The 144,179-nt window shown below is 43.7% G+C and overlaps 2 protein-coding genes across 3 annotated transcripts in view; both read left to right on the top strand.

The window, feature by feature from the left end:
* The first annotated feature begins 45,661 nt into the window (after positions 1 to 45,661).
* CRY1 (cryptochrome circadian regulator 1) lies at positions 45,662 to 126,150 on the top strand. Its single transcript, XM_030214154.1, has 14 exons — positions 45,662 to 46,706; positions 77,446 to 77,554; positions 82,293 to 82,435; positions 85,111 to 85,295; positions 92,443 to 92,531; positions 93,591 to 93,731; positions 93,836 to 94,147; positions 103,871 to 104,022; positions 104,121 to 104,323; positions 109,477 to 109,563; positions 117,839 to 117,934; positions 121,691 to 121,756; positions 122,508 to 122,615; positions 125,495 to 126,150. The coding sequence occupies exons 1-13, from the start codon at positions 46,549 to 46,551 to the stop codon at positions 122,609 to 122,611; spliced, it is 1,845 nt and encodes a 614-aa protein (XP_030070014.1). The 5' UTR covers positions 45,662 to 46,548; the 3' UTR covers positions 122,612 to 122,615; positions 125,495 to 126,150.
* A 7,877-nt stretch (positions 126,151 to 134,027) lies between these two features.
* The window catches only part of LOC115477775 (dihydrofolate reductase-like), a 38,248-nt gene continuing 28,096 nt past the window's right edge, over positions 134,028 to 144,179 (top strand). The window contains exons 1-3 of one of the 2 annotated variants that reach the window (XM_030214850.1): positions 134,028 to 134,064; positions 134,442 to 134,508; positions 143,411 to 143,542. In XM_030214850.1, the coding sequence (XP_030070710.1) occupies positions 134,480 to 134,508; positions 143,411 to 143,542 (161 nt within the window). In that variant the 5' untranslated portion in view covers positions 134,028 to 134,064; positions 134,442 to 134,479. Of the gene's footprint in view, positions 134,065 to 134,441; positions 134,509 to 138,209; positions 138,246 to 143,410; positions 143,543 to 144,179 lie in introns of those variants that run through there. The other variant, XM_030214851.1, reaches the window with a different exon arrangement.

The following is a 144,179-nucleotide window of genomic DNA, read 5'->3' as shown; positions in this document are numbered from 1 at the left end:
AGCAATGCTTCCCAAACCAAGAGGGAACTACAAGGGAAAAGCAGGAAAGCTAAACACACAGACACAAGTGCACACTGCACTAACACTAACCTGGACCTAAAACAAGTAGCAAAAGCAAACGTTGCAAAGGCCCTGAAGGAAAGAACACCACTTCCTTATCAAGGCCCTCCCAGATGATGTCACACTCCCTAGCCCCAGACAGCACACTGAAACCCAGAGAGGCCCAACCCACACCAATGCAGCACCGTGAAGCACTTGAAGCCAGTACACCCAGAGAGAGATAGCGTGAACTCAGTCCACACACACAGCTGTAGTAAAGTGAAACAATTAGAGTCATGCTGCTGGAAGCTGCCAGCATAGAGAGAGAGAGCTAGCTCAGAAAGGACAGACAAAAGAAACAGAAGCCAGCTAAGAAGCTGACCCCCAGGAAAAAGGTAAGTTTGAGAGGGGTTCTGACCACGATCATAACATAGACCTGAATTTGTGTACCCTAGAAGAAAGGAGGGGCAGGGGAGATATTATACAGACATTTAAATACTTGAAATCATGGGCGTAGTTTGACTGTTTCATTTGGGGGGGCAAAAATGGGGCGGAGCATATTAGCATATTCATGTGCTATATATATATATATTCAAATGAATATGCTAATATGGAGGAAGGAAGGAAGGGAAAAGGAGCTGGCTTTTTTGGGGAATAACCATAATTCTCCCCTTCCTCTGCCCTCCGCTCCATGTCCAGCAACTTTCTATTCTCCCCCTGCCTTCTCCTCCATCCATCTCCAGCAAATTTCCTCTCTCCCCTGTCCCCTCCATCAATCCCTGTTGTCCAACAATTCTTCTCTCTCCCCTGCCCATCCTGTTTCTTTCCATCCCCTTCTCTTCCCCTCCCCATTCTATCCAGAGTCTCCCTCCCCCTTCAAAGCATCTCCCAAACGACAATGTGGATGCAGCAGCAGCAGCAGCTCACACAGGTTTGCTTGCTGTGTTTGTGAATGGCGACGGCTGCACGGGGGAGTGGAAATGGCTTCCTTACTTACAGACTAGATAGGCCTGGCTCACTCCACTCCCGAAGCTGCAGTGGCGAACGGGCGGGCAGGAAAGCAGCAAACAAGCAGCCACGCTGAACTCCATCCTTCGCTTCCTGAATCCAGCCCTCTCTCTGCGTCCCGCCTTCCTCTGATGTCATTTCCTTTGGGGCGGGCGGGACGCTGAGAGAGGGCTGGATTCAGGAAGCGAAGGACAGAGTTCATGTGGCTGCTTGCTTGCTGCTTTCCCACCCGCCCGTTCGCCGCTGCGGGAAAGAACTCATCTTCGTCATCTGGGGGGGCACTGCCCCCCCTCGCCCCCCCCCAGTCTACGCCCATGGGTTCTGACCACGATCATAACATAGACCTGAATTTGTGTACCCTAGAAGAAAGGAGGGGCAGGGGAGATATTATACAGACATTTAAATACTTGAAATGTATTAATATTGAAACAAATTTTTTCCAGAGAAGGGAAAACAGTAAAATATGAATCGAGGTTGCGAGGTGGTAGACTTAAGAATAATGTCAGGAAATTCTTTTTCACGGAGAGGGTGGCTGATACTTGAAATGCCCTCCTGAGTGGAGTAGAGTAGAGGAGTGGCCTAGTGGTTAGGGTGGTGGACTTTGGTTCTGAGGAACTGAGTTCAATTCTCACTTCAGACACAGGCAGCTCCTTGTGACTCTGGGCAAGTCACTTAACCCTCCATTGCCCCATGTAAGCCGCATTGAGCCTGCCATGAGTGGGAAAGCACGGGGTACAAATGTAATAAAAAAAAAAAAGAGGGAGGTTTAAAAAAAAGGTTTAGACAAATTCCTGGAGGAAAAGTCCATAGTCTGCTATTGAAGCAACTGCTTGCCCTGGGATTTGTAGTATGGAGTGTTGCCGTGATTTGGGTTTTTGCCAGGTACGTGTGACCTGGCTTGGCCACTGCAGGATACTGGGCTAGATGTTCTTATGACATGGGGGGACATTGCCTTACAAAATGCTGAGTGCCTCTAGCAGAATATCGACCCCGTCAGGCGTTATTGCATAAAATGGGACCTGTGTCTTAATGGTAGCCCACCAGTTTTGGGGGCCAATATACTAAAACAGGAGACAGTGAGCAAAAGAACCATGAAAAATGGTCTGAAAAGCATTAAAAAGCCACATTGTAGCATTTTGCATCTAAAATGCAGTCTGTCTCTGTAATAAACTTTGACACCCAAAAGCTCATTTTACATAGAAGGGTAAATTCTATAAGTAGGGCCTAGAAATCAGCACCAAAAATGTAATGCTGTTAGCACGATTCTATAAGGTGTATACGTAATTTATAGAATCGTGCTTAGGGTATAAACCACGCTGCATTTATGTCTGCTATAAGCATAAATGCTGGTGCCTACACTAGGAGCGGTTTGACCATATTCTATATCTATGCATGTAAAATTTGGGAATGCCCCCCAGAAATGCCCCTAACCACACCTCCAAATATTTACATGTGTTAGGATTTGTGCACATATCGCTATAGAATATGGTATGCATATAAATTCTAATTTATTTGGTCCATAAAATTATGGTGATGCTCCAGGATATGTCTAACCTTATAGACCTGCCAAGTAGGAACTCAATCAGATCATCACGTTCTTATTTAAATCTCTGCCACCCTAGTTGCAAAGGTCTTAAGTATAAATCAATTCATGGATCCAGCTTCTCGTTTATAGGCACAAGACTCTGGAATGTACTCCCAAAAACCCTGAGGACTACGTACGACCACCTCAACTTCCGGATATTACTAAAGACTTACCTGTTCGGAAGAGAGTATCCTACTGACCCAACTTAATTACCTAAATCCAACAACACAAAGAAATCCAAACTTGTATTGAACTTTATATTCGTTATATAACTTCCCTCTTTTTGATCCCTTGATGTGTCTGTTTATATCTATTTCATTGTAAATAACTTCAATCTATATTTGTTTCTTCACCGTAGGTGGCTATCGCCTCACGGCAATATGTAAGCCACATTGAGCCTGCAAATAGGTGGGAAAATGTGTAATACAAATTTAACAAATAAATAAATTATTGCCATTAGTGCTGATGGTTGTTCTCACCCAATTGTCAGTGCTGATAGGCTCATTATGCAATTAGTTATGTGTGTAAATTGGGTGTGCACCCAATTTAACATGCGTAACTCACCATGCTATATATAGAATCCGGGCTAGAATGAAGAGATCGGAAATGAGATGCCCAAATTGGGATGTGCTCAATTACAGTGGTATCTTAGAATAGGCTCTGCCAAGACAGATCCTGTTCTAAAATACTTGCCATGGGGCATCTGTATTTGGCTGCACCTGCAGTGAGAGAAGCCATTTTTCAAATATACATGTTGAAAAATTGAATGGCAGGACCTCAGCAGCTTCCACATGTATTTGTCCCATTTTACAAACCTATATGGAGTGGAGGAGAGGCCTAGTGGTTAGAGCACCAATCCTGCAATCCCGAGGTGGCCAGTTCAAATCCCACTGCTACTTCTTGTGATCTTGGGCAAGTTACTTCATTGCCTCAGGTACAAACTTAGATTGTGAGCCCTCCTGGGACACAGAAATATCCAGTGTACCTGAATGTAACTCACCTTAAGCTATTACTGAAAAAGGTGTGAGCAAAAGCTAAATAAATAAATATATGTGTAAGTACCAAGGCCACAATTTTTATTTTCTAAGGGGAATATACAAAAAAAGGAGACCCATTATGAAAAGTGAACCCACCAAAAATGCAAATAGTGGATCAATAACACTTCAAATCTACTCCAGGATGTGAAATATATGGTATATAGTGATCATACAACCACACAGTTCTTATAACATGTCTTAAATGTCCTTCTACTTAATTTCTTTTTGGATTTTTGTTTTTTTCTTTACATTTCTTAGAAGAGGAGGAAAAAGACCTCAGCTGGCTGTGACTGTCTTACCTAACCAAGGGGTCCTTTTACAAAGGCGCACTGAAAAATGGCTTGCGGTAGTGTAGGCGTGGGTTTTGGGCATGCGCCAATCCATTTTTCAGCCTGTATAAAAGGCGCTTTTTTTGCCAAAAATGGATGTGCGGCAAACTCAAAGTTGCCACGCGTCCATTTTGGGTCTGAGACCTTACTGCCAGCCATTGACCTAGTGGTAAAGAATCCAGGTGGTAATGACCTACGCACGTCAAATGTCACTTGGCACGTGTCTGTTACGCGCGTCCGAAAATAAAAAATATTTTTCAGACACACGTATTGGATGTGCGCCAAAAATGAAATTACTGCAAGAGCAATGTAGTAGTCGGGCGGTAACTGCATGCGTTGGGCGAGCGTAGATGCTTACACGGCTTAGTAAAAGGACCCTCAAAAAAGCAGGTAAACCTGCACTCAGGTAGACATTTATGATTCATGAACAGCTCACACTTCTCTATCACTGGTCTTTAAAAAGAACCTCCATAAAAATCACTTAACTTCAAGGCAGGAGCAGTCCCTTTACCACATAGGCTTCCTCAGGGGAATGAACTCACTGCCAGTAATTTAAGCTTTTAGCAGACTGCAACGCAATGCTTATGCCAGGGGCGTATCTGCGTGGGGCCTCAGGGGCCTGGGCCCCCGCAGATTTTGCCCTGGACCCCCCTACCGCCATCAACCCTCCCCCGCTGCTTACTTTTGCTGGCAGGGGACCCCAACTCCACTTCGGAGTCTGACATCGCAGCACGTACAACATACAACGACGTCAGACTCCGAAGTGGATTCAACAGTGCCTATCAACAGCAGCACGGCCACGGAGGCCGAAGATGTATTTTAAACACCTCGGGGCGGCTGGCGGGGGTTTGGGGTCCCCCGCCGGCTGAAGAAGTAGTTTTTAAGGCAGCGGCAGGTGGAAGCGGACCTCGGCTGGCGGGGGTTGGGGCCCCCCGCCAGCAAAGGTAAGCAACGGCAGCGGGGGAGGGTTGGCGGCGGGAGGGGGGTGGAGAGAGTCATTGGTGGCGGTGAGGGCTCTGACAATGGCGGGGGGGGGGGGGTTGGTGGCGGCGGGGGGGGGGGGGGGGCTAAAATGTGCCCCCTCCCTCTGGCTCTGGCCCCCCCTACTGCCGGAGTCCAGATACGCCCCTGGCTTATGCCGCTGGCAGTGAGCTCATTAAGAGATGTTTTAAGAACTGTGTGGTTGTATGATCACTATATACCATATATTTCACATCCTGGAGTAGATTTGAAGTGTTATTGATACACTATTTGCATTTTTGGTATTTTCTAAGGGAAAAATAAACGGTGTGGGTGTAAAAAGGGTAAAGGTACATCTTTTTCTGGTTGGAAGGGCTAAAACAAACTAATCTCCAGTCCCTCCCCAAATCTCTCTAGTTGTGGCTTCTGTGTTGGGCAATGGGGTTTAAGGCCATATCCTCACTTAGTGTGCGCTAAATGCTAGAGACACCCGTAGGAATATAGGAGTGTCTATAGCATTTAGCACGCAGCAAAATACGCTAGCGCACCTTTGTAAAAGACCCCCCTTAATTTCTTGTTAAAGCCGTGTCTGAAACATGCACTTTTAAAAAAAATCTGTGTGTGTTTTTGAGCTGGTGTAAAAACCCTTTGTAAAATGGGGAATTCACATATAAACAACAAACAGGGTGGAGAAATGTCCCAAAGGTTTATTCTCCTTAAACGGTCACATGAATCCAGCAGGCAAGAACAGAAAATAACTTTCTTTTAGGAAAGTTTAAGCCTTGCTGCTATCCTTTTTATACTCTTGGCTGTTAAGCTTCTACCTCTAAGGGCGCCCAACTCTAAGGACAGTGCCACGAAGGGGCGGGGCAATGCGTATTATCAAAACAAGATGGACGTCCATCTTTTGTTTCGATAATACAGTAGGGAACGCCCAAATCTTGACATTTAGGTCGACCTTAGAGATGGTCGTCCTCGGTTATCGGCGATAATGGAACCAAAGACGTCTATCTCAAAAACGTCAAATCCAAGCCCTTTGGTCATGGGAGCAGCCAGCATTTGTAGTGCACTGGTCCCCCTCACATGCCAGGACACCAACCAGACACCCTAGGGGGCACTGCAGTGGACTTCAGAAATTGCTCCCAGGTGCATAGCTCCCTTACCTTGGGTGCTGAGCCCCCCAACCTCCCCCCCCCCCAGGTCCACCTGCCTGAAGTACACTGCACCCACTACAACTGCTCCAGGGACCTGTATACTGCTGCGATGGACCTGAGTATGGCATTTGAGGTTGGCATAGAGGCTGGCAAAAAAGTATTTTTAAACTTGTTTTTTATGGTGGGAGGGGGTTAGTGACCACTGGGGGAGTAAGGGGAGGTCATCCCCAATTCCCTCCGGTGGTCATCTGGTCAGTTGGGGCACCTTTTTGAGGCTTAGTCGTGAACAAAAATGGACCAAGTAAAGTCAGCCAAGTGCTCATCAGGGACGCCCTTCTTTTTCTATTATCGGCCGAGGACGACCATCTCCTAATCACACCCCAATCCTGCCTTCGCTACCCTGCCCACACACCCCCGTGAACATTGGTCATCCCCGCGACAGAAAGTAGTCGAGGGTGTCAAAAAATCGGCTTTCGATTATACTGATTTAGACGACCTTGCGAGAAGGACGCCCATCTCCCAATTTGTATCGAAAGATGGGCGTCCTTCTCTTTCGAAAATAAGCGTGTTAGACGTTTTTCTTAGAAAAAGTCCATCTACTCCTCTGTGCCACTTTTGAGACATTTTTCTCTTTTGAAAATGAGTGCCATAGATTAGCGTATTTTATAATCTACATGTGTACTTGTGATTTCACCCAGATCTGTTCCTCTCCCTGTCCTTCTTTGATACCCTGATTTCGTTATTAGGCAGCCTTATTTTTGCAGTCTTTTAATACAAAGTATAACCCGGCCTATATTTTTAACGTCTATTGTGTTCCGTCATTCGATTCTGCTTGCAGTTCAGATGTGTATTTATGTCTCAGACCCACTTTTCAATAAAAAAAAAAAAACCCAGAGTTAAAAAAAAGGGACTATGATTTCTCTCTTTTGTGTAGCAGAGGTGTCCTCATAAACATTGCAGCACAGATTCTTTTGCCTTATATGTACTTTTCTGATGTTCTATGCCCACAAAAGGCATCTAAGCATTAACTAGAATATCCTCTCCCAAACCATAGAAACAGCTTTGAAACCTGGCTATGCACACTCTTCTATTTACCACCATTTTATAATTAACGTCTGTGTGTGCGTGTGTGGGTGTATTTGGAACCTCCATCACACCTATACTCTTTGGATCTAATTGGAATGCCTCACCAGCCCTCTGTAATACCTTGTTTGATATATATGGTATTATTAATTAATTGGGATTTATTGACTGCCTTTATGAAGAGATTCACCCAAGGCGGTGTACAGCAGTTAAAACTTACAAATATATTAACAGCATAACAATAGTAAAACGACCAAACAAAAACATAAATACAATAAGGGGTCCTTTTACTAAGGTGCGCTGAGAAAGTCTTTTGAATGCGCACAGATCCATTTTTCAGCACACCTGTAAAAAAGGCCTCTATTTTTTTTTTTTTTTTTGCTCAAAATGGACGTGCGGCAAAATAAAAATTTGCACGCGCCCATTATGGGTATGAGACCTTACCGCACCCATTCACTTAGTAGTAAGGTCTCACGTGTTAACCGGGCGGTAATGGTCAATGTGCATACAATGCCTTTTACCGCTCGGTTAGCGCCACACACCGGAAAATAAAAATTATTTTCTGGTGCGCGTCATGGATGTGCGTAAAAAATGAAATTACCGCCCGGGCCACGTGGTAATTTCAAATTGACACACATTAGGCGCCTACGCAACTTAGTAAATGGACTCCAAAATGAGGTAAACTTGAAAACAGCAAATTGAAACCTAATAATAGGACTACCATGAAAATATACATATTTAACAGTACTGAAATTCAAATAACAGCGTTATAATGCAATGTCAGCATAAGTCATGACGATTAATTGTAAGCCACATTGAGCCTGCATATAGGTGGGAAAATGCGGGATACAAATGAAACAAACAAACAAATAAATAAATAAATAAATAATACCAATGAAACATCTAATAATGATGATGCTAATGATTTACCATGTAGCTGAGGGGCCAAGTGCAGATATATAGATGGGGACAAGATGCATGGACAAGCCCTAAATAATTTGGTAAATCTAGTGCTCTTTTTTGAATATTGTTCATGGCTATATTGCCCACTTTTTTATATATGATACAAATCAACAAACCCTTGCTACATATGATAATTAATTTGAAGCTGTATGTATGTCTTCCTCTTGTTCAACATTCTTATCATTGTGGTTTATTATTCAGTTGTGTCGCTCTGTGCTCCCATATTAAGATCGTTTTATTGGACACTGTTTATATTTGTATATGTATACATTTATATATTTTTAGCCCTTACTAATCTTGGTCATTTATGTGTTCTTTTATGAATACTGCCCATGGTTATGTTACTTACTTTTACATATGATATACTTTTAATATAATTTTTATATTTTTCAAATCAATTATTTTTTGATGTCTGTGTTAATTGATATGTATGTGTTTTATCGATAGACCCCTGAGGCAGGCGTTGTATACGCCGAAACACGGCCCGTGTCGGGTCATTTACTAAGAAAGGACTCCTGTTATCCCAGTCTTGAAGGCCCAGTTGTGCTTTTTTTCTGTTTGACAAGATGCATGGAACAGAGTCAATTGGAATAAATCATTGGGTGGCTAGTTCTTTGTACAGTTAAACAAGATATAAGGAAACTGGACTAAGTTACAGTGTGTGTAGCAAGCAGGTGCAGAATGGGTGTATAGTCAGTCATCCTATGTACCCTGTTTCACCGAAAATAAAACATCCCCTGAAAATAAGACCTAGTAGAGGTTTTGCTGAATTGCTAAATATAAGGCCTCCCCCGAAAGTAAGACCTAGCAAAGTTTTTTGTTTGGCCCCGATGGGACATGGACACAGAAACCTTAATTTTTTTCGCTGCAACCCAAAGACGAAATAACATAAAAGAAATGCAAGAAACAAGACTGAGGTGGAAAATCTATCGTCCAGCGGACTCCTACCATCCTCCTTCACGCTTTTGTGAAGATCAACTACCTGTAAGTGAGCCCGGAAAGAGAAGAAACATCCCCCTTGCAGAAATAATAAAAGAAAAGAAAATGAGTAACCGAGCCCTTTCGGCACTGCTCCATCGCCCAAGGGCTAAGTCAGACTAGAAGGATGGAAAGTGTTGCGAATGTACAGGAGGAGCGCATAAAGCGCCACCAATGGGGAATGGAGCTACCGTAACGTTTGTAATACGGTAGGGATGATCCTGCGCCCTAAGCCCTCTCACAACCTCCCGAGACCCCCAGCCAGAGCAGCCCAGCCCCACATTCCATTACCTTCCCTAGTTCATACCCCTCCTCCATTCCCAGCCCGGCTCTGCTCCGCTCGAGTCCTGCGGTCACTGTGGGCAGACAGGCGAGCCACGGCCTACTCCTGCAGGATACCACCCCCCACTTCAATACTGTTCCCGACCGCCACAGTCCCCCTACTACTCCCGAATAAGACATCCCCTGAAAATAAGACCTAGCGCATCTTTGGGAGCAAAAATTAATATAAGACACTGTCTTATTTTCGGGGAAACACGGTATTAATGGCTTGGGAGAAGAGCCAAGCTTTCACTTGCTTCCTGAAGTAGAGGTAGTCTTGAGTTACGTGAAGCCCCTCTGAGAGTAAATTTCAGAGCATGGGGGCTCCTCCTGTGAAGGCTCGCTGCTGGGTATCATATCATGCCTCTGTATCGCTCTATGGTGCGCCTGCACTTTGAGTATTCTGTGCAGTTCTGATCACTATTCCCCTAATTCTATAAAATTCACCACAATTTGTGCACAATTTAATTGAATAATGAGCCAATTAGTGCCAATAATTGGATTTTTAACAAGCAATTATTGGCACTAATTGAAATCAACTAACAATGTATGCATGTAAATTTATGGCATGGGCAGCGGAACACCTCTTTGATTGAAGAAACAAAGCAATCTCTAACCCCACCCCTAAGCTCTCTAACTGCTGACGTCATGTTAGGAAATATACTGGTAGGGCCATGACCCCAGTGGTCTACCCTATTCTCCTACCTATGTTGTATAGGGTAGGAACACTGTAGATATTTAGGAGTAAATTTTATATATGGCACCTAAACAATCTACACCAAAAAAATGCTCGTAGTGCCCATCGCCGCGACTAAAATTTAGACGCAATTATTTACACTTACTAAAACCTAGTTTAAATGTCTGTGCCCCAACTGACCAGATGACCACTGGAGGGAATCGGGGATGACCTCCCCGGACTCCCCCAGTGGTCACTAACCCCCTCCCACCAAAAAAAACCCACTTTACAAACTTTTTTTCCAGCCTCTTTGCCAGCCTCAAATGCCGTACCCACCTCAATGACAGCAGAATGTGTTCTATCCTCTGACAGCCTCTCCCTGGTTCTGATGTGGCTCTCGGGTGAGTGTGACACCTTTTCTGTTAAGGGCACTGCAGAGTCACATCAGCAATGCATTGTGGTGGGTGTAGGGTATTGGGCTCCGTGATTCCACTAGCTTGTGGCAAATGCTCACGATGTTGGTAGTTGGTAGGCTCTACTCCCATGGTGCTTTCCCCCCTGCTTACTGGGTCAGAGTGTGCCCTGTTTTGTTTTCGGTAGTCCATGAGATAGTGGCCATTTTTGTAAGCCAGGTTTAGATCCCTTTCTTTCACGTGTTAGCCACGTTACAGAATTTAGTTCTTCCCTTGAACGTGGCTGAAAGAGGGCATTGTACAGCATTCTGCCAGCTCTGACCTACTGCTCATCTCAGTACCAGGGAGACTCGTTGCCAGTGGGGCACAACCTCTGATCTGAGAAAGCGTGCTTATTCCAATAAAGGACGTTTTCGGAGAGATTAGTCTTCAGGTGTCAACTGCTGTGCCAATGTTATATAGCAGCAACAAGTCCTAGAGGCTTGCGTGTATGCAGGTCCCTGGAGCACTTTTAGTGGGTACCGCAGTGCACTTCAGCCAGGTGGACTCAGCCCCATCCCCCCCTACCTGTAACACTTGTACTGGTAAATGGGAGGCCTGCAAAACCTACTGTACCCACATGTAGGTGCCCCCTACACCCCTAAGAGCTATGGTAGTGTTGTACATTTGTGGGTAGTGGGTTTTGGGGGAGGGGGGTTGGGTGCTCAGCACCTGTGGTAAGGGAGCTATGCATGTGGGAGCGTTGTCTGAAGTCCACCGCACTGACCTCTAGGGTGCCCAGTTGGTGTCCTGGCATGTCAGGGGGGGCGAGTGTACTATGAATCGTGGCCCCTCCCATGACCAAATGGCTCGGATTAGGACGTTTTTGAGCTGGGCGTTTTTAGTTTCCATTATCGCTAAAAAAAACAAACGCCCAGCTGAAAAACGTCCATTTTTTCGAAAATACAGTCTGTCCCGTCTCTTCACGCACCCGTTTTCGGACATAGACGCCCATGGAGATAGGCGTTCGAGTTCGATTATGCCCCTCCACGTTACTATGTATTCTCTCCTGTCTTCATCTTTCTGAGTCGTCTTATAACGTGCAAAAGCTAGCCTCCTTTCCCTTATCTTTTCAGCTACTACATTCGAGTGCCAGAGAGGCCTTCTTTTCCTCTTACTTTTATGTAACTTTCTAACATAGAGGTTAGTTGCCTTTAATATAGCTGCTTTCAGTCTTGTCCATTGCTGTTCTACATCCTTCAGCTGTTCCCATCCCGCTAACTGTTCTTTGAGAAATTCCCCCATCTCGGCAAAGTTAGTTCCTTTGAAATCCAGGACCTTCAATCTCGAATGAGCCCTCTCTTCTGTTTTACCATTCGATGATCACTAGATGCCAGATATGTGCCCAAATTAGCATTCCTATATAGATTCTGGAGTTAATGTGGACAAGTGCAAAGTAATGCACATGGGGGAGGAAAATGCTAACTATAGATACACAATGTTGTGCTCCATACTAGGATTCACTGGGTATGTGTACAGAATTTTTTTTTAATGTCTTGCTTTTAGTTTTGTTGGAGGAAGAGGAGAATTTTTTTTTAATCTTTTAGTTCATTAATTTGAAACAAACAAAAAAAAACCAACAAATGACATTTTAGGAAAGAAATGAAACAGCAAGACAAAAATACTGTCAATTCCTTGCTGCCTCTGCCATTTCCGCAACCATCAAGTTACAGGCCCCACAGATCCTTCTCTTCACAAGTCAGGAGTGATCCACAAGGACTCCTGTTCTGCCAGTGTGGCTATCTCAAATGGGAATGGCAAATGGAGGCAGCACCCTTTTTATTCCTGCCGCACAAGAAAACGGCGCCAGCCTGCAGTAAACATATTCACAGAATGAAGGTGAATAGAAGTTGCATAACTAGAAGAACTACTACTACTACTATAGATCATTTCTATAGCGCTACCAGTCGTACGCAGCGCTTCACAATTTAACATGTACAAAAGACAGTCCCTGCTCAAGAGAGCTTACAATCTAATAGGACAGACAGACAGGACAAATAAGGGATAAGGGTGGGATAGACAGAAGGTAGGGAAGTGCATGGCAAATATTTTTGGTTCATATTTGGATGAACTCTGGAAACATTTTGCCAATTTTCAGACGTTTGTTTCTTTTAGAAATGAATGCATGTAAATTAAAGTATGTATATAAATCATATTCACATACACACTTATCTGCAGATTTCACATGCACAAAGTCCATTTAATATGTGAGTTTTCTGCACATAAATTAACAAATCAAATCAAATCAAGATGATGGGTCCTAGGGGACGGAGGGGGGCGGGGGGAGGGGGGAATTTTCTTCAAGGCTCACTCTCCTCATATGGAAGGATGTCTGAAACTGCTGGTAAGATTTATTGACATCATGTTGGATTCCAGCAGGAGCCACCCTGTCAACCCTGTCACAGGAGGTCTTGGAGAAATGAGGGGGGGAGGAGGAGGGGCTTCTTTTGGGAGGCACAGATTGTCACTTAAGAAGGGAGTATGTATCAGGAAGTGTGGGCGATCTAACTTGAGGATTAGAAGGTTGGTTTGCTGTGTGACAGGATGGCTGGGGGGGGGGGGGGTGCCGAGGGATTGGAAGTGTTAGAGGTGTTGGGGGTGTTTGGAGTGCAATCGAAGGTGCAATGGGCGCCGGGGGGGGGGAGGGGATTGGATAGCCCAGGGATGTCTTGGGTGGGGGATCACCAACTCAGCTGTGATGTATTGTTTTCATTTGTTTTGGGAGGGACCAGCACCACACTCCATGTAGTCAAATACAACACAGGTGCTCCTATCTACACTATCCTCACTGACGTCGCTGCCACGGAAAGTAAAACACACACGCACGGGGGGGGGGGGGGGGGTGAGAGGAACGGAGAGGAGGAGGGCTGCCGGTTGGGGAGCTGAGAGCTGGAGGGAAGGAGCCCTGCGCTTGTGGGGGCAGCAGGGGAAGGTCATGGTTGGGCTCCTCCCCAAGTCTCTTATACGGGGCGCCTATGCAGGGATGGGTTTAGTTGTTTGAATTTATGATATTTTGTTTGGATATTGTTGGTTATATCTCTTGTATGACTGGAATGTTTGAATGGAAAAGTTAGTTTTCTCTGTCATATCTACAAATAGCGTTCCTTTCAGCTTTTACTATTTTTAATTTTTACAAAAATGTAAACCGCTTTAATTTGCATGCAACTAATCGGTACAGCAAGTTTAATCTATATAAATAAATCCCACCTTGAACGTTCTGAAGCTCCCTCCAACTGTGGCAGTGAGTCCTGAACTGCTGTAGTCCTCCTGGCTATTCGGACTACTCACCACCGCCCTAAGCCACGCCCCATCTGCGACCTACGCCACGCCCCAACTGGACATAAAAAGCACCATGAACGTTCTGAACCACACTTTGAAGCTTCAAAAGTTTGAATGTTCGAAGCTGTGTAACCACTTTTAACCACAGTACATCTGGGCGCCGCCATGATCTGAAACGAGCGTCACAGCTGCAACACACCAATAGGAATACAACAAGGGAGGAGCGTCTGAGGCGAAGGCGTCAGTTGCCGTTGCCACGCAACGGAATGCAATCACGGGTCATGCACCTATCAAACAAAAGAAGGGGCGGACCTACGGCTCATCTAATCTTCTACTATAATAAAAGGCAACCTCAACGTTCTGAGGACACTGACGTCACTGAAGTCAGTCAGAGTCCCAGAACGGTTCGTAAGTTCGTGGTGGTGAAGCCACTGAACAACTTGCTGCCCCGCCCTCGCGTCAAACGTCATGACGTCGAGGGCGGAAAACCAACATAAAATGAAAGAAGGGACCGCATCAAGGAAGGGGGAGGAGTAGGGAAACACGCGGAGCGTGTTTCCCTACTCCTCCCCCTGCCAAGGAAACGCTGGCTAGAAAACCACCCAAAAGCTACATACATAAAATGGAGCCCCGCCAGAGAATGACCGAGGTCCAACACCCCCCGCCCCCCCCCCGCAACGCCCCCCCCCCCCCCAAAACAACCAACAAACCTCAACAGAAGAAAAGAAATCCCACAAAAGACAGGAGGTGCAACACCCCCCCCCCCCCCCAAGCCACCCACCGTCGCGTACCTTTGCTGGCGGGGGGCACGAAACCCCGCCAGCATAAGTCCTGTCTTCAGACTCCGGCTTGATCTTCAGCATTACTAGCCTCTGCAGGCAGGGCTTCTGTGCGTCTGACGTCTTGCACGTACAGGACGTCAGACGCACATAACCCCGCCCAGCAGAGGCTAGCAATGCTGAAGATCAAGCCGGAGTCTGAAGACAGGACTTATGCTGGCGGGGTTTCGTGTCCCCCGCCAGCAACACTACGCAACGGTGGGTGGGATGGCGGCGACAGCGGGACTATCGTGCTGGGTGGGATGGCGGCGGCGGCGGCGGCGGCGGGGGGGGGGAGGGGGAACATCGCGCCGAGGAGGCAGTGAAGGCAACAAAAACAAACCCCTGCAATCTAGCAGCGCTTCCTTCACTCATCTTCAAAGCACCGCTTCCAGAAACCCCTGCCCCCACACACTCACTCACTCACTCATCTGGCAGCGCTACCAGACCCCCCCCCCCACACCCCTCTTCATCCAAGTTGAACACCACAACACACCCCCCACAACCCTCCAACACTCACACTCTCTCTCTAAAAATCTCATCTGCCAGCGCATCCTGAACCCCCCCCCCCCACACACACATACACTCTGTCTCATATGGCAGCGCTTCCAGAAACCACGTACACACACACACATACATATACATATACACACACACACACACTCACTCATCTGGCAGCGCTTCCTAAAACCCCTGCCACACCCACACACAGTCACTCACTAATCTGGCAGCTGTTGCTGAACCCCCCCCTCCCCCCCCCCCACACACACACACACACACACTCACTCTCATTTAGCCACACTTCCTGAACCACCCCACCACCACCACACACACACACTCACTCTCATCTGGCAGTGCTTCCTAAAACCCCTGCCACAACCACACACAGTCACTCACTAATCTGGCACCTGTTCCTGAACCCCCCCCCCCCCCTTCACACACACACACTCACTCACTCTCATTTAGCCACACTTCCTGAACCACCCCACCACCACCACCACACACACACACACACACACTCTCTCATCTTGCAGCGCTACCTGAACCCCCCCCCCCCCCCACACACAAACTCACTGTCATCTGCAAAAGCTTGATAAACCACCCCCACACTCATCTGGCACCGCTTCCAGACCCCCCACACACCCCTCTTCTTCCAAACTGAACCACCCAACACACCCCCCACACCCCTCCAACATACACACTCTCACAAAATCTCATCTGCCAACGCTTCCTGAACCCCCCCCTCCACGCACCCCACCCCCACACAATCACTCTGTCTCATCTGCCAGTGCTTCCTGAAACCCCTGCCACCCCCCCCCCCACACAGTCACTAATCTGCCAGCCGTACCTGAACCCCCCCAACACACACACACACTTACTCACTCACTCTCATTTAGCCCTGCTTCCTGAACCCCCCCCCCCCTACACACACACTCACTCACTCTCTCATCTGCCAGTGCTTCCACAAACACTCACTATCATCTGGCAAAACTTGAAAAACCGCCCCCCCCCACACACACTCACTCATCTGGCAGCGCTTCCTGAACCACCCACACCCCTCTTTTTCCAAGCTGAACCCCCCCCAACACACCCCCCACACCCCCAAAACACACACACCCACACTCTCATCTGGCAGCGCTTCCAGAAACCCCATACACACACGCACTCACTCTATCTCTCATCTGGCAGCGCTACCTGAACCCCCCCTACCCCCCCCCCCCACACACACACACTCACTCTCTCTCAACTGGCAGCGCTTCATGAAACCCCATACACACACACTCACTCTCTCTCTCATCTGGCAGCGCTTCCTGTACCCCCTGCCCCCCCCCCCACACACACACACACTCCCTCACTCTGTCATCTGCCATTGCTTCCTGAACCCCCCCCACACACACACACACACACTCACTCTCTAACTTTCATCTGGCAGCGCATCCTGAATCCCCCACACCCCTCTTCTTCCAAGCTGAACCCCTCCAACACATCCCCCCCCCACACACACTCTCTCTCTCTCTTCCTCTCCTCCAGCACACCAATTGCTTAGGTGCAGTGGCAGCAAACTCAGACACCACAGAAAGAGGGGGGCCTGACACCATAGAGAGAGAGGGAGGGAGGTATCTCTGTCACACACACACACACTCTCTCTCTCTCTCTCTCTCTCTCACACACTCTCTCTCTCCCACAGACAATGTGTTTCTGTCTCTCACTCTCATACACTCTATGTCTCACAGTGTATCACATTCACTCTCTATGTGTCACACAGTCAGTTACATACTCGCTTGGTCTCATACACTCAGTCTCACAGACAATCTGTGCCTCACACACACTCTCATTCTCGCACACACTGTATCTGTGTGAAACACACTCTCTCTCTCTCTATCACACTGTGTCTCCCATACGCAATTGCACACACTCTCATTCTCACACACACACACTCTCACACAGACACACTCACACCCAGACTCACTCTCTCTCACACACACACACACTTGCACTTTCACTCTCTCTATCACACACAGTCACTCTCGCATACACTCTCCAAAACATACACATTATGAGGAAAACCTTGCTAGCGCCCGTTTCATATGTGTCAGAAACGGGCCTTTTTTACTAGTAAGCAATAAATGATAAATCACTTTGAATAAGTACCCCCTCTGTTTACTCTACACTTGCTCTTTGTCTGGATGGTAGAGAAGATCAAAATAGCACTTGTACTTTTGAAAATCAAATGCACATGCACTCTTTCCTCCTCAGACCTAAACTCATCCACCCAAAGGCTTCTTTTTAATGAAGCTAATAATTTGCCCATTTAGCCCATTTGAGGGGAGCAGATTAGCTGGGTAAACGCTATAGAATATTGTCCTTTTGAAGGATTCATGGAGTGTTAAAAAGTAGTCAATAAAGCTTGAACAGTCAAATGAGACAGAAAACAGTGGAGTGCATATTTCTTTAAGTGCGGGATGATACATGCTTCAGAGATGGTGAACATGTCCTAGTAGTTGCTATGATAGCTGAACATGCGTAATAGGTGTGAGGGAGTAAGTGGTATAGTGGCAGGCGCTCATAGAAACTCCCTCACTGGTGTTGAAGTTAAAAACCACCTTATGCAAGGTGGCACTATCGTGCTAAGTCAGAGGGGTGGGGCTCGGGCAAGGAGGTACTTAAAATGCCCTGGGGCAGAATAGTTCAGAGAGGCCCCTAGGGAGGCGATCTCCAGGAGAGAAGTCCAGAGTGAAAGGGTCTCCAGGAGAGAAGCTCCAAGAGAAGAAGTTCTCCCAAAATGGTGGATGGGCTGAAGGACCTGTGGGGGAGTCCCAGGGAAGTAAGAAGTGGCTCTAGCCCAGAGGTTTGCACCCTGTAGATGCCCAGGGATTGCATGAAAAGGAATAAAAGACTACAAAGGTAAAAAAAAAAGTGGCTTTATTTTCTGTGAAGACCCAGGTCCCAAGTGTCCTCATTGGAGCCAGGCCTGGACTCATTTTTGAGTAACTGGAATTGTACTGAAGAAGGTAGAACTGCTAAGAGGGAAGGAAGTAAATACTATAGGGGTTGTTGCCCAGGGTTGAACAGAGTCAGTGACAGGGGAACAGACTGTATTGTTTGATTGCTTGTGTAACCCAGTCCTGCTATCCCAGGTTAGAATGGTTCCTTGGTCGGCTGCCACCCGGGGCGGATCATCGCTGCGCATCCCCCCCTCCCCCAGGTACAGCGTCATCCGTCCCCCCTGGGTGCAACATCGTTTCCCCCTCCCCCCCGGCATATCACTGTCCCACCCCTGAATGCATTCTTCTTACCTTCTGGGGTGCAGGGAGCAGCCGCACAGCTGTCGGCTCCACTGGTTCCCTGCTCCCTCTGACCCGGATCAGGAAGTAACAGCAGAGGGAGCAGTGGAGCTGACAGCTGCGTGGCTGCTCCCTGTACCTTTCCTGCAGCGTGCACCCGGGGTGGACCGCCCCCACCGCCCCACCCTTGGTACGCCTCTGTAGAAGAGGCTCAAGAGGCAAGGCAGTCACTTACTCACTCTGGTCCTGTCAGCTCATCCACTCAGGAACCACACGACACTCAGATGATTGAAAGTAACTGGAACATTTATTTAACTATTTAACTGATGGTTTCACCGCATTGATCTTTATAAAATTCAGATGTAAATCTTAATTGCTTTCAAGATGATCACAGCAATAGTACACATTTCTGGGGTAACACATGTGCACAACCCTCATGCCTGTCCTGCAGTCTAACTGGAACTCAGAACAGGTTTCACTCTCCCGATATACTTCAACACTATCCGGGCTAGACTCGATGAAACTGTCTTCTCCCTTCGGGATGCCACCCCCAAGGTCTGGCCTCAGCCAGGGATAGACCACGCTCCTCCTGAGCCCCGGTTACGGCTGGACTGCCCAATCCACCGAGTTTCTGTCTCCTCAAATGGCTGATACAATGTAACAGTTCACTGTCTATGACTTCAATCTGTCGGTTACAGCATTTGCAGGAAACCCCCCCCCCCTTTAATTGCACTGGATCACCTGGTAGGGGGCTATAAGTAACACAGAACTCAGGCAACCAAGGACCTAACTACTCTGTCAAGAGGCAGAACCAGGGACAAATCCTTTCCTCTGGGTTTTTCTTTTATAACCTCTGAGCTTCTCCAGGGTCTTCCAGTCACTCCTCTAATGACATGCTTCCTGGGGCTCACTCTATCATGTTTTTTAAACAACCATGGATTACACTTGCTCATCAATAAAGCTTTTCCTTTGACTTTACACTGCAATCTGCCTGTGTCTGTGAGGTTCTGTAGCCAACCATAAGTCACACTATCACAAAAGGTTACGCTCCAAATTTGTGATTAGATTCTTCGGTCAGCACATTGGTGCTTTCTACTTTGAACTGGATACATAAGTACATAAGTATTGCCATACTGGGACAGACCAAAGGTCCATCAAGCCCAGCATCCTGTTTCCAACAGTGGCCAATCCAGGTCATAAATGCCTGGCAAGATCCCCAAAAAAGTACAAAACATTTTACGCTGCTTATCCCAGAAATAGTGGATTTTCCCCAAGTCCAATTTAATAACGATCTATGGACTTTTCCGTTAAGAAACTGTCCAAACCTTTTTTACACTCCGCAAAGCTAACCGCCTTTACCACATTCTCTGGCAACAAATTCCAGAGTTTAATTACACACTGAGTGAAGAAAAATTTTCTCTGATTCGTTTTAAATTTTCACTACTTTGTAGCTTAGTCCTAGTATTTTTGGAAAGCGTAAACAGATGTTTCTCGTCTACCCATTCCACTCCACTTATTATTTTATAAACCTCTATCATATCTCCCCTCAGCTGTCTTTTCTCCAAGCTAAATGATATTCTACTTCTGCAAATGTATGACTACATTTATTTTAGCCTGTCCACATTTTTCTTTTGCTTAGTAAACAGCTGCTGCTGATAAACTGGTGAATATTGCACTTGTTCTTACAGGTGCTCAGAAGCCATCAAAACCAGTGTGAAATGACGTAGCAATTGCCAGGGCAACCATGTGGGCTGGAAGAGCCCTAGAAACCTCAGAGAAGAGCAGAAAGTGTCTTTAAATCTATGCTGTGCAACCTTTCCATCTGAACTATCAGATGTAGGATAGATGCTGTCCTTCTCAAACCATGTGCCCTAGTTGCCAAAGTAATCTCGAAATCTGAAGATTAGATAGGCAATTAATAAGAACAGCTCAATAAACATAGCACATTCCCTCAGGAGTTTTGATTATACCAGTGGCGTTCCTAGGTCGGCTGCCACCTGGGCTGGATCGCTGCTGCGCGCACCCCCCCCCCCGACGCATCAACACCCCCTCCCCCGACGCATCAGCATACCTGGCATCAACACACGCTGCTGGAGGGGTGTTGGGAGCAGCCGCGCAGCTGTCGGCTCCGCTGGCTCCCTCTGCCCCGGAACAGGAAGTAACCTGTTCCGGGCAGAGGGAGCAGGGAACCAGCGGAGCCGACAGGCGCGCGGCTGCTGTCTGCACCCCTCCAGCAGCGTGCACCCGGGGCGGACCGCCCCCACCGCCCAGCCCTTCCTAAGCCACTGGATTCTACATTCACCAGTATATGTGGAGAGCAATACTATATAAAGAAGAACCCTTGTTTAGGTGCCTAAAGGGTGCCTCTCTGGAGCCTATTCTGCAAAGGAAAGTAAGCACTTATTTTCCTTTATAGAATACTACTGTACTGGATCAAACAAAAGGCACTAATGGGCTCATTTTCGCAAGAGAAGGACATCCATCTTTCAACATAAATCAGAAGATGGATGCCCTTCTCCCAGAGATGTCCAAATCGGTATAATCGAAACCCGATTTTGGATGTCTCCAACTGCTGTCCGTCGCAAGGACGTCCAAATTTCAAGGGGGCGTGTCGGAGGAGCAGCGAACGTGGGACTTGGGCATGCCTAACACTTGGATGTCTTTGACCCATAATCAAAAAAAGCAAGGACGTCCCTGACGAACACTTGGACGTTTTCACCCGGACGTGTTTTTATTACGAATAAGGCACAAAAAGGTGCTCAAAATGACCAGATGACCACCGGAGAGAATCGGGGATGACCTCCCGTTACTCCCCCAGTGGTCACTAACCCCCTCCCACCTTCAAAAAACACCTTTAAAAAATATGTCGTGCCAGCCTCAGATGTCATACTCAGGTCCATGACAGCGCATGAAGGTCCCAGGAACAGTTTTAGTGGGTACTGCAGTGCACTTCAGACAGGCGGACCCAGGCCCATACCCCCCCCTACCTGTTACATTTGTGGAGGAAACAGCGAGTTCTCCAGAACCCACCACAAACCCACTGTACCCACATATAGGTGCCCCCCTTCACCCATAAGGGCTATGGTAGTGGTGTACAGTTGTGGGTAGTGGGTTTTGGGGCGGGGATTGGGGGCTCAGCACACAAGATAAGGGAGCTATATTCCTGGGAGCATTTTATGAAGTCCACTGCCGTGCCCCCTAGGGTGCCCGGTTGGTGTCCTGGCATGTCTATTTTCAAAATGAAAGATGGACATCCATCTTTTTTTGAAACTACGGGTTTCCCCGCCCCTGGATTTGTACGTTTTGCAAGGATGTCCAAATTGCAACTTGGACGTTTCTTTCGAAAATGCCCCTCCACGTGTCTTGCAGCAATAGAGAAAGGCAACACCAAAGCAGACACTGAAGTTCAAAGATTCTTTATTCAAAAAATTCCGATGTGGCCACGTTTCGCCAAATAGGCTGCATCAAGGGTAAAACATATACATCTGTGATTAAGAGACTGCTGAAGTTATCTTGGATGCTCAGTTTTACTACCAGGTCTAAGTCTTGTGTGTCCTTGGTTAGTTGTTAGTCTACGCTCTAGGATTATCAGTTTGCTGAAGGGTGGGTGTGGGGACATGCCTGGTCCTTTTTATTTTTTCCAGCCCAATGGAAGGTGGAAAGGTATCAAGAATGTCCATCTGTTTGTTTGTTTGTCCGTATGCCTGTCTGAGAGCAAAATAATTCACTGAAAGTTTAACAGAATGGGATGAAACTTGGCATGTGGGATAAACCAACCATTTGTACTAAATCTTTTCTTATGTTCCGTTCCCTCATACACTGGGCTCGTTTATACCCTGAAGAAGCAGGCAACATCCGTGAAACAAGGGGCTTGTCGGGATTGAAGCTCTTATCAATGGATGGGACTGTAATTCTACAGATAAGTTATTTTGTTTTTGAGCTTTGACCAAAGTGCACCAGGGTATGGTAACTGTGTTTTGAATTGTGTTTACATTTTTACATTTATGATTAAAAAATTACTAACTGTTTACCAGAGGTGGAGGTTTCTTATGTCGTTGATGCAATGTATGAAGCACGAAATAGCGCTCAAATGAACCTCTCTTTCCTCCACATTGATTAATATGTGGTAATCAGTGTTCCCCAGACTGAATATAAATGAGGTTGATAAGGTTTATATGAATGTTTACATTCCTTGTTATTTAAAGTTGTAGACTTAGACATTTATGTAAGATAAACATTTAAGTGACGGTTTATGCACATATCAAACGTGAATAGGGCTTGTAAAATGAGGGCCATAGATGCCTATGTATCTTCAATAGCGTACCAAGGGTGGAACAGTGGGGGCAGTCTGCCATAGGTGCAGGCAACAAGGGGATGCACGGAGCAGTCGTGTGGCTGTTGGCTCTGCTGGTCCCCTACCCCTCTGATGTTACTTCCTGTTCTGGGGCAGGGCACCGACAGAGCCAACAGATGCATAACTGCTCCATGCACCCTCTTGCTGCCTGCACCTGGGCGGACCGCCCCCACTGTCCCGCCCTTGGTATGCTATTGATACACTTCGGTGATCATGCACTTCGGGGGGTGCAGCGGTGACCCACCCCAGGTGACAACCAAGCTAGGTATGCCATTGTGTATCTTTATAAAATTTCCCCAAAAACCCTGCAGAAATCGCAGCTATAATGAAACCATGTACATTTATAGCAGCTCAAGAGCTTGTATAATGTACATGCGTGCAATACATACAGATGTGTATTTAGAAAGATCATGAATAAGTCACAACTCCACCCCTACTGCACCCAAAATCTGCCCCTGAACATGCCTACTCCAGAGTCACTTACAAGTATGTGCATTCTTGTCATCATATGCAGTTGTGGATGCAGGGTGATTTTATAAATGCTATTTTACCTGCATATACTGTCAAATATGCGCTAAAAGCCTTTATAAAATTAACCCTAAAATAATAGAGTATAACATAACTCTTGACATGACGTGGTATGCAACTGAACAGTTTTCAGTCTTGGCCTTCCTTATATGGTGTGAAACCTCACCCAATGCATACTAGGATGCACTGGGCAAGGCTGGGCGCCGCCATTTTTGAAGTAGTGCCGATGGAAGAGGAGGGAGGCCACCTCCCTCCTCCAACAAAGGTAAGGGATGGGGAAGAGGGCTGCTAGACCACTAGGTCAGGGGGGGGAGGGTTGAGTCCTGGCCCACTGGGCCACCAGGACTCTATTTGAGGGGATACTAGGGAACTCCAGCCCTCCTGAACTTGTGTCCGGGGGAGTCGGGGGGACTGGAGGTCTGCCGGACCTCCAGCCTCCATGTTACTTGGCTCGGGGTGAGGGTACTAGGCCACCAGATCCCTATGTTTGGGATCTGGTGGTCCCATGGACTCCAGTCCCTGTGTTTGACAGGTCTGGGCTTTTGAAAGCCCAGTCCTGTCAAACAAGTGCGGAAGGATTGTGCCTGAGCATCCTCCCGCACTTTACCCTATGATCAGAGATAATAGCACGCATAAATTTGTATGCTATTATCTCTGATCATAGGGGCAGTTAAGCTCCGTGTTGTTCCAGCACTAATTTTAGAGCGCTGTTTGGAACAGCGCTGGGCTTTCGATCATCTGCCCACTAGGCAGAACATCTGTTATGTCAGGAGATGAGCATTGTCTCTGTGCCTTTAAACTGCAGGCTACAGTTTTCAAAGTCTCTGATCATGGGTGTGTCTGTAGCTGGGAATAAGTTGTTCCCCATTAGTCAGGCACACTTCTATCCAGGAGTTCTCCTGTGCCAACAGGAAATATGCAAATCCTTGGCCTAGATTAAAGATATGCAGTTTTCCTGTATCATTAGAAAGCTCAAATCTCTACTTTTTTTAACAGATGAGTAGACTAGTTCGATATCATCCAAACAAGCTTTGAAAAGCAAGTGGTTCGGTGGAGTTGGAATTATTTGAGCTGTAGCTGCCTCTGAATCAAGAGAAGCTGGCACAGTTTAACTTTTCTGAAGCTGAGGAGACATCAAGTCAGCTCTGGATTTCCTGACCCAGTTTGCAAGTCTGGGCAAGAGTGACGTGAGTCACAAGTTCTCTTTGTATCTCACTGCTACAAGACTGCTGCCAAAGGGAACAGGTTGGATGAGAAGAGACAGCTGCACAGAGAGATCACAATAAGCTTTAGGTTCACTCCTGTTGAGGAAGACAGTAAAATCTGAGTATGTTCTACTTTATAGTTCTAGTGGATATGTAACGCAAACTAAGACCCTTTACTGGCTAAAGGGAAGGAAAAGCCTTACATAAAACTGAACCTGCAGCATCCTCCAATACCCTCTTTCATATTTTGACTATTCATGAGCCTAGGATGGTTGCTTCTTGGCCTTTTATACTAAATGGCAACAGCTAAAGACTGTATGGCCCATCCATACCCACTACTAGGCTCTACAGTCCCTTCGTTTCTCTTAGAGATCCTCTGTGTTTGCCTCATGCTTCATTAATTCAGGTACAGTCATTGTTTCAGGAAAGAGGGTATAATAAATGTAATGAACCATAAACCATCTCCACTGGAGAGCATTCCAAGCATCTACCACCCTTTCCATAAAGAAATATTGCCTAATTCACTCCTGAGTCTGTCCCCTTTCACATTCATCCTTTAGCACCTATGCAGCGGCGATCCTAGCCGGCATGACACCCGGGGCGGATCGCCGATGCGCCCCCCCCCCCCCCCGGGTGCACGCCGCTGGGGGGGGGGGTGCCGCGGCGTGCGCCTGTCAGCTGAGTTCGCTAACTTCGCTGCAGCTCCCTCTGCCCCGGCCGGAACAGGAAGTAACCTGTACCAGGGCAGAGGGAGCTGCAGCAAAGTTAGCGAAGTCAGCGAACTCAGCTGACAGGCGCACGCCGCAGCACCCCCCCAGCAGCGTGCACCTGGGGCGGACCGCCCCCACCGTCCCCCCCCTTGGTATGCCACTGCCCTATGCCCCGTCATTCCAGAAGTTTTTTTCAATTATTTCTTTGATATGACCATCCCCATAACATGAGTATTAAGGGAGGCAGTTACAGTATTAAGGTGTGGTAAAATCTGGCATTTTACCACACCTTAGTTTACCATGTGGTATTTCAGTACCGCAAGTTAGTGACCCCCATAAGTTGCACTTTTCTGCTCCCTGAGAACGTCAGGCCACCAAACGCAAGCGTGTTACTCAATTTACATAATAATGAGGTGTTTTGCATGCTTTGCATCTCCTTATGAGACAGCCCTCAGTAACCTAAACTTACGTGCCTTCCATATTTACCTTATTCTATAAATTGTGCATGCAACTTTGCGCACTAAGCGTAAGGTTGGGAGTTCAACTTTATAGAATTTGGGGGATACTGTATTATGCTCCCATGAGCACGGGCTGTAGGTCTAGAATTTGTGGGATACTGTATTATACTTTGTAGTCCTAGAATTTGGGGGATACTGTATTATAATCCCAAGAGCATGGGTTGTAGTCCTAGAATTTGGGGGACACTGTATTACGCTTTGTAGTCCTAGAATTTGGGAGATGCTGTATTATGCTCCAGTGAGCATGGGTTGTAGTTCTAGAATTTGGGGGATACTGTATTATACTTTGTAGTCCTAGAATTTGGGGGATACTGTATTATAATCCCATGAGCATGGGTTGTAGTCCTAGAATTTGGGAGATGCTGTATTATGATCCAGTGAGCATGGGTTGTAGTCCTAGAATTTGGGGGATGCTGTATTATGCTCCCATGAGCATGGGTTGTGGTCCTGGCCTGGTGAGGGAGCAGGGCCTCATCGCAGGGCTGTGTGCAGAGAGCTGCTGGAGCTACCAGTGCTGCAGAACGGCAGAGCTGAGCCCAGTGGTGAAACCGGAAGTGCTTGTAGTTGACTTACAAGCCGCACTCTGGGTCTGGCAGAGGTCCAAGGGCTGCAAGGCCCAGCAGGGGAGGAGTGCCCAGAAAAGTGGCATTCATCCATGCCATGAGTATTAGGCTCAACACCAAAACTGATAGAGAGACTAAACAATATCCTTTTCCTTCAGAGGGCAAAAATACAATTGAAATATATACATTAATATCCTCTCGAAGAATACTGATCAAATTCTACTTGTTTAAAAACATCCATTTAAATATTTTTGTGTGTGCTGATACTACTGAGAGACCAATACAGACCAACAAAGGTCTTTTTTTCATAGTCCTTGTTCATATAATCATTGCACACGTTTTTCCTTTTTTATTTGCTACTAGTGTCCAATTTCAACCTTAAACAAATTCTCCAATACTGCAGCAGTATTCTTTGGGAGGATATTAATGTATATACTTCAAATTAGTGTTAGGCTGGCACAGCATATGCTTAGAGGGAACAGTGCATAAATTCCCCTTCTGAAATAGGGAATTCACATGTTTTTTTTATGGTCCTGCCCTAGCTTTACCCAAATTACACCTCCTTTACATTACCCTACTGAAAATATCTGAATCCAACGGATTCATTCACGTTAAAAATCCCGAAAAATATACTTCAGCGTGTTCTAAAGTGGATGACGCATCTGAGACCGTGGCTATCCAAGCTTTCTCAGATTGTCTGCACAGTGCTGTGCATCATTGTTTTTAGGTGAGGATCTGTACACCATACAGAATGAATATGAAACCACCAATGAATCACACGACACATTGGGTCACAGACACAGTCACAAGCCAAATTATGAGTTTGTGGGAGGAACCTGGTGGTAGAAATTCAGGGACATCACGCCAACAAACAGGAAAAGCTGAGATTTTATGATCACGCTCAAAGAAGTTATTCAAATAGTGTATCAAAAGTAATTATTTTCTACTGGTAGCTGTCCCAAGAGGTTGGAAGAAGCTAAATAAAGCACAGCAACCTAGTGGCTCAAAAAAAATAAATAAACAGGACAAGAACACAGAGAAAAGAAACAAGGATGCATGCTGAAAACAAAGATGAAAAGAACAGAGTAGAATATACCCCACAAACAACTGAAGGTCCAATTAGGTTAAAGCCCACACATTTTGGTTTATTTTTATCATGCTTCCATAAAAGGAAAACCAGACATCAAGAAAAGAATATCGCAAAGGTCTCCTTTGTCACAGCAAAAACAGAAGAAGGAAATCCCAGTTCTAACTGTGTCATTGGTGTACATGTTCATCCCCTTCCTCTGCTCATGTATTTTCAGCACAAGATCTGCCCGGCTATTTGAGAGTTTTTTTAGTAGGCTCTGTCAATCAACCAATAGCTGTTTTTTTTTCTCTTTCTTCAAGACTTTGTGCTTCACTGCCTGCCTTTCAGCTACTTAGCCCTGAAAATGGCAATGGAATCAGAAGCGCTAGTATTGTGTCTGAAATTTTTGAAAATTCATTCTATGTGCCTTACAAATCTAAGGACTCCTTTGACAAAACAGTGCTGCTGATTAGCGGTGCGCTGAATGCAAGGAAACCCATTTCATTCATTTCATTTATTTATTTCACATGCTTAATATACCGCATAGGGCCTAACGTAGGCTTCAATGTGGTTTACAATTTAAAACTAAAAACTAAATAGATAGAAAAGAGAGAAAGAAGACGAAGGGATTAAGGCATGAGAAGTACACCACAGCTGAGAAAAAGAGCATTTTTTAATGGGGGCAGTAAATGTTCGTGTGCTAAAATTAAAGCTACCCTGTGGCTATTTACTACCTGAGCCCTTATTGCCATCCATTGACCTAGCTGTAACGTGGAGGGGCATAATCGAAAGGGGCGCCCAAGTTTTCCTGAGGACGTCCTCGTAGGACATTCCAGCGAAGGGGCAGGGAAACCCTTATTATCGAAACAAGATGGGCGGCCATCTTTCATTTCAATAATACGGTCGGGGACGCCCAAATCACGAAATTTAGGTTGACCTTAGAGATGGTCGTCAACGATTTTCGGCGATAATGGAAACTGAGGACGCCCATCTCAGAAATGACCAAATCCAAGCCCTTTGGTCGTGGAAGGAGCCAGCATTCGTAGTGCACTGGTCCCCCTGACATGCCAAGACACCAACCAGGCACCCTAGGGGGCACTGCAGTGGACTTCAGAAATTGCTCCCAGGTGAATAGCTCCCTTACCTAGTGCTGAGCCTCCCAAAACCCACTCCCCACAACTGTACACCACTACCATAGCCCTAAGGGGTGAAGGGGAGCACCTAGATGTGGGTACAGTGGGTTTGTGGTGGGTTTTGAAGGGCTCACATTTACCACCACAAGTGTAACAGGTAGGGGGGTGGGCCTGGGCCCGCCTGCCTGAAGTGCATTGCACCCACTAAAACTGCTCCAGGGACCTGCATACTGCTGTCATGGAGCTGGGTATGATATTTGAGGCTGGCATAGAGGCTGGAAAAATATTTTTTTAATTTTTTTTGAGGGTGGGATGGGGATAGTGACCACTGGGATAGGAAGGGGAGGTCATCCCCGATTCCCTCCGGTGGTCATCTGGTCATTTAGGGCACATTTTTGTGGCTTGGTCGTAAGAAAAAAAGGACCAGGTAAAGTCGTCCAAGTGTCCGTCAGGGACGCCCTTCTTTTTTCCATTATCGGTCAAGGACGCCCATGTGTTAGGCACGCCCCAGTCCCACCTTCGCTATGCCTCCGACATGCCCCCGTGAACTTTGGTCATCCCCACGACAGAAAGCAGTTGAGGACGCCCAAAATCGGCTTTGGGCGACCCTGTGAGAAGGACGTCCATCTTGTGATTTGTGTCGAAAGATGGGCACCCTTCTTTTTCGAAAATAAGCCCGATAGTAACATAGTAAATGGTCCATCCAGTCTGCCCAACAAGATAAACTCATTTACATGGTATGTGATACTTTATATGTATACCTGAGTTTGATTAGTCCTTGCCTTTCTTAGGGCACAGACTGTAGAAATCTACCCAGCACTGTTCTTGTACTAAGTTCTGAAGCTAACGTCAAAGCCCCTTAAAATTTACACTCCAGCCCATCCATATCTATTCAGTCACCATGAGGGCATAGACTGTAGACATCTGCCCAGCTCCCATTTTGTTTCTTAATTACCAGTGTCGCCACCCAATCTCGCTAAGATTCCACGGAGCCATTCCTTCTAAACAGGATTCCTTTGTGTTTATCCCACGCATGTTTGAATTCCATTACCGTTTTCATCTCCACCCCCTCCTGCAGGAAGGCATTCCACATATCCAGGACCCTCTCTGTGAAAAAATACTTCCTGACATTAGTCCTGAGTCTGCCCTCCTTCAACCTCAATTCATGTCCTCTAGTTGTACTTTCTCCGAGGACAAGCAGGCTGCTTGTTCTCACGACTGGGTGACGTCCGCGGCAGCCCCCACCAACCGGAAGAAGCTTCGCGGGACGGTCGGCACGCAGGGCACGCCCACCGCGCATGCGCGGCCGTCTTCCCGCCCGTGCGCGACCGCTCCCGCCAGTTACTTTTTTTCCGCGACTGGAGAGAGTTGTGCAATTGCCTCTCTCTCTGTTCAGCCGCCGGATTTTTCGACCGCGTTTACGCGGATCGTCGCTTTTGGATTCCCGTTCGGTTTCCTCTTTTCTTTTCTTTTGTATTGTTAAAAAAAAAAAAAAAAAAAAAAAAGGGATTTCGCGCGTGTGGAGCACGCGCTCCCCTTTTCCCTCGCTTCTAGCGGGGACGCCACGTTGCGGCCTAGTGGCCGCTCGGTCGGTTTGTTTTTTCGTGGTGTGATTTTAGCCACCATTGCCGACTTTGACTTCGCCGACGCGATTTTTCCGTCGATGTCCTCGAAGGTCCCGAGTGGATTTAAAAAGTGTGGTCGCTGCGGCCGGCCGATCTCGCAGACCGACACCCACGCTTGGTGCCTCCAGTGCCTCGGGCCGGAGCACAATCTCAAGTCGTGTGCTTTGTGTCTCGGTCTCCGGAAACGGACTCAGGTTGCGAGGCAAGTTCTACGGGACCGTCTTTTTGGAACTTGCGCCGGCCCCTCGACGGCATCGGTATCGAAGGCCGGTTCTTCGGTACCGGTATCGATGCCCGAGACATCGGCACCGATGGCAGCGACCCCAGGAGAACAGGTCCCGTCGGCCCGCCGGTCCGCCGGTGAGAGTGGGGTTGAGAGGCCGCGTGGGCAGTCGGCCCCGGTCACTCCCTCAGCTCGTGAGCCACGGGACCGAACCCTGTCGGACCCGGTACCTCGAGACCGAGGGGGATCGACCTCCTCCTCCTCCATGCCCTCCGGCGCCGGTGACGTGCACCGGAAAAAGGACAAAAAGCGCCGTCACCGGGAGCCCTCGGTGCACCCTGAAGAGGAGTCGACGCCGAAGCGTCATCGCAGAGAGGAGAGATCTCCGTCGGTGGTGGAGGTACCGACGCGTCGGGGTTCCGGCACCTCGGTGCCGTCTCCTGGCCCCCAGCAGCTTCTGGCACCGACACCCTTACCGGCCCCACCGCCTTTCCCGGCAGCGGGCCTGGACGAGTGCCTCAGAGCCATCCTTCCGGGGATCCTGGAAGGGCTGATGCGCCAGGCTGTGCCGGCGTCGGGGGTGCTTGCGCCCCCGACGCCGATGACTGTGGCGCCGGCGAGCTCTAGCCCGGCGCCGGGGCTGTCAACACCGCCGCCGCTTGCGGTGCCGGTCTCGACCGCCACGCAGGTGGAGTCCCCGTCGACGTCGATGGAGGGAGCTCCGTCCCCGCCGGCGCGGGAGTCCACCACTCGACGACACCGAGACCTCGGTGCCTCGACGTCGAGCCGGGCCCGGTACCGGACTCAGCTACATGAGCTAATGTCCGATACCGAGGATGAGGACTCGTGGGGGGAAGAGGAGGACCCGAGATATTTCTCCTCAGAGGAGTCTACGGGCCTTCCCTCGGACCCCACGCCGTCACCGGAGAGGAAACTCTCCCCTCCTGAGAGTCTCTCCTTTGCCTCCTTTGTGCGGGATATGTCTATCAGCATTCCCTTCCCCGTGGTCTCTGTGGAAGAGCCGAGGGCCGAGATGCTCGAGGTCCTCGACTATCCATCACCACCTAGAGAGTCCTCCACAGTACCGCTGCACAATGTCCTGAAGGAGACGCTGCTTCGGAACTGGGTGCGACCATTAACTAACCCCACCATTCCCAAGAAAGCAGAGTCCCAGTACAGGATCCACTCTGACCCAGAGCTCATGCGGCCCCAGTTGCCCCATGACTCGGCGGTCGTGGATTCTGCTCTCAAGAGGGCACGGAGTTCGAGGGATACCGCCTCGGCGCCCCCGGGGCGGGAGTCTCGCACTCTGGACTCGTTTGGGAGGAAGGCCTACCAATCCTCCATGCTCGTGACCCGCATCCAATCCTACCTGCTCTATATGAGCATCCACATGCGGACCAATGTGCAACAGCTGGCGGACCTGGTCGATAAGCTCCCGCCGGAGCAGTCCAGGCCATATCAGGAGGTGGTCAGGCAGCTGAAGGCGTGCAGAAAGTTCCTGTCCAGGGGGATTTTTGACACCTGTGACGTGGCATCTCGTGCTGCGGCCCAAGGTATAGTGATGCGCAGGCTCTCATGGCTGCGTGCCTCTGACCTGGACAACCGCACCCAGCAGAGACTGGCTGACGTCCCTTGCCGGGGGGATAACATTTTTGGTGAGAAGGTCGAGCAGATGGTTGACCAACTGCATCAGCGGGAAACCGCTCTCGACAAGCTCTCCCACCGGGCGCCTTCAGCACCCGCCCCCACGGGCGGGCGTTTTTCCCGGGTCCGGCAGGCTGCACCCTATTCTTTTGCGAAGCGTAGGTACAACCAGCCGGCCCGAAGGCCTCGTCAGGCACAGGGACAGCCCCAGCGCGCTCGTTCCCGTCAACAGCGTGCGCCTAAGCAGTCCCCTGCGCCTCCACAGCAAAAGCCGGGGACGGGCTTTTGACTGGATCCACGGGAACATAGCCGCCCTACAAGTGTCCGTACCGGACGACCTGCCGGTCGGAGGGAGGTTAAAATTCTTTCACCAAAGGTGGCCTCTCATAACCTCCGACCAGTGGGTTCTCCAAATAGTGCGGTGCGGATACGCCCTGAATTTGGCCTCCCTGCCTCCAAATTGTCCTCCGGGAGCTCAGTCTTTCAGCTCCCATCACAAGCAGGTACTTGCAGAGGAACTCTCCGCCCTTCTCAGCGCCAATGCGGTCGAGCCCGTACCACCCGGGCAGGAAGGGCAGGGATTCTATTCCAGGTACTTCCTTGTGGAAAAGAAAACAGGGGGGATGCGTCCCATCCTAGACCTGAGAGGCCTGAACAAATTCCTGGTCAAAGAAAAGTTCAGGATGCTTTCCTTGGGCACCCTTCTGCCAATGATTCAGAAAAACGATTGGCTATGTTCCCTGGATTTAAAGGACGCATACACTCACATCCCGATACTGCCAGCTCACAGACAGTATCTCAGATTCCGCCTGGGCGCACGGCACTTTCAGTATTGTGTGCTGCCCTTTGGGCTCGCCTCTGCCCCACGAGTGTTTACAAAGTGCCTCGTGGTGGTAGCGGCCTACCTGCGCAAGCTGGGAGTGCACGTGTTCCCATATCTCGACGATTGGCTGGTCAAGAACACCTCGGAGGCAGGAGCCCTCCGGTCCATGCAGTGCACTATTCAACTTCTGGAGCTGCTGGGGTTTGTGATAAATTACCCAAAGTCCCATCTCCAGCCAACTCAGTCTCTGGAATTCATAGGAGCGCTGCTGACTTCCCAGACGGCTCAGGCCTACCTTCCCGAAGCGAGGGCCACCAATCTCTTGGCCCTGGCTTCGCAGACCAGAGCGTCTCAGCAGATCACGGCTCGGCAGATGTTGAGACTTCTGGGTCATATGGCCTCCACAGTTCATGTGACTCCCATGGCTCGTCTTCACATGAGATCTGCTCAATGGACCCTAGCTTCCCAGTGGTTCCAAGCCACCGGGAATCTAGAGGATGTCATCCGCCTCTCCACCAGTTGCCGCATTTCACTGCTCTGGTGGACCATACGGACCAATTTGACCCTGGGACGTCCATTCCAAATTCCGCAGCCCACGAAAGTGCTGACAACGGATGCATCTCGCCTGGGGTGGGGAGCCCATGTCGATGGGCTTCACACCCAGGGTATGTGGTCCCTCCAGGAAAAGGATCTGCAGATCAACCTCCTGGAGCTCCGAGCGATCTGGAACGCACTGAAGGCTTTCAGAGATCGGCTGTCCTGCCAAATTATCCAAATTCGGACAGACAATCAGGTTGCAATGTATTACGTCAACAAGCAGGGGGGCACCGGATCTCGCCCCCTGTGTCAGGAAGCCGTCGGGATGTGGCGCTGGGCATGCCGGCACAGCATGCTTCTCCAAGCCACGTACCTGGCAGGCGTAAACAACAGTCTGGCCGACAGACTGAGCAGAGTCATGCAACCGCACGAGTGGTCGCTCCATTCCACAGTGGTACGCAAGATCTTCCGAGAGTGGGGCACCCCCTCGGTGGATCTTTTCGCCTCTCAGACCAACCACAAGCTGCCTCTGTTCTGTTCCAGACTTCAGACACACGGCAGGCTAGCGTCAGATGCCTTTCTCCTTCATTGGGGGACCGGCCTCCTGTATGCTTATCCTCCCATACCTTTGGTGGGGAAGACCTTACTGAAGCTCAAGCAAGACCGAGGCACCATGATTCTGATAGCGCCCTTTTGGCCCCGTCAGATCTGGTTCCCTCTTCTTCTGGAGTTGTCCTCCGAAGAACCGTGGAGATTGGAGTGTTTTCCGACTCTCATTTCGCAGAACGACGGAGCGTTGCTGCATCCCAACCTTCAATCCCTGGCTCTCACGGCCTGGATGTTGAGGGCGTAGACTTCGCTGCGTTGGGTCTGTCTGAGGGTGTCTCCCGGGTCTTGCTTGCCTCTAGGAAGGATTCCACTAAAAAGAGTTACTTTTTCAAGTGGAGGAGGTTTGTCGTCTGGTGTGAGAGCAAGGCCCTAGAACCTCGTTCTTGCCCTGCACAGAACCTGCTTGAATACCTTCTGCACTTATCGGAGTCTGGCCTCAAGACCAACTCAGTAAGGAATCACCTTAGTGCGATTAGTGCTTACCATTATCGTGTGGAAGGTAAAGCCATCTCTGGAGAGCCTTTAGTCGTTCGATTCATGAGAGGTTTGCTTTTGTCAAAGCCCCCTATCAAGCCTCCTACTGTGTCATGGGATCTCAACGTCGTCCTCACCCAGCTGATGAAACCTCCTTTTGAGCCACTGAATACCTGCCATCTGAAGTACTTGACCTGGAAGGTCATTTTCTTGGTGGCAGTTACTTCAGCTCGTAGGGTCAGTGAGCTTCAAGCCCTGGTAGCTCATGCTCCATATACCAAATTTCATCACAACAGAGTAGTGCTCCGCACCCACCCAAAGTTCCTGCCGAAGGTGGTGTCGGAGTTCCATCTTAACCAGTCAATTGTCTTGCCAACATTCTTCCCCAGGCCGCATACCCGCCCTGCTGAACGTCAGTTGCACACATTGGACTGCAAGAGAGCATTGGCCTTCTACTTGGAGCGGACACAGCCCAACAGACAGTCCGCCCAATTGTTTATTTCCTTCGACCCTAACAGGCTAGGGGTCGCTGTCGGGAAACGCACCATCTCTAATTGGCTAGCAGATTGCATTTCCTTCACTTACGCCCAGGCTGGGCTGACTCTTGAGGGTCATGTCAGGCTCATAGTGTCAGAGCCATGGCAGCGTCGGTGGCCCACTTGAAGTCAGCCACTATTGAAGAGATCTGCAAGGCTGCGACGTGGTCATCTGTCCACACATTCACATCTCATTACTGCCTCCAGCAGGATACCCGACGCGACAGTCGGTTCGGGCAGTCGGTGCTGCAGAATCTGTTTGGGGTGTAAATCCAACTCCACCCTCCAGGACCCGAATTTATTCTGGTCAGGCTGCACTCTCAGTTAGTTGTTCTTCGTAGGTCAATTTCTGTTGTACCCTCGCCGTTGCGAGGTTCAATTGACCTGGGTTCTTGTTTTGAGTGAGCCTGAGAGCTAGGGATACCCCAGTCGTGAGAACAAGCAGCCTGCTTGTCCTCGGAGAAAGGGTATGATACATACCTGTAGCAGTTGTTCTCCGAGGACAGCAGGCTGATTGTTCTCACCTACCCTCCCTCCTCCCCTTTGGAGTTGTGTTTCATACTTTATTGCTTGTCATTCAACTGGCGGGAGCGGTCGCGCACGGGCGGGAAGACGGCCGCGCATGCGCGGTGGGCGTCCCCTGCGTGCCGACCGTCCCGCGAAGCTTCTTCCGGTTGGTGGGGGCTGCCGCGGACGTCACCCAGTCGTGAGAACAATCAGCCTGCTGTCCTCGGAGAACAACTGCTACAGGTATGTATCATACCCTGCCTTCCTGTCTCTGAAAAAGGTTCATTTGCAGATTAATACCTTTCAAATATTTGAACATCTGTATCATGCTACCCATTTCTCCTTTCCTCTAAGGTATACATGTTCAAGTCAGCAAGTCTCTACTCATACGGTTTGCAACGCAAATCCCATACCATTTTTAATGTGCTACATGTGCAGTAACCGTGCAACGTCCCCACAGTAGAAAATAGAAAAATATTTTCTACCACGGGAAACAGCGCACGCCAACTTTGAAATTACCATCGGGTGGGCACACTAGTCCGGTAGTAGTCTCGATTTGGCACATGCTACCCACGCATAAGATCTACCGCGTCTTAGTAAAAGGGCCCCTTGGTGTGTTATATAGAATCCGGGGATAAGTGCCACTTTATAAAGGTTTAGCCTTTATAGAATTGGCACTTTGTTTGGATTGTAACGATGCCTAATTTTGGGTGTCATTTACTGAATCTGGCCCCTTATGTGTTTGTGGGTGCATGGTTTAAGATAAAAACTCATTTATATTATTATTATTATTTGTTGCATTTGTATCCCACATTTTGCGGGCTCAATGTGGCTTACATTATGCCGTCATGGCGATCACCATTTCCGGATTAAGAAATACAGAGTGGTATTGCATTAGAGTGCATAAATGATAGATTACAAAGTGGTGTTACATTGAAGTTCCTAAATGATAGAGTAGATTATAGAGTATTTTAAACAATCAACTATAGAAAGTTCATTTCTGGCATGAGAAATAAAGTGGTAGTGCGTAATGCGTAGTGTTCATATGTGATAATGTAGGTTAATCAGTCTAGTGTGGAGAGGTCGGTTTTGTCTAGTTCAGGTAGAGTTTAGTTGTCTAGTATTTAGGATGGATCGTTGTGGTATGCCTTTTTGAACAGGTTGGTTTTCGGTAGTTTTCGGAAGATTCTTAGATCATGCATTGTTTTTATGGCATTTGGTAGTGTGTTCCACAGTTGTGCTCTTATGTAGGAGAAGCTGGATGCATATGTTGATTTATATTTAAGTCCTATATCTTGGTTACCCTGAAAATCAGACCTGTTTGCCGCCCTCAAGGAGTAGAGCTCGGAATCTGTGTTCTAACATATGACTATATAGGATTTATGATTGAAGAGTGAACTCAGGAAAAAAAAACTTTCAACAAAAAATAAAAACAGAAAATGCAAACTGAATTCCACCCTCCCAGCTTCCCTTCCAAAATAAGATATGAGGCCAGCATTAATGGGAAACAAAAAAGTTAGAAGGAAGCAGATTAATATTTCAAGGAATTTGGCTAATTCTGCTACTTGTAATGAAATACATTAATAAAGATTCCTCTACAATATACTTACTAGCACCTGAATGTTCATCAAATAAATATGAATGTGAGACTATCAGAATACGCTATTACTTTATAAATACAACATGGCTGCCCAAGCAGTTCACATTACCGCTAATGGTACTCAGTAATGCAACTCCATGATCAACACCAGACTCATGATCATATAACCAAAATTGTTATGTGTCCCAAATATCTCAAAATAGTATGAAAAATAGTGAATATCTGGGATAATACTGAGAACCAGAATCATCAAGTTAGCATTTACACAGAACTGAACCTCCAAAAAAATATCCGAATGACTTTTTCAACGTCACCTCCTCCATACTTGAAATGTAATAACCCCTCCCCCTCACAAATATTTAGACATCCATCACATGCCCCATTCCTACAACTTACACACTCTTCTACACACACCACCACTTATTATCTGTACATAACTCTTCCAATTCCCCACACCCCCACTCACCTGCCACCCATACGTACATTCTCCTACTTCTTCATCTCAATCCACAGCCACAAATTCCTACTTTCACACGTACCCTCATATGTCTCCACACATGCCTTCCATGTATACCCACAACCACACGTATGCATGCACCATCACTTCCCCACATATCAACATACTCTAGACACACACCCTTACCTTCACACCCTCCGCTACACACATAAACACATTCTTCCTCCCCCACCACATACCCATGTCAGTGCAAATCCACAGCCCACACTTCTACATCCACGTATACCTCACCCATTTTTTGCCCCCATACACTAACCTGTCAGCCACACATACCTCTTGCACATTCTTACATACTTCCACCAACCTGTCACTATGCTCGCCAGTCATATAAACTCTCAACCCTCTCAATCCCAGACCCACACACACACAACCACATCATACACACACTGACATCCACATATCCATGTATATCTTAACTACACACACACAATTCTCCTCAACTCATGCCAGACACCCCACTTACACCCTCCAGAGATGTAAGAACTATCGAATTTTAATTAGACCAAAGGTGCTCCAAGCCCAGAACACTATTACCAACAGTGGTCAACCCATGTCACAAGTTCCCAAAAAGTAGCTAGTTCTGTGCTGCTTGCTCCTGGGAACAGTGGCTTTTCCTGGTGTCTAGTGCACCCTCCCCCTCTGCTCTGACCCCAACTGTAAAAAAAACTCCTCATCATTCCCTGGTGTCTATTGCACCCTCCATTCCTCCTCCCCCACTGTAAAAAACAAACAACTTTTCCCTGGTGTCTAGTGCAACCCCTGCCCCCCCAACCTCCTCCCAGTTCATATTTTAAAGGAGGCAGGAATGATGCCCACTCGCTCCTGCCTCAAGCAGCACTATCTTGAAAAATGTCAGCACCTAGCTCTGCATGATGCATCCTGGGATGGACCAGGTCAGAGTCAATGTACCATATAAGGGAATTTTTCCCTTATTTGGTAGTCTCCAAAGACTCCACCCAACTAGTATATAAGAGAAAAATTCCCTTATATGGCAGACAGACCACACTTGATGCATCCCAGGATGCACTGTGTGGGGCTGGGTGCTGCCATATTTCAATATAGCGGCACCAGAGGCAGGAGTGGGTATCACTCCTGTCTCCTTTAAGTTATAAACTGGGGGAAGGTTGAGGGGGTGGGGGTGCACTAGACACCAGGGAAAGGGTTGTATTTTGTACAGTCAGGGTCATGGGGGAGGAATGAACACCAGGGAAAGGTGTCTTGTTTTACAGTTGGGGTTGGGGGCAGGGGAGGGAGGGCTGGGAGTGCATTAGACAAGAGGGATACATTTAAGTCATGGGTCAGGAAGGTGCAGTTTGTCAGGGCATGGGTTCGAGGGGCTAATGTAGACTGCTGCGACTTTTTATTTTATGTTATCTTTCCTGTCAGTGCCTGAGCCAATCACTGCTATTGGAAATCTGTTGGGGCAGGGGACTCAGATTGGGCTATACCAAATCTGGTCCTGGAGGCACACCAGCCAGTCAGGTTTTCAGGATATCTACAATGAATATTCATGAGAGAGATTTGCATGCAGTGGAGGCAGTGTATGCAAATCTCTCTCATGAATATTCATTGTGAGTATCCTGAAAACCTGACTGGCTGGGGTGCCACAAGGACCAGGTTTGGGAACCACTGTACTGTCCTGGTAAAAAATTTGTTGCGGTATCTATGGGTTCAAAGCGACCCCCTTTTTTTTCTGTGCATTGAAAAGTAATGCTTAATGGTCTCATTAGCATCCAGTTCAATGCACTGTGTAGTTCTGTCTTCCATATGAGTTAATACCCATATTGCATTGCTCGGCCACTAATATCCAGCAGGAACCGCACAGTAAGGCTTGTGGCAGCTTTCTGCATTGGCCACTGGGTTAGGAAACATTCTCTAATCAATGTCTTTGCATGGTTTCCCTGCTTGCTGTTTAAATTCAGATTTGATTCTGTCATTACTGGATCACTGAGGGGAACATCATTTAAAATGTTAAAAAATGTAATGGTATCTAAGGAACAATAGTATTTTTTGTAGTACTAAATTATTCCCATCATTTCATTTCAGGGTGGTTTTGACTAGCTGGAAAACCCCATATATTTTTCTCGCATATTGTCTTACAGCTGTCAGGAATGGGCTATAATTAAAAATTTGGATGAGACAACTGGCCTGGTCACTTGGGTTGAGGTGCTAATTGGTCAAGACAGGGAGTGTACTGTTGCACCAGCAGACTTATCTTCGAAAGAGAAGGGCGGCCATCTTTCGACACAAATCGGGAGATGGGCGTCCTTCTCCCAGGGTCGCCCAAATCGGCATAATTGAAAGCCGATTTTGGGCGTCCCCAACTGCTTTCCATCGCGGGGATGACCAAAGTTCATGGGGTTGTATCGGAAGCGTAGCGAAGGCGGGACTGAGGCGTGCCTAACACATGGGCATCGTCGATGATAATGGAAAAAAGAAGGGCATCCCTGACGAGCACTTGGGCGACTTTACTTGGTCCATTTTTTGTTACGACCAAGCCTCAAAAAGGTGCCCGAACTGACCAGATGACCACCGGAGGGAAGCGGGGATGAGCTCCCCTTACTCCCCCAGTGGTCACCAACTCCCTCCCACCCTAAAAAAACCTTTTTAAATATTTTTTGCCAGTCTCTATGTCAGCCTCAAATATCATACCCAGCTCCATGACAGCAGTGCACTTCAGGCAGGCAGACCCAGGCCCATCCCCCCCCCCCCACCTGTTACACTTGTGGTGGTAAATGTGAGCCCTTCAAAACCCACCACAAACCCACTGTACCCATATGTAGGTGCCCCCCTTCACCCCTTAGGGCTATGGTAGTGGTGTACAGTTGTAGGGAGTGGGTTTGGGGGGGGGGTTGGGGGGCTCAGCACCCAAGGTAAGGGAGCTATGCACCTGGGAGCAATTTCTGAAGTCCATTGCTGTGCCCTCTAGGGTGCCCTGGCATGTCAGGGAGACCAGTGCACTACAAATGCTGGCTCCTCCCACGACCAAATGGCTTGGATTTGGTCGTTTCTGAGATGGGCGTCCTCGGTTTCCATTATGGCAGAAAATTGGGGACGACCATCTCTAAGGTCAACCTAAATTTTGCGATTTGGGTGTCCCCGACCGTATTATCGAAACGAAAGATGGACGCCCATCTTGTTTCGATAATACGGATTTCCTCGCCCCGTCGCCGGATGTCCTCAGGAAAACTTGGGTGCCCCTTTCAATTTGCCCCTCCAGGTCTCTTGCATGCATTCTCATACTGCAATTACCTAATGCTGTAACCACCAAAGGGGGAAATAAAACCACACTGTGTACGCTTAATTACATTGGAATGTTATTTTAAACTATTAGTTTGGCATGCTTGAAATCAGTTATGACATAACTCACATTAAAGTCTAAGATTTAAATGTCTAGGGCAGGGGTTCTCAAGTTCCTCGGGACACACCCAGCCACTCAGGTTATCAGGATACCCACAATGTGTATGTGTGAGATAGATTTGCATACAATGGAGGTAGTGCATGCAGATTTTCTCACGCGTATTCATTCTGGGTATTAACCCATGTTCTAGGGTGATCTTTATATGTGTAAAATTGTAGATATGCCAAAGGTAAACATTATTTTTCAGCATTTATCTGTTTGCCCTAAATTGGGAGTTCTTAACCCCTGGGACACACTAAAGCCAGTCAGGTTTTCAGGATACCCAAAATGGATTGGATATGCATGAGCTAAATTTGAATGCACTACCTCCATTCTATGCAAACCTATCTCATGCATATTCATTGTGGATTTGCTGAAAACCTGATTGGCTAGGTATGCCCGAGAACAGGACTGAGAACCACTGCCCTGAACAGGTCCTGTGAATTCCTGTCTTGAGTGAGTAAATGGAGTGGAAGGAATGGGAGATAGTAGTGACATGCCCAAGGTCACTATTGAATATTAGAGGCAGAGAAAAGTCCTGAACTCAGATTTTCTAGAGCTCATCTTTTTGTTCATCATCATTAGCATGCATTTAACTAGTTTAAAGTTTTTCTATCAAGACTACAGTAGATGTGACAATGAATCACTAAATGTAAACCACTAGGCCACTCTGAGGCATATTTTCAAAGCACTTAGCCTTCCAAAGTTCCATAGGTGTCTATGGAACTTTGGAAGGCTACGTGCTTTGAAAATGAGCCCCAGTCTATCTCCCTACCTTACATGTACCTAATGCAGCTTAAAAAGGCGTACTGCAGGATGCGCTCAAGTGTCCTGCAGTAGCATCATTTTAGAATATGCTAATCCACATGCTAGTAACACAGTAAATGACAACAGATAAAGACCTGTACGGTCCATCCAGTCTGCCCAACAAGATAAACTCAGTTTACATGGTATGCGATACTTCATATACCCGAGTTTGATTTGTCCTTGCCTTTCTCAGGGCACAGACCATAGAAGTCTGCTCAGCACTGTTCTTGTTCAAGAAGTTCTGAAGCTAATGTGGAAGCCCCTTAAAATTTACACTCCAGCCCATCCATATCTATTCAGTCACGATCAGGGCATAGACCATAGACGTCTGCCCAGCTCCCATTTTGTTTCTCAATTACCGGCGTCGGCACCCAATCTCCGCTAAGATTCTATGGATCCATTCCTTCTAAACAGGATTCCTTTGTGTTTATCCCACACGTTTGAATTCCATTACCATTTTTATCTCCACCACCTCCTGCGGGAAGGCATTCCATGTATCCACCACCCTCTCTGTGAAAAAATACTTCCTGACATTACTCCTGACATTACTCCCCCCTTCAACCTCAATTCATATCCTCTAGTTCTACTGCCTTCCCATCTCCGGAAAAGGTTTGTTTGCGGATTAATACCTTTCAAATATTTGAACGTCTGTATCATGTCACCCGTTTCCTACTTTACAGAATGCGCTTATGTGAGCGTAAATTCTAATTAGTGACAATTGCTTGTTCGTGACCAATTATCAGCATTTATTAGCTTGTTAAGCAATTAAGTTGTGCAAGCAAATCAGCTACACATGTTAATTTGCTCATACAACTTATCCAGGGGGTGGATGTGTGGTACAGCCTCTCGGTGGAAGTGGTGGAGACAAAAACTGTATCTGTATTAAGAAAGCATGGGACAAGCACACAGGATCTCTAAGGGAGAGGAAAGGAAAGGATAGTAGATGGGCTGACTCCATAGGTCATATGGTATTTATCTGGTGTTATGTAAAGTTAATAACTAAAAATCAAGGAAATATAGGCATTAGTACATTATACACAAAAATGTTTTTATTAATATTCAAAAAATCTGTATACAATAGTTATTTTACTTTATTAACACACAACACAGAACACGTGTTCTGTGTTGTGTGTTAATAAAAGTAAAATAACTATTGTATACAGATTTTTTTGAATATTAATAAAAAAACTTTTGTGTATAATGTACTAATGCCTATATTTCCTTGATTTTTAGTTATTATTATTTGGAGGGAATTTAGATTGTTTAGATTCCTTTTTTTTTTTTTTTAATTTTTATGTAAAGTTAAACAAGATGGTCCACCTAGAAGTAAATAAGCCTATGTTCTGAAACATGCAAGGCCCATACATAAATGTGGAGCTGGAATAAAAAAAAACATTTCTGAGCCCTCATGTTTCCTAGTGATATGCTCTGTAAAACTGATGTGGAAAGAACACCAAACATGTTTTAGTTCCAGCTTAATATGTTCATAAAACCTCCCTTTTTGTTAAAAATTATATGACTGTTTCTGGCATATTCCCTGAATCTGTGGGGTGTCTTGTTACTTTATGTATTCTGGAAGACAATAAAATGTTCATAAAATTGCCTTCTCACTAACCACAGAATCCATTCCTATTATTCAATGAATATAGGCTTAAAACAGTCGAGCAGATCCATCAAAAGTTGAAGCAGCGGTTCCCATGCTGAGTTAGGACCCTAAATAGGGGGGGGGGGGGTCACATGATGGCGTAGAGCTGAACGGACGTCCCGGAAACCGGCTCCGGCTCAACAGGCAAAAATCAGCAAAATAAACAGCGATTAACCCCGAGAGGCGATCCCAAACCGGGCCCCTGCGCAAGGGGAAAGCAGGAGCAGTAGAACGAGCGTTCGGGGAACCGTTCCAGCTGAGTACCCGAAGGGTATGCCCGCAAAGACCTCGCGGGGGAAGAAAAACACTTGCACAGTGCGGTCCAAGATGGCGGAGGTGGCTCCGGAGACCCCGATGATCGGACCATTGCCGTCGGAGCTGGTGAGGGAACTAGCGCAACAAATCTCCGTGATGCTGGAGGAAAAACTATCAAAACTCCAGTCGTCGGTGGATCAAATTCATGAAACGCTAGAGCGTCAGAGTGCCCGCTTGCAGCACGTGGAAGAACAAGTGTCACAGTGTGAGGACGCGGCAGTAGGCATGAACGATCGGATTGTAGCGCTTGAACGTAAGGACCCTAAATGGGGTCACATCATCAGTGTGTTGGGTCACAAAAACAGGCTCATATTCCCTCTCTCTGGATTGGTAGTGTGACCTATGCCTAGTAGTGGTAGTCAGAATAGGGCCTGTGTACCAGTGAACATTTACAGGCCTTGGCCCCCCAACTGGGCTAGGGTAGGCTTCCTTGTTATATTGGAAATCCAGAGAACTGGGATCTGTGGGCACATCCTGACTCAGGCCCTGTTTGTACCGCTGCTACCTTCCAGCTTTGGATGAGTAAGGGATGGAGAGGACTGGTAGGGCCCTGCTATTTTATTTTCATCATCTGGGGTCACAAATTTTCAGTTATTAAAGTGGGGGTGACTCTGAATGTTTGAGTTAGAGTGTCCTGTTCAGTTTGCCGTTCTAAAACTTTTCAGATTATATTTTAATTTGCTAGTGAAAAAAAGCCCATCTCTCTAATTTAGTAAAACATCACTGTTCTAAATCTGATTATTTTTCAGTAGTTGCTATGGATGAATGACGCAAATCCAGTTTATAAGCGTCATAAGCTCTGTGGAGCAGACATGACAGTGCATTCTCTGATTTTCACAGTAGTAGAGACCACTACAACTGTGAGAATCTTTGACGTGTTCCCACCATCAGTTATCTTTACAATGCAATGCAAACAGAAAGCTGATTGCTTTTCAAACGATCAGGCATTTAAAAAAAAAAAAAAATTTTCCCCACTAGCTACAATGTTGTATTTAGGCAATACCCTAAAAACGTAGAATAACTGCGTTCAAAGTAAGCGCAGTTCAAAATTACGATTAAGAGGAAACAGGAAAATTACAAACCGTGGAACACTATGACTTTAAGAACCCTTACATAACAGAGACCTTGAACTACTTAGGGAAACGAGCAAAACGCGGCCATCTGCGCTTGTGGATTACAGTGTGTCCTGGACACAAGATTAATAGGTGATAAGAACCGTCAGTTCCTCATAAAGATCCACTAGACGACACCAGACGATCCCATTCCCATGTGCTGCATTATATTAGCAAATTGCATGCAGCCAGCAAACCACAAGAGCCTGAGCGGAAACCAGCAGCACAGCTCCATATCCCCGTTTCCTATCATATAGCACTGAGCTACAACAAACGCAGTTTTGATGCCCTGCTGAGCCAGTCCCAATCTCCGAGCTGAGCCCGCCCCCTCTTTATTATGCTAGAACTAGGGCAAACACACAGCCGGTCACACAACGCGCTCCACGCCGCGTGCTCATCCGGGCTCAGATTCCAACAGCCAATCACGATGGCCCTCTTCTAGAAAGGCGGTATTACACGTTCACAAACAAAACGAGCCCTTTAATTTCACGAGATACGTTCTACAGTCGTCAAAGGTGTAGGCAAACCATGCTGTGTACTAGAAAGGGACGAAAAACTTGGCCATCTCTACTCTTTCCTTCGCGCCCCCCTCCTTCTGTAAGCTTCAAAGTTGTCATTGAGGACGCGGCGGGCCCCAGCTGTAGTAAACACGTTTCAGAAACGTGAGGGCAGCTGGTCAGGTGACCGGGGCGGGAACCAATCGGGCTTCTGGAGCAGAACGCCGGGCGGTCTTCCGGTGACGTAGCCGAAGCTGTGGGACTCGGAGTCCGGGCTTCAGAAAGAATATCTCCTTCTCCGTCATTAATGACTTTGTACGCGGGGACGAGATGGTGGGAAGTGGAGATTTAATTTTCCTTCACCTCAAGGAGTGAGGGGAAAGAGGCGGCGACACAAGTTGGTGCTCGCTTCGCTCTCTCGTAGCCACAGGTCCGCGGGGCTGCCTCTGCGTTTTCTACCTGGTGAAGCTCGGTCGCGGAAGTTCGAGACCCTCAGGCTTTGCCGCGCAGGACTGTGGGTTCGGCTCGTCTTCGTTCACTCTGATGCTGCTTTTGCGAGGAGACGGGCCTTGGGGGTTTTGTTTCTCGTAGGGGAGCGAGGACCGGTCTTTTTTTTTTTTTTTTAAAGTTGTCTCGGGCTGAAGAGGTTTTTTTGCCCGCTGGGTCATAATGCGCGCCCTATTCAATACCCGAATTATCAGTACTACTACTTAACACTTCTATAGCGCTACTAGGGTTACGCAGCGCTGTACAAATTAACAAAGAGTACTCTGCAGATGATCTGATATCCGTCTAATGTGGCAATTTTATAGTGTGGGCTTCTGCCGTAGAAATTCGTTACCTGTTAGAAAACAAAAATCTCCATGTTGAATTTTGTGCACCTAGAGGAAAACAAAGTGAAGCTTTTATTTAACTGATAGTGCGAATTGGATTAGGGGATGGGGGGGTGCTGAGTGCACCTACAGTAGGTCTTTAATTTAATAGTGCTGCTTCTGGATCGAGTGATAACTTGAACAGCTATTGTTTTGAGAGAACAAGCATGAGCGTTTCCTTAACGTGATCCCTTATTGAGTGAGGTTTGCTAGATTTCCCTCGGTTAAGATATTTATTAAGAAAGTGTGCCGGTGATGGGAGTGAACGCAGTGCATTGGTTCCGGAAAGGACTGAGGCTTCACGACAACCCAGCCCTGAGAGAGTGCATTCAAGGGGCTGACACCGTGCGTTGTGTCTATATCCTCGATCCCTGGTTCGCAGGATCGTCCAATGTGGGGATCAACAGGTGGCGGTAAGGAAATTCTTTTTGATACGCATTTTACTAGTTTTTTTTTTGTTTAAATCTACTAAAATAAGTGATGTACGTCTAAGTTATGCAGGAACGCGTTTTTTGGATGGGTGCAAGGAATGTTGCTATACACAAAGGAAAAAATAATGTAAATTTAGTGATCCCCAAAACGTACCACTTTTGGTAGATGAGCAAGATGTCTCCCTTGAAAATTCTATTGCGACATCCACACAACATTCATGGGAGGCTCCAAGTAGGTCAACGCCGTCCTGGGCTCAAAATTCTTTACAGTTGCATTACTGCATTAACTCATAAGTGCTTACTCTTGAGGTACCTTTGATGCATTCCTTTTTCTCTTTTAGAAAGTGTAAATATGCTTTTAAAACTTTTTTTTAGCTTGCAGACCACATTTGGGTAAACACTTTATAGCATTATTATACTGGAAATATGTTACAAGCCACAGATGAAAATGTTCGTCGATTTTTCTGTGTTTTGTCATTATGTGTGTGGAACATGGCTTGCACTGGGCATTCCGTTTGGAAAGAGGTTGGCGTTGTAAACCCTGTGTTATGTCAGCCTTACTATTAAGAACCAATATAGAGGTTGAGAGGCAAGACAAAAATATATGGAGAAGTGGAAGGGAACTGGTGTTCAGGTATGAAAGGTTATGTGATCATCTGCCCAAACTAGCAGATAGCTAGGCAGAGTGGAATAATTGAACCCCATCAGTTACAACTTGGGGACCCTTTTACTAAACTGTGCCCCCAGTGTGGAGCTTTTCTGCACGCTGAGGCCACTTTTAGTGTAGCAGTAAAATGGCTCCATTTTCTCTATTAATGGCCTTATGCTAATTTCTCCATTAACTTATAGCCATTACTGCACCTACATAAATACAATATGAAGTGGTGGTGGGAGTGGCTGTGCTAACACTATCTAATAATTCATGACTCCCCCTGCACTGTAAAAAGGAAATTAGTATGCCTATCCAAAGTATCCAACAACTTTGATGTCAGATGTGATTAACAGGCACCTTGAGGCTTTTTCCTCCCTGTTAATCACATCTGACATCAAAGTTGTTGGATACTTTGGATAGGCCTACATAAGTACTGCCATACAGGGACAGTCCAAAGGTCCATCAAGCCCAGCATCCTGTTTCCAACAGTGGCCAATCCAGGTCACAAGTACCAGGCAAGATCCCAAAACATTTTATGGTGCTTAGGATTTTTCCCCAAGTCCATCTTAATAATAGCTTATGGACTTTTTTTTTTTTTTTTTTTAGAAAGTTATCTAAACCTTTTTAAACCCTGCTAAGCTAACTACTTTTACCACATTCTCTGGGAACAAATTCCAGAGTTTAATTACATGTTGAGTGAAATATTTTCTCTGATTTGTTTTAAATTTACTACTTTGTAGCTTCAATGCGTGCCCCCTAGTCCTAGTATTTTTGGAAAGCGTAAACAAGCAATTCATGTGTACTCGTTCTACTGCACTCATTATTTTATAGACCTCTATCATATCTCCCATCAGCCATCTTTTCTCCAAGCTGAAGAGCCCTAGCCACTTTAGCCTTTTCTCATAGGGAAGTCGTCCCATCCCCTTTATCATTTTCATCACCCTGCTCTGTACCTTTTCTAATTCCACTATATCTTTTTGAGATGTGATGACCAGAATTGTACACAGTGTTCGAGGTACGGTCGCACCATGGAGCGATAGGCATTATAATGACCTCATTTTTGTTTTCCATTCCTTTCCTAATAATACCTAACTTTCTATTTGCTTTCTTAGCCGCCACTGCACACTGCATCACGTATCTGTAGTTTAGGTTCCTTTCCCACATGCATCACTTTGCACTTGCTCACATTAAACTTCTGCTCCCAAGGTCACACCTGGTCTCCCAGTCTCATAAGTTACTTTCTGTCTTCTAGTACAGAGTTTGATTCTAATGCAGTTGGATTACTGTAACTCTTTATATTGGGATTTTGTTGAAGTTGTTAAAAAATATTCAGTTGATTCAGAATACAGCTGCTAGATTCATTTTTAAATGGAAGAAGTTTGTTCAGGTTACACCTGTGCTTATAAAATTACATTGGTTTCCAGTACCTGCAAGGATAATGTTTAAACTCAATGTTTTGTAGTTCATTTGCACCTGATTGATCTTTCTTAACTATTGCATCTTATTGGGGGAACATATCGATCAAATGATTATATTTTATTACATTTTCGGTCAGGAAGTTTGTTTTAAAAGAATCGTAGAAAATTTCTTTAAGTGGCTCAATTTTGGAAAACTTTACCATTATTCCTAAAACAACCACCTACTTATGTGGTGCTTTGAAATTATTTCTTTTTCAGAAATTTTAAAAACAAATTTAGGGTATCCTTTTACAAAGCAGTGCTACCGATTTTAGTGATGTGTTGAATGCGAAGAAGCTCATTCAATTCCCACGGGCTTCTTTGCATTCAGTGCATGATAATTGGTAGCGCCGCTTTGTAAAAGGAGCCCTGAGTGTTCTAATGTAGATCATCTTTGAGTATTGTATTCCGTTTTTAATACTGTTAGCTGCTTTGAACCAGATATTGGGATTTAGGCCTACTAGAGAATGACAAGAGGACAGAGTTTTTGTCCCCGCCCCTGCAGGCTCGGTCCTCATCTGCCTTGAACACTTATGATTTTATATTTAAATCTTATTAAAGTATGAAAAGGAAAATGTTATTGTTTTCTATTTGTGATTTATAAACAGTTGTACAGAACAACAAGCAACTAAAATAACCTGCCACCCCTCTACCCTTCCAACCCCAACAATATCTGACTTCCTAACCTACCCTGTTAAAATGTCCAGGGGGACAAAATACAACCTGATCTCTGTACCCTAGTGGAATAGACATATACCCTATGGAGCATTATTATAATTTTTTAAATCTGTGGATGAATAATAGTAATCAACAATATCAGGATTCAGTCTACTTCTCCTGTCTTCCACAGTCCTTCTCGCAATAGAAAATGGCCTCTCAGAAGATGTGCTGGTAGTAGGAATGCACAGGATCCCCTTTACAAGTTTTGACAGTTTTGGCCAGCACTTTTGCTTGGTTTTCCCCCCAAAAATGAAAACATTGTTGTCTTCATCACTCGAACGTAAATAACTGTCCAGTTCATTAGCCTTCAAAGGAGGCATTGTTCCATAAGTCACTCTTAAATCTGCATCCATTTTCATTCTCTTGGAGGGAGGCTGTTCCACAGATGTGACCGTTTCTGGGAATGTGGATTATAAAGGATCTTGAGTTGTTGATGGACTCGGGCCTTCTGTTTCGATCTGAATTTTGCTACAACTTTCTCAAATTCAGTTGCCTTTGGGTTTGCTTGTTTGTTTTTTTTAACATAATCCGGGAAGAGGATTGTAATGTCTTTCAGACATGGGTGTAAAAGGGAACCAACATTGTGTGGTGGATAAACAGGAAATAAGTGTCAATTAAATGTTGGAATGTTCCTTGATGACAGCAGCAGTGGATGAATCTGTTGCAGTAGTAGTAAGATGCTTGAGCAACTAGGCACCTGATGCAGATGGTAGAAGTCTGATCAGCAGACAAGACTCTTGTTGCAACATCAAAGGCAGCCAAAGACACAAATTGTCATTTAACAGTGCTTCATTTAAATCCAAAGGCAGCTTCTGCAGTTTTATCACTGAATTCCATTGCCAGTTGTCTAAGATGTATAAAGTTTTTTTTTTTTTTTTACATGTTGATACTAGTATTTTATAGATGCTGTTTTCATCTAGTTGGAATAGCCTGTTTTAGGCTGGTCTTAAAGAATGTCATGCTCCTTTTCCAGCGAACTTTGTGCCCGATCATTCTCTACTGTAATCTTTGGGATTGAGATCTCTCTTGTGTATATTCATTGTGTATGTCCAGAAAACCTGACTGTGTGTCCAAGGACTGGGTTAAGAACTCCTGCTGTAAAAGCACTGTTTTGATACATTTTATCTTTGTGTAAATTCTACTGTAAAAAGCACTGTTTTGATACATTTTGTCTTCGTTTGTGTAAATTCTGCTTGGATAAGATTGCTTTGAATGCTTAACTGTGACAAGATCATTTTTTTCCTTTAACCCATTAGTGCCCAATGTTCCCATATTTGTTCCCACATATAGGAACATTGAGCACTAATGGGTTAACTGAACAGTGGCTATTTGTTTGAGAGTTGTGAGAGGAGGAATATAAGACTAGCCATACTGGGTCAGACCAATAGTCCATCTAGCCCAGTATCCTGCTTCCAGCAGTGGCCAATCCAGGTCACAAGTACCTGGCAGAAACCCAATTAGTAGTAACATTCCATTCTACCAATCCCAAGGCAAGCGGTGACTTCCCCCATGTCCATCTCATTTGTATGATAACTTATTTGTGATTAAGCCATGCTTCTTTAACCCCGATTTGAATCTAAACAGATTTGTCCTAACACAGTTGTCCTAGCTTTTACCAGCTTTAACGCCGGTTCTTCTAAATATCATCAAGTTTTAATAAAAACGGCTTTTAGAGCCTTAAACATGGCATTACATATGCAGCATACTTATAATCCTCCTTCTAAAATGTAAATCATTAGATACTTCAACATGGTGCTGTAAATTAACAAAAAAAACAATCAGTTATGAAGATTTCCTAGTCACTTGTAAGCTTCCATTAGTTGTATGCTGGCATACAATAGGGACTTTGCTCATTGTAATCTCTTCATGTCTTTAGGACACATTATATTTTCAAAGCACTTAGCCTTCCAAAGTTCCATAGGTTTCTATGGAACTTTGGAAGGCTAAGTGCTTTGAAAATATGCCTCTTAGGTACCGTTTTACTAAGCTTCCGTAAGCACTAGCATGCACTTATCACAGCTGAAAATGGCTTACTGTGGGATGTGCTCAGGCATCCTGCAGTAACTTCATAATCTATGCTTGCAAACAATAAGCTAAAAATTATTTAAATTTTTTTCTTGAAGGGTGTGTCTGGGGAGGGGCAGAGAGTGGGTGTTCCCATGCTAATGAACACAGCTACATTACTGTGGATTTTTTTTTTTCAGCTGGGATTTTGTAATCTGAGAATCCCTTAATCTTATAGCATCATTTAAATTGTTAGGTAGTCCCAGAAAGAAAATATTTCTTTAGTTTAATTGTTCCATTCTAGAGACCCCTGTCCCATACACAATTTGAATGTAGGTATTTAGAACATCAGTGGTTGGCATCCAATGATCCTTTGTGTCGGATGCAGTAGAGATCTCTGATAAAAGATTTAAAAGCATATAACATAGTAGATGACAGCAGAAAAAGACCTGCACGGTCCATCCAATCTGCCCAACAAGATAAACTCATATGTGTTACTTTTTGTGTATACCTTACCTTGATTTGTATCTGCCATTTTCAGGGGAAGCTATCAGTAAGGAAAGACACTTATTCCAAACGTATTGGCAAGGGGCAAAATAGAACTAGTGTTTAGAGTGGCCAAAAAATTCCTAAAACCAACAGCCGAGTCAACTGGTCTTACCGTAGTTCCTAAGGCTTCCAACCGTTCAAAAAAGAAACTGTTCAAAAGTGAAACTATTGCATGAGCCATTTATTAGTCAAAATGACCTTTTGCAATAAAATTTCCCCACCTTAGGAGTCATTTGATTTTTTTTTTTTTTTTTTTTTTGCTGTGACTCCTTGTTCTGATTTATTTAGGCAGATCTAGAAGAAACATGACGGCAGGTAATAGCCGAAGTCCTATCCAGAGCAACCACTATCTCCTCCTTTCCCTAAGAGATCCCATGTGCCTGTCTCACGCTACCTTAAATTCAATCAGTCCTCATCTCCACCACCTCCACTGGGAGGCGATTCCACATGTCCATCACCCTTTCCATGAAAAAGTATTTCCTTAGATTACTCCTGAGCCTATAGCCTCTTAACTTCATCCTATGCCCCCTCATTCCAAAGTTTTCCTTCATTTGAAAGAAACTCGCCTCCTATACATTAATGCCACAGAGGGATTTAAACATCTTTCATCTCCTTTCTTCCAAAGGAGATACATATTGAGGTTTTTTTTTTTTTTTTTTTTTACAAAGGTGCGATAGTGTTTTTAACGTGCGCTAATCAGCGTGTGCTAGACGCTCATAGGAACATATGGGTGTCTCTAGCGTTTGACTCACGCTTATTTTTAGCGTGCACTAAAATCTCTAGCTCACCTTATTAAAAGCACTCCTGAGAGCCTTGTCTGTCCCCATACACTTTATGAAAGAGCCCACTGACCAGTTTTGTAGCCACCCTCTGGACCGACTCCATCCTGTTTATATTTTTGTGTAGATGTGGTCTCCAGAATTGCACACAGTATTGTAAATGGAGCCTCACCAGAGACTTATACAAGGGCACTATCACCTCTTTTTCCTGCTGGCCATTCCTCTCCCTATGTACCTGAGCATTCTTCTGGCGTTGACAGTCACCTTTTCTACCTGTTGAGGTGAATCAAGTCTTGCTCTTCTTTTGTACACAGAAGTTCTTCTCTCCCTATACTATACCTTTCCCTTGGGTTTTTGCAGCCTGTCGATAAAACAACTGTATTTTGGCTAGGTAGTTGTTTCTAGACACAGGTTTTCTCCCCCATAACCAATCAGGAGGCTCTGAGGCTGATTTAAGCATTTGCCAAGGGTAAAATGAACCTTTGAGGTGAACCAACGGACCTGAAAACAATCAACGAAACATCGAACTTCCGTAAATCTCTGAAGACGTATCTCTTCAACAAGGCCTACAAAGAGAACCCTTAGCTTAACTTTACTACTCCGCCAAACTACCTAGCTCAGAAAATCATCTTTCTATAACTATCTGCTTAGATCTGTCTCCCTATCTATAATCTTTTTGCATTACCCATTGTATTTGACATCCTGGAATGGTTATGCCATAACAGGTTAAGCCACATTGAGCGTGCAAATAGGTGGGATAATGTGGGATACAAATACAATAAATAAACTTTAGATCCTTCCCCAGGATACTGTTGAACAATTGACAGGACACAAAAAGAGCTGTTTTCCAGATACGTTGCAGCAAACAGTGCTGACTCTTAGCCCCCCCCCCTCCCCCCCCCAAAAAAAAAAACCCAAATACAGCCTAATTTTTAAAACTGTTTTCAAATGCTTGGCCAATAGCTAGCATTCTTTTTCATCCTTAATTATCAGAAGCACTAGTATTCTCTAGCTTGCAGTTTGTTCTTATTTAGTTGGTCATGATTTGCTAGACCTTTCTTAGGTCATACTTTTATAGTCTTCATAGTTCTGGGGATTGATATTGCTTCATTTGTTGTCTAAGTTATCTATTTTGGACAAGGGTAGGCCGATGATTTATACGGGGACACTACCAAGGATCAAACTGTAAGCTAGAAGGGATCTGTATCCTCCATTTCCACTAATCTCTGCCAGAGCAAGCCTTGTCCCCTGAGAAGAGGAAGCGGATTGTCTACTAAGAGGTGAACCAGATCTGTGTACCATTCTCTTCAAGGCCAATCTGTAGCCTTCAGAAGCACCAGAAAGGGATACTGTGCTATGCTACATACTATAGTTCCTGACCTAACAAAGGCCAGGAAGACATACATAGCAGTTACTCCTTGGGCCTCTACCGAACCAGGGTGTTTATCCCGTGTGAGGCTGACTTTTTTTCTGGTGACTGAAGAAGCAGTCCATCTTGGTATTGCTGTTCGAGGCCATAAGGTGAAAGGCAGGCTAGTCCCACGATCCAGGTGTAAGTGAAACGCAGCCTGCCCCAGCACCCACTACCCCGGATCCAGCAGGAATTGACTGAGGTAGTCTTCCTGAATGGTGCTGACAGGGCTAGCAGATTCTCCTCTGCACACCAACAAAGCTCCTTTCTCTTCTGGCCATGGCCATATGGCTTGGTTGAGCCTAAAGGCCACTTCCAGGTTATCCAGTCTTTAGACTGGACCTTGTCTAATGCGGAGCGCATCTCCACTGCCCCCAATCACACTTCATAATGCCTTCTGGGTGAGGCTTGCAGCTTAGTTTGTGGGACTCTTCCTGAGGGGTACAGTCCCCATACCTCCACTCCTCCTTGCCTGTTTACCCTGTTTGGGTGTAATCGCCCTGGGCTCCCCTGCAGATCTTAGGCATTGTTTTGTGATTTATGTTTGTTTATAAAAAGGGCTGAAATAGCCTGGAGAGAGGGGAAGAGCTCAGCTGAGGGAGCAATGTGGTTGGTGGAAACGCCAGAGCCCTGGACCTGGTTCAGGTGCAGGGCAGCATGCGCCAGCCACATGGCTGAGTGTGCCTGCTAGCAGACGCTGCAGTTTCTGCAAGACCCAGAAGATTCTGACAGCTCTGTTTGTCCCTGGGTGAGGAGGGGGGTTGCCTGCTTCTCTCTCTCTGCTCTGGTGTGCAGTTCCCACCATCTTTGGTGGCAATGGTGATCATGATTCCCTTTCTCTCTCTTGCTGATGTTTTTCTTAGCAGAAAGATTCCTCTCAGCCTCCATTGGGGCTTGAGGGTGTGTGGGGCCTTTTCATTCCCACCCACTCTGGGCCTGCCTGTGTGTGGGGGTGGGGTCCCAGTAGGGCCCCTGGCAGGCTCTGAGTTTTTCTTTTTTGATTTTCAGAGTCTGTCCCAAGTGGTCAAAGAAGCCCTGCAGGAGGAAGCTGGTCTTTTAAGGCACCAGTGGGATCTTAGGGGCCCAGATATCCTCTGCTAAGATCAGGGTGTCATGGATGCCTATCAGAACTGGGGCATCCAGGGAGGACCTGGATGTCTTCTCTGATCCTCGGTTCCGGATTTAGAGGACTCTCCCTCACAGAAAGAGGAGGAGGAGCAGTCCCATGTGATTGTCTCTTCTGTTGTGAGGATCTCTCTTGTCTTATTGATGAGGTTATGGAGATTCTCAGAATACTCATCTCCAATCTCAGACCCTTCTGAGGGGGTCTCTCTCCTTTTGGAGGGCATTACAGGGTCCCAGAAGCATTTCCCACTTCATAAGGCTCTCAACTGGATGGGGATATCAAAGGGGCCCCTACTCTTGATTGCCTTTATTTCTTTGCCCCTGAGGAAGTGGAGAAGTATCAGGTGTACCCCAAGGTGGGCACACGTTGTCATGGCTGTCCCTGTTCAGGGCGGCTCAGCTCTCTGGGAGCTCCACTAAAAGCAGGTGGAACAGCAGTTACACTTAGCCTTCTCAGTGGATCCAGTGTACACGTGGCCATCTTTGGTGGCTAAGTGGCATGTGCCATGTTGTGCTGGCTGCAGCAGCTGCTGGAGTCTGCTGAGGTTTTCTGCCTAGAATCTGTAGTGGTTGTCTTGGCAATGTTATTTCATATCTGGTCCGCCTCTGGCTTCTCGGTCAGTGTGCTCAGCCATGGTGGGCCATCGCTGGTCTTGGCTCTGCCATTGGGTTGCGGATGCTGCGCCCAAGAAGCTTCTCAGTCAACTGCCTTTCCAAGGGTGTTTACTGTTTGGGGAGGACCTGGAGAAGCTGGTGAAGGATATGGGGGAGTCTCAGCCCCTTCGTCTCACTGAGTTTGAGGCCAAAGGGTTCCTTGCGTTCTCCTGTTTACAGAGGTTGCTCCAGGGGAAATCTGGACAATGAGTGAGGTGATTCAATTGCAGATGATACAAAACTATTCAAGATTGTTAACACATGCGGACTGTGAAATATTACAGGAAGACCTTAGGAAATTCGAGGACTAGGCTCCAAATGGCAGATGAAATTTAATGTGGACAAATGCAAGGTGATGCACATTGGAAAGAATAATCCATATCATAGTTACCTGATGCTAGGGTCCACCTTGGGGGTCAGCGTTTAAGAAAAAGATATAGGTGTCATTGTAGATATGCTGAAGTCTTCTGCTCAGTGTATGGTGGCAGCCAGAAAAGCGAACAGGATGGTAGGAATTATTAGGAAAGGGATGGTGAATAAGACCGAAATACTATGCCTTTGTATCACTCCATGGTGCAACCACACCTTGAGAATTGTGTTCCGTTCTGGTTGCCGTATCTCAAAAAGGATATAGCGGAATAAGAAAAGGTTCAAAGAAGAGTGACCAAAATGATAAAGGGGATGGAACTCCTCTCGTATGAGGAAAGGCTAAAGAGGTTAGGGCTGTTCAGCTTGGAAAAGAGATGGATGAGGGGAGATATGATTGAGGTCTACAAAATCCTGAGTGGTGTAGAACTAGTAGAAGTAAGTCAATTTTCTTGTTCCAAAAGTACAAAGACTAGGGGACACTCGAGGAAGTTACATGGAAATACTTTTAAAACAAATAAGAGGAAATATTTTTTCACTCAACGAATAGTTAAGCTCTGGATCTCTTTCCCAGAGGATGTGGTAATAGCGGTTAGCATATCTGGGTTTAAAAAAAGGTTTGGACAAATTTCTGGAGGAAAAGGCCATAGTTTGCTATTGAGACAGACATGGGGAAGCAACTACTTGCCCCAGGATTGGTAGTATGTAATAATGTTGCTAATTGGATTTCTGCCAGGTACTTGTGACCTGGCTTGGCCACTGTTTGGAAAACAGGATACTGGGCTAGATGGACCATTGGTCTGACCCATTATGGCTACTCTTATGTTCAGTCATTTTAGGTCCTGCTACAGGAGCAGTTTGTCCAGGGTTTAGGGGGATAGGGGATCATGATCCTTTCACCTGCCCTGGGCCAGCAAGTGTTGCTGCTTAAGCAGCTGATGCTAGACCCTTGCTGTTTGGGGGACCCTTCCCAGGCTCAGGGGTCACACAGGGATTCTGCTCATGGGACCAAAAGGTGCAGAAATTAACTATTTGACCGGTAAGAGGTTCTTCGACTTCTGAAGGCCATGATGGAAGTGGAGGACCTCTTGAAGTTTGTCACTTGGTGACTCTGGCTCAGAATGTGTCTCCTCCCCCCCCCCCCCCCCCCCCCCCCCCCGGAAGGAGGAGCACACTCCGGTCATACAACTGTTTCAGTGGGAACAATTTTTCTGTTTTATTGATTTTGGTGGCTGAGGCCCCGGGTCTGTCCTTGGCCAAACACATGGAGGGGGATCCCATTCTAGAGGGTCTCCAAGAAATGCCTCCCCCAGCCACTAGCCGGAGTAAAAGAGCATCTGTCATACCAGCTTTGCTGCCTGCTTCCTTCATCAACTCCATGACTTTCTTCAGTTCCAAAGCTCATGAACATGGGGAAGCCTTTTTCATTGGCGAGGTTGCACTTTCTTTTCTTTTATAGTACCCTAGGGTGTTAGGAGTCTTAATAATTCAGGACTAGGTAAAAGTGTGTTACCTTTACTCCACCTTGACAGGTACTTAAAGCCCAGTACTTTACCATAATTTTGGGTAGTTCTGCATAAGTGCACTGTCTCTGACTGTTTTACTGCTGCCAATATTTCTAATAAACCAGCTTTTCTATTTTTCTTATAATATGTAAATAAAGACAAGCATTAATTTAAAACAAATATTCGAGCCTTGTGTCCTATTCTTTCAGTGTTATCTTGAATTAAGAATTTGGTTCTGTAAGAGGGAGGTTGTGACCCATCCATTCCAGAGTGCTAAATTTCTATTTTTTGTCATCTTTTTACCTTCCCTCATTGCCCGTTCTCCACCTGGGGCTGAGTAATTGTGATTAGTCCCCCCAGATGTCATGTACGACTTGGTGCGAATAACCTCCCGTTCTGTGGCTTCAGTTGTGGTGGCCGAAGATGGCTTTGGCTGTGCCGCTGGGTGACAGACTCAGCCCCCAAGAAGTGTCTGAGTCAACTTCCCTTCATGGGGCATGGATCTCATGTGCCCGTAGCAACTAATGCTTCTATGGTGAAAAAAAAGAATGCTTTGCTGTCCGTTACTAAGTTAATATGTCCTGTTACCCTAATAAGAGGAATGTGAAAGGGCTAGAGGAGAGGGTGCAGATTGCACATGGTTAAGGAGGAAAGCAGAGGGTTAAACTAGGCTGGGGGAGGAATAACGTTGCCGTATATCTCTGCCACCTACCTTCTCAAATCCCTTAAAGGGAAAGAATACTGCCAGGAGAACACGGTGAATGTTTTATCACTGGCAAGTAAGTCCTGGAGGAATTTTTCAAACCCTGCTCATGCCTATTGATTGTATAGTACTTTGCTGTGGATTGGTTGCAGGGTCCAGAGATGGGTTTGGTAGCCACTGGTTTAACATGTTTCAAACTGTTGTGAGAGTTCTTCCGTGAGTATTCCATCAAGTAAAATATTTTGAAGTTCAATAATTAATTTGCATGGAGATTGTGGTCTGCATTGATATTAATTAAGAGATTATGAACAGATATTTTCTTTTTTATTCTCCACTTTGATAGAGGGGAGGCTACTTAAAAAGATGAAATATAAATTAAATAAACTAGAACTGAATGTAATTAAGAGTTGTTTGCCATTACCTCTTTAGAAAGTTTCTCAAATAAATCTAGATTGTAGTTAAAAGTGTAGCTGTGTTGTTATAGGTTGTTAAATAGGCCAGTGTGTTAACTAGGCCAGTGTGTCAGGGAGTAGCCCAAACTCCTGGTTGCCTGAGCGATGACCTACTTTCAGTGGTTTTTGATTTGTACTGAAATTGTTTTAAAACATGCACTCTATAAGGAAGGAAACTGGTATATAACACTCGTATAAATTTTTATTCCATCAGTCTAAATGCCACAAAATATATTGCTATTCTGGTTGAGTTATATTGATAGGTCAAATGTAGTAACTTTCCCAAACAGCTGCTTCATCTTACATAAATACATAAGTATTGCCATATTGGGACAGATCAAAGGTCCATCAAGCCCAGCATCCTGTTTCCAACAGTGGCCAATCCAGGTCACAATACCTGGCAAGATCTCTAAAAAGTACAAAACATTTATTCTGCTTATTCCAATAGTGGATTTTCCCCAAGTCCAATTTAATAATGGTCTATGAACTTTTCCTTTTTTTTTTTTTAAACTCTGCTAAGCTAACCGCCTTACCACATTCTCTGGCAGTGAGTTCCAGAGTTTAATTACATGCTGAGTGAAGAACAATTTTCTCAAATTCTTTTTAAATTTACTACATTGTAGCTTCATCGCATGCCCCCTAGTCCTAGTATTTTTGGAAAGCGTAAAAAGACGCTTCACATGTACCCATTCTACTCCACTCATTATTTATAGACTTCTAGTCATATCTCCCTTCAGCCGTCTTTTCTCCAAGCTGAAGAGCCCCAGCCGCTTTAGCCTTTCCTCATTGGGAAGTCACCCCATCCTCTTTATCATTTTCGTCGCCCATCTCTGCACCTTTTCTAATTCCACTATATCTTTTCTGAGATGCGGCGACCAGAATTGAGCACAATGTTTGATGTGCGGTCGCACCGTGGAGTGATACAAATTAGGCATTATAACATCCTCATTTTTGTTTTCCATTCCTTTCCTAATAATATCTAACATTCTATTTGCTTTCTTAGCTGCCGCAGCACACTGAGCAGAAGGTTTCAACATATCATCAACGACGACACCTAGATCCCTTTCTTGGTTGTGACTCCTAATGTGGAACCCTTGCATGATGTAGCTATAATTTGGGTTCCTCTTTCCCACATGCATCACTTTGCACTTGCTCACATTAAACGTCATCTGCCATTTAGACGCCCAGTCTCGTAAGGTCCTCTAGTAATTTTTCACAATCCTCCTGCGATTAACGACTTTGAATAACTAGTTACTCCCACCTCTAGGTCGTTTATAAATATGTTAAAAAGCAGCGGCCCCAGACCAGACCCCTGGGGAACCCCACTAACTACCCTTCTCCATTGAGAATACTGACCATTTAACCCTACTCTCTGTTTTCTATCTTTTAAACCAGTTTTAATCCACAATTGGACAGTACCTCCTATCCCATGACTCTCCAATTTCCTCTGGAGTTTTCATGAGGTGCTTTGAAAAATCCAGATACACACTATCAACTGGCTCACCTTTATCCACATGTTTGTTCACCCCTTCAAAGAAATGTAATAGATTGGTGAGGCACGATTTCCCTTCACTAAATCCATGTTGACTTTGTCTCATTAATCCATTCTTTTGAATATGCTCTGTAATTTTGTTCTTTATAATTGTCTCTACCATTTTGCCCAGCACCAACATCAGACTCACCGGTCTATAATTCCCCAGATCTCCTCTGGAACCTTTTTTAAAAATCAGTGTTACATTGGCCACCCTCCAATCTTCTGATACCACGCTTGATTTTAAGGATAAATTACATATTACTAACAATAGTTTTGACAGTCATTTTTTAGTTCTATCAGTACTCTGGGATGAATATCATCTGGTTCAGGAGATTTGCTACTCTTCAATTTGTAGAACTGCCCCATTACATCCTCCAGGTTTATAGAGATTCATTCAGTTTCTCAGACTCGTCAGCTTCAAATACCATTTCTGGCACCGGTATCTCTCCCAATCTTCCTTGGTGAAGACCGAAGTAAAGAATTCATCTCTCTGCTACGGCTTTGTCTTCCCTGATTGCCCCTTTTACCCCTCGCTCATCTAGCGGTCCAACCGATTCTTTTGCCAGCTTCCTGCTTTTAATATACCTAAAAAAAAAAAAAATTTACTATGTGTTTTTGCCTCCAGCGCAATCTTTTTTTTCAAAGTCCCTCTTTATCAGCGCTTTGCATTTGACTTGACATTCCTTATGCTGTTTATTATTTCATTCAGTTTCTTCTTCCATTTTCTGATGGATTTTCTTTTAGCTCTATATCTTCCTTCACCTCACTTTTAACTATAACAGCTGTTGTTTGGTCTTCCATCCTCCTTTTTTAATACGCGGAATATATTTGGCCTGGGCTTCCAGGATGGTGTTTTTGAACAGCATCCACGCCTGATGTAAATTTTTGACCCTTGAAGCCGCTCCTCTTTTTTTTTTTTTTTTTTTTTCCCCACCGTTCTTCTAATTTTATCATAGTCTTCTTTTTTAAAGATAAACGCTAACGTATTGGATTTCCTGAGTATATTTACATGAAAGCTACTATCAAATTTGATCATATTATGATCACTGTTATCAAGTGGCCCGAGCACTGTTACCTTCCGCACCAGATCATGCGCTCCACTAAGAATTAGGTCTAGAATTTTTCCTTCTCTCAGCTCCGTGTACCAGCTGCTCCATAAAACAGTCCTTGATTTCATCAAGGAATTTTACCTTCCTAGCAATCCCCGATGTTACATTTACCCAATCAAGTCGGGGTAAGTGAAATCACCCATTATTATTGTGTTTGCCCAGTTTGTTTGTGTCCCTGATTCCTTTAACATTTCTACATCCTGACACTCCTATCACTATCCTTTTCCCCTTTACACATGAATATCAATCTATAGGGATTCTAAGATGTGTTTTGTTTCCTGCAGAATTTATAATCTATTTGATTCAAGGCTTTCCTTAACATACAATGCTACCCCTCCACCAATTTGATCCACCCTATCACTGTGATATAATTTGTACCCCGGTATGACAGTGTCCCACTGGTTATCCTTCTTCCACCAGGTCTTAGAGACGCCTATTATATCTAATTTTTCATTTAGTACAATATATTCTAACTCTCCCATCTTATTTTTTAGGCTCCTGGCATTCGCATATAGACATTTCAAAGTATGTTTGTTGTCCTATTTACATTATGCTCAGTACTTGTCAGTATTAATTTGCAATCTTTTGTCTGATTTTTATTTTTATTTAAGGACACTTGATCTACTACGGTCTCTTTTTTTGCAACCTCACTATCGGGATACCCTATCTTCCCTGTTTTGCTGATACCTTTGAAAGATACCTTATCCCGAACCAAGCAATTTTGAGTGACTGTCTGCCTTTCCCCCAGTTTCTAGTTTAAAAGCTACAGGTAGGAGTTATTTTGGTTTCTCAGCAGAAGCAAAGTTCAAAAGCTTTGTTACTCTATCAGTCATGCCAACCCCTTCATCCCTGATACAAGTGAGAAAAGCATACCAAGAATGGGCTTATGAAATTATTTTCAACCTCTGTGTCTACTTGGCTATCTGGATTCTCTTTATGGTAACCCTGTGGAAGAGAGAAGGTTGAGATGGTTTGAGTGAATCAAAATATGATGTTAAACTGTTAAGTAAAGAGGGTATTATTAGGAAAGGTATGAAAAACAGGTGTGAGGATGTTATAATGCCGTTATATCGCTCCATGGTGCGACCGCACCTTAAATATTGTGTTGAATTCTGGTTGCCGCATCTCAAGAAAGATATAGTGGAATTGGAAAAGGTGCAGCGAAGGGCGACTAAAATGATAGCGGGGATGGGACGACTTCCCTGTGAAGAAAGACTAAGGAAGCTAGGGCTTTTCAGCTTGGAGAAGAGACGGCTGAGGGGAGACATGATAGAGGTATATAAAATAATGAGTGGAGTGGAACAGGTGGATGTGAAGCGTCTGTTCACGCTTTCCAAAATACTAGGACTAGGGGGCATGCGATGAAACTACAGTGTAGTAAATTTAAAACAAATCGGAGAAAGTTTTTCTTCACCCAACGTGTAATTAAACTCTGGAACTCGTTGCCAGAGAACGTGGTGAAGGGCGGTTAGCTTGGCAGAGTTTAAAAGGGGGGTTAGATGGTTCCTAAAGGACAAGTCCATAAACCGCTACTAAATGGACTTGGGAAAAATCCACAATTCCAGGAATAACATGTATAGAATGTGTTGTACTTTTGGGAAGCTCGCCAGGTGCCCTTGGCCTGGATTGGCTGCTGTCGTGGACAGGATGCTGGGCTCGATGGACCCTTGGTCTTGTCCCAGTGTGGCTTTACTTATGTACTTAGGTGTTCTCTATTTTCATAACTTAACGTTACCTCCCCTTATTCCAAGTACTACTTTCTCTGCCCCTACAGCGGACTGTCTTTCATAATACTTTCTCACCAAAGTTCTAGACTTGACTAAGAAATTTCAGTCATCTGTCCCCTCTCCCATATACTTGACCCCATGTCAATAACATTCAACTGTACCTGGGTGCACCTCTTGGAGTACCTTTCAGCTCCAGACCTCCACTCTTTATCAGTAAACTCTCTAGTTTTAATCCACTTACTGTGAGCTGGACCCTTTCCATCTTACTGGCTGAAATGCCCTAACCCAATGGTTCCCAAACTTGATCCTGGAGACACCCCAGCCAGTCAGGTTTTCAGGATACCCACAATGAATAGTCATGCGAAATATTTGCATGTACTACTTCCACTGCATGAAAATCTTCGCTGCTGTATTTAATGAAGTTCATAAGTATAGGGATAAACACATGGTGGTTCTTGCTGTCTCCCTGAATCTTATGGATCATTCTCCTTTTATTGTCTTGGCTTCCTCTCTCGGGATTGCAGGTTCTGTTTTGTCTTGGTTCACTTCATTTCTCTCTAATCTTTCGTACACTTTTGTCACGGCCTCTTCTAGGGCTTCTCCCTGATGTTTACCTTGTGGTGGTCCACATGGCTTGGTTTGTCTCCACTTCTTTTCAATTTATTCCTTAGTCCTTTAGCTGCTACTGTTCAGTCTTCAGGTGTTTATTTCACTTTTATGTGGTTGATATTGTTTTATTTTATCCTATAAACCCTCATAATGCATCTCTTGGTCCACTCTAAGATTGCTTAAAAACTATCTCCTGACTGGTTACTGGGATCATAAACATCTATATATATATAAGAGGCAACCCCAACGTTCTGAAGCCTCCACGGAAGTTGAGGCGCCCGAGATATCCGGTGTGCCCTGGAGTGTCTGCACCGCCCTCAGCGTCAAAACGTCATGACGCGTCAAAAACGTCATGACGTCGAGGGTGGAGCTATTGACACTCGAGGGCCGAAACGGCCCACAGCGAACAAGGCAAGTAGCTTCGAGGGACCGAGGGAGGGCGAACAAGGCAAGTAGCTTCGAGGGACGGAGGGAGGGGGCCCCTTGCTAGCGCCCGTTTCATTCCGCTCAGAAACGGGCATTTTTTCCTAGTTTCTTAATAAAGCCAGAACAGTAAGCTGCTGGTTTACAGGAAGTCTCTTGCTTCTATCAATCTTTCTTCAGTTCTTTGGCTCTGCTTTTCAGCCAGTTAAGTCATTCAGATATCTTGGGATTATCCTTGACTTACAGCTGTCATTCACTTCCCAGATTTCTAATGTATGCAAAACATAAGAACATAAGCGTTGCCATACTGGGAAAGACCAAAGGTCCATCTAGCCCAGCATCCTGTTTCCAACAGTGGCGAGTCCAGGTTTATAAGTACCTGACAATATCCCAAAACAGTACAATACATCCTAGAAATAAGCAGTGGATTTTCCCCAAGTCCATCTTAATAGTGGCTTATGGAATTTTCTTTTAGGAAGTTATCCAAACCTTTTTTTAAACCCCGCTAAGCTAACTGGTTTTACCACATTCCCTGACAACACATTCAGGTTTAATTGCACATTGAATGAAGAAATACTTTCTCCAATTTGTTTTAAATTTACTACTTTGTAGCTTCATTGTGTGCCCCCTAGTCTAGTATTTTGGGCAAGAGTAAGCAAGCGATTGTCTACCTGTTCCACTCCATTCATTATTTTATAGACCTCTATCATATCTCCCCTCAGCCATGTTTCTCCAAACTGAAGAGCTCTAGTCGCTTTAGCCTTTCCTCATAGAGAAGTAGTCCCATCCCCTTTATCATTTTTGTTGCCCTTTTTTAATTCCACAATATCTTTTTTGAGATACGGTGACCAGAATTGCACACAGTATTTGAGGTGCGGTCGCATTGTGGAACAATACAAAGGCATTTCCATTCCTTTCCTAATTTCCTAATAATAAAACAGGTTTCTTTATATTATGTCATCTACTTGCAATTCATTGTTATTTCAGTTCTGATATCTTTCACTCTGCTTCTTGCCCTACTGGTTACACAGTTGGACTATTATAATGTTATTTACTTAGGTTGTACTCAAGCTTCTATCAAAAAACTAATCTGTGTACAGAATACAGCCATCCGATGATTGTTGTGCCCAACGTTTCGACCATGTCTCGCCACTACTACAAACATACCATTGGCTTCCAATTCAACAGAGTATTTTATTTAAACTTCTGGTTCTCACATTCAAATCTTATAGGCTTGGCTTACCATACTATCTCTTACTATTCCATACTCACCTGCTCGCTTTCTCTGTTCAATAAATGATCATTGCTTTCTCCTACTGGGTCCCAAACGTGTTCATTTAGAATCCACTCGTCATGCCGCTTCCCTTTTGGCTGCCCCCTTTCATTAGAACTCTCTCCCGCTTGAAATCTGTGCAGAATCCCCATTTAGGAATTTAAATCAAAATTGAAGACCTGGTTGTTCACTAATGGTTTTTCTCTAGAAAAACCTTTCAGTGCTTGATAGCTACTGTCCTTCTTTTTCCCCAGATTGGTTCCTCTCCTGCCCCCTCCCCTTTTTGTGTGTACTCCCCCCCCCCCCCCCCCATTTTTTTCTCTCTTTTCCTGTCTGAGTGTTGTTTCTTTCCTATCATATTTTGTATTTCCTTTCCTTTTCTGAAACATTTTAGCATTGTATACTGCTAGTCAGTCCTGGCAGTATAGCAAATCTTGAACTATAACTGTTTCTCAGCATCCCACCTAACTGGTCCAGATGCTTGGGTTATGCCTTCCTGCTAGCATATAGAGTCTGAAAACTAATGACTGATGACATCACAATTGAGAATCCCATGCAATTCCTTATTATTTCTCATTCTCTAGGAGAAGCAAGTTTTATCTTCTGAATCTGGGTCTTGATCTGGTAGAACTTTCCCATTGGAGTAAGTCATTTCTTAAGGGAAAAAAGTTTTAATAGGAAATAAAAAGGGCTGCTGAGAGCATTGCTGCCATTTGTTTAGGCCAAGGGGTTGCATCTGAGAGTCCCAGGTTCCTCCCCCTATATATATATATTTTTTTTTTTTGGAGGGGTGGGGGGGGGGGGAGGATACTGGTGATGTGCCTTGGTCCCTTCCACTCTTCTTTAGGGCCTGGGCTGAAGAAACAGCAGCAGACAAAATTGTCTGGAGCTATTTTAAATTCTTCTTTAAGGAAGTTTATACTCGCTATTCAGTGATGATTGCTGGGCTCTTTGAAGTAGCAGTTGGTGGAGAACACCAGTTTGGAAGAAGTGAGGAGAGCTGTGCTAGGGCTGGTGGTAAATCATTGTGCTGTTAGACTGTGTTTTCTGTGAAACTGTGTCTTACTATGGTAGCATGAGCCAGAGCAGATTCTCTCCAGTGGAGCACATTCTTCTAGGCAGTGTCATTCCTGTGGTGATTCAAAGTTTTGAGCCAACTCCAGATAGTTCGGGGACCTGGTTCTGAAAGCTGGCTCTCAGGTCCTGGCCTGAGCACTGGCTTTCACTCATCAGCTGTAGCAGCAGGCCTGATTTTTGGCGAGAGACACCACTATTTTGACTACTGTAGAGCAATTTCTGCTCAGGAAGGACCCTCTGAAGTAAATCTAATGGAGTCTCCTCTATGGGTATGAAGGCAGCAGGACAAGAACAAGAAAACGCAATGAGTTTCTCTCCAGAATTTATATTATTGATGCACCGAGCCTTTGGTATGCATTAGGACTTCAGTGCAAAAACACTTAGAAGTAGAAGATTTAGGGCCCTTGGGGGACTTTGCTATCTCTTCTAAACAACCTGGATTATCCTCAAAGGAAGTCCTTGAGGTCGTAGCTTCTGTTGGGTCTTTAGAGTTTCTAGACTAAGGAGAGGATCATATTCAGGATCATAATTTTAGACACAATGGTCTTTCTTGATTTTTCAAGTTCTAATAACCCTTAAGATTTTTGTGGAACATCCTATGTCCAGTATTGAGAAGGTTCTGCTCTTCATGAGCATAAAGAATCAATCTAAAACATCATAAAGGACATGATTCAGCCAAGTGGGATTTCCTGGTTCTATGGCTAAGCTTTATCCTCTTCCAGTTAGAAGAGAAGCCTTCCTAAGGTGGAAGCTGTGGTTTAGTGGAGGGCAGAGCAGCAATGAAGTATCTTCAGTGCGGTCACATGGAGAAGTATCCCATTAGGCAGCAGTTTATTGAGGTTATGTGGCTAGAGTGTGTATGTGTTGCAGAGCTGCTTCCTGAAGTGTGTGGGGGTTTTTTGTTTATTTTAGGAGACTCACCAGATTTTAGTTTGCTGGCTGATAGATTAGATATGGGTACTTTGTATGATTTTATTAGTGCTTCAGCCAAAAACATGTCACTGCTGGTGGCTGCTTGTAGGTGTTTGTGGCTTAGGAACTGTTCTGCTGATGTAATTTCTCAAGACTAGACTCGGTAAACTTCCTTTTAAAGGAAACCTGTTTGGTGAAAACCTGGAAAACTGGTTAAGAGTTTTGTCAGAGTCTGAGACTCCCAGGCTTCTAGAAGGTCGATAGAAGGTTCATACTAGAGGCTTTTCAAGTAAATGTTTTAGGGATTCCAGGAGATAGACAGGAAGAGCAAGTGGTTCTCACTGCAGTCATTTTCCGTTTAAAAATTGGTCCATTCAGAGAGGCCAAGGGAGTCCTCGAGAAACTTCTGCCAGTGAGAAATCATGAAATCATTTGAGATTATTCTATCAGAGTTGCACCCAAATAGCCTTAAAGATGCACAGATCTGTGGTCATTTGTGATGGTTATACTTTAAAGGTCACAGATCCTCCTTCCATATGTCTTTCTAGAATAATCCTGGTGTTCTCCACTGCTTATTTATCCCTGGGCTAGCCAGGCCCTTGGTCTGACCCAATAGGGCAACTCTTATGTTATGTTGTATTTTTCTAAACTTAAAGCAAGGCTATCGGGTAGATGTTGGATGTTTGAAGGTGGTTGATTGCCTTCCGCAAAAAGGGGTTTGGGTCATTCCATCTATTTTATAATACAAAGGAAGGAGAACACGTTTCGATTGATTCTAGATTTAAAACAAGCCAACAGGGCCCCACATGTACCAGTTTCATGGATGGAAGTCTTAAGGTTGGTGGTTGTGGCAGTTCAAAAAGGAGAATTTTTGACTTCATTTGATTGTACAAAAAACGTCTTATTCCTATTTGATCAGTGCATCAGTGGCTCCTATGGTTTTGCAGTTCTAGGCCAGCATGTCCAATTTATGGTTTTTTCTTTTGGTTTTGTGACAGCTTCGAGAACCTTCTCCAAGATTATGGTAATGGTAGTGACTGCCTTGTGTAAAGAAGGGACTGGTTCATCCTACTTAGATGATTGTAGGACTTCGCATGAATCAACCAAACAGAGCTAAGAGGTCACGAGCCAAGTGGTTAAATTTCTCCAATAGGATGGGTGGACAACTTAGACCATGCCATTTGGAAGTTCAAGCAATATGATTAGCTCTCATTGATTTTAATTCCTGATTCAAAACAGTGGTTCACATCCTGTCAGACAGTGCAACAGTGGCGGCACATGTGAACAGGCAAATAGGGACAAAAAGTTGACAAGAGTTGGAGGTGATGCTGCTAATGAGCTGGGCAGAGAGCCAGTGGCGTACCAAGGGGGGGCGGTGGGGGCGCTCTGCCCCGGGTGCACACAGCTGGGGGGGGGGGGTGCCGCGCGCCTGTCGGCTCTTCGTTTTCATGCTCCCTTTGCCCCCCGGAACAGGTTACTTCCTGTTCCGGGGCAGAGGGAGCATGAAAACGAAGAGGCGCGCGGCGTGCACCCGGGGGGGGGGGTTCTTTCGCCGGGGGATTGGGGAGGTTTTCGCCGGTGGGGGGGGGGCGTCGTGCTGTTCCGGGGGGCGCTGCACCCAGGGGGCGGGGCGCATCGGCGATCCGCCCCGGGTGTCAGCCCCCCTAGGAACGCCACTGCAGAGAGCAATTTAAAGGAATCTCAGTAGCTTATACAGCTGGCATGGGCAATGTCCTGGCAGACAGGAAAACAGGAATATGGTGGATTTAGGGGAATGGATTCTGGTAGAAGGTGTTGGCAGTAGTAGTAGTATGTTGTTGAGGCTCCCCAGTCTTGGCATCTCATGGCAACAGCCCAAAGTGCAAAGGTTCCCAGATATTAAAGTCAGAAAAAAGAAGAGAAGTTTGTAGAAATAGATGCACTGGTTAAGCTGTTGGCTCTGCTGTGTTTCCTCCTTGGTCTCTGTGATAGGCATTGCAATTGAGAAGATTGAGAGGCATTGCAATCTAGTTGTATTGCTAGCCCCTAGCTGGCTGAGATGTTTATGTTATGGAGACTTGGTGAGACTTATAGTGGAGGATCCCATGAGGCTAGTAAGCAGCAAGGGGATTATGGTTCAGGGGGCGGTCAGAATGCAGGGAACGGATCAGTTTTATCTTACAAGTTATTCAGAGGACATGCATTTGTTAAGAGGATATTCCTGTAGTTAAATTATTTCTAGTAAGTCTTCTACCACCTTCATAGATTTGAAAGAGTGGAGAAGTCTTGAAGATTTGGTGTCAAGATGAGGACATTTGTTCCTTTCCATGCTTCAGTTCCTTAGATTTTGGAATTTTTATAGGGCTTGGTGCTTTTTTCTTTTGAGAGTTCAGATTTTAGCCGTGCCTTGTTTTGGTATTTAGTACAAGGTAGGTCTTCAAGTGCTCATCAGGATGCCATATGTTTCTTAAAGGATTTTAAGTTCTTAAATCCTCCTCACCACCCAGTGGTTCCTCCATGACATTTGAATCTTGCCCTGTCAGCTTTGGTTCGGGAGCTGTTAGTCTATTAAGCTGGCTTCTCTATGAAAGACCTTACTATTAAGACAGTATTCCTTGTAGCCATTTGTTCAATGAAGAGGAATTCGGAACTACAAGCTTTATCCTGTTAGGAACTCTTTCTGGTGATGCTCACTGACTCCCTCTTTTTCTTCTGAAGGTAGTTTGCTTATAAATCATATATAAGAGAGAGGAAGGGATAGTAGATGATATAGATAGGCAGACTGGCTAGGTCACATGGTCTTTATCGGCCTTCATTTTTTTTGTTTTTATTTGTGAGACACTTTACATTTCTGTTAAATAACAGCACATCACCTGAACTGAACTGTGGATGCCACAAGGATCTGTACCTATTTTATTTAATATAATAGCTGATCTACTTCAGTTGATAAGACATACTATATCTATGCCAGTGATTTATGTAGCTGCTTGTAACTTTTGAGTAAATTAATAGTAACTCTGAAATGGGTAAAAAAAAAAAACACTGTGCATTAATTCAAGCAAGACAGATTTGGGTTTCTAACATGGAGAGAGGTACCTGAAAATACCATTTGGAAAGTATGAACTCCCCCTAAAATTTCAGGTCAGGAATCTTGGAATAGCGCTAGACTGGTCGTTTACTTTGGTCCCACAAATTCAAGCAGCCTTTAAAAATGACTTCTGTCGCCTGCTGTAATTTCAAAATCTTCTTAATATATAAAAAAAAGATGATTCGTAACACAGTGGTCCATGCCATGATATTGCCATGTCTAGACTACTGTGATTCTCTGTATGTTGGTAAACCAAATAGTTTACATCTGTTACTAATTCAGAATGCTACCACACTACTGATAGCCCCTCTACATGGCTTTGAGTCTTCTAAGATCCTCTCAAGGAGCATCACTGTTACTGTCATCAGAAGAAATTGCACAATGTGATATCTGCCAATGAGCTGTCTCAGGAGTAGCCCCTGCACTATGGAACTCACTCCTAAAAGGCCTATGCTTAATTCAAGACTAATCTCTACTTCAGGAAGCAGGTGAAAGCCTGGCTGTTCTCCCAATCCTTCAATATATGCGGCAACTGATTATCCACTCGCTCAGTATCTTTGTCACACACCTTGTCACTAAGACCAGTTTTACATTCCTTATTTATTTCTACATAGAATATGCCTTCAGTTTAGCCACTTATCTGTTTACTTGTACAGATATGAGCATTATAAATATTGTTTGAATGCTCTAATGCATGCCTCTTGATGTGTTATTTCTTTTATGCTGACGTATTTCATATCTGTTATATAAATGGTCTAATACATTGCTTATTAAGGGGTTTTGTTCGAATGCACAACATTCTTTGTGCTGCCTATAATTGATGTTGCCATACTGTGACAGACTGAAGATCCATCAAGCCTAGTATCCTGTTTCCAACAGTGGCCAATCCAGGTCACAAGCACCTAGCAAGATCCCAAAACAGTACAATACATTTTTTGCTGCTTATCCTAGAAATAAGAACTGAATTTTCCAAAGTCCATCTTAATGGCTTATGGACTTTTCTTTTAGGAAGCTATCCAGACCTTTTTTTAAACCCTGCTAAGCTAACTGCTTTTAACACATTCTGTGGCAACAAATTCCAGAGTTTTAATTACATGAAATGAAAAGATGGCACAGCCAATAAATTTGTTGTAGCTTAGAGCAGAGATCGGGATGGCTGGTGCAAGTGCAGACTTGAGGAGATTACTGTGGATGCATTATTCGTCAAAACTATAAGAACTAATAATAAAATTTTGTAACCAATTCTGAATTCAATTGGTAACCAGTGCAAATGAATCAAAATAGGAGAAATATGATCAAACCTCAATAATCCAGTTAATACACATACTGCTGCTATTTGTAAAGATGTTTGTTTATGTGAGTGTATTGAAGTCTGTTTTCATCAAAAATCCGTATTCCTTAGTGCAGCAGCAGATGAATCCAGTAACTGGTGGATTGTGTAAGTCTACCAGCAGGTGGAGATAGAGATTACTAAACTGTAGTGAGTGATACCCTGTTTCCCCCAAAATAAGACCTAGTAGAGGTTTTGCTGAATTGCTAAATATAAGGCCTCCCCCAAAAGTAAGACCTAGCAAAGTTTTTGGTTGGCCCCGATGGGACATGGACACAGAAACCTTAATTTTTTTTGCTGCAACCCAAAGACGAAATAACATAAAAGAAATGCAAGAAACAAGACTGAGGTGGAAAATCTATCGTCCAGCGGACTCCTACCATCCTCCTTCATGCTTTTGTGAAGATCAACTACCGGTAAGTGAGCCCGGAAAGAAAAGAAACATCCCCCTTGCAGAAATAATAAAAGAAAAGAAAATGAGTAACCGAGCCCTTTCGGCGCTGCTCCATCGCCCAAGGGTTAAGTCAGACTAGAAGGATGGAAAGTGTTGCGAATGTACAGGAGGAGTGCATAAAGTGCCACCAACGGGGAACGGAGCTACCGTAGAATTTTTTTTTTAACGTTTGTAATACGGTAGGGATGATCCTGCGTCCTAAGCCCTCTCACAACCTCCCGAGACCCCCAGCCCGGCCCGGGCGGCTCTGCTCCACACGAGTCCTGCGGTCACTGTGGGCAGATAGGCGAGCCACAGCCTACTCCTGCAGGATACCGCCCCCCACTTCAATACTGTTCCTGACCGCCACAGTCCCCCGACTACTCCCGAATAAGACATCCCCTGAAAATAAGACCTAGCGCATCTTTGGGAGCAAAAATTAATATAAGACACTGTCTTATTTTCGGGGAAACAAGGTACTGGGTGACCAGCCCCTCTATCAGCTAGTGTATGTGTATCTCCATCAGGTGGTGGATGGATTCTTACCAGTTCCTGGAGTCTTCTGTTATTCAGGGACATGGCTGCCGAGAGATTAAGCTGGGCCCGGGGAAAGGCCGCCCCGCCTCCGCCCCCACCGCTGCAGTCTTCGGTCTCTCCTACCTTGGCTCCGGGCCCCCTGCATTCAAAGCGGCAGTCACAGATCGCCTCTCTTCTGGCTTTCCCTCCCTGTGTCCCACCCTCGTCTGATGTAACTTTCAGTTTCCGCGAGGGCGGGACACAGAGGGGGAAGCCAAAAGAGAGGCGATCTGTGACTGCCGCTTTGAATGCAGGGGGCCTGGACCTGAGGAGGCAGGCAGGTGAGACCGGGGACTTCAGTGCCGATGGCCTGGCCCGGGCCTGGGGAATTCCCCCCCCCCCCCCCCCCCCCCCCTCTCGGCGGCCCTGTTCAGGGACTACTCCTGGGCTACATTTTCCGTGCTCCTCTTGCTTCTCATCCTCATGTAGTGTGTTTGAAACCTACGGTGTTTCTTCCTTGTCCGGCTTGGAGTCTCTCCTTAGTCTTGTGAGCGCTGCAGGCCCATCTGTTTGAGCCTCTACAGGCAGCTGCAGTGAGGGATCTCAATCTTCAGGCAGGGATTTTGGTGGCCATTTCTTCTGCTAGCACACAGTTTGAGCTGCAGGCTCTATTGCAGGGACCCTTTTCTCCTTCAGGACCAACTTAGGAAACACTGGACTAGACAAATGTAAGCATCACCATTACTTCAATGTTTCTGTGTTAATACTAAATAAAGAAGCCGCACAGTATGAAAAAAAAAATTCTTTGCTGGCATAAACCCTCTGCATAGTGGATGAAGAGAAAAACTGACCATGCCACAGTTTTTTTTTTTTCTTTAGAACTCATTCCCCACCCCACCCCCAACTAGAGACTTTAATTATGTTATTAGATAAGACACAAAAAGAGAATAATGTTGGCAGAGTACCTACAATGACCTAGCTGTTTTGTTCAGATAGTATGATTTTGCTCCCTTAGATGCTTCTCTTCTTTCTCTGTTCACAGCAAAAAGGTAAACGACAAAAGCTCAAGTAGTCATTGTATAGAAAGTACCTTAAGCAATGAGCCAATTCAAATACTCACATGCCTCATCTTTTATTTATTTATTTTATTGCACTTGTATCCCACCTTTTCCCACCTATTTGCAGGCTCAATGTGGCTTACAAAGACCTGTTATGGCAACGCCATTCCAGGGTAGAAGATACAGTTGGTATTGCAATGAGATCGAGGATGACATAGAAGAACTAAGCATGCAGTTATAAAAGGCGTCATTCAGAGTAGGTGGATTGATGAGAATTCTAGTGAAAGCCTTCTCAGTTCAACTGTATTCAAAAGCCATGTACCTGAAGATCTACAGGGAAACGAGGGATTTTTAGCTTCTGATATGCTGTTGTATAACACAACCAGAACCATGTGTTAGCACAGTAGAAACAGATAACAAGGGAGTGACAATGAGTATTGTGCAATGTATATAACACATAAATCCTGTCTGAGCTTCAATCTGCTTAAGGTTCAACAAGTATGCATAGTATGACTGCCGCCTGCAGGACGGTTAAAAAGCAGACAAAGCATGTAATAACTGACAAAATAAACTATGGACCCTCAGTGGTGGAGCAGCCGGTACTGAATATCTCGTGATAATCCATGTGCTTGATAAACATTAGGCACTATTTTAGAAGACTGAAAAATGTGTGTGTCTGGTTTTCTTTTTAAACAAGCAGAATAAGCATGCAGACATATGGCTTCAGCGATGCTTTGTTTTTGAATGGGTAGGAGAGTATGGTTGTGTGTATCCTCACTCAGCACTTAAGGGTGGGTAGGTTATAAATGAAGTAAAATTAAGAATGTGTATTTCTAGCAGATGGGGAGGGGCATATATGAATTAGAGATGTGCATGGGGAAAACGTTCAGTTTGTTTGGCTTTTCCCCCTGAGTTTTGTTTTGTTTTTTTCACTTTTTCACACATTTCATTTCACTGGAATTCAATGCACAATTTCCTTATTGTTAGCAACAAATTAATCCAGACCTTGTGGGTTATGCCCTGCCAGCAGGTGGAGATAGAGAACACAGAATCATACCGTCCCCTAAGAGGTGGTGTACAGTGAACCGCTTTGGTTATCCTCTATCTCCAGCAGGTGGAAGACGGGTCTGACAACCAATCCTGGACTTGGCTGTTGGCTGCTGTCTCCAGGACCAGGGTTTACTACTACTACTTAACATTTCTAAAGTGCTACTAGGGTTACGCAGCGCTGTACAAATTTAACATAGAAGGCCAGTCCCTGCTCAAGGAGCTTACATTCTAAAGGACAAATGTACAGACAATCAAATAGGGGTTCCTGGTGGTAGTTGAAGTGGGGGGTTTGACTTACTGAGGGGACAACTAGTAGTGCTAGGTTCCTCATCCTCCCTACCCCCAAGCTGCCTGTTTCTCTGATTTAGGTCTCCTAGTGGATGTCTTTTATGATTTGGTCTGCACTGGGTGGCGGATGGTTTCTTTAAGAAGCTTCTCAGTCAGCTGCTCTTTCGGGGGTGCCTTTCTCCCATCAGAAGGGATTGGCACTCTTGTTTAAGCAATTTTTTATATATTGCAACTGCAGATGTCTATTTGGGGGGGGGGGGGGGGGGGAGATCCAGAAAAAAATGATCAAAATATTATCCAGGATTCCTTCTCTTCTTAACCAGATCAGTTCAGACTATCAAGTTATATCCTCCTACCAGCAGAACCTAACCAGTCTCCAGCTCCATATTCAAAGGTGCAACAGCACTGGCCAGCTAGTATTTCTTCCTATAGTAGATGGGGAACAGCACTATCTAGTGCATCAGGATCTGTCAAGTCCTCAGTCTGGTAGGGCAGCTTCTCCTTAGTGACTCCCTGACTGTTGGGGAAGTGATAGTAGAATGCCTCCCCTTCTAGGGCTACCAGATTGGGCAGTCTGAGTAAGCTCTCCATGCAAGACCCCTCCTCCTGAGACACTCACAGGGCCTATGGATAACTAACACAGGTATTTGGTGCAGCAGTGCAAGGAAAATGATCTTACTGCCTTATTTAGTTGAGGAGCGCTATAGGTTCTTATTGTTTGCACTTCAACAAGAAAGACAGATCGCAGGGTACGGCAGGGAGTCAGGACTTACAGCAGTGTCTGCCTTCTTGACAGTGTGCAAGGTAGGCATGACTTGCCACATGGCTAGCTCAAAGGGTTGTGATACTCAGTGCAAGCTTTTGCTTCAGTCCCTCCCCACCCCGATCGGTGCCTGCCCCCCCCCCCCCCAAAGCTCTCCAGCCAGCTCCCTCTCCGTCTCCGTGCATCAGGCACCTGCCTACATCAGCTTCCTTCCAGCCAACTTCTGCCCCCACCCAGCTGCATCAGCTGCTTTCCTGCGAGCCCCCCCCCCCCACACCAAAAAAAGTTCCCTTTTTTCTTCTTTCCACCACCCCCCCAACATACAAAGGCATGGAGCTTCCCCAGATTCTCCCAGCATGCACATGCCCCCTTCCCATGCTATCTCCCATCTTATCCTTCTTTCCTCTCCCTCTCTTTCACTTTTCAGTATAAAAAAAGAGGAGAAGAATGGCCACACGTTGGACCACATCTTCCCTTGCCGTTGCCCCTCTGGCTCCGACTACAAAACTTGAACCATGCGGGACACTGGAGACCCACTGTTCAAATTTTGCTGTCAGAGCCATGGTAGCAAAGGAGGAGGAGGAGCAAGACCTGATGGCGTGATGCTGCTCTCATCCTGTTCAATTTCTGTGAAAAGTGCAGGAGAGGGACAGGAGACAGAGGAAAGGAGGGTAATCTAAGGGAGGTCAATGAGGGGGTGGGGAGTGCGTTGGGGTGGAGGAGAGGGAAGGAAGAAGAGGTCTTCATGGGGTGAACAGTTGTGTGGGGTTAGGGGCAGTTAGTTTCAATAGAGTTGAAACTTCTGTTACAAAGCTGAGGGGAAACGTTTTCCTTTGTGGGCTTAGTTGTATGTCGCAGACATGCGAGACCTTCTGTACCACTGTCCATAAAGAACACCTGCCACAGGTAAGTAACTTGGTTAAATAAGCTATTTTCTAGTATTACCACTTCCGTATACCTAAATGTTAGTTTACTAACAATTGTCCAAGACTATTTCACTTTACACATTATAAAAATGAATTATTTTAATTTTGGGATAGGTGCTTTTGGTGAAGTAACTTATTTAGGCTGTACTGTATGTATAATGATTCTCTTTAACTTGTTTACTAATCTTATAATATTTTGATGTTCTGTAGCAATTATGTCCCTCTTTTTTTTTTTTTTTTTTTTTTTAGGTTTCTTCTTCAGTGTCTTGAAGACCTTGATGCTAATCTAAGGAAACTAAACTCTAGATTGTTTGTGATTCGTGGGCAGCCAGCAGATGTGTTTCCCAGGCTCTTTAAGGTTTGTTCTTCTGTTAATATTGTTTTGAAATCTGTATCTATAGAATATTCACTGGTACTAGTATATCAACTTTTTAAAGCAGGGTTCCCCCAACTTTTTCAAGCCAAGTACACCCCCTAAGTCTATGAAGTGTCAACCGAGTACCCCTTCCCCCTCCCCCCCTCTCCCCCCCCCCCCCCCCCCCCCCCCCCCAGTACCTTTTTAAAGCTGTCTTAAAGAGGTTTCTGGCCCATGCCAACATCGGAGCCTTCTGTCTGACCTTCCCCGCCCGCCTATTCAGAAACAGGAAGTTGCCTCATACAGAAGGCTCCGATGTCAGCATGAACAGTGCATTGTCTCTACTTTACAGTTATTTCTTTTGCCTTTTACTTTCATTTTCTTGTTAAGTTCCCATTGTTTCATTAACTATTTTTATTGAGTTTTATTCTCTGGTTTTATGGTGTTGAGCCTCTCAGCGTTAATATCGTGTCACTCATGCATTATTTATTTATTAGTTACATTTGTATCCCACATTTTCCTACCTATTTGCAGGCTCAATGTGGCTTGCATAGTACCGTAAAGGCGTTCTCCAAGTCCAGTAGAGAAACAAATACATGGTGATGTGGTTGATTAAGGTTCAGGCACAATGGGGATCAAAGAGAGGAGAGGTTATATAGTGTCCATTACGAGCTTTGTTTTTACTGTGTTGCAGAGTGTAGGCATTTATGTTGGGTCGGTAGGGTATGCCTTTTTGAACAGATTGGTTTTTAGTGATTTCTTGAAGTTTATGTAAGTTTGGACATTTAAATGTGATGCCATGATACTCTTCTTCTCTTGGATGCCCTTTTTTCTGAACACGCTCTGTAGTTCGTAGCGAGACTTGTTGATCACAGGTTGAGAGTCAGTCTTCTTCCTTTTCTGTTTCAGTTTTATGTCTTTTAATGGGCACATTTTATCTACAGGGCAACAGATATTGCAATACGGGAAAAGGACCTCAGCGACCAAAGATGCAGATATACTTGATTTCATCTGCTTTCACATTTGATTCCTGTATCTTTGTAGAACATATTTAGCTATTTATAGTGGTATTCTTAGATCTGATTTTGTATGGGTGCTTCCTTGTGATCTAAATTCATCATATTTTGGAGTTTTAATGAATTACCAAAAGCTTTATGATTTACACAGTACTTTAAAGCAGTTTAGTGTCTGGCTATATAGACTTAATCCTCAGACCCCCATGCTACCAACACTTCTAGCTGCCCTCATGGCACCACTGACTAAGCAAACTCCATTCTCTTAGCCATCTCCTAGAGACTACCATTTGGACAACCAATGGATGTTAAATCTATTTACACCAATATCCCCCATGAAGTGGGCTGCAAGCCATTAGGATCATCACCCCAGATGCTGCTACAGCTGACCTGGCCATGAAACTCTGCCACTTTATCCTCACAAGTATTTTAGTTTTGAAAAGGACTTGTACATGCAAGACAGTGATACTCATCCAACAAAATCTTAGTAAAAGGGCCCTATGTGACCTTAAAAGTAGCCATACGCTAACAAAAGGACTTCAAAAGGATACTCGAGCATGAAACTGTTGAGCTGGAACTCAGCAAAAAGCTCAACACCATCAACCTAGACCTTGCAGCCATAATCTAAGACACAACTATCAGATTTTACATCTATGCAGATGATATTTTGCTTATTTCCACTCGGGATCCATCGTTCCGTCTACCCTTCAGACCGGTCTTAATAAAGTTGACAATGGGATCGGGTCCAACCAACTGTGACGATGGTGGTGCTGAAAACAATAGGGTATCCAGTGTTTCCTAGTTTATTTTGGGTAACAGAATATACCAGGTTGAGGTTCCTGGGGTACATCCAGGCGAATTTGTTCATGCACTTCAGTGGGGAATCTCTTCAGGGATTGGGTGGTAGTTCTGGTTTTCTTTAGTGGGGTGTGAAAGCATGGGTTTGTTAGATGTTTTGGAGAATTGTCTCTTCTCATGTATAGTCCAGTCTGTTCATGATGAATATGGCTCCTCCTTTGCCAGCTTCTTTGATAAGGATATCAGGATTGTTTGAGGCTGTGGATTGCTTTCTGCTCCAATTGAATTTCAAGCTAAGCTGCCTTTGCAGGGTCATGGCACAACTCATAGCATCAGAACCATGGCTGCGTTGGTAACCCACCTGAGGTCATCCTGTATCAAGGAGATCTGCAAGGCTGCAACATGTTCTTTGATCCACAGAACAGCCAATTTGGTCGAGCAGTACTGCAGAATCTATTTGTTGTCTAAAATGCAACTTCATCCTCAAGCCCATTATTTTTGAGTTCCAGACTGCATCTTCATATCCAGTTTTGTTTTTAGGTTGATTGTTTAGGCCTTTCCATTACAAGTGTCCATTACAAGTTCCTATTGTCCTAGTGTTGTTTTTGGTGAGCCTGATAGCTAGGGATTCCCAGTTGTGAGATGATGTGGCCCGCTTGTCCAAAGTTACTTACCTGTAGCAGATGTTTTCTGTGAGGACAGCAGGCCAATCATTCTCACAAACTCTCCCTCCTCCCCTCGGAATTGTCTTTTCCAGCTATGTCATTAGACTGCTGGTCCCAAGCTCGCACATCGAGTGGGAAGGTAACCGTGCATGCATGGTGGGATGCTGCCAAAGGCCTCTTAGAGAGACAAAGTGCTGGGCAGTGTCTGCACCGGGCTCCGTCGATTGACGTCACCCAGTTGTAATAATGATTGGCCTGCTGTCTTCGAACACTTTCTACAGGTAAGTAACTTCACTTTATGGGAACGTGTGTATATTGTTAGATCTGAGGTCAAGGCGTATTTTGATAGATCTGAGTTCAAGCAGGAAAGCAAGTCCTCACAGCATGGGTAATATCACAGTTGAAGTCCCCATACAGGAACACTGCTCTAGTTTTGATCTCTCTCAAAGCTTTTGAACCGCCTTACTGCACACACATGCCAGTTCTCTCCTGTCATTGTCGACAAGACCGCCTGTCTTCATCTTTCCGCGAAGACATTCGGATGGACATCACCAAAGTGCCCTGTCAAGATTTCTTCTTGCGATTTCTGCTAATTATTTACTTATTTTTGTAAGATTTCTTCAGTTCTATTGCTTTCATATGTGGTTCCTAAGTCCTGGTAGCACCTTAGAATCAATTGAAAATGTAACTAAGTTTATTTTCTATTTTTGCATCCACTTAGTGTAGGCCTTGATTAAAGGACCAGGGGCACCCTGGTCAGATAGTTTTTAAAGGTCAAAGTTGTTTGATTTCATTGCAGCTGTGTTTTTCAGCAACATATCCCTAAAGAGTCCCCAGTGGCTTTAAAAAAAAGTGCATCCAGTGCACAAGATCTCATCTCTTGTGGATGCACAAAATTGGTGCTTGAAGTGTCTTGAGCCCAACCTTGAACTGTCTTGATGCAAATTGTGTTCAGATCGATCTTCAGGGTCAAGAAAAGTAACGCAAAGTTAATTGGTGTCAGGAAGTCCAGTCCATCAACCTCAGGTCTCCATGGGTCCCAGAACTGCAGTAGACACGGGAGATGTATCAACATTCAGAGTGTATCAATGACAACATCAATCATCAGTAGAGGCCAACAAGTTCATTCATGCTTAGTCCTGCCTGAAGAGGAGGAAAGGTTCATCCATCATTCTTCCAGAGTGCATGGATATCTCACGTCATCAGAGCATGGCATTGAGAACATTGAAACACTGAGGTCAGCAGTATCCTTGACGTGCTCCCAATGTAAAAACTGCTCATCCTCATTGGTATTGGAGATCAGGCATCCAGTAACATCTCGAGCGACTCAGGAGGACATAACCACCCGTACCATATTCTTCACATCTTTGTTGATGGCATCCTTTGAGGAGCAGCTCATGAGTTTTGATGAGTGGATGCAGCATTTCTTTGCTTGGTTCAACACTGTGGCTTTGACATTGTCAGTGCATGGAAAGATCCAGCCAGTCCTCTAGACTTGCTCACTGCCTACAGGAGAGTCATCGACATCAAGGACCTTGGAGTTGGTGGCAGTGCACTAGAGGAGGAAACTTCTTCTCAGTCAATGTTTTGAGGTACATTCATGAAGCAGCATTAGGGCCTTCGCACGGGTATTAGGGCTGTTAACACATGTGAAGGGAATTAACGTGCTCTAAATTCTAAGAAGCCCATTTTATACTTATGGGCTTCTTAGCATTTAGTGTATGTTAAGGCCCTATTGCTGCTTGATGAATTCGCCCTTAAGTGACTGGAATCTGGTCCCTTGATCAGATCATAATTTATGTAATTTGTTAGATTCACATCCTCATCCTCAAAAGAGAACTTTTAAGGGGAAGATCTGTAAGGAGGCTTTTTGGAGTCGTGTTATTCCTTTCTTTGAACACTGTTGTAGATCCAGAAACACTTCTATCAAATTTGAAGAATATTGCTACTGCATTGGATACTGTAGAACCATTGCAAACTACATCCATTTTCCTCGGATCCCATTTTATGAAATGGAACCTATTTACCAATAATACACTTTTGTAAATCCAGCCCTTAGTTCTAAGTTGCCTTTCACAAAAAAAAAAAAAAAGCACTCGAGGTAAGGTACAGTATAAGCAAATATAAACATAGTGCTGCATATCTGTTAATGTGGAAAATTGTTTTAACCTTAATCCACAAGGTTTTTTTCTCTCCATTTTCAGATTGCTCCTTTTTTTGCTTTTAATATCTAGCTTCTAATATTTACTGATGTATTTTCATCAGGAATGGAAAATTGCAAAACTTTCTATTGAATATGATTCTGAGCCATTTGGAAAGGACAGAGATGCAGCAATTAAGAAGCTGGCAAGTGAGGCTGGAGTGGAAGTCATTGTGCGAATTTCACATACACTGTATGACTTAGACAAGTAAGTAAAGGATTTTTAAAGCTTAATTCCTTTTTCATGTGCACACCCTGAGCAAGAGGGATGAACCTAGTACCATTTAAAGTGTGGTGTGGCAAATGTTGTTGTTGTTGTTGTTTTTTTTTTCCTTTTTTTTCTTTTTTTTAACCATTGTTCTGAGAAACAAAGGGATAACCCAGGCAAAAAAAAGAGGAAGACAGGGAAGAAAGATGAGAAGAAAAGGAAAGTGAAGGCCAACGAGAGAGGGGACAGGTGCTCCCCCAAACAGGAGTTAAGGGGCTCCAACATAACATCTCCCGTCGTCCCTAATGGTGGTGGTGGTGATGGTGTTGCTGGGATCTCCTGTTCCTCACAAAACAAAGGTTCAGTGGCTACAACATAACATCTTCCAATTCCCAGAAAAAAAAAAAAATCACTGCTCCCTCCCCCTCCTCTTTAATTCTGGACACTGTATATGAAGCAGCTTCCTCCTTTCTCTCCCTGCCACCTCATCTTCCACCCAGCAGCAGTTCCTTACCATCATGATTTCCCTTGCACACTCTGCCAGCAGCTTCTGTTTCTGGACTTTATTCCTACCTCATCCCTCCCCCTTAAGTCTCCTCTCTCTTCCCTTCTCGCTGGTCATTTTAATACCCCTGTTCACCAGCACTTCTCTCCTTCTCTCCCTCCTGCTCTCAACTCCCTCCATTCCACTATCTTGTGATCACTAGGATCCTCTGCCCAAACCTCTTCTCCTAGTGTCAACAGTGCCTAGCAGCTTCTCACTTATTCTCATTTCCTCTTTCTTTTTTTCTGCTCCTGCCCACCACCCCTTCTTTCCCATTTTCTCCTTTCCACCCCCCTTCCCACCGCCAGTATTCCCTGTCTACCCACTCTCTCTGTAATCTTTCTCCCAGTTGCTTGCATCCTGCCTTCTCTCAAAAAAGATATAGTGGAATTAGAAAAGGTGCAGAGAAGGGTGACGAAAATGATAAAGGGGATAGGACGACTTCCCTATGAGGAAAGGCTAAAGTGGCTAGGGCTATTCAGCTTGGAGAAAAGGCGGCTGAGGGGGAGATATGATAGAGGTCTATAAAATAATGAGTGGAATGGAACACGTAAATGTGAAGCGTCTGTTTACGCTTTCCAAAAATACTAGGACTAGGGGATATGCGATGAAGCTACTACAATGTAGTAAATTTAAAACAAATTGGAGAAAATATTTCTTCACTCAACGTGTAATTAAACTCTGGAATTCATTACTAGAGAATGTGGTAAAGGCGGTTAGCTTAGCAGAGTTTAAAAAAGGTTTGGACGGCTTCCTAAAGAGAAAGTCCATAGACCATTATTAAATGGACTTGGTGAGAATCCACTATTTCTGCTATTAGCAGTATAAAATGTTTTGTACTTTTTTTGGATCTTGCCAAGTATTTGTGACCTGGATTGGCCACTGTTGGAAACAGGATGCTGGGCATGATGGACCTTTGGTCTTTCCCAGTATGGCAATACTTATGTACTTCCCTTCTGACTTAGATGCAAATAATGGGAGCCCTGTGACCCCGGCATAAACTCTCTTAGCTCTCTTGTCACTATTTTGCTTCCCACCAGCAGGCAGGCTGAATACCCTTTTCTCCCCCATTCTCTCTTCTTGAGCCCCACTCCCATCTCCTCATCTGTCTCCCTTGCATTCCCCCTTCTGTTCCCACTCCCTGTTTTCTTGTCTCAGACTCCCTTCTTTTTGCACGTTACCAAAACTGTCCCTTCGCCCACAAAACTCCTCTTGTCCCCATCATGTTTTTCCTTTTTTTCCCAAATTCCCCCCTTTCTGTTCAGCTCCCTCTATCCATATGTATTTCAGCCCATACTCTTTTCTCTATCACACACTATCTCCTCTCTCTTCCCAGTACCAGATTTCCCTTTTCTGACTCGCTCCCAACATGTTGGCCAAAAAAGGGTGACTTTTGACCATCTTCCTACATCTTCTTTTGGATGAGGTGGGAACAGAGTCCAGTGGCAGCAACAGCAATGGTAGATTCAGAGCAGTGGGATGTAGTGCTCTCAACCATGAGGCGAAAAGCATAGAGAAGGAAGCAGAGAAAGCAAAGTAGCTCTAGCTCTGTCTGCCATCTCCTACACACACAAATGCACACACATCGAGGATTAACAATTATTAGGGTCCCAAAGGGCACAAACACTTAATAGTAGGTTAGTCCAAACCAAAAACAGCTCAGCAGCTAGCAGCAGGATTCCCAAACAAAAAGAGTGTTGAGTTTGTGCCCTTTGGGACCCAAATAGTTGTTGATCCTTGACGTAGCCTCTAGAGAGGCGAAACGTGTCCATGTCGGGTTGCGTATTAAAGTGTCAAGAATAAAAGCCTTTTAACTTTTGAAGATGTGTCCTGCTTTTGTGGACTGCACTCTTTTTTTCTTTTTTTTTTTTTTTTTTCCTGCAGAACTTTTGTTGTTTCTTCTGCATTTCCTTGAAATATTTAAACATACATATTGACTTAGGGCTAATTAATGCTAATTTGAAGGATCTCAGACCAGATATTTTAACGTTGTTGGAGTAAAATTACTCTGGAATACCAGCATGAACAAAAATGTTATCTACTGGTGTATTTCAGCATCAAAGGATATTCTAAAAGTCAATAATTTTATATCGGTAAGGGTTAAACAGAGGTCTTTTCTTTTTCTTATCAGAATTATTGAGCTGAATGGTGGACAGCCACCTCTGACATATAAAAGATTCCAGACTTTAATTAGCAGAATGGAGCCACTGGAGATGCCAGTGGAGACCATCACATCAGAAGTGATGGAGACATGTACTACTCCAGTATCTGATGACCATGATGAGAAATACGGTGTTCCATCGCTGGAAGAGCTAGGTATATTTCTGTATGGTTATTAGTAATGTTTTGCGCTGTAAAGAGAGTAGATCATCATGTCTGATAAAATGTTTATCAACAATAGTGGTTTTTAATGGGATTACACGTTTACTAATGTGAAAGCTTTTTGTTTACTTATTATTAATGAAACAAAAGGTTTAATTTTTTTATGGTTCCAGTGACACCCTTAATTAAGGTTCTGTTGATGCTGCCATTTTGTGCACCATTTTTTGAATATCAGTGTTTTTGGCAGTTTAAAATCACTGTTGGATTCTTGCAGTTTAAATTGCTAAATTAGAAATATTTTTAAAATGGTGCATACTGCTTAAACTAATACTCCAGCACCATAATAAAACTAGGTTGCCTGGTTTTGAATGTGGTGGTTCTTGAGCTGTATTTTAGCTGCATTCCACAGTGTGTATTACTACTGTCTTACTACTTTCCTTTAGGTATCCATGGCTTGCTTTGAACTCAAACTTTCCCTCTCTTCAAATCTAGCCCTTTTGTCTTGCCAAGACTAAAATTACTTTTTACCAATAACGTTTACTTTTTTAGATCCTTCTTTTTTGGGGGAGACTTCTCTTTCTGAGACTTGAGCTTGACTTTTAACACACATTCCTTAGCATTGGCTTCACTGTTCTGCACAAGTGGGTGTTAAACTCTCCTACCAGCAGATAGAGAGAAAAATACTGACTTTTTATCAGTGGCCTTACTAGTATTAGCTGGTGGTGCTCCCTGGAAAGTTCCTGTATTTTTTTCTACATCAGTAGATGATAGGTTGTGCTGTCTGGTGCTCCTGTACATTCTGCTGGCCTTGGCCGCACAGCTTGATTGAGTCTAAGGGCTGTTCCAGGTTATCCAGTCCGTGGACTAGACCTGGTTAACTGTGGGGCTTGGCTCTTCTGCCCCCTGTTGTATTTCTTAGCATCTGCTGGGTGGGCTAGTGACTCGGTCCTGCATGAACCTTCCCAAGGGGTACAAGTCTCCATCCCTCGCACCCCTCCTTAATCATTCACCCTGTTTGGGTGTCCTTCCCTGGGCTCATCTGGAGCTACCAGACATAATAAATTTTGAAAAAATATATCCTAATTGATTTGCAGGGAGCAGGGAATAAAGATTTTGCTGACAAAAAAAAAACACAAAGAAACAAAAGATCTCACCCAAGAGAGCAAGAGGATCTGCGGAGACGCCGGAGCCCCAGTCCTGAGTAGGCTTGTGCGACTAGGCAGGCCTAGACACACTGGCTATGTGGCCAGGCATGCCTGCAAGCAAATGCTGCGGTGTCTGCAAGAGATGGCAGATTAGCACATCTGTCGGCTGTCTGCCCCTCCTGTAATGGGCTCTTTCTGACTTCAGAAATAGCCCCAAGGAGGTGGGGGGTCAGGGGCCGCTGGAGCTTGCCTCTTCTTGCTCCAAGGCATCAGGACCCGCAGTTACCTGCCTGATGCTAGCAGAGTGGAAGCCTCCAGATGGAGCTTTCAAGGGGGCTTGGGCTCTCGATCGCCTTTATTCCTTCACTCCTGAGAAGGTGGCATATTGGGCATACCTTAAGGTAGACATCTCGTTACAGCAGTCAGCAAGGCAACCATTGTCCCTGTTCATGGTGGCTTGGCCCTTGGAGAGCTCCACAATAAGTGGGTGGAGCAGCAGTTGAGGTTAGCCTTTTTGGTAGGGACCTTCTGTCGTGGCTATGTGTCATGCTGAGCTGGCTGCAGCAGCTGCTAGAGTCTGTGGAAGTTTCCTGCCTAGAGCCTGGAGTGGCCTTCTTGGCAGATGTCTTGTATGATCTGGTCTGCCTGGCCTTTCAGTCAGTATGCTTGGCTGTGGGTGGCCGTTGCTGACTGAGGCTCCACCACTGGATGGTGTATGTGGCATCCCAAGAAGCTTCTTAGTCAGCAGTTCTTTTGAGGGAGCTTCCTATTTGGGTAGGATCTATAGAAGCTAGTGAAGACTATGGGGGAGGCTAGACCCATTCATTTCCCTGAGCTGAGGCCAAAGGGTTCACAGAGGTTCTCCGCTTCCAGAGGTCTTTTTAGGTGGACAAGCTGTTTCCAGACAGCCTGACATGATCTGATGCAGGCATCTACCTCATGGAAGCCCTTTCAGTCGGGCTCCTTTCGGGGCCCTAGGAAAGCCAATCCTCCAGCTGCTAGAGGCAGAGCTCCAGAAGCCTGTCCTGCCCAGTGAGGATGCGCCGGATCCCTCGCCACTGCAAGCAGGCCCACATCACCTCCGACCAATGGGTTCTAGAGGTGGTTGAGAAGGGATACGCCCTGGAGCTTGCCCGCTCTGTACCCCATTGGCTCAGAGCAAAAATGCCAGTTGTCGCACTTACTCTCAAGCATCTTTTGGAGCTCTGAGCTGGTGCCTCACAAAGAGTGCTGTCCTTGACTGTTATTCATGGTCCCCAAGAAAGGGCAGTTCCTTCCGTTCCATTCTGGTCTTGAAGGGGGTACCATGCCTGCCCGCAGGTTCAGCATTTTTGCATGGAAACCCTCAAGTCTGTGATCGCCTCTGTTCAACCAAGCAAGTTCCTGATGTTCCTGGCCCTCACAAGAGTCCTATCTCCCCATTCCCATCACAGGGGTTATCTTCACTTCTGTGTTCTTGGGTGTTTGATTTGCCTACTCTTCCCCCCCCCCCCCCCCCCCCCCCCCATGCCTTTTCCAAGTTTATAATAATGGTGGTTGCTGCTTCTCTGTGTTCCATGGCGGTGATGATGGAGATAGTGCCTTGGGCGAAGGCTCACATGCAGCCCCTGCAGTGGGCCGTGTTGTCTCGGCAGGCTCCAGTCTCTCATGACTTCCACTGTCCTCTGCCTCTTTCACCCAAGGTGAGAATCTGTCTGTCTTGGTGAGACAGCACAGTTGCTGCTTGATTTCCCCCCCCCCCCCCCCCCCCCCTCCCTAGTGGGTATTTGTAGCCACAGATAAGTCTCCTGGGTTGGGGAGCTCATTGCCTGGCCCGTGTGACTCAGGGTACCTGGACCCCACAGGAGGTGGCCTGGTTCATCAATTGTCTGGAGACCTGGGCGGGTCACCTGACCGTGTTGGATTTTCTGCTGCTCCTTCAGGGGAAGGCAGTCAGGGTAATGTCTGATGCCACTATTGTGGCTTACATAACAAACAGGGAGGTACCAGGAGTTGGGAAGTAGCCTTGGAAACAGCATGCCTCTGTTAGTAGGTGGAGAGACACGTGCAAGCAGACTCTCAGTCATGCTGTCTTGAATCTGAAGGAGTGGGAGCTGGGGCAGCAGGCCCTTCATCTCATCCTAGACCACTGTTGCCCTCTGCGATTCAATCTGATGACTTCTGCAGTCAATGCTATATCCTGGAGTATGCAGGGTAGCAAGTGCCACTCTGGTGTTATGCTAGCCTTCCGTTCCTTGCAGCTGCAGAGGTTGATGGGGCATGGGTGCATTACAAAAAGGGACCTTCTACTTTGGCAGATGCATACTGGATCTTACCAGGGAGTGCCACCAGCTAATATTGGTAAGGTCACTGATAAAACTTTTTTTTTCTCTACCTCCATCTGCTGGTAGGAGGGGATAACACCCTTCCTGTGCTGAACAGTGTAGCTGACTAAAGAAAGAAAATTATCAGGTAAAACAGATTTTTCCTTGAGATGATTAGTTTGCTCAATCAAGTATGCGAGAGAATTTGTGCTTCCATCACTTTAACACTAAAACTAAGCAGCATTGTGATACAGTGAACCAGCTGAAGAACAAAACAGATGACAAGTCAGAAGTACAGGGGATGTGGGGAGTACAAAAATATCATCTAAAGGTGAAATTTCTGATGTCCATGTCTCTTATTTAGGTTAACCGTATAGGATTTGTTTGAAGGTAATAATAAAAATAATGGCAGCTAGGAAAAGGGAAACTTTTTTTTGTTTTTCTCTTACAGCCCTTTGGAAAAGGAAGGAAGTGCCATTTTGTAGGCTGTGAAGTATAGAGAAGAAAAATTGGCAGCTATCTTAGAACTTTAGATTTTTCCACTTTAAAAAGATCCCCCTGATACTCCATCTTACATTGGAATACATACTGGCATGCACTCGAATAGCCCCTTTTCAAAGCCACAAAAATAGGGAACTTTAAAAGATATCTACCTTCTCCTTGGTCAGTAGTTATATATGTAGTTCAAGATAACATCAAACCTGTTAAGTTATTTTCTGTTTTAAAGATTAAGATTAAATTGGGTTTTGAATGTAATTTTCATGGGATCCATATTTTGTAAAAAGTGATGTTAACATTCTCACATGTAAAGCAGCATTTTACTAAATTATAATTACACATTGCACATGTGCATTAATTATTTTAGTGAATTTATATGAAAATCTGTTTTTATTTTCTAATTAGTAAGGATATATATAATCTCCATATGAGTTGAACTTCATATAGCAAAACGCAAGATTATTTTGTAGTGGTGATCTTGTCTTCAGTAGCATACATTGCTATATCCAGAGTAGAAGAGCTCTCCCTTAAAGGAGAATGATACTTTGTTCTATATATATTTACCTCCTTAACTGATTGTACAGCTTCAAAATCATACCATTAATTTTGAACATGATAAAACTAAGCCACTAAGGCCCCAGACCCTCTGGAAGAAACAAACTTGCCATATTGTTGTTTGCATCATCATTTAACTTCATGGCTTGTTTTTTCGTACGGTTAGTCACATTGTAATGTCAACAGGTTGTTCAGTTAGGCTAGCTTGACAATTTATCTTCAAAGCAAAGTCTTTAAATCCTGGGCACAATGAGGCTTGCTTACCCTTCTCGTTTCCTTTCAGCTTTGTTTCTATTCTGTTTTGGTATGTGTTCCCCTCAGTGCTTGGGTTTTAGAGCCTTAACGTAAATTTCCCTGCTGTTGAGGCTTTAAGTTACAATCTTAGGTTTATTAAATTTCTCTTTATATGAAAGATATAACCTGTTTAACTCTTTGGGTGCCACATTGCCAGCAATGGGATACATGTCGGAAAATCTGATGTGTGTTACACAGGAGTATTTTAAACCAAGTTTGTATTTCGCTATAGGAATAATTATGGGTCCCCATCAGAAAGCTACTTTTAAAACAATGGTAAATGCCACAAGCTTTAAGAAATCCACAACTCAGACCCTGACTGGAAGTTTTTTCACCTGGTGGCAGCTAGTGTCTGGTTGTAGTTCAGGGTCAGGCTCGGCCATTTCTTTCATGTTTCTTGAAACTGTTGAGACTAATTTTCACTTAATGTGTACTAGTAGACTAGAACTGATGGAATTTATCATTTTCTGAGAATATTGTTATCAAAACTTTATGCGCACAAAGCTAAGAAGGTCCCTTCTCCAGGCCATTTGATGAGTCAATGAGATGCTTTATACAGTCAGATAGGGACTCATGGTTATTTGTAATATATTGAAATGACCAGTTTAGAGATGGAACTAAGCATCCTAATACCTTGTGTAGGTGGAAAAGTTGAGGCTGGTAGACGACACCAAATGATCAGCCTAAGAAAAGTATTTTTTTAAGTGGCTTTCAAATAACTTCTTATCATTTTCTTGCCACATGAAGTAGCTGAAGTTTTTAACTTGTTTACTAGATGGAGCACGGAATTAAAATAGGAAAATATGGAAACTGATACATGAATATCTGAGAACTGTTAGAGGAGAAAAGCGGCATCAGGATAAGAAAAAAGGATTTCATAAAATATTATACCAGCCTAACATAAGGCACCTCAATGTAGCAACTTTTATTGCAGTACCTGACGCTAACTGCCACTTTTGTAATGCTGTATGAATCGGGATTTTTCTGGAATACAGTAAAACACAATTAGTTTTCATGGTGTTTGTTTTACTCATATGTCCAGCAAATCAGTTTCTCTTGTAATAGTGGAAAATAATTTCAATTTCTTGGTGAATAGCTTTGTAATTTTCAATAGAAGGAATTTGAAAGTTTCTTTTTGCCAGGATCTCTTATTAGACAGTCAGTTTGATGCCTTTAGTCTTGAATGGTTGCATCACTCCCCGCTGAATGTACAGCGATCAGGTGATGCCAACTTCTCCAGCTGCCCCTGGATCATTGAGAAGAGAATCCCAGATGGGGGGGGGGGGGGGGTTAATGTTTTATTAAAAGAAAATGGCATGATATGGCAGGGCATACCTCGTATATCAATGTAACACTGTGGTAGAGTGGTAAAGGAATTGATTTAATTCTTGTCCAGTGGTGTTATACATTTTCTTTTGGTTTTACCAATGAGTGAAAATTCAAACTTGAAAATTTTGACAAAGATGCAGATGTAAAATCTCATCTGAACCCCATTCAGGACTTTAGGAGTCCAGTGGATCCAAGATGTATGTATTTCTGTAAATAGCTCTTCTCGTGGTGATCATACTTTCATAGTATATAATTGCTAGGATTTCTTTTGATTGCATATGTGTAACCTACTTTTTCTCTGTAATAGAGGAGTAGTATTTGTCTTTAAGAAATTGTAATTTGTGAATGTTTGCTGTCTGAAAAATAAGCCTATAATGTAAAGCTAGCTTTTTGTGCTTGTCATATAATTGATACTACATGTAGATCATTGTAGAACTTTTGGTACAGATAGCTGTGTGACTGCATTATTTGTTGGTAATGTGTTCTCTGAAAATCTGTCTACTTCAGTCTGTTTATATTAAAAGGATTAATATTTCATTGAGTTGACAAAGCATAAATCATCAAAACTAATTTTTATTTTGATAGATTTATAGGTCTCATAACCTTGTGGTCTGTTGGTCCCCAGTATTGTATTAAAGTCCTGAATAGAATAAGTCATTGTTCAGAAATGTATGTAGTCAACCTTTTAGTATTAGTATAGTTGGACTAGACCATTTTAAGATAATGATTAGAACAGAATCTGTAAAAAAAAAAAAAAAAAAAAAAAAAAAAGAAATCTAAAATATTCTAAAAATTTAATCCTTCCCATGCTAGGAATCAGATTTTGTCGGTGTATGTCCCTTTGCTGGAAATGGAACTTGCTTTGACTGCTGGTGCCAAGGAGTTAAAGAATGTGTTGACCCTTATCAAATACCTTATTTCAAAACATGTCATGTTTTGTCTTGTGTTTATAGATCATTTTTGTTCGAATTCCAGATTATTAAAAACTTTCAAGATAATTTTTTTTCTTTCATATAGGCTTTGATACAGAGGGTTTGCTATCTGCTGTATGGCCGGGTGGGGAAACAGAAGCTCTCACACGTCTTGAAAGACACTTAGAGAGAAAGGTGAGCAGATCTCTACTTACTATTAACTTAAAACCGATGCATGTTTCAGTATTATTTATTTAGATTTTGCTCACACCTTTTTCAGTAGTAGGTCAAGGTGAGTTACATTCAGGTACTCTGGATATTTCTCTGTCCTTGTGTTTTTTTTTAATGGATGTTAATTTCAATACAGTTTGGTTTACCTATTTATAATAATGTAAATGAGATAGTTACCTCATTCTTTATAACTCTTCTTTATATATTGATAGTAGTTGTTTTATTCCTCTGTTTTGTTTTGTTGTAAATTGAAAATGTCATATTTTAAGTTCAGTATCCGATATAGTCAATCATTAGTAGCATTGAGATGTGATTTAGTTGTTTGAACATTAAGCTTTGAGTCACTAGAGGTAAGTCTTACTTGCTGACACTGAAAAACTTAATTTGCCTTTGCCTTAGGGTGGTGGTACTGATCCTTCTAATCGCACTATTAGGAATTTTTTATTGTTTTGCTGTCACTTAGAATACTAACCTCTTCCTTGCCTAAAAAAAATGAAAAATGTTGGAGGTCACGAATGATGATTCCACAGTGAAAATATATTGAAGGTCTTGAAGCAATGAAAAAAAAAAATCCTCCAAGGAGTGTCTGAAGCTAACTTTTTTGATCGACTGTAATTAAAAGCATTTTTAAATGTTCATCAGTTGTATTTCTGGCACTTACCCCCCTGTTTACTAAAGCTTAGTTTGAGTTATCTGCAGCAGGGCCCATTTTATTCCTATGGGCCCTGCTGCAGATAACTTGAGCTAAGCTTTAGTAATCAACCCCCTTAGTCTTTAACATCTTTCTTTCATGTGCAAGGGTAACTTGCAAATCTGAAAGTGAAGAAAACATGACAACTTTATTGATCTCCTAAGCCATGGTGTGATGGAATATTTATTTATTTGGATTTATTAACCACCTTTATGAAGAAGTATACTTTAGCAGGTTGAAATTACTTAGTCTATACTATCCTAATTGGATTAATATTTCAAGGAACATTTAGATCAAAAATCCAACACTTTTATATGCATTTACTCTTTCAGGCTTGGGTGGCGAACTTTGAAAGACCACGAATGAATGCAAATTCTCTTCTGGCAAGCCCTACAGGACTTAGTCCCTACCTACGATTTGGCTGTTTGTCATGTCGACTTTTCTATTTCAAATTAACAGATTTGTACAAAAAGGTAATATATCATTGCTATGGAAGACCATGTTGCACATAAGCAAATTTAAATATATTTTCAGTTACATATGTGTATTTATCTTTTGTTTTCTTTCAATTTTTAAGGTAAAGAAGAACAGCTCACCTCCTCTCTCTCTTTATGGCCAGCTGTTATGGCGAGAATTTTTCTACACAACAGCAACTAACAATCCTCGTTTTGATAAAATGGAAGGAAATCCTATTTGTGTCCAGATTCCATGGGATAAGAATCCAGAGGCTTTAGCAAAATGGGCTGAAGGAAGGACAGGTTTTCCTTGGATTGATGCTATCATGACACAGCTTCGCCAGGAAGGTTGGATTCACCATTTGGCTCGGCATGCAGTTGCTTGCTTCCTGACACGAGGAGACCTATGGATTAGTTGGGAGGAAGGAATGAAGGTATAGTTTATAGGCAATAAAAAAAACCACTTTTTTATAGTTTTTTATGGAAACAGTACAGAATGAGGTATTAAAAATATTTTTAGTTGGTTTAGTTTTATTGAAATTTCTTACTGCAAAATGGTTTTGAATTAGAAAGTGAGGTGTATATGCTGCTTGGTTAAATTTTTTTTTTTTTTTTTTTTGCAAACACCAGCATTTTGAGTAGCTTTCTTGCCATGACTTGTGATTTTACCCAATCCAATATTTAAAAAATATGCTTGTCGCAAAAACGTCTCATGTTGTGCAGCTGTTTTCAGTCTCCTTTGTTTTTCAGAGACTAAAATGACAATGGTGTCACTAGACAAAACATTTTTTTTTTGGGGGGGGGGGGGGGGGTTGGGTGGAAGAAACCAAAACGACAATTCTATATATCGCATCCCTTCTAGCACCTTTAGATCAGCTATGAAATATACTACAAGAAAAGTCCCAGGTTGATTCTTTGCATAAAATAGCGTTTCCCAAGCTTTAGGCCCAAGGCACGCCTACATTTTCAAAAATGTTATATAGTATTCCAACCTCCACAATATAGGCAGTGTATACATGGGAGAGGATTGTATAAGCAAAAGAAAAGCAAGAGAAATATTGCACACCCCACCAGAGACTGAAATGATGGCTCTGAGGAGAGGTCCAGGAAGGAGAAGAGGAGTAGGTAGTGTGTGCAATTGTGTACTGCACAAAGTAGGGCCTACCTGCGTGCCAAGAGGAGGACTTTATCCCTGGGTTGGTGGCTATAAATGTGTGTAAATAAATATTGCCTGTTAATTCCCATACTCCAGGGTTCATGGTGTATCTAGGAAGGAGAGAAGCATTTGTTAACCACACATGCTCGGAAAGGAGCTCCCTCCTGGTCTAGACCTGAGTATTATAGGCAGTGATGACTAATCTGTGGCACACTGGGAAGCACCGGTATAAAGAACTCCCTTCCCCAGCTAATTCTTTATCCGTTACTTCCCCATCCCTCCGAAGCTGTTACAATTTCTTCTTTGTACAGGACACCAGCCTTTTGTAAAATGTTTGTACTACCGGCAATTAGTAGTATGAAAGAACTTGAGCATTGTACATGTACCTATTCTAACCCCCCCCCCCCCCCCCCTTGAATATGTGATGTTGTTGTGTTACGTTACAGATGACGACCCATTTGTAACTTGAAAACACCTTATGGATCTTTACTATCGGGTAATATCAACATCTTCATAGCCTCTTTCAAAGCCACTCACGTTTGTCTGGTTTGCAAGAGAGTTCTCTGTACCATAACACACACTAATTTTTGTGAGCAAGGGGAATGCATGGAATACCCTCCACTAGTGACTATATAGGTAAACTAACCAGTGAGAAACTCCAAAGGGAAGTCTTGCCTCTTCAATTTGCTTCATTTCTTTGAAGGTGTGAATAAACATGTCGATAAAGGTGAGTCAGTTGATGTAATGTATCTAGATTTTCAGAAAGCTTTTGACAAAGTTCCTCAGAGAAAATTAGTGTCAAGTGATAGGAGACTATGTTCTGTTGTGGATTAGGAAGTGGTTATTGGACAGAAAACAGAGGGTAGAATTAAAGTTGGTGAAGAGCGTTTCCCATGAAGGGCTGTGGAAGATATTATCCATCGATGTGGATCTTTCATCCTGCTTGCCCTCGGAGAAAGAGTAAAAAAGCAATTCAGGTCTACCCATTCCACTCCACTCATTTTATAGATCTCTTATAACTCATCTCTGCCATCTCTCTCTAAGCTGAAGAGCCTTAATCTCTAGCCTTTCCTCATCTACATAAGCAATACATTAAATACCGCCATTCACCAAATCCACACTATATTGCTCTTGATCAGTGTGAGCCGTTGTAATAAGTCATTGCATCCTCACACATCTGTCATATAACTTAATTCAAAACAATAAATCCCAATCAGTGTTAGAAAATTCAAATGTTGCTCTGTGCTAACAGAACCATCTACACAACTATGGTCTGGTAAATCCAAACAGCAGAGCACTGATCAATTAAGTCCAGACAGCGAAGGCTGACACTAAACTTCAGGGCCCATAGGTGTGGCAGCGATCTCAAAACACCTGCGTTGGGGGCTAGCATGTTGCTCCAAAGGTTGAATCTGTGCAGTTTTTAATGATAAAACTGCCATGTTTCTCGTTCCCCTTACCCCACCCACACATTTCCCACTCTCCAAATCCCATCCTTCCCCTACTTCCCCACAAATCTTGCTCCCTTGAACCTGATGATGGCCCAGCAAGCATCCCTAAACCCTTTTGCTTGTGTTTAATTTCAGGCCCAGGTACTCGGGGGACAACCAAAGTTTATCTGATGCTGTAAGCCAATCTTCAGCCATGTTGCTTACCACCACCCCAGAGGCAGCTCAAGGCCTTATACTACCACTACCACCACCCCACCCTCCTGTTCTTCAGCATCTCTCCTTCCTTACCCCTCTACTGTCCAGCATCTCCCTTTTCTCTCTCCCCCTGTATCCAGCATATCTCCCTTTTCTCTGCAACCGCAACCACTGCTCTCCCTCTTTCAGGTGGCAAGAGGATTCAGCACCAGCCATAGGCTGTCGAAGTACAGGCCCACACTCAAGTGCTCTCTTATCAGGTCTTCATCTAACACAGAGTAGGGTGGGACATGACTGTGCGTGAGTGTAGGCCTGTGCTTTGAGGCCCTGCTCTGTCACTGAATCCACTTTTCCTCCCTGCCTCTGAAAGTGAGATGACACTGGTAGAAGGAAGAGAAGAGAGGGGAAGGGAAAATGGGACTTGATATACCGCCTTTCTGTGGTATTTTGCAACTACATTCAAAGCGGTTTACATATATACAGGTACTTACTTTGTACCTGGGGCAGTGGAGGGTTTAAGTGACTTGCCCACAGTCACAAGGAGCTGCAGTGGGAATTGAACCCAGTTCCCCAGGATCAAAGTCCGCTGCACTAACCACTAGACTACTCTTGTCTTGCTGCCACTGCCTTCCTAGGCAGACACCTAGTCTGCTTAATGGCAGAGCCAGCAGGCACCACTTCTTCCCTGTTGTCACATCATTGTAACATCCGCTGTTTGAGGTACCAGGGCTCTATCTTGTCCTGTGTAATTAAAAATATTATGTATTTGAACTGCGCAGTCCTTGTGGTTGAAACAGCTGATGTTTTGATACAGATCCCCACAGTTCAAACAGTAGAAATTTGTCATGACCACAAGAAGCAGGTGTGTCTGTTGTAAATGGCACTGTGCAGTACTTGGACTGAGTGAGCAGTGTAGGAGGAATAAACAAAATGAAACTCCATGGAATACTAATGAATTTCATTTAATTAGATTGTTGCTTCGTTCTTTTTTTACTCTAGATTTTGTTGTGATGGTATCTTTTTTTTTTTTTTTTTTTTTTTTTTTCCGTATTTGTTCTGTCAATTTTTCATGCTGCTTGCCAGTATGCTGCTGTATTGTTACATAATCTAGTTGTTACTTTGAAATGCAGATGGATGAACTTCTTAGCATGTAACCTGAAGCATCCATCTTTGGTGTTCATTTAGTAGTCCTAACTTGTCATTTCCCTTTGTCCTGGATACTACTTTAGCCATTTAGAGAGGGTAATTCCATAGAGGGGCACATTTTTAGATGCCAGTACTCCTCTTTGGAGCCTATTCTGCTTCTCCCCAGTATCTCTTCACACTCGTCGTTCCCTACACCCCTTCCCGTGCACTCCGCTCCATGGATAAATCCTTCTTATCTGTTCCCTTCTCCACTACTGCCAACTCCAGACTTCGCGCCTTCTGTCTCGCTGCAACCTACGCCTGGAATAAACTTCCTAAGCCCCTACGTCTTGTCCCATCCTTGGCCACCTTTAAATCTAGACTGAAAGCCCAACTCTTTAACAATGCTTTTGACTCGTAACCACTCGCCTCCACCTACCCTCCTCTCTTCCTTCCCGTTCACATTAATTGATTTGCTTACTTTATTTTTTGTCTATTAGATTGTAAGCTCTTTGAGCAGGGACTGTCTTTCTTCTATGTTTGTGCAGCGCTGCGTATGCCTTGTAGCGCTATAGAAATGCTAAATAGTAGTAGTAGTAGTAATTCTATAAAGAAAAGTAGGCATAACAGGTCAAAAACGACATGAGGCATGGAGCTGGTATAAATATTTGTACTTAGATTGTTAAAGAACACATACTATTTTAATAATCTGTGTATAAATGTGTACCTTGCCATGTGAACACCAACTTGTAGAGAGCACACTATTGAATATTTGTGTGTACTGACAGAATACTGTGTAGTTGGAAAATTATCATTTATTTACCTGTGTTCACATACACACACAAATCACTACAATACTGACATTTATGGGTGTACTTGCATCAGCAGAGGTAAGCAGCTTCTCATTTATCTTCCTCCAAACCAATAATAAGAATGATGTTCATATAAGCCAAATCCCAACAGAGTAATTAAGTCTTCTGTGTGTGTGCTATAAACAAATCAAGAGTACAAATATAGTCACAACTTAATCAGATTAGGGTCCTAGCGCAGAGAAACACTCAAGCAAGACATATGCAGACTTAATGCTCCCTCGTAATTTAAACTAGAGAGCTGAAAAATCTGATGTTGCTGGTTCATACCTTCTGCCGCAACTGTCATTTTGTATTCTTTTGTTATATGAAATGCCTTTTCCATTTGTTAAAATGGCAGCATTATCTTCCTTAAAATATCAGGTCGACTTTTTCTTCTTCATTTCTCTATTATACATATTTCTGTATATTTTAATCTTTAGCCTCTATTCTAGTCATAGAGAAGCTTGAGATTATACTGTCAGATATAGTTCAGGTGCATAAGTGTGTGCCCCTCCCTAATAACTCCAAATTGGCTTGAGGTGTGGATGTGAAAATTTGGAAATGCTGAGTGGCTTAGGCAAAGGATATGAGTTTGTACTTCTGATGACTAGAAATGAGTGAGGGTAGTGTGGGGAAAGACATACATGTGGAAGAAATTGAATTTGATACAATGAAGACATGCAGAACTGAATCTCTTTAAAATTGTTTAAAGAGATTTTATTTTTCAGGAGACAAGCAACCTCACTGGAAGAACTAGTTTGCCCACTGTTGTTAAATGGTGCAGCAGCCATGTGAGTGGGGTGATGTCATCTGAAGGTGCTGAGATGAAGTAGCTCGCTCAAAGAACTAGTAACCACAGCTGGTGCTGGCTGTACCTGGGGCCCAGTCACAAACCCTTTCAGTGCTATTGGTGGTCTCAGATGACTCGGAAAGCAATTCCAAACATGAAGAGTAGCGTGAAAAGATCTTCAGTGCTTCTAAGTCCAGTCCATCAACATCTACGTTGGAAGCATTGGCCTTGAAGGATCCAAGGGCTACACTGGATGCAGGGGATGCATGAATGTTTAGGGAGATCAATATACTCAACTCTGAACATCAATAGAGGCCAGTGGGAATGGACATCAGCAGATTTCCTCAAGAACAGGGAAGATTTGTCAGCACCAAGTGTGGTCAATGTGTGTTTTGAGTAGAGGCTCAGAATTATTGGCATTAAACCCTGTTGGAGTTTGGTGTCAAGGGCATCCAGGCTACTGGCAGCCACCATAGAAGCGCCCCCAGATGGAGGTCTACTCAACCTCAATCTCAGAAGGATCATGCCAGCCTCCAACAGTGTTGGGTAGTAATATATTACTTTTAAAAGTAACAACTATAACAACTAGTTTTGTCAAATGTATTGAAATAACTATAATAGATTTACTTTTTTCAGTAGTGAATAATATAATGTATGTTATGTAAACTGATTCTTATATCCCGCTAGCACCCACTCTAGAGTGGATCAAAGCAGTTTGCAAAGAATTAATTCAAAAAAATATATAGCAGAAAAAAGATAAAACTATAGAATTAATTCATCAGGTAAGAAAACGTTGGAATAAATGGGTCTTTAGATTTTTGCAAAATTGAAATTAACTAGATACAGTTCTGAGACCCATAGGTAAAGAGAGCCAGAATTGGGGAGCATAAAAACTGAAAGAAGATTCCAATATTTTCTTATATTTAATACCAATAATAGAAGGTAGAATTAAGCGAAATGAATCTCGAGGTTGCGAGAATCTCCGTGTAAGAAGAAAAGAGATCAGTTTTATGATATATTCAGGGGATGAACCTTCAAATATTTTGTATATCAAACTTGCAGTCTTAAAAAAAGCTCTAAAATGGATAGGAAACCAATGTAAAGATATCAACGCAAGAGTGACGCTATCTTTTTTTTTTTTAACATAGAACCAGCCTAGCCTCTGTGTTTTGCAATAACTGAAGTTTAGAATGTATTTTTATAGAAATTGGTACATATAAAGCGTAGTTATTTTATATAATTTTTAGTGACACCCATCCGATTTTCTTTGCGTTACTAGGCCCATTATTGGGCTGCTTCCAGTTTCCGGCAAACTTCCCAATTGAGGTGATGGTTGGGTCTTCAGCATTTAAGCACTCTTTGTCAAATGTTTTTGATTTAGTAAGTAGAAAAGTTAATATTTGTTAGGTGCAAGTTGTATCCGATAGTCCACAAACCTGAGTGACGAATGGTGTTAACGCTAGCAAAGAAACAAAATCATGTTCACTTAATTGTTGATTTTAACTGTCATGTCAGATTTCATAGACTGAAGTGGATAACCGCGTCTTGAACTTTGTCATAGAAGATATGAAGGTATTCGATCAGCCAGCTTTCATGAAGCTTATCATTGGGTTGCAACCAGGGAGATAGATTCTGAGCTGGAAAACTCTGGTTGGACATATTAAGGATAAATTTAGCAAAATGAAGGAAACAATGAGAGCTCATTTGAACAAAATGCCATGTTTGCACAACTGCCAGTATCTGGACAAGTCATAATCAGTTTATTTCAGTATGACTATTCACTGGTTAGACGAAACTTCTTTACAGTGTCACACTGCCACTCTTAACGTGTCACCATATAAAGGGGCAACACACGATCTGATAGCATCTACTCTTGAGACTGTATAATCAATATAATCTGGCAGTTAAGGTGACAAAGACCTTCACAGACAATGGCTCTAACTTTGTCAAAGCCTTCCATTTGTTTTCAGATAACTCAGCTGATCATGGCTTGTTTCTCAATCCTCAAGAATCTGAATCAGAAGAAACGTCTTTGCTGATGGTCACAATACAGTAGAAGAGCACTATGCTTTGCCACTGCACCAGTGATGTGCTGCACACGCTCTAAACTTGGTAGCCAATAATGACTCAGAAGATACTTGTAATTATAGTGTACAAGAAGATTTTTTGAAGCTTAAGGGCAGTGTGAAGCTTTATGGAACAAGACAAGTCAAAGTGCTCAGGCAGCTGATAGTGTAGAAGAAAATTCAATATTCAGCTGATTATTCCTAATGCAGTGGAATTATTTCTTCTATGCTGTTGAGAACATTTATTCCATTATTGACAAAAGCATGAACTTGGATGAATGAATGAATCGTACATAGCTTTGGGAGTGACTGGATTCTGACAGCATGAAATGGGTTTTTTTGGGTGAATACTGCCATGTCATGAGTCGGCTGGCAGCTCTTCTGGACATCCTAAAAGGTGAAGCTAAATGTTACTTGGGTTTTTTGCTGCCAACTTTGGCTATGTTCAGAATGAAGCTGACTTAAGACCTTAAATATGCCTCACCTTTGATTTGTGTACTTCAGTAAGGACTCGATGAGCATTTTAATCATTATCTTGACCACAAGGGTTTGATTCTGACTGCAATCACTTAACCCTCCATTGCCCCAGGTACAAAATAAGTACCTCTATAATATGTAAATGGCTTTGATTGTAGCCACAGAAGGCAGTATCTCAAATCCCATCCCCCCCTTTTTTGTTACATTTGTACCCCGCGCTTTCCCACTCATGGCAGGCTCAATGCGGCTTACATGGGGCAATGGAGGGTTAAGTGACTTGCCCAGAGTCACAAGGAGCTGCCTGTGCCTGAAGTGGGAATCGAACTCAGTTCCTCAGGACCAAAGTCCACCACCCTAACCACTAGGCCACTCCTCCACTGTTGCTACTAATGGAGATTCTACATGGAATGTTGCTATTCCACTAGAACATTCCATGTAGAAGTCGGCCCTTGCACATCACCAATTTGGCCGCGCAGGCTTCTGCTTCTGTGAGTCTGACGTCCTGCACATATGTGCAGGACGTCAGACTCACAGAAACAGAAGCCTGCGCAGCCTTCTGCATGGAATGTTGCTAGTGGAATAGCAACATTCCATGTAGAATCTCCAATAGTAGCAACATTCCACGTATAATCTCCAATAGTATCTATTTTATTTTGGTTACATTTGTACCCTGCGCTTTCCCACTCATGGCAGGCTCAATGCGGCTTACATGGGGCTATGGAGGGTTAAGTGACTTGCCCAGAGTCACAAGGAGCTGCCTGTGCCTGAAGTGGGAATCGAACTCAGTTCCTCAGGACCAAAGTCCACCACCCTAACCACTAGGCCAAGATTTAGACCGCTCTCCTTCAAGCTCTGTTTGAAAAGTTACGTTTACTGTGAAGGTCTTTGCAGTGGAAGATGATGAACATCTGATGGCTTGTATGTTAAATAGACTGCTGTAAGAAGACTTCTGTATTCCCTTTGATTTTTTTATTTTAATTGTTTCAAAAAGGTGTTTCTACACATGTTCTATTGAACTTTTTAGTAATCAAAGGGTAAAAGGCATTTCTATTATCTAGGCTTGCACTGTTCAAGGAACAGCACATTTTTATTTTTTTTCTAAATGAAGGATGCTCTGTTGTATCAGTGACCCTGAAAAGGAATGATCTTGTTATCTTAAGGGAACAGTGACAGGTGATAAAATCACAAGTTGTGGAACGAATAGTGTCAGCTTGGAGAAATGTGCTGAATTGGGGAGGATGAATTAGGTGATCTGACTTTATTTCAGCATTAATATAATTTTTCAGTCATATTGGGCTGACGACAGAAAAATGTCAGAAATGAAGAGGTCATTCACCAGCAGGACAGGCTTGCAGACCTGTCTGCATACCGTATTTTTCGGACTATAAGACGCAGTTTTTTTCCCCCCAAATTTCGGAGGAAAATGGGGGGTGCGTCTTATAGTCCGAAGGTAGCGAGGTCCGAGTTCGGGATCGCCCTCCCCCCGAGTTCAGGATCACCCTCCCCTACTCACATCACGCGATGTTCCCTGGTGGTCTAGTGACGGGGCAGGAAAGAGCCCCCTCTTTCCTGCCCAGCGCGCTGCTCTCTGTCCTCCTGTATACTCCCTGACGGTCTCGGCGAGATTCAAAATGGCCACCGAGAATTGAAGTCTCGGCGGCCATTTTGAATCTCGCCGAGACCATCAGGCAGCATACAGGAGGACGGAGAGCAGCGCGCTGGGTAGGAAAGAGGGGGCTCTTTCCTGCCCCGACGTCACTAGACCACCAGAGAACATCGCGTGACACGAGTAGGGGAGGGCGATCCCGAACTCTGACAAGACGCACCGGAGCACCTAGGTTTTAGAGGAGGGAAAAAGGAAAAATTTTTTTTTTCCTATTTCCCTCCTCTAAAACCTAGGTGCGTCTTATGGTCCGGTGCATCTTATAGTCCGAAAAATACGGTAGTTTACAAAATGCATTTCACATTGTTCTTGTCTTTATTTGGCAGTCTCTTCTGATTTGGCAGTGACATTTTAAATCAATTTCGCCTCTTACTGTTTTGAAGGTGTTTGAAGAATTGCTGCTTGATGCAGACTGGAGTGTAAATGCTGGAAGCTGGATGTGGCTGTCTTGCAGCTCCTTTTTTCAGCAGTTTTTTCACTGCTATTGTCCTGTGGGATTTGGTAGAAGGACCGACCCAAATGGAGATTACATCAGGTACTTCAACAATACTTTGCAAGTTTTGCTGAATGAAGTGGTTGGGCTTCAGATTAATGTAATACTAATTTAATTTTTTTTTTTGTTCATATGTTAAGGCGTTATTTGCCTGTCCTAAGAGGTTTTCCTTCAAAATATATTTATGATCCTTGGAACGCACCAGATAGTGTCCAGAAGGGAGCCAAATGTATCATAGGCATTAACTATCCTAAGCCTATGGTAAACCATGCTGAAGCAAGCCGTCTGAATATTGAAAGGATGAAGCAGATCTACCAACAGCTTTCACGATACAGAGGGCTGGGTAAGATAAACCATATTTAATATTTTTGTATATAGGACCATAAGATATATTAGTTTTACCTTTGATAATGTGAAGGAAACTTTTGTAGCTGTGGGGGGGAGGGAGGGGGCAGTATCTCTTGCCACATTTGCCTGGCATGTATTTTTTATGTCTTGCATGATAAGATAGGTGTAGGAATTGTAGAGCATTTGGATACCACTTTGCATTAAAGTTAATAATCATTTCTTCATATAATTTATGTAAGGCTGCAGACTCCCTTGCTTACAAAGAGGATCATCTGAGATTCAAGCATGGTTCTTAAACTATAGTCCTAGTGCTACCATTGACTTCGCATTGCATACATTTGATAATGTTGCATTTATGCACTTCAACTAAATATCGGTGTCGTACAATATACATTGCCCATCAATACCAGATATTTTGCTTTCGCCACAGAACTTGAAATTATTTCAAAAGATTTGGTGGCCAGCAGTTTTGAAATATTTCAAACAGAGCTGGGCAACTTGCTGAATCAAAATCAGAGTTCCCAGTCTCTGCAATTTCTAGACTAAAATGAGCAGAGAAGCTTCAGCTAATAGAATCCACCCCCCCCCCCCCCCCCCCCCCCCCCATCTGGCTCTTATGGGAGAGATGGGGGGGCGATGAGAAGGAGAGGAAGCCATCAACAGGATTAGTCACAGGTAGCAAAGGCCAGCAGGGGTTCTTTGTAAAACCCCAGCAATATGGTCATGGGAGATTCTGAACTTGTTAGATTTCAGAAGCTATGCAGATTCGTAACTGACTAGTGTTTGCATAGAAAACCATCAGGAAAGACCAGGTGCTGTGCGCTGCAGAAGGCAAATGGCATCTTCTAGTATTCTGCCAAGGAAAGGTTATACAAGGAAGAAGAAACAAGAGAGAAGCAACAAAAAAAGCAAGTCCACTAACAGCAAAAGTAAAAACACCAAATCTAAATGTTAACAAAACTTTCCACAGAAATTAGTGAGGTTTCTGGAATCCAGTGGATTGCAAGACCTGAGGCAGGCCTTGTCAGACAAACATAATTAAATGGGTGATCATAGAGTTGGATCAAAGGAGAACGCTAGCTGTAGTCTACTTAGATTTAGCTAAGCCTTTGACACAGTTCTGCATAGATGACTTATAGAGAGCATCCTTAGTATGGGCCCTAAAGTGACTTGACTGGGTTAGGAGCTGGTTGAGTGGAAGGCAACAGAAGGTAGTGGTAAATGGAGCTCACTCTGAGGAAAGATACATTACCGTTGATGTGCTACAAGGTTCAGCTCTTGAGCTGGTTCTTTTTAACTTTTTTTTTTTTTAAAGCAATATTGCTGAAGGGATGTCTGGTAAGTTTTGCCTCTTGCGAATGATACCAAAAATTGCAATAGGGTAGACACCTCTGATGGTGTGGATAGCATAAGGAGGGACCTAGCAAAGCTTGAAGACTGGTCTAGAATTTGGCATCTAAGATTCATGCTTAAATAAAATACAAGGTCATGTATTTGGGCTGCAAAAACCCAAGGGAGCAATTCAGTTTAGGGAGTAAAGTGCTTCTGTGCACAAAAGAAGAGAAGGTCTTGAGTGTGATAGTATGTGATGATCTTAAGGTGGCCATACAGGTAGAAATGGTGATGGTGAAAGATGGAAGGATGCTTGGGTGTTTAGGGAGAGGAGTGGCTAGCAGGAAAAAGGAGGCGATAATGCCTCTGTATAAGTTTCTGGTGAGACCTTATTTAGAGTACTGTGTTCAGTTCTGGAGACTGGACCTTCAAAAAGAGGTAAACAGGATAGTCTTGATCCAGTGGTCTTCACCATAAAGAGTATGGGGACAGACTTATTTTGGACGCTGATGCCCACTGGGCAAAAAGTGTCCAGGAATCACTGCTATCTCTTCATTAACCACCAGTAGGTGTCGAAGTCCCAATGGGAGCTCAGTGTGATTTTTATCTCTGCCCTTTTATTGGAACTTGTGCATGCCTCATGGAAAGTCCTAAAGCTGATGTGAAAATTATTTAAAATAGCTGTATTTCCATTGTAAAATTGGATATACAAGTTTATTTTTTGATATCACACATGCCTCACTCCCTAGAAAGCTGTGATCCTAGAATATACTGGCACAAATAGTAGCTTTCTAAAATCACTGTTTCCACATGTATGTGATTTGCATGTGTAAATGTTTCTAAAATTAGGGCCTAAATCTGTAAGTGACAAACACATTAAAAAAATTAGTTGCTTAAATCGTTACGTCTCAAGCCAGTCCTCGGCACACCCAGCCAGTCAGGTTTTCAGGATATTCATAATTACTATGCATGAAATAGATTTGCATGCACTGCCTTCTTGGTGTGCAGATCCATCTCATGCATATTAATTGTGGATATCCTGAACACCTGAATTGTCATTGTGTTCCCCGAGGACTGGGTTGAGAAGCACTGGTTCAAATGACAAATGGATTAATAGACATAAAATGACCAGAGAATTTAAAAGAAATAAACCTTACAAACCTGATTCATAGTGATGTATAGACAGTGCAGAAAGAACTGTTCAAGGAAGGATGAATGCATAGATGAAAAAGTGGTCCAGTAAAAGGTAAAAAAATGTTAAAATATATATAATAAAGGTTGAGTAAGTTAGAAAAAAAAAAGCATATAATAAAAGAATAAGAAGAAAAATCCCACGGACTACCAGGGAGTAAAAATTAATAATTGTCTAAAGTGCACTCTGTGCTAATTTTAAAGACCCCCTATTTTGGGGGTAATAAACCATATCGAAAGAGTTTATAAATTTTTATCACAGTTTTATTATATCTGATGTATTGAATCAGTATTCAGAAGCACTTATGCAGTTGATGTCTGCGCCACCGTGACTGCATTAAAGTGCTTTCTTTAGGGGTTAAAAAAAATTCCGGGGAGCTGAATAGATAATTTTGGATTTATAAACTTTATATACCAAATTATCCATCTGGAAAGAGAATAGGGGTTGGGAGGTTTATGGTGCACGGCTATTTAAACATAAACATGACATAATGAAGTGGCAATATTCAGCTGCCTTGAAATGGGGGGTGGGGGGGTGGGGGTTGGGATTCAGTAAAGATTTCTCAAAAGTTAGGTTCCAGGATACTGAATGCTAAGCACGAATTCTGTAAAAGCAGTTTCATTTGGAACTCTTTTATAGAATACTAGTTAAACGCACAGTTTCGTGCCTAACTTTGGGCACAAGCACTTACACAAGCCAAAGACTGCTGCAAATGCTCTCACCAAACTACTGTCAGGCACGGAAATGCAAGTATGCTATAACCACGTGCCTAAATCCTGGGACTGTCCCCTTTGGAGTCGAGCATGAGATAAATTAGGAGTGCAGGTTATAGAATAGAGGCTTACTGTAACTATTAATGACTGGCAGCGCTTGTGAACATCAATACTTATCACCTATGTAGCCAGTTAGTTTATGAGCGGATCTTCTATCCGTGCCCAACTTTGGATGACCTATTCAAAATCCAGGGGTATATGTATAAATTATATAATTTGGGTGGGCCGCACAAAGACATTCCAAGTTATACGAGGATATTCAGTTGCACTACTTAAACAGATGGCATCGTTGACTTGTATGTATCATTTGAAATGTCTTAAGGTGTTCCAAATTGCATATTGACCCACATGGCTAATTTTATTGTATACCTATATCTGTAAAACATATATAGAAGCATAAAAATATCCTACTTCTAAAAATAAAAAATATGCCTTGCTGACATCAGTCAAAGGGCAATACTGCACAGAAAACTGTTGGTTGAGGTGGTTTGAGTTTCTTTTAAATTGTTTCTTAGAAGGCCAGTGATTTCCCTTTTTTTGTAAGCTTGCTGCTGATCTTTTCTGTGTGATTTTGTGCTGTAACACGCATTAACCATGTAAGTGCAGTGTAATTTTCCAGTTAATTTATTCAGCAAAAGGTTTGTGAAGTACAAACTCAAAAACACAAACATTCATCTTCACTTTATAGCTGTAATCTCCTGACAACATATTTTTACGAATACACAATATTCTGTGGAAATTGTGGAAGGAAAGCCTCAAAGTTCTTCTAATAACCAGTGTATTAGAGCTTAAAATTCTACAGTCAACATAGAAAACATTCCCTTAGAGTAATCCTGTATAGCTTTTTCTTTTTTCAGAAATTGTTTCTCAAAATTTTGTCACTTAGGGGCCTTTTTTTTACTAAACTGCAGTAAAAAGGGCCCTGCGCTAACAGCAGGGGCCGTTTTTGCTGTGTACTGCTGCTCCTTTTACCGCAGCAGGTAAAAAAGCTGAAAATAATGTGGCCATGGGGTAAGATTGCTCTTACCGCATGGCCATGCGAGGGGGAGCACTTACCACCACCCATTGAGATGGCAGGGCTCTCTCGCTAACCTCGCAGTAACCGGGTAGCGCACAGCGCTGCCCGATTACCGCCAGGTAACCGCCGCGCTAGAAAATACTGCCCTATTTTCTGTAGCGCAGGAAATGGCGCGTGCAAGAGCTGGAACTACCACCAGCGCCCACGTTGGGCCGGCAGTAGCTCCATATTGGCGCAAGGTAAGCTTCGGGGAACTTTGGACCGTACATCAAAACTTCACCAGTGCAGATAGTATTCATGCTACCCATGAATGCTGAATGCACCAGTGAAGTGTTGACTACTTACTGTTTAAAACTTTACTAGGATTATAGCATTCAAACTTCAGAGAGGCAGAAGTGAGGCATGGAGAGAGATTATCAAAATGCTGTCCTGGGAAAAAAGTGTGTGATGCTTGGGCTTCTGTGTTTGTGTGAACATATTTAAGAAGTGCCTTTTTTACGTTCTTATGCTTGAGATTTGATTTAGATTTATTTATTTAAGGATGAGAACGTAATTGTGAAGATACTATCGCAGCTTTTCAGTAGTATATGAATCCCAAGCCATGTTTGTAAAAAGCTGAAAAAAGCCTAATTTTAAAAATATGGTTTGATAAAAAAAAAAAATAAAACCGCTTATGAACATCCCTCAGAAAAATCAGGAAACCTGTATATGGACCTAATAATGGTTATGCAGAAGTTTGCCACCTTAATTTAGAAAAGATTAGTAAGAGGATTGGTCCAGAAATGTATAGAATAAAACCAAGTGGAGCAAAACGTTTCTGCTTCTGTTTGTAGGTCTTCTCGCATCAGTGCCTTCTAACCCAAATGGAAATGGTAATGGTGGTCTAATGAGTTACTCACCAGGAGAAAGTACTACAACCGGTAAGTTTTTATAGAGCAGTTTCTTTCCTTTTGTTAGTAGCAATGATACAACTTGAAATTCCTATAGCTAAGATGCAACAAGTAAGCGTGTTTTACTTGTAATTGCTGTTCTCTGAGGACAAGCAGGACATTTTCTCACATTTGTGTGATGTCATCTGACAGAGCCCGATGCATACTCTACCCAGCATTCTATAGTTTTAAGAAGCCTTTGGCAGCATCCCACTGTGCAAGTGCCTTTTTGCCTGGCATGAGCATGTGAGATTAGCTTTCTTCGTTTTTCTGTGGAGCAGAGAGGTGGTGTCACGAAACACCTAGCCTCCTTCCTGGGGCTACCCCGCGGCCACTTAGAGGGTCTTTACCCAGCACAGCTCAGGTCCGCCTACACCTGCCTCTTGTGCTCTACACTAGCACCCTCCTCCCACCTTCTGGGTTTCAACCACCCCTGGTCAAGTCTCCCACTCTTAAATTATCTCCAGTAATTCCTAGGTGACTGGGGCCACACTCCCAGTGATTCCACAGTTCCTAGAAAGCACCCACAGACCCAACACATAAACCACCAGGGTTTTTAATCAGTCCAGACAAGCAGAGGCAGTAAACTAAAAATGTTTGTCATGAAAAATTAGAACAATGAACAGAAGAGATGCAATCAGCAAACAATAATAGGTAACTGAAATATAGATAAATTATAATGCTATCTAAACATTTGTTTACTATTTAAATAATACCCAGGGAGGTTAGGACTTATAGCTGCTCACAGGTTATCAAATATAACTGTTCACAGGGCTTCAGCAAAGAGGTCTTTCTCTCTGTCCTCCCTGGCTAAGACTGGAGAAAAAGCCAGTACATCCTAGCTGAAGTTTAGCTTCTGAGCCAATCAGAGCCCAGAACAACATTTTTTTAAAAATAGTTGGCCACATCACTTCAGGTTTACTTCTTCTCTGTGTTAAACTAAAGAAAGAACAGTCATTTATCTGTAACAGCTTTAAACACCTGCTGGCCAAACTAGAGAAATACACTTCATGAAATATTATTGTAATTCATACGCTGGAAAATTCACCATTTCGCCACAGGTGGTATCTAGTGAGCTCTCCTCGGCGCATCTATTATTGTTAAAGTGCCTTCCCTCGTGGTACATATTTTTTTTTTTCTATTTTTCACTCTTCTCCTTTGCCACTTGATTATTCTTAGCTTTTTGGCAAGTTTGTTTCCTTCATTTTTTTTCACGGCTGCTATGGCCTGCTTTTAGGCCTGAGCACCAGTTGAGGAATTTTTCTATTTTCTGTGAAGAGATTTTTCCATCTCTCACAATTGAGGTGTTTGATTTTGTATCGGATATTTTCTCCTCGGTGTCTCAAATTCCCAGGTGCAACAGAGTAATCTAACCCCGATAGTTGGTGTCTGTCATGCTTGAGCCTTGACTATAAGGCCTCAAATTGGGTTCTCTGTTTAAAAATGCAGAAAAGGACTCAAAAGAGCAGAGCCCCGAGTGCTTTTAAGACTGATCCATTGGCATTGGTCCCCATGGCTGGAGTTGCTGCATCAGACACTTGGGGGTACACGAGCATTGAGGAGATCTCCCTTTGCCTCAACTTCAGTCACCAGTAGGGCCGCATCGGACCCGTAACTGAGAATGCGCCTGGATTCGACATTCTTTGTCAGCACTGAGGAATCCAAATGTACATTGAGCGAGTACGAAAATGTACAGACATCGGTCTCCTTTGAAGCACGGTGCCAGGAACCCTGAGTCATCAGTACCCCCAATACCCAAGAAGCATCAGTGCTGTGAGGACTGCACCAGTCTCCTTGTCACTGAGACCAGCCTTCCTATTCGGCATTGGCATCTTCACGGGTTATCGCCAAACCAACACCAGCCCCACCTTTACTGATGCCTACCTCAGAGGAACTGTTGCAGGCCTTGCTTCAGGAGAACAGATCTTAGCCTAGCGCAATGCCGAGGCTCTGAGGGAGTCAACCATGGTCCCATCCCAGCCAATTCTGGAGGCCCATGCCTTGTCTGTTTGCCCATATTTTGACATTGGCGCCTAGAAGGGGGCTGTCATTGGCCTAGGAAGAGGCAGTGCTCCTCTCCAGCCCATTGGGGGAGGAAGCTTCCTCGATGTGCAGGTTAGAACCTGTCCTTCGGCACTCACACTCTGTGAGTGTAGACATACATCTAGTTGCCTGAGACAGCCACAGACTCTGCCTTCTCCAGAGGCACTCCAACCATTCCTGGGTGTCTGACGTAGAAACAGAGAGGGTGTCTCGAAGGAGGCCTCCTTTGGTCTGCCTTCAGACCCTACCCTGTCGTAGGAAAGGAGAAATACCCACCAGAGGAGCTCTCCTTTGTTGGATTTTTGAGGGGAAATGGCTAGGGCCATTCCATTTCATTTGAAAATCGAGGACAAGCCCAGGGCTGCTATTTTGGATAACCTTGATTGTGTGAATCCCCCTAAGGAGGCTGTGACTGTGCCCGTGCATGACCTCCTATGGCAAGCGTAGGTAAAGAATTGGGAGACCTCTCTCTGTGCAACCAGTTCCTAAGAAGGCAGACTCCATATATAGAGTCCAGAAGACTCCTGGATTCGAGAAGGCCCAGCTTCCCCACCACTCTATGGTGGTCAAATCCACTTTCAAGTGACCATCCCAGATTGCCTACCGGTGGGAGGGAGACCACATTTTTTCCATTTCAGATGATTCCTTATAATATACTGGTAGGTTCTCAAAATATTCCAGAGAGTTATGCTCTATTTGCATCAGACTCCTCCAGTTGTCAACCAGAACCATCTTTTTACAGCTCAGCACCTAGAAGTGCTTGCAGAGGAACTTTCTTCCCTTCTATAGGTCCATGTAATCAAACCCATTCCACCAGGAGAAGAAGGGAGGGGATTCTATTCCAAGTACTTCCTAGTGACCAATAAGAACGGGGGGATTTCAGCCCATCCTAGACCAAAGGCCCCAAACAAATATCTAGTCAAAGAAAAGTTCAGGATGATTTCCCTGGGCACCCTGTTTCTCATGATTCAGGCAAATGATTGACTATGCTCCCTGGACTTGAAGGATGCTTACCAGTCTCAAAAGGCACCTCAGATTCCAAATGCTGCCAGTATCATGTCCTGCCATTTGACCTTGTGTCCACTCAGAGTGCTCACAAAGCATCTAGCCATAGTCCCAGCATAGCTATGCAGCCTTGGTGTCATGTGTTTTCCTAATTGGATGATTGGCTAGTCAAGAACACCTCTTGGGACAGTGCTGTATCGGTGCAGAGAACTATTCGGGTGTTAGAGCTACTAGGGTTTATCAACTACCCAAAGTCCCGTCTCTTCCCAGTACAGCAATTGGAGTACATTGGAGCTCTGCGAAACACGGTTCAGGCTCGGGCCTACTTACCTCAGAGGTGGGAAGATGCTTTAATTTGCATCATCACTTAGGTCCAGCACAACCAGCAGGTCACAGCTCGGCAGATGTTGAGGTTGTTAGGCCACATGGCCTCCACAGTGCATGTCACACCCATGACACACCTCCATTTGAGAGTTGCCCAATGGATTCTTCCTTCCCAGCCGTGTCAAGCCACCAGGAACCTTGCAGATGTCATTTTGGTCACACTGGAGTTGGCTGAGTCGCTTCTTGGGTGGACAATTACCAAATTGTTTTGATTAGAACAATCAGGTTGCCATGTACTATGTCAACAAGCAGAGGGGGTATGGACTAATATCCTTTGTGTCAGAAAGCAGTTGGGATGTGGCAGTGAGCCACCAGCCACACATGATTCTCTGAGCCATATACCTGGTGGAGAAAGACAACAGCCTGGCAGACAGACTGAGCAGGGTAGTGCAACCACACGAGTGGTCTTATAACATGGGTGTTGCCCTCAAGATCTTCAGAGTGGAGCCACCCCCTCAGTGGATCTTGATGCCATTCATCTCAACAACAAGGTCCCTTAGTCTTCTCCAGACGAGGAAGGCTAGAGTCGGATGCCTTCCTTCTCGACTGGGGGGGGGGGGGGGGTGCTTCTGTATGTGTATCCTTCAATCCCTCTGATAGGGAAAACTTTGCTGAAACTCAAGCAGAACCAGGGAACCATGATTTTTGTTGAGCCTTACTGGCTGACAGATTTGGTTCTTCCTTCTTCTAGAGTTGTCCTTTGAAGAACCATGGAGGTTGAAGTGTTTTCCAATCCTCATTACACAGAATGAGAACATAAGACTATAAATGTTGCCAAACTGGGACAGACCGAAGGTCCATCAAGCCTAACATCCTTTTTCCAACCATGGCCAATCCAGGTTACAAGTACCTGGCAAGATTCCAAAACAGTACAATACGTTTTATGCTACTTATCCTAGAAATAAGCAGTGGATTTTCCCCAAGTCCATCTTAATAATGGCTTATGGACTTTTCTTTTAGGAAGCTATCCAACCCTTTTTTTTAAACCCTGCTAAGCTAACTGCTTTTACTACATTCTCTGCCAATGAATTCCAGATTTTAATTACACTTTGAGGGGTCCTTTTACTAAGGTGCATGGAAAAATGGCCTGTGGTAGTGTAGGCAACAACTTTTCTTCCTGCTCTGCTGTGTCATGCCCAAGGAGGTTGGATCTTCTGCAACACCAACCAATACTGTGCTTAGGGAGGCTTCCAAAAAAGAGACTACTCGGAATTCTGGGATTTGTAGTTTCTGGATCAGTGTGCATTGTGCACAGTGCAAGGCAATGGACTGCAATCCCAGTGTCCTCCAAGAAGGGCTCGTTGTAACTCTTCCACTCATGCTCAGTAGGAGCATGTGAAAAAGAGCTCCTTCCTTGTTTCCTGTTAATGTGTTTACGGAAATGGTAGGTGCTATTAATATTACTGATTGGAGATGTGGGTTTTTTTATACAATTGTTGAGATTTATTTTGCGAGCATTAGTATTTTCACTTCTACCTTATTTCAGAGCATCTGCTTAGGAAATACAGTGCCTAGAAAAAAAGTCCTGTTATTTTTAGCAGTGGATGAAGCCTGTAACTTGTACTTCATCCTGACCAGCTCTTTTTTTTTTTTTTTTTTTTAATAGAGACGTAACTTGACCTTTTATGCATTATTTGGGGTGATAGAGGGGGTGAAGGTGGTTGTGTTCTTTATTGTCACAACAATTTTATGTTTATCAGCTTCTGCAAATCACACAGACACTGTTCAGATTTTGTGACCTGAATAGGCAGCTTTGTTTTGGTTCCTTTACATGTCCTTGTGGAGTGACACATATGTAAATTAGGTCGGGCGCCTAATGGGATTTTAATGTAGGTGTATAAAAGGGTAATGACTACATTTCACTTTTTTTGTTGTTATTAATAACCCCCCACCCCATTTACAAAGCAGCACTAGCTGCTGCTGGTGCTGTAATGCCAGCCCAGCCCATTTTGAATGGGCTGTCGGCATTGCCACGCAGCTTTGTAAGCAGGGGGGGAAATGCTGTCTGTGATTTTATGTGATGTTTTCCTGGATGGTCTCCCTAATACTGCCATTTTTGCAGTTTGCTTGATGTGCTTCTCAAGTATAGTACGAATAATTATACTTTTGTGCTACCCTGATGTCCTATGTGTACTATATTGTATATGATGAGAAACGTTGGGACTGTGATCAAATTTAAGCAAAGAGGCAATTTACACAGCAGTTATAAAACTTTGAGAAAGAAATAGAATTAAAAAAAATTAGTTTCTTAGCTAGTCATAATTCAGAATCTGCTGTAAAGACTAATGGCGGGAATGAAGAAGATCACTCACGGGGATGGGCGGGGACGGAGGAGATTACTCACAGGGACGGGTTAGATTCTGGCAGGGATGAGCGGGGATGGGTTTGATTCCGGCGGGAACGGGCTGCATTTCTGTCCCCTGCAACTCTCTAGTCTGAATGTTGAGAGCATAGAATTTGCATCTCCAACAGCCTGAGAGTGTCTTCAAGATTCTGCTGGCTTCCAGGAAAGACTTTACCAAGGATGTTTGCCGTCTGGTGTGAGAGCAAGGCTAGATCCTCTTTTCCAACGCAAAAACTGCTTGAGTACCTCCTACACCTCTCCAAGTCTGGTTTCAAGACTAACTCTGTAAGGGTTTACCTCTGTGTTAGTGCTTACCATCACTGTGTAGGAAGTAAGCCCATTTCTGTACAAACTCCCCATCAAACCTCCGACTGTGTAATGGGACCTCAACGTCGTCCTCACTCAGCTGATTAAAGTTCCTTTTGAGCCACTTGATTCCTGTCATCTGAGGTACCTTGTGTTTGGTGGAGGTCACTTCAGCTCTTAGAATCAATGAGCTGCAGGCCCTAGTAGCTGATCTGCCTTACACAAAGTTTCATCATAACAGAGTAGTTCTCCGCACACATCCTAACTTCCTTCCTAAGGTGGTGTTGGAGTTCCATCTTAACCAGTCAATTGTCCTTTCAACATTTTTCCCCAAACTTCACACGTATCCTGTTGAAAGCGCACTGTGCACACCTTGGACTGCAAGTGAGCCTTAACTTTCTGAATGGGAGTGGACTAAAGCCCATAGATGGTCCACCCAATCCTCCAGGTAGGGAAATACATGAACGTCAAGGCTGCATAGTGATGCTGCGACTATGGCTAGACATTTTGTGAACATTCTGGGAGCAGACATAAGGCCAAATGGCAGGATATACAATACTGATAGTGGTGTTTCCCCAACTGGAATCTGTGGTACTTTCTGTAACTGGAAAGTATCTGAATGTGGGTATTATCATCCTTTTGTTTCTTTCTTTCAACCCAAACAGAATTGGTGCAGCCTTTGGTAGACGCACTTTATCTAGTTGGCTAGCAGATTGTATCTCTTTCACTTATGCCCAGACTTGACTGACTCTGGAGAGTCATGTCACAGCTCACAATGTCTGCGCCATAACTGCGTCGGATCCCACTTGATGGTGTCTAGAATCAAACTTCACCCTCCTCGGCCCATTTTTATTCTGTTCCAGGAATGTATATAAGTTAAGATTGATTAGTTTCTGGTTGACCTTGCTGTTGCAAGTCCCTATTGTCCTTGATTTGTTTTCGGTGAGCCTAGTAACTAGGGATTACCAAATGTGAGAATCAACGTCCTGCTTATCCTCGGAGAAAGTTCACCTGTAGCAGATGTTCTCCGAGGACAGCAGGACATGTAACTGTTTTCCATTTTTAATACAATAGGAATATAAACCATAAAACAAACTATCAGTAAATGGAATAATGCTGTAGATGAGTGATATCAATATGAAAAACATGTCTTCTAAGAGAGGTTTGACATCTGTTCCTTTATCCAAGTTATTATGTAAATAAATTACTAATTAGAGGGCAATTTTCAAAACTGTTTACCTGGGTAAAATAGTTTATCTCAAAATCTCCTTCCTCTTGTTGACTAAAAAGTGCATATGGTATTCACAAGTGGGAAGGGCTGTGCATGCTCAGAACTTTACACTGGTTGTGAACTCCAGGAGAGCTGTCTATCTCAGCACTGTCAGGTTCCACCCGCTTGTGTACCTGGTCAATCCTGCTATCTACAGAGAACATCTGTTACAGGTGTAAGCAGCTTTGTTTTTCAGGTACATGGCTGTATTTTATTAAAAAAATGTGTAAATAAGTGAAATTCTTAGGAAGAAAAAAGAACAGATAATAAACAGAATGAAGACTGAAATAAAAAAGCAGAATGTTCATATATTTTCCCCTTTTTTCTTCTGCATTCATTTTTGTTCAGAAGCAGTCACACAGTGTTGTTCTACTGTTGCCTACCACATATGCAGAATCTTCCAATCACTTCCACTCCTGCACACTTAGAAGGCTGCCAGATGTAATTCTTAAAGCTACTTTTAGCTCAGCCCCATACTAATTAAAATGCTTGAGGACTATATCAGCAGCACTGTGATCAGAAGAGAAAATTGGAAATCTGAGGTGCTGATATGGCCTTGGCAGCACACACTGTGGGCTTTCCTTTGTCTACAAATTTTCATGCCTAGAATCTTGACTGCTTTGACTTTACATGCTACAAAGCAATAAGCCAACATTTTTCAGCAAACGTTGAAGTCAAACTTTAAAAAAAGATTTAGAGAACTGTATTTTAATTAGTTATTTGTGTTGTCGTGTTCCTTCCGCAGTACACACTATTTCTTGATCCTGTTTCATGCTTGATATGTCTTACCAGTAAATATGTGAATTTTTTACCTACTGGTATCTGTACAGCTTTTCAAAATAGAATCTGATTATAATAAATAGCATTATAGAATGTGAAACAAAAATTTGTATTGCTTTTTCCCCCTTAATCAGGAGCCCAGATGGGTGGTACTGATGGTCATGCAACCGGTATTCAGACAGTTTCCCAGGTAGAGCCTAATACGGGGTCAAGTGGAATTCAGCATCAAGGTATTATTGAGTTATTTGTTTTATTCATTCATCCTCATCTTATATAAACAGCCTTTCCCCAAAGGCCTAAAAGCAAATTACAAAAAGTAGTAGAGATTTCAGTAATGTCTTGTAGGGATTACTTGTGAATAAATGTTCGCATGCTTTTTGTTCAGTTCTAACAGCCTTATTGAATAAGTAAAAATATTTTTTTTATTTTTGTAACAGTAAGTTCTGTGGTAAAGAACCCCTGTTTTAAAGGCACTAGTGATGAGTCACCTGCCTCCTCCTCACCCCCCCCCCCCTTAGAATTATTTTGGAATATCCAAAACTTGCATCTTATCCAATATTCAACAGATATATGTGAGAATAAGTTTGTATAGTTGCTTTGTATCTAGAAAAGCAGTGCTGAATATTTACATATTCATTTCAACTACAGCAGCTTAGCCTGACACACAAATTACGTAGCTCCATATTTTAGGAAAAAGTACTTTTCAGCACCAAACATAATTGTGCTTCATTGTATGACTTTGTTGGTGACCATGTTCACTATGTTCAGGAGTGTATAGTGATTCAAATACAACAACTTGATCTTAGAAGTTAAAGTGTTATATAAACTCTGGTCTTGACATAGTCAGTCGTGAAAGTAAGTCGTATAAAGGTAAACATTTATTGATGTCATGCAGTACATGTGACGCCATACCAGACAGGTCAGTTGAAGAATTTCAAATAAACTGTTTATCAGTACATTGTCTGCGTGCATCCAGACGATTGTGTTGGTTTGGGTGCGTTTGCACATCACTCGCTCGTTTGGATTGTTGCTGAGATCGGATCTTAAGTTAGTCTGTGACATCATTGGTAGCCCCTGATAAAATCTTCTTAAGTGATTTGTAGTGTAGTTCCATGACTACTTCTGTTCAGTTTTCTGCTACAGGCAAAGAACTTTAGTGATAATCTGAATTTAGTCTAACTGACCTCTTTGACTTTGTTTTTCTCTCTCAGCTGTTTTGTTCTTACATATGCTGATCTTTAATGCAAAGTGATTAAACTGTTCATGAAACATACAGCTTGTCTCATTTGAAGTACTCTTAAAACAAAGTGGGGAAAGAATGCAGAACATATATGTGCATGTGTGTGTTGAGGCAGTTGCATGGGTAGTGTGTTTTTTTTGTTTTTTGAAGCATGCACAGTTGCAGGGTGAGGGGCAGTATTGAGGGTGGTGACAGTTTGAACAATTAAGAGAGAGCAGGCAGACGTAATTTGAAAGGAAGAATTCCCTAATTGCTATGTTTCTTTGTATGTAAGTTTCTATGCTACAGAAGCTGGAATGCCCTTCTCCCATCGAAATGCTTTGGCCCATTTTTTTTTTTTTGGGGGGGGGGGGGGGGGCTTATCTTGAACCTCCAGTCCAATTTGGCCCATTTTGAATTTGATGCCTATCTTTACCTGTTTTTCCTCACATACCTAGTTTCATTCCATTCATCAAATTTTTGGAGCATTATTTTGCCCCCAGACACACAGGCATTTCTTGACTCTTTTTGTATAATTCTATCTTCTGTTGAATTGGAAAAATTGTTTAAAAAGATATAATTTTTCATATGAAGAAAAAAGGAGATAAAGCATGCAGTGGGCTCAGGAATTCTTTTTGGTCCCTCTGTATGTAGGTGTGGGTCTCTGTGTGCATCTGACCTAGAGGGGAGAGGAGGGACAGTTTGAAATAGTGCAGATCGCAAATGTTCCATTGGTTTGGAAAGAATAAGATATCAAAGAGTACATTTTACTTTTAAACCACAGGTTGCCACTCTAAAGGAGAAGTGAATTCCAGCTTCTGTAGCATAGAAACTTACAGTGAACTCAACAGGGAATTCCTCCTTTCAAACTGCCTCTAACTGTTTTCCATAACAATTGGTAACATAAGAATAGCCATACTAGGTCGGACCAATGGTCCATATAGCCAAGTAATTTCCAACATTGGCCAAACCAGGCCACAAGTACCTGGCAGAAACCCAATTAGTTAGCAACATTCCATGCTACCAATCCTGGGGCAAGCAGTGGCGTCCCCCATATCTATCTCAATAACAGACTATGGACTTTTCCTCCAGAAACTTGTCCAAACCTTTTTTTAAACCGAGATATGCTAACCGTTGTTACCACATCTTCCGACAGCGAGTTCCAGAACTTAACTATTCTTTAAGTGAAAAAAATATTTCCTCCTATTGTTTTTGAAAGAGTGAAAAATCGATTCACTTTTACCTATTCTGCACCACTCAGGATTTTATAAACCTCAATCATATCTTCCCCCCCCCAACCCCCCCAGCTGTCTTTTCCAAGCTGAAGTCCTAAACTCTTGAGCCTTCCCTCGTATGGGAGGAGTTCAGTCCCCTTTATCAATTCGGTTACTCTTCTTTGAACATTTTCTAATTCTGCCATATTTGTTTTGAGATATGACAGACAGAATTGAACGCAATACTCAAGGTGAGGTCACACCATGGAACGATAGAGGCATTATAATATTCTTGGTTTTATTTTGCATCCCTTTCCTAATTCCTAGCATCCTGTTTGCTTTTTTTTTTTTGGGGGGGGGGGGGGAGTTGGGGAGAAAATATTCTGTGTTTTTGGGGTACTTTATTTTTTTTTCTCGCTTTCAATGGAGTTTTGCTTGTTTTTGATGATTATCTGCAATCTCCATAACTAAGTCACAGCTTCTTTTTCCCTCTAATCCTTTCATCACTTTTTACCTATTCAACCTCTCTTTTACATGTGTCCTAGCAGTAGAGGACTGCTTTATTATACAGTAGTAGTAGCTTCATTGGCAGCCTGGTGCTCCCGTGGCCATAGCAATAGACACCAGATGCCAGATTTTAGCAGTCTTTAATTTTTATATAGTACCTCCACCATGAGCAATTGACAAGCAGGTGTGTGAAGTGATATTTTAGAACATGGGTACATGGCCATGTAAAGGTACACATCTTATTCCAGAAAGCCTAATTATGTAAGAAATTAAATATTAGGACAATCAAGAGTGACTTGTAAAATCAATCCAATAGTGCCAAATCAGTGATAAATGGATATTTTGAGAAACATGATTGTGTGGAGTAGAGGAGTAGCCTAGTGGTTAGAGGACCAGTCTGGACATCGAGAGGTGGCTGGTTCAAATCCCACTTCTGCTCCTTGTATCTTTGGCAAGTCATTTAACCCTCCGTTGCCTTGGGTACAAAATTAGATTGTGAGCCCTCCAGAGGCATAGACATACCCAGTGTACCTGAACGTAACTCACCTTGAGTTACTACTGAATAAGGTGTGAGCAAAATCCAAATAAATTCTACTGCTTATGAAACTACTAGTAAAAAAGCCCCATTTCTGATGCAAATGAAACGGGGGCTAGCAATGTTTTCTTCTGTGTGCATGTGGGAGTGTGTGTGTCCCTGCCCTCTGGCCTCTCTCCCCTCCCCCCTCTGAGTCCTTCACTGTTACAGAGCCAGCGATTTGATTTCGTGCTCTGCTGTTTTCTTCACTGACTGTGTTACAGAGAGGGCGGGGCAGACACTCCTAGGGAAACCGGATATCTCGCCCCTTCACACTTCCGGCTGGAGGCTTCATAGAATGTTGGTGTTGCCTTTTATATAGAGAGATAATTAGCATATTGTTTATATAGATTTCTGGCAGAATTAGCACCAGTTTGTTTTTGGTTTTTTTTAGTGTTACAAGAGAGCCAGTCATTGATGGGCAAAGTGATCAAATGCATTTAAAACTGTTCAAACTTTTGTTTTCTTGTAGGTTATTGTCAAGGGAGCAGTTTACATTATGCTCATGGAGACAGTCAGCAGAATCACTTACTACAAGGTGATTGTTTTTAAAAGGTTTGATCAATGGGACTAGTAGATTCAGTAGCAGTACTGTGCACTTCCATGTGGAGAACTGGGGCTTGATTCCTGAGCCAAAGTCTTTAGCTGTAATGGCTGGGCTGAATAAATCGGGAAGAGGGGGGGGGGGGGGGTTATGCAACAAGATAAAAAAAATAAATAAAACCTTGGGTAGTTGCAAAAGAAGACCCAGGAAGCCCAAAGGAGGCTTGTTGCAGTTAAACTTTAAACCCCGAAAACCAGAGGAAACTACTGGGCCAAAAAATAAATAAATTAATATTTGAACAGGAGCAGACTTTGATCATTTGTTCAGGCTACTATAGGAAGAGTATTACTGGAGCCCAATGTAGAGATAACTCTGTAGTTGCAGACTGTTGTGAGTGGTTGGGTGATGGCAATACAATGATATTTCATAATGGTGATGCCAATTTCTGACGTGTTGATGTACTATGATGTAAATCACTGGGTTAACACAGGCCGTTGAAATGTATAAGTGATGAATGGAAGCAACTTTCAGTGGATTTCTTAGACAATAGATGTATGACCTGGAAGAGTAAGCTTGTACAAGGAGGCAGAGATGACAAAATGGTATAGGAAGGGTGAATGACAGGAGAGGAATGGATTGGGGTGGGGAGGGAAGCCACAGTGGAAGTTGAAGAGGAACATGCCACTGTTTGAGTATTTAAAATTAAAAGGAATGTAAAATTCAATTTGAATCTCAATTTTTTTAGGAAAAAGTACCCTCAACACTGGTGTAATCAGTGGGAAACGCCCAAACCCAGAAGAGGAAAAACAAAGCATTGGTCCTAAAGTACAGCGACAGAGTACTGTTTAATTGGGTAAGGAACTATGATCCATTTATAAAGTCACACACACATATTTTACGGGAGACAGTGGCCAAAACTCTCCCAAGTCCCTGACTGATTTCTACAGATATTACTCAAAGAGCAAACACCCCCTAATGGCAGCGAGTTCAGCCACTCTCTTAGTCCCTCCAGGTGTGGATTCCCTTTATCTGTCTCAGGTGTGGAGATGGCCACAATGCCTCCCCAACAGCATCAATCTTGAAAGTACTTCCGTCCTAAAGAGCTGAATGACTGGGGAGTGCACTTCCTTCTTCACCCAGGGAGGTTCTGGGTTTGAACCCATGTCTGTTGCAGATGGGCCCTCTAGAAGAGAGAGAGTCTCAAAGCTGTCCAATGTTCCCATTACCACTCTGAGCCACTTTGCCCATCTGGGCACATCCTCTGAGGGCCTTTCATCCCCTCTAACTCCAAGGGAAGGCAGGGGTCACATGCATGGAGAGCCACTCTCTGGAGCCAGAGCCCCCCCCCCCCCCACTGATCTAGTGTGGGTTGATTGGGGGGTAGCACCCCCCCCTCCAAAAACAAATTCCCTGGGGACTGCTGCACCTTCTCGTGAAGCAAAGCAGATGGATACAGAGCCAAGGACAAACTAGCCACCATTTCTGCCATGAGTCACAAGAGAGAGTCTGAAGCAGGATTAGCATCCCTTCAGTTCATCTCCGCCATATCCCCCAATGCTATTTCTAATAAAGAAAATGGCTCATTGCAAGCTCAGCAAATGAACTGGCAGCTCTAAGCTGCCAGTCCCTGAAGGAAGAGCAGCAGGGCTTGCTTTGCTTTTCCTGCTGCCCGCCAAACTTCAGCCAGGTGCCCCCCAGACATTCTTAGTACTGCTTTTGTAATTGATCTCTCTGATTTTCTTTACACTGTATTTCCATGAACAGGAGCCAAACCCCCAGGGGGCTGGGTGGGGACCCCATACCCTTCACCCCCCCCCCCCCCCCCTGCCGTAGGCTATGACCTTGTAAGGACTGAGCCTGAATGCCACCCAATGGACACCCTAATGTTGCCCATTCTGAACAGTCCTCAAATTGATTATGTACATATGTTGTAAGCAGCTTTGAAATTATTGCAAAGTGGCATATAAACTTTAAGTTTAATCCGAGTGCATTAGCATTGGCCATGTCAACATCCAAAAGCCTTCAGATTGCACCACATACTGGAGATTCAACATACACATTGTTCCTGTGTAGGGCTCTGTAGCAGTCTGACTTGTTCTTTCTTTCCAGCAGGAAGTATACTAGTATTCTAAAGTTCTGCCTTTTATAGGTAGGGCTGTTGCTGCCCTACCTATAAAAGTCATAGGCCTTAGGTAGGATTACCATATGGCTCCAGAAGAAGGAGGACAGATTGAGCCGGTCTGGGGTTTACGTCCATTGCTTTCAACCTTACCTAGTGCTGTTTTAGTTTGACATGTTTGCTACGTATATCTGGAATGTATTTTTGGTAGGGTTTGTGTTACTTTCAAATTTTTTGCTAGTGGAGAGTTTGAGTTGCTGCTATTGAGGTGACTCCAGAATTTGTACATGGTGTACCTTGAGCTTTTACCTGTGAAGGTATAATTATATATTTTTTTCTTTTTTTATACATGCTTTATAAATTGAATATTGTTATCATAACTGAGAGCCTTGAACCAAGGCCTGAGACTTTGGTTCAGGATCTAAAATGAGAGAAAACCTTACAGGCCCATGACTAACCCGAACTTCAGTGTGGCTAATCCGTTGTGACATTCTGATGCAGCAGAATGAGAAACGGGCGTAAGTGGAAAAACAGAGTAACATCGTTTAGCAACATTGTGGTCACAGATGTTTTGGTGAAAAATAGAACAAGATGGCTTCTCTTTGGAGTCTCAGATATAGAAGTAATTTCATGAAGCAATATTCTGTACTCCCAGTGAGATATCACTGATCTGCTAATTGTGCTAATAAAGAGCAAACTGATGTAGCCTTGGGTGTGATGTATTTCTTCCTCGGTATTAGTGGGTGGACCACTATATTGGGAGGGATAAAAGCACCCTAAAAAATACAAAATCAACAATACAAAATAAAGTTTCAAAATCAGATAGTGGAGTTGAATTCTGTATTAATACATATTGGTTTATTTCTAATATGTAAAGATTATTTTGTGAAATAAGCCATAGTTGGGGCAATAGCAAAAGAATCATGACATATGATCCATGATTTACATACATGTATGTGTTATCCGCTTTGAATTTTGGAAGTAGCAGGTTAATTATTAACTACATAAATGTTCAAATGACAAGGTTTATATCCCTTTTTAAAATTATCCACCCTAGTTGCATCATTGGAGGGGGCTGGCTCTGTCTAACCTACCCCCCCCCCCCCACCCCTTTCAGCTTCCCCAAACAAGCGAGTTCTGATCATATGCTAATGAACATTCTTATATAAGTATAAATTCTTAGAAAAGTAAACAGTCCTTTTATCTACAGTGAATCTTATCTACATGAGATTTTTTATAAATGGCTTGCTGAATAGTGTTTTTGTATAAATATTTGTTATAAGAATGATAATTATAAAAGTCTGTTTTCTTGTATAGCCTTTGCACATCTCAACTTTAGTCTTAATAGGGAGCCATGGTGTAAAAGGTCTCCAGTATGTGAATTTCTCTCGTTTCGTTCCTTAGGTGTTTCAAATGACCAAAAGTATGCAATTTGTTTGGTTGATCACTGGGTCAGTTGACTTAGCATAGTTATTCACCGAGATACTAATGACTAGTCCTTGACGCTTGAGGAGCAAGTATATGAACTGACAATTAATTTTGCTGTTCTTTCTGCCTCTATATAGTTCTCATGGGAATGCCATTTTAATTTCTGAATTTCACTCTACTTTCAGTGTTGGAAGACGTGAAGCACAGAATATGTCCAGAGCAAGCTGCTCTTTCAGTATTTGAGCTATATATTAAGGTAGACACATTCTTTAAATGGGGTGTAAAGTGCTCTTTCAGGAACTGATTGTAAATGTTCATTGTTATAAACCATTTTTGAAATACTTTACAACTGCATTTTTATGGTTTTTAACTTTTTGATGACTTTTAGAAAGGACAATTTGTATGTAATGCATTTGGGGATGTATTTGTTGACAAAAATGTAAATAATTTATAATTCATAATTTAGTTACTCATCAATATATTTTTGATAATTTTTCATGGATGGTAAGTTTTCAAACTGGTATGTAAAACGATCTTCTTTGTAGTGGTTAACTATCTTTGTCTTGAGGCAGTTTAGATCTTTTTTGATTTGTTTATTTTTGGGGGAACAATATGTTGAGTTGTGTATGGATCTTCCTTTTACACACTCTTTAATAACGTCGGCTTTAGAATTGTGTAATCAAAATAGATCGTTCTAAGTTGTATTAATTACAGTTGTATATATTTAACATTGTTTGCATGCCAGCTTATCCCAAAAAGACCTGTTAATGTGTCTTGTAAAATGTCCAGTCTATTTGTACTTTCCAATGCCTTGTTTGTAAATAAAATGGATATACAAATACTTGGAAGGTGTTTGTTTTTCTTTTATGTGGTGGATTTGTATTTTGTTTTACAAGGGAGTGGTGATTTTGGGCAATTATAAAAGTAATAAACTTTATATGCTGTGCATATGCAGTTCATAAAAACAGAAGACAAATCATTTATTTTAAACACAATAGATTTCATAATTCCAGGGCACATTGTTTCCTTATAAGCATAATACATTTTATGTGTAAACCATCCAGTCGATCATGTGATCACTTTTTTGAACCAGACTTTGCATGTGTTTTGTCTTCAGACTAACTGAAATAGGAACATAAGAGTGTAATGCACTACATGCCCTCTGCCATATCTAAGAAGGTTAAATAACTCATTTTAGAACTGCATAATCCATTAGCTCAATGTGATGTACAAACAATTGCATAATTTCCAACAATAATAATAGAAGAAATAACAAGCACTAAGAAAAATACAAAATCACAAAACCAGTAAAACCCTAATCATGGTCCATAATATTTCCGTAAAGCCAAGTTTTCACACCCCTATGAAAGACCCAAGTTGTCCCCTTGTAAACACACTAAATAAGAGAGAGAGAGTTCTAGAGCTTAGGGGCTATGACTGAAAATGATCTATGGTACACACAAGACTGACTTAGATTTGGAACCAGTACCAGCCCTTTCATGGCAGTGCCTACTGAGGCATATAAGCACAGAACTTAGCTGACAAATAAGATGAACTAATGGTTAGTGCAGTAGACTGATCCTGGCAACCTGGGTTCAATTCCCACTGAAGCTCCTTGTGACCTTGGGCAAGTCACTTAACCCTCCATTGCCCCAGATAAAAAAGCTTAGATTGTGAGCCCTCAAGGGACAGAGAAAGTTCCTGCATATAATGTGTACAGAGCTGCATATGTCTAGTAGCGCTATAGAAATGATTAGTAGTAGTACATAAAGCCTTAAAAGGTTAGGGTCTCAATTCTAAATATGATCCAAGCCTGTACTGGCAAGCAGTCAAAGAATTTCAGAGCCAGAAATTCAAAACGGTAAAATCTGAACTGCAAAAGTCACCTTGACACCATGTTTTGAATAATTTGAAGATATTTTTCTATTTTGGAAGAAGACCTATTAGAAATAACCCACTTGAGCAGTAAAGGTTCATAAATTACCTTTTTTAAGGCCCTCATAAGAAAGATAGGAATGCAACTGGTGAATAATGTTTGACACATTGGAGGAGGCGACTCTTCACTGTCTATTCTGCATAGCAGAGTTCTTGAAGCATTGAGAAGGTTACCTTTGATTTGCTGTTTGAGCATCGAGTTTCAGGCACATGATTCTTCTGGGTAATATATCGACAGACACATGATTTATCCATAGACAAAATTTCAAGACTTGAAAGACTCCTGGGGCAGACCATTTGGTCGAAACACAGCTGTGTCGAGTCTTTAGAGCCACACAATAAATTTGGACTTTTCAACATGTCATCTTCATCTCAAAAGCTGTATGAGTAATGCTAATTATATAGGAGCACACTGACAACTTTATATCAAGATGAACTCCCAAATCTTGCAAAGTCTGCCACAAAGAGTGTAACCCATGGAGTTTAAGGATGAGACAAATGCTAGTGACAGACTATTTTGATCATTTCACATGTTATTGTGTGATGTTTGTGTCTTTCTCTTGAACAAAAGAGTATCCAGATATCTGCACTACAGCAAAATCTCCTCATCCAATGTGTAATCAAAGGAGATCACAACTGGACATCAACAAGAAATATAAAATAATCTATATCCAAGGATTGACTTTTTTTTAACACAAGGGTTATAGATCCAAGTTTAGATATGGTAATAACATTGCACCTTGTGGAATGCCACAGTGTAAAAAAAAAAAAAAAACATGGATCACATGAAAATTCTTCCATAAAAATTCTTAACACCTATTCTTCAAAAATAAAACAAACAATTATAAAACCATCCCTGCTATAACTACTGTCTCTAACAGAACTAATGGAGATTGGCAGTGCACTGTGTCCAGGGCTGATGTTAAATCTAATAGTACTAGTAACATCTAGCCATCAGAATCTAGTTTTCCAGTTTTCGAAGAAAATAAGAAACTAAGGGCGTCTTTTACTAAGGCGCGCTCATGTTTTTGGCGCGCGCTAAAATTGTGGGCACGCTAAACGTTAGAGACGCCCATAGAAGGCCCTCTAAAACTGTCTCACACCAAGAATGTGCCTCCAGGGAGTTTTGCCCAGGAAGGGAAGGTTGGGTCAGCCATTTTAGTTGGCGATTTAGTCATTAGGCATGTAGGCAGCTGGTGAGCCTAGTGTGAAGGTGGTGGACCTCATGCGTCACCTAGATAGAATTTTAGAAAGTGCAGTACCGGTGACGTGACAAAGTGTGGGAGGGATGTTTTTGAAGCCATATTTAGGCTTGTAGGTAGAAAATTGAAATCCAGAACTTCAGTGGTAGTGCTCTCAGAAATGCTTCTTGATTCACACACATGGGACCCAAGAGGCAGACGAAGCTCTGGAGTCTCAATGTGTGGATGAGAAAGTACAGGGAGGGAAAGATTTAGTGGCCTAGTGGTTAGGGTGGTGGACTTTGGTCCTGGGGAACTGAGGAACTGAGTTTGATTCCCACTTCAGGCACAGGCAGCTCCTTGTGACTCTGGGCAAGTCACTTAACCCTCCATTGCCCCATGTAAGCCGCATTGAGCCTGCCATGAGTGGGAAAGTGTGGGGTACAAATGTAACAAAAATAAAAAATAAAATAAATTTGTTAGGAGCTAGACAGTATTATAGGGAAAGGAGAATCTATTCCAAAAGGATGGACTTCACATTAATCAGAGTGGAACCAGGCTACGGCCGCTTTTAAACTAGAACCTGGGGGAAAGCAGTACATGTTTCAGAATAAGATATCTTAAAGAGACACAAGCCCAATGCAAAAGTTAGACTATCCCAATAGAGAGGTTATGATAAAAGCTGAAGTAGCCCAGGAGTTGTTCAATAAAGAATAAATTGATACCCTTCTTTGCTTTTTACATTTTTGTTTTTTAAAGCTTTGTTATTTTTAAGCCCTATTTTTCCTGTTCAGTGTACTGCTTTGATTTACCTGGGGGAGGGTCTAATTTTTTTTAACTACTTGGCTGATCAGTTAGTTCTGTGGTGGAGTGACTATATGGAGGGTCCCTTTATTAAATATCAATAATTTGAGAATATGACGACATGAGTTACTATTTTTAATCTATGTATGAGCTAATAAATTGCATGCTTTTGAAATTACAATTAAGCTTATATTCTGCTACAAACCATATTCTGGATCAGTGCTGATTGGAATATATAAAAGAAATTAGGCCAACCCTAGGAAATAACATTCAAAATAAACTTTAAAATATCTCATACATTAGCTTGGCTAACCCTAAAAAATAATATCCTGAACAAATATTCAGCATACTAAAATTAAAGTAATAATGAAAGTAGAAGGTGGAGTTGCTTCTGAATCTTCTGTGGCATCAGTTTGGAGGTTCCCAGATTCACCATAATTGATGTTTTAATACCAAGAGAAGTTATCAGTGTTACTTTCATTTTTCACTCACAACTACCTAGCTATTTCTCTCTGAACCCTGCCCCCCTCTCCCCCCCCCCGCCCACGCACACACATTTCATGTCATCACCTTTGCCATACATCCTAGCAGCCCCCCAATATCCATCAGCAGAAGAAAGGAAGTGTTGATGCCCCTGTACAAGTCGTTGGTCAGGCCCCACCTGGAGTATTGTGTTCAGTTTTGGAGGCCGTACCTTGCGAAGGATGTTAAAAAAAATGGAAGCGGTGCAAAGAAAAGCTAAGAGAATGGTACGGGATTTGCGTTCCAAGACGTAGGAGGAGAGACTTGCTGACCTGAACATGTATACCCTGGAGGAAAGGAGGAACAGGGGTGATATGATACAGATGTTCAAATATTTGAAAGGTATTAATCCGCAAACAAATCTTTTCCGGAGATGGGAAGGCGGTAGAACGAGAGGACATGAAATGAGGTTGAAGGGGGGCAGCCTCAGGAAAGATGTCAGGAAGTATTTTTTCATGGAGAGGGTGGTGGATGCTTGGAATGCCCTCCCGCGGGTGGTGGTGGAGATGAAAACGGTAACGGAATTCAAACATGCATGGGATATGCATAAAGGAATCCTGTGCAGAAGGAATGGATCCTCAGAAGCTTAGCCGAAATTGGGTGGCGGAGCAGGTGGAGGGAAGAGGGGTTGGTGGTTGGAAGGCGAGAATGGTGGAGGGCAGACTTGTACGGTCTGGGCCGGAGGTGGGACTGGTGGTTGGGAGGCGGGAAGTACTGCTGCGCAGACTTGTACGGTCTGTGCCCTAAACAAGGCAGGTACAAATCAAGGTAAGGTTTACACATATGTTTGTCTTGTTGGGCAGACTGGATGGACCGTGCAGGTCTTTTTCTGCCGTCATCTACTATGTTACTATGTTGAGCCAGGCAAGTATGGCACTATAATGATTTTAATTATATGTCTAGGTCATGTTTTCTGCTGTCTCTACTTTTAGCAATCCCATGATCCTCTGTCCTGTGCTCTTGAACAATGTACTACTTTAGCTGCCACTTGCGGAGCTACTGCTAGTGCTATGCAATTTATCCTTAAAATCGAGCGTGGTACCGGAAGATTGGAGGGTGGCTAATGTAACACCCATTTTTAAAAAAGGTTCCAGGGGAGATCCGGGAAATTATAGACTGGTGAGTCTGACGTCGGTGCCGGGGAAAATGGTAGAGGCTAATATTAAAAACAAATTTACAGAGCACATCCGAGGACATGGATTACTGAGACCGAATCAGCACGGCTTTTGTGTGGGGAAATCTTGCCTGACCAATTTACTTCAATTCTTTGAAGGAGTAAACAAACGTGGACAAAGGGGAGCCGGTTGATATTGTGTATCTGGATTTTCAAAAGGCGTTTGACAAGGTACCTCATGAAAGGCTACAGAGGAAATTGGAGGGTCATGGGATAGGAGGAAAAGTCCTATTGTGGATTAAAAACTGGTTGAAGGATAGGAAACAGAGAGTGGGGTTAAATGGGCAGTATTCACAATGGAGAAGGGTAGTTAGTGGGGTTCCTCAGGGGTCTGTGCTAGGGCCGCTGCTTTTTAATATATTTATAAATGATTTAGAGATGGGAGTAACTAGCGAGGTAATTAAATTTGCTGACACAAATTTATTCAAAGTCGTTAACAAGCGACAGAATTGTGAAAAATTACAGAAGGACCTTACGAGACTGGGAGACTGGGCTGCCAAATGGCAGATGACGTTTAATGTGAGCAAGTGCAAGGTGATGCATGTGGGAAAAAAGAACCCGAATTATAGCTACGTCATGCAAGGTTCCACGTTAGGAGTTACTGACCAAGAAAGGGATCTGGGTGTCGTCGTCGATAATACACTGAAACCTTCTGCTCAGTGTGCTGCTGCGGCTAGGAAAGCGAATAGAATGTTGGGTATTATTAGGAAAGGTATGGAAAACAGGTGTGAGGATGTTATAATGCCATTGTATCGCTCCATGGTGCGACCGCACTTAAGTATTGTGTTCAATTCTGGTTGCCGCATCTCAAGAAAGATATAGTGGAACTGGAAAAGGTGCAGCGAAGGGCAACTAAAATGATAGCGGGGATGGGACGACTTCCCTATGAAGAAAGACTAAGGAGGCTAGGGCTTTTCAGCTTGGAGAAGAGACGGCTGAGAGGAGACATGATAGAGGTATATAAAATAATGAGTGGAAGAGGTGGATGTGAAGCGTCTGTTCACGCTTTCCAAAAATACTAGGACTAGGGGGCATGCGATGAAACTACAGTGTAGTAAATTTAAAACATCAGAGAAAATTTTTCTTCACCCAACGCGTAATTAAACTCTGGAATTCGTTGCCGGTTAGCTTGACAGTGTTTAAAAAGGGGTTAGACCGGTGCCTAAAGGACAAGTCCATAAACCACTACTAAATGGACTTGGGAAAAATCCACAATTCCAGGAATAACATGTATAGAATGTTTGTATGTTTGGGAAGCTTGCCAGGTGCCCTTGGCCTGGATTGGCCGCTGTCATGGATAGGATGCTGGGCTCGATGGACCCTTGGTCTTTTCCCAGTGTGGCATTACTTATTTACTTATGCCCGTTCTCGGAGTATATATGCACCACACTTCCAGTGAAAAAAATATAATCACCGATTTATTCTTCTCCATTTACTCCCTCAGCACCTCATGATCCCCTTGTTCTGCAACATCTGCATTAATAATGCTTTTCAGGAATTTAAAGTCTTATATCCACTGTCTTGCAGTATACATATCAAGGTTTCTGTTCTCATCTAATTGTCAACCAGTTCATTTTGTTAACCTTTAGCATATTGACTTAAAAAATAAGGAGCTGCAGTGGGAATCGAGCCCAGTTCCCCAGGATCAAAGTCCGTTGTACTAACCACTAGGCAACTCCTCCACACTTGATTTTGATTTGTCCTTGCCATTTTCAGGGCACAGACCGTAGAGGTTTACCCGGCATTGGTCTTATTCTACAGTTATAGCAGCTGAATCTGTCAAGCCACGATCAGGGCACAGACCGTAGAAGTCTTCCCATTACTGGTTTTGCTTCCCAATTACTGGTGTTGCCATCTAATCACCCCTAAACTTGTTTGGTTCTACACCTGCTATACAGGATTCGTGTTTTTACCACACATTTTTTAATTTTGTTACCGTTTTTATGTCCACCACCTCCCATGGGAGGGGAAGGCATTCCTGGTATCTACCTCCCTCTCTGTGAAAAAGTACTTCCTGACATTATTCCTGAGTCATCCCCCACCCCCAACCTCAATTCATATCCTCTAGTGCTACCATCTTCCAGGGTATGTTGGTAAATTAATACCTTTCAAATATTTGAACATCCTGTATCCATATCACACCTGTCTCTCATATGTATGGAAGGAAAGACTGAGGGCTGAATAAGCCCTTGTTTGATCTATTACATTAGAGTTCCATTTATATTCTGCATTTACCTCTAAGGTTTAATGTGGATCACAATAATATATTCAGCTCAAGTTAGATGCTAGGAACAAACATATCCAGAAGTATACATAACCACTTAGTTAAAAAAAATGTAATAATTTAAATACTGCTTAAATAGAAAAGTGTTTACGCTATTCTTAAATATTTCATTGTTTCCAGCCTAATTTCTGTTGGTAAAACTTTCCAAATATTTGCAGCTTGGTAAGGGATCGTTAGACAATGGACACATTTGTATCTAATACCATCAACAGATAGGTGATTTAGCTTTAACTGACCATTTGAAGGAAGACCTTTCCCAGAGGAAGAAAATGACAGAATCAATGTGAATGGCAAAGACACAGTGTCTGTGCTTCATTAGGAAGGCAATGCAATGTCTCTACAACGGAGCTGCTTTTTCACATTTGTATGCTTGGCAGATCAATCTAGCTGCGACATTCACCTGTTGTGAAACATGCCAAATAAATCAATCTAAAAAATAAATGTAACCAATGGTCATTTTTCTTTAAAAAGAAAATAAATGCACCAGCAAGGAGTTTCACCGTTCATTCCGGCTGCAGTGGAAAAATGAAGCAAGTTGAAAAAGGTTCTAGTTTGGTGACCTTGCAAAATATCATCACTTAACATAGCATTAATGAAATGAATAATATGATAATTTGCAAACACAAAGGTATAGCCCTAATAAATGTTTTTACTGCCATCATTTTTCCTTGTTTCTAAACTGTTACTGTGTTTGTTAAATGGAACTAGCCGCACAACACTGAAAATCATGTGACATTTACAAAGAAAGAACACATCCCTGCCCATCCTTTTTGTAGAAACTATTACTTCCTTAAAATCTGGCATCCATGAATGCCTGGTCTGCAGTGCTGACTTTCTATATTTTCAAATGCAGAGCTGGTGGTGGGAGGCGGGGCTAGTGGTTGGGAGGCGGGGATAGTGCTGGGCAGACTTATACGGTCTGTGCCAGAGCCGGTGGTGGGAGGCGGGGATAGTGCTGGGCAGACTTATACGGTCTGTGCCAGAGCTGGTGGTGGGAGGTGGGACTGGTAGTTGGGAGGCGGGGATAGTGCTGGCCAGACTTATACGGTCTGTGCCAGAGCTGGTGGTGGGAGGTGGGACTGGTAGTTGGGAGGCGGGGATAGTGCTGGCCAGACTTACACGGACTGTGCCCTGAAGAGGACATGTACAAATAAAAAGTAGCAAATATGAATTTATCTTGTTGGGCAGACTGGATGGACCGTGCAGGTCTTTTTCTGCCGTCATCTACTATGAGTAATTGTATTAAGCTTGAAAGGCTGAAGAAACATGCATGCACTTTATTGAGCAACTAAAACCAAGGTAAGCTGTTTCAGTTTAAGAAGACAAATGCATACCTCCTACCCACCCCCACCCTCCTACCCTGTCAGACTGTCATAGTATTGCTTGAATGTTTTCACTTATATACACTGTCAGCTAGCACATTTGCTTATTTCCGATCTGACGAAGAAGGGCAACCTTCGAAAGCTAATCAAGAAATGTATTAAGTTATGTCCAGTAAAAAAGGTATCATCTTATTTTCTTTTCCATGTTTTATTTTGTTTGATTTCTATTGATAACCATGTTGAGTGAAGAAATGTTTTCCCTGATTTGTTTTAAATTTACTGCTTTGTAGTTTCATTGCATGTCCCCTAGTCCTAGTACTTTTGGAAAGAGTAAACAAGCAATTCAAGTCTAGCCGTTCCACTCCACTCAGTATTTTAAATACCTCTATCATATCTCCCCTCAGCTGTCTTTTCTCCAAGCTGAAGAGCCCTAGCCCCTTTAGCCTTTCCTCAAAGCGAAGTCGTCCCATCCCCTTTATCATTTTTATTGCCCTTATCTGTACCTTTTCTAATTCCACTTTACCTTTTTTGAGATGTGGTGACCATAATTGTACACAATATTCAAGGTTCAGTCGCACCATGGAGCGATACAAAGGCATTATAATGTCCTCATTTTTGTTTTCCATTCCTTTCTCAATAACCCTTATTCACTTGTTCAGAACCCTTATTTTATCATCCTCTCTTTAATATTCCCTTATCTCGTTTGTCCTGTTCATCCTAATTAGATTGTAAGCTCTGTCGAGCAGGGACTGTCTCTTCATGTTCAAGTGTACAGTGCTGCGTACATCTAGTAGCGCTATAGAAACGATAAGTAGTAGTAGTAATAATACTTAACATTCTATTTGCTTTCTTTGCCACCACTGCACATTGAGCAGAGGTTCAACTCATCATCAACGATGATGCCTAGATCCCTTTCCTGGTTGGTGTCTCCTAATGTGGAGCCTTGCATTACACAGCTATAGTCCAGGTTCCTCTTTCCTACATGCATCACTTTGCACTTGCTAACATTAAACCTTATCTGCCATGTGGATGCCCAGTCTCCGAGTCTCGTAAGGTCCTCTTGTAATTTTTCACAATCCTCTTGCGATTTAACAACTTTGAATAACTTTGTGTCATCAGCAAATTTAATGACCTCACTAGTTACTCCCATCTCTAGATTATTTATAAATATATTAAAAAGCAGTGGTCCCAGCACAGACCCCTGGGGAACCCCACTATCTACCCTTCTCCATTGAGAATACTGACCATTTAATCCTACTCTCTGTTTTCTATCTTTTAACCAGTATATAATCCACAATAGAACACTCCCTACTATCCCATGACTCTCAAATTTCCTCTGAAATCTTTCATGAGGTACTTTGTCAGATGCTTTTTGAAAATCCAGATACACAATTTTGACAGGCTCACCTTTATCCACATGTTTGTTCACCCCTTCAAAGAAATGTAATAGATTCGTGAGGCAAGACTTCCCTTCACTAAATCCATATTGGCATTGTCTCATTAATCCATGCTTTTGAATATGCTCTGTAATTTTGTTCTTTATAATAGTCTCTACCATTTTGCCCAGCACCGACATCAGGCTCACCGGTCTATAATTTCCCGGATCACCTCTGTAACCTTTTAAAAAATTGACATTACATTGGCCACCCTCCAATCTTCCGGTACCATGCTTAATATTTAACGATAAGTTACATATTACTAACAATAGTTCTGCAAGTTCATTTTTCAATTCTATCGGTACTCTGGGATGAATACCATCTGGTCTAGGTGATTTGCTACTCTTCAATTTGTCAAATTGCACCATTACATCTTACAGGTTCATAGAGATTTCATTCAGTTTTTCTGACTCTTCAGCTTTGAATACCATTTCTGGCACCGTTATCTCTCCCAAATCTTCCTCGGTGAAGACCGAAGCAAAGAATTAATTTAATCTCTCCGCTATGGCTTTGTCTTCCCCAAGTGCCCCTTTTCTCTCCTCTTAGCGCCCAACGCCTACCTTTATCTATTCCTTCTCCCCTTGCCCCCCACATTACTGTGTCTTTCTCCAGTAATGAGTGGACAGAGGGAAAAAAAAGAGAAAACTATGTCGAGACAGACATAGAAATAAGACCTTAGACTGACAAAAGTGAAAAAGGAATATCAGCACTAAACTAATCAGAAAAATTGAATTCCTCAATAATAAAATCTAGAAAAACACCACCACCACAACCACTCGCTGTTTAAGCGCAAAATGGTAAAAATGTCCCTTTAAGAAGCTGCTTGTGCTCCCTGAAGTTGTTGGAAGGAGTCCTATAGTGTAGCTTCTGGGGTTTCTCTTTCTTGATTTCAATTTGCGGTCCTTTACTTTGTCAATCTGTGTGTGTATGAATGAGGTGAGGGATTCAGCTAGTATGTATTTCCTATGTAGAAATCTTTAGCATTCTTGCCCCCCCCCCCCCCCCCCCCAAAACCAAGTGAAAGTTGCTGTTCTAGGATCTGGTGCAGTGGCATAAATTCCACCCAAATAGCCTTCTGTGAACATCTGTTGCTGATGCTGCATCAAGAACATCTGTATTTTTCTGAAACTAACTGTGTGACTTTAAGTGAGGATAAGCCACATGGTACTCAAACTCCCACACACTCATGAGAACAGCACAGGGGTTAGAACACTGTGGAGCTCAGTCACTGAGGGCTGCATGCTGTCAAAAAATAAAAAAAAAGGGCAAAACACTGTAGGGTTTCCGGGTGGCGTAAAAACCAATACCAAAACCAGCAACAAAAATAGTGGCCCGGGGTTCGGTGAGGAGCCAGCAGGGGTGCGCCGCCTGCCCATACTTCCTTCCATCTATCTCCCAGCCTGCTTGTCTATATGCCGAGTCCTCACTCCTCCATATGCGCTGCTGCTCGAGTCTTTCTGCAATGCATCCCCCCCCCCCCCCCTCTCCTCTCTGTCTGTGCCTGCCTGCACTGAGTGATGTCACTGGCCAAGTCGCCTCGCAATTGGAGGGCTCACCAGTAGTGAGGTGATTTGGCCAGTGACATCACTCAGTGCAGGCTCAGGCTGCCTCCCCCAACAAACCAATCAGCGCTGTTGGAGGCGGGGCCGTGGGGTCACCGAACAATAGTAGAGCAGCACAAAAAAAATCACAACCCACATCTGCATTTTTTTTTTCATCGCGGGTTTTGCAAAATCCTCACCCAATTCTGCGAATGGAACTGGCAACCTTCCAGAATCTGGGTAAGGTGGTTGGATGATATTGGAGGAAGAGGGTCAGGGAGGTACTCGAAATTCAGGTCTTTTACAATGAAAGAAATTGTTACTGGCTTCATGCAGCCCTCTTTCCAGGGCCAGTGCTAGACTTGAGGGGGCCCCAAAACTTGCTTGCAGATTGGCCCTCCTTCAACTTAAAGCAGGTTTGGGGCCCTCAGAGACATGGGGGCCCAGGGAAATTGCCCTGTTTGCCCACCCCTAACGCCGGCCCTGCCTCTTTCACTTCTTTTCATGGTCAGGATCACAAGACCGCCTACGTAATTGTGATATGCAATTAACCTAGCATTCCTGCTGCACACCTTCCCTTACCACAATAGCTAGATTGTACTATATAAAAAGGTTTTATCAGTACATGGTTAAAAGTCAGAAAGTACACAGAGTGCAAAGGTCTGAGTGTCTGAAAAATGTGACTGCCTTGAGCTGGAAACCAAAGATTCAAAGTTGTAGCAGACAGCAAGAGAAGGGTATGTAGTGCTGCACATTTACACATTTTTGTGCTACAAAGAAAAGGTTCTTTAGTTCATGATTTAAATGAGAAGCCATAATATGCAGAGATAAATGTCAACAAATTGTAGGTGTTGATATGCTATTTAATGCATTTGTGATTTGAGTTTGAGAGCCAGGCTGCTTTCATCAAGTCAACATAGAATGAGCTAAGGAACATATAAGTAGATTATAGGTTGCATGATAAAGGTGAAGGGTACAAAGCTCTCAAAAGCTAATTGCAAATGTGTTGAGTAAATCTAATAAAGATATTACCTATAACTTGCTTGTTGACCTTTATGTGTCCAAGTGAACTGACATCAAAACAGCACTACGTTATTCAAAGACCTTTAAATCATATGCCTTCAAAGAAATTGAAGACAAGCTCCATGAAATTCTGGAAGCTAGAAAAATCCTATATAATAATTCTCACCTCCAACAGGATGTGCCTGGGACCATGCCTGCCGGAAGTAGTCTGCTAGGCAGGCACGCACTGACCTCATTGACATCAGTGACAGACAATTTGGCAAAGCAAAACAATCTGAGTGCTGGCCATTAGGACACAGGTTTGATAGGAGACTTTTAAAAGACTGAAGGAACCGAAAGTGTTAAATGGAGGGAGGGGGGAGTTCTGAACGACTGAAAGACATGAACATTTGGGAAAGGAAAACAATCTGAATGCTGGCCATTAGGACACAGGGTAGATAGGAGAGTTTTAAAAGACTGAAGGAAACGAAAGTGTTAAACTGGAGAAGGGGGGGGGGGGGGGAGTTGTGAATGACTGAAAGACATGCAAACCTGGGACAGGAAAACAATCTCAATGCTGGCCATTAGCACATAGGAGAGTTTTAAAAGACTGAAGGAACCAAAAGTGTTCAGGGGGGGGGGGGGCAAGTTCTGAATGAATGAAAGAAATGAAAATTTAGGAGAGGAACACAATCCGAATGCCGGGCATTTGTACACAGGGTAGATAGGACGCTTTTTAAAAGAAATGAAGGACGTGAAAGTATTACATCTTGGGGGAGGGGTGAGGAGGAAAGCGGTGGGGTATCCGGATACTGGGCGTTAGGGCCACGAGGGTACATAGACTTTTGAAAGCCTTAAGGAACCCAAAGTGTGGGAAGGAGGAGGAAAAGGAGGGGAGGGAACGGGGTGAGGGGCATTAGGAACAGGGGAGGGGGCCCTGTCACACACTCTCATTCTCACACACACACTGTCACACAGACAGTCTCACTCTGTCACACACCCGCACATTCACTCTGGCTCTCTCTCTCAAACATACACACTCCCAGGAAAACCTTGCTAGCGCCCGTTTCATTCGTTCCAGAAACGGGCCTTTTTTACTAGTAGAAGATAAGTATATGTTTTAAAAAAAACCCTCCTTTATACTATGCTACTGTGTAATGTCTCAGAGGATGAGTGCCATGAGAAGGGTTTTCAAAAATGTATTTACAGCCTCATTTATTAAGCTTTTTCCTGTAGATTCAAAATGGTGAAAAGAAGTCTTCATGAATTGAGTCCTTAATAACCAGACTTGGGGACCCTTTACTAAGGCACACTGAAAAATGGCCTGCAGTAGTGCAGACGTGTGTTTTGGGCCACGCGCAGAATCATTTTTCAGAGCACCTGTAAAAAAATGCCTTTTTAAAATTTTTGCTGAAAATGGACGTGAAGCAAAATGAAAATTGCAACGCGTGCATTTTGGGTCTGAGATCTTACCGCCAGCCATTGATCTAGCAGTAAGGTAACCGGGTGGTAATGGTCTGCGTGCGTAAAATGCCAATTACCACCCGTGCACCAGAAAATAAAAACATTTTCCGGTGTGCATAGTGGGTGCGCATAAAAAATGAAATTACTGCACGGGCTACGCGGTAGCCAGGCGGTAACTCTGAATTGCTGTGCATTGGGTGCACGTAGGCACTTAACGCTGTTTAGTAAAAGGGCCCCTTGGTTTTGTATTCATGGTTCTCAGTCTTAGGGCCTCGTATATTAAAGTGGCTTCACAAAAGAGTGCTTTGTGTGAAAAACCACTGTCCTGCTTATAATCGAAATAGAAAAACGCCTATATTGTGACCCAAATCGGGAGATAGACGTTTATCTCACAAAAACGAATAAAGCGGTATAATCGAAAGCCGAATTTGGACGTTTTCAACTGCACTCCGTCGCGGATGCGGACAAAGTTGATGGGGGCGTGTCGAAGGTGTGGTGAAGCCGGAACTGGGGCGTGGCTATCGGCCGATCAGAGATGGGCGCCTTTCGCCGATAATGGGAAAAAAATATGCGTTTGTAGCGAGAATTTAGGGCACTTTTCCTGGGCCCTGTTTTTCCACGAATAAGGCCCCAATAAGTGCCCTAAATGACCAAATGACCACTGGAGGGAATCGGGGATGACCTCCCCTGACTCCCCCAGTGGTCACAAACCCCCTCCCACCACAAAATATGCCGTTTCACAACTTTTTATTTTCACCCTCAAATGTCATACCCACCTCCCTGGCAGCAGTATGCAGGTCACTGGAGCAGTTATTAGGGGGTGCAGTGGACTTCAGGCAGGTGGACCCAGGCCCATCCCCCCCCCCACCTGTTACACTTGTGCTGGTAAATGGGAGCCCTCCAAACCGCCCCCCCCCAAACCCACTGTACCCACATGTAGGTGCCCCCCTTCACCCCTTAGGGCTATAGTAATGGTGTAGACTTGTGGGCAGTGGGTTTTGAGGGGGATTTGGGGGGCTCAACACACAAGGGAAGGGTGCTATGCACCTGGGAGCTCTTTTACCTTTTTTTTTGGTTTTTGTAGAAGTGCCCCCTAGGGTGCCCGGTTGGTGTCTTGGCATGTGAGGGGGACCAGTGCACTACGAATCCTGGCCCCTCCCATGAATAAATGTCTTGGAGTTATTCGTTTTTGAGCTGGGCGCTTTCATTTTCCGTTATCGCTGAAAAACAAAAACGCCCAGCTCACAAATTGTCGAATAAAACATGGACGTCTATTTTTTTGCGAAAATACAGTTCGGTCCGCCCCTTCACGGACCCGTTCTTGGAGATAAACGCCCATGGAGATAGACGTTTCCGTTCGATTATGCCCCTTCATGTGATTAGCAAAAGGCAATTGATTAATCAAGTCTAATAAGCATAAACAAACAAAAAGTGCAAATGCCTGGAAACTGCAAAAGTGCCAAATCTGAGGCAGTTTGTGTTATTTGCACATCAAGTATACGTTTTCAATGTCACTTTGCATTTTGGTCCCAAAAAACAAGAAAGCAGGCAGTCTGCAAAGGAAATGGTGAGCAGATCACAGAAGTCTAAAATAATACAAAAACGCCTTTATTTTGCAACAAGAGTGGAGGATTTTGAACACAGAGCCCTCAAAAACAAGTGGGCAGGTGGTCTGCAGGATCCAAACTGAAAGAAATCTTGAGCAGACCACAATAAAGACTGCAGAAGTCCAAAATAATACAAAAGTTGCCTTTATTATGCAACAAGAGTGGGAGTGGGTTTTGGGGGGCTCAGCACAGAAGGTAAGGGAGCTAGGCACCTGGGAGCAATTTGTGAAATCCACTGCAGTGCCCCCTGTAGTGTTCTGCTCATTTCGGTGGGTTTCTAGCCGTGTTCCCTGTTTGATCTCATTGAATAGAACTTTATAATTGTATCAGGAGTATATAAGTAACTGATCTACAGAATTGTGGAGACACAAACAATTGTTAGTTAATGAGAAGAGTTTAAATAAAGTATTTGAGTGGATTGAATTAACAGTAATTGATGGAGTTTTTTTGAAGCTATATGATGGCACGCCGAGCCTACGCCTTATAGCCTGCTGTGTTGGGCTGGCTGGGTGACGACACGCTTTTTTCTCCATCTAATCAAAACTCATTAGAATAACTAGAATTTCTAGAGGTGGGTGTGTCCTACATGATATTTACATAGCCGGTGTGAGGCTGTGTTGTGATTTTCGATTATTAATGAATAAGCCACAAAAAAGTGTCCTAAATGATTAGATGATCACTGCAAGAATAAAGAAATGATACCCCTTACTCCTTCAGTGGGTTGCAACTGCTGCTTTGTACAGATTGTCCTCCCTCCATGCAATTTGACTGTTTTCAGTTTTAATTGGCTTCTAAATACCACCCCTCCAATTATGTCTTGCTGCAACTGGTGCTCTGTACATATCACCCCGTTGCTTCATACACATCGCTGATGTACAATACGTTCATAAAATCCTATATAATAAAAAGCACCTCCAACGTTCTGAAGCTGACTCCATGGCACTGTGGCAGCGTAGGGTTCGTAAGTCTGTAACTCAGCGTTTCATTGGCTATCACTGTCCCGCAACGTCACAAGAACGAGGAACCAATCAATGGTCTGTAAAAAAAAAACGCCCAACCCGCCTGCCCGGTCCATCATTGCCACCCAGCAATTCTCCTCTCTCCCCTGCCCCCTCCCAGGCACCAACCGAGTCTCTGTCGCTCCTTTGAAAGTCCTGCCCGTCTGTAGCCTTCCCTTCCAGTTCATTCCCTCAGAGTCCTGCCCTCGCGGAAAGAGGAAGTGACGTCAGAAGGCGGGACTCAGGAGACAGAGACTCGGTGGGTTCCTGGAGGGGGGCAGGGGAGAGAGGCGAATCACTGGGTGGCTACAGGGGGGGCCAGGGGACAGAGGAGAATCGCTGGGTGCCTGGAGGGGGGGGCAGGGGAGAGAGGAGAATCGCTGGGTGGCTGGATATGGGAGGCAGGGGAGAGAAGAGAATCACTGGGTGGCTGGAGGGGAGCAGGGGAGAGAGGAGAATCGCTGAGTGGCTGGAGGGGGGGCAGGGGACAGAGGAGACAATCTCACTCTCTCTCTCTCTGTCACACACACACATTCGCACATTCACTCTCTCGCTCTCACACACAGTCACTGTCAAACACACTGTCAAACATACACACTCCGAGGAAAACCTTGCTAGCGCCCGTTTCATTTCTGTAAGAAACGGGCCTTTTTTACTAGTAGTTTCATAAAGCCAGATGTATGCATTGAAGAATAAGCATGACTATTAGAGTGTGAATGCATTATAATTAATAAATGTATCTACCTAATGCCATATGCTCACCAAAAGTATATGTAGCAGTGTGCTATGAGTTGATCAATGAGTTCTTAACAAACAGTTTGTGGTTCATAGGGTATCCTGTCATCTGTCTTTCATCATGTGTGATGCTGAGGGAAGAGTTGACCCTAAGCCTATCAGACTTGTAGCTGCAGTCAGCAGGAATATGGGAATCGGGCAGAAGGGAGACTTGCCTTGGAACTTGCCGTAAGTACAGTGGGAAAACATGGAAGTGGAGCAGGCACAGTGTTCTAACAGATTGAGAAACCGTGCTACCAAAGTATCAACTCACACTTCCTTGATCCTATTCTCTCCGTTATTGATTTTGTTCTCACCTGTCCAAGCATTTTTGGTTGGTGCATTGGTCCCTTACGTCTTTGGAACGTGCATTGGGTAGGAGTGTTTGACACAAGAGCTAAACTGCTCTTACTTATTTTTTCAGTCCTTATTCCTTCAATGAATTTCCCATAACAGCTGTGCAGTAATAAGTATTACTCCTACTGCTTACCATTTCTATAGCACTAGTAGACTCTAGGCAATGCTGTATAGATGCACATAAGAGAAGTCATAAGTACATAAGTACATAAGTAGTGCCATACTGGGAAAGACCAAAGGTCCATCTAGCCCAGCATCCTGTCACCGACAGTGGCCAATCCAGGTCAAGGGCACCTGGCACGCTCCCCAAACGTAAAAACATTCCAGACAAGTTATACCTAAAAATGCGGAATTTTTCCAAGTCCATTTAATAGCGGTCTATGGACTTGTCCTTTAGGAATCTATCTAACCCCTTTTTAAACTCCGTCAAGCTAACCGCCCGTACCACGTTCTCCGGCAACGAATTCCA

The sequence above is a fragment of the Microcaecilia unicolor genome, chromosome 9 (assembly GCF_901765095.1).
Source record: "Microcaecilia unicolor chromosome 9, aMicUni1.1, whole genome shotgun sequence".
Taxonomy (NCBI): domain Eukaryota; kingdom Metazoa; phylum Chordata; class Amphibia; order Gymnophiona; family Siphonopidae; genus Microcaecilia; species Microcaecilia unicolor.
Note: the sequence above shows the minus strand (reverse complement) of the source record. Positions and strands in the feature narration are given on the sequence as shown.

Coding starts and splice junctions, on each gene's coding strand:
- CRY1 (XM_030214154.1), top strand. CDS start 46,549: ATGGGAGTGAACGCAGTGCATTGGTTCCGGAAAGGACTGAGGCTTCAC. Junction 93,732..93,835: donor TAACAGATTTGTACAAAAAG/GTAATATATCAT, acceptor TCAATTTTTAAG/GTAAAGAAGAACAGCTCACC. Junction 109,564..117,838: donor AGGAGAAAGTACTACAACCG/GTAAGTTTTTAT, acceptor CCCCTTAATCAG/GAGCCCAGATGGGTGGTACT.